General features: G+C 41.6%; 2 protein-coding genes across 3 annotated transcripts; one reads left to right on the top strand and one right to left on the bottom strand.

The window, feature by feature from the left end:
- Window positions 1–34966: 34966 nt before the first annotated feature.
- CLDN1 (claudin 1) lies at window positions 34967–45590 on the bottom strand. Its single transcript, XM_075202298.1, has 4 exons — window positions 45203–45590; window positions 38258–38422; window positions 37780–37864; window positions 34967–36858 (listed from the first exon to the last, which is right to left on the bottom strand). Exons 1-4 carry the CDS (start codon window positions 45423–45425, stop codon window positions 36696–36698), a joined length of 636 nt encoding a protein of 211 aa, XP_075058399.1. The 5' UTR covers window positions 45426–45590; the 3' UTR covers window positions 34967–36695.
- A 27695-nt stretch (window positions 45591–73285) lies between these two features.
- CLDN16 (claudin 16) lies at window positions 73286–141058 on the top strand. 2 transcript variants are annotated; one of them, XM_075200587.1, is made up of 5 exons: window positions 73286–73364; window positions 106054–106156; window positions 124369–124533; window positions 135411–135602; window positions 140430–141058. In XM_075200587.1, exons 1-5 carry the CDS (start codon window positions 73347–73349, stop codon window positions 140561–140563), a joined length of 612 nt encoding a protein of 203 aa, XP_075056688.1. In that variant the 5' UTR covers window positions 73286–73346; the 3' UTR covers window positions 140564–141058. The 2 variants fall into 2 exon arrangements, with proteins under 2 accessions (XP_075056688.1, XP_075056689.1); XM_075200588.1 differs by lacking the exon at window positions 135411–135602.
- Window positions 141059–144179: the final 3121 nt, after the last annotated feature.

The following is a 144179-nucleotide window of genomic DNA, read 5'->3' as shown; positions in this document are numbered from 1 at the left end:
CTGCTACAGTCCTCATAGTATTTAGAAATGTCAGGTGATTTTTAAAGATGTCAGGTAAAGACTGAACTATCTATAAATTCACTCACAGACCAAGGCATATGCACCTGGTAACATATTAAGGTATATTGATCTCCTCCAACTGTTTCTGCTTCTGGAAGAACTACTCGTCTCATGGGCATATTGGTAATTAGTTGATTAGGAGGATTAATATGCAAGTCTGTGGGGGATGTAAGATTGTAGAGTCTGTAATTATTTTAAGAAGAATCACATTTTTCTATCCATAATGCCATGCCAGCTATTTTTTGTAAAATGTTATAGGATATGAATATGAGTATATGAGTATAGGAAAGATGAAGGTTTTAATTTTGATTAGACTGACAAGTGGCAGCCATCTCTGGGGCAGTAGGTAATACAGGATAAGTGGGAGCTGTCTGATAGGCAGAGTATTGACAGAGGCTCTTTCTTTTCTACCGTCTTCTTATAACTAGGTGGTTTATGTCCTCCAGAGGTATAATCCTGTAAAGTATCCCTGTCTAATACATATTTCCCCCATTCTTCCTCTTCAGCATCAAAATTAAATGTCCGTGATGACGATTATGACTATCAGCATGGACCATGCTTTATTAAAAAGTAATGAAATATATATATATATATATATATATATATATATATATATATATATATTTTAATAAAAACAGCATGCAAACAAAACAAATTTTTGTAAGTGTCACCAGCAAACTGAACGTCAACAGATAAGCACAAAATCATAACCCGGGTGTATAGTATGTTGAAGGGGAGGAATGGAAAGCAGTAACCCATATGAAGGTAAAAAACCTGTTAGAACCCTGAAGGCACATAGCTAACAGGCCTTGATTCAGGGAAAACAAGAAAAATCCCTTCATGCCCTTGCTATAAACAACAAGCAGCAAAGCCCTGGGTTACTGAGGGTGTAGCCTCAACATGTTATTTATGTGGTCTAATATATGTTTTGTAAGCCATCTGCCCGAGTATTTAATTGAGGCAATTGAAGAGCCAGCCAAGACAGCAGTCATAACCGCCGCAATCCTAAAATAATGGGTGCCATATAGAGCCGGATCTTATTTGAGAGAAACCATATATGTGCACTAACCATAATTCACCTGAATGGGATCTAACCCTTGAAAATTGCTTACATAAAGAGAGTGGGCACACCTCTACATCCCCATGAGCCGGGATGTTAACCCAACAACCTTTACCTAGTTGGTCAGTCTTAGACCTGGCCAGCTTGCAAGAGACATTGGGCCTGATTCATAAAAGAAATTTAAGCAAAAGTAAGTAAGTGAGGCAAAACCATGTTGCATTGGAGGGGGAGGTAAATCTAAAATGTGATGGCAGATTTACATTTGGGGTAGGGCATGTCCTAGATCAACTTTAAATTTCAGTGTACAAATAAGCTATCAAGTATTTGTGTGCTACATGAAAAAACAGACAGTATTTTACTTATGTGCAAAAATAGTAAACTAATTTGCACCCCTTGCATTGCAACATGGTTTTGTCAAGAAAACTTGAGTAAGAAAACCTACTCAATTAACTTTCCTTAATGAATCAGGCCCATCGTGTATGATCATATGCCGAGCTAGCAAACCTGAGCCTGCAATGTGCTTAGACTGTGCTACTAGCTTGCAGTGTCTAAAAGATCCAAAGAATGCAAGTGGAAAAGCTGTGCAATACAAAAGTAACTCATAAGAGCCTTGGAGGTCAGGAAGTTTTTAGATAGAGCCTCCGTTCCGTGTAGCTGGGCCATAAACGAAATGCCTGACAGTGTGGCCGACATAGACCATTTTGAAGCACTGGCCCTGTACTGGGACCACATTAAAACCAGCATATCACTACTCTGACCTGAATCCTGACGTCCCAGAGAATCAAAGAAATTAACCCACTGCTGCCACACTGCCAGGTAGGCTCACCTGGTGGAGGGTGCCAAAGACATCTCAACATGTCCTGTTATGCATGATGATCTGCCAAGATTGAGATGGACATGGGGTGCCCACAAGGTTAGCATGTGGAGCAAGGACCCTAAAGCGCCACCACTGAAATAGCGAGAGGGCATCTGCAATTCCATTGTCTACACCCCAAACGTGCCATATTTCAAGCAGCATAAGACTAGTTGTCTCAAAAGAGCAAAAGCTTGGGGGGACAAATGTTTATTGATCGATTGAACCACACCCAAATTATCGCACTAAAAGAATATATGGTGCCTGCGCAAGTGCAAGGCCCAAAGCTCTACAGCCACTATGATGGAAAGCTCTAAAGCCAGAACATTGGACATCAGACTGCATTTCCACCGAGAGTCAGGCCAATGAGCGGCGCACCTATATCGATTTAGGTAGGTCTCAAAACTCTGGGATTCCGAGGCATCAGTATGTGTTTCCAACTGAAGGTTGGAAACTAGTGGACTAGGCCAAATCCGCACCCTATTGAAATCCCTCAGAAATCGCATCCACACCTGGAGATCAGCTCTGATCTCCCAAGACAATTTTACAGTGACATAGAGTTGCGCAAAACCCTACCATAGCAATAATTCTACACGCATAATTGAAAGAACCCAAAAGGGACTGCAACTGATGCAGGGGACGGAAGGGGCACCCTGTACACATAAAATGGCAGCCTCCATTTTACGTACTTTATCCAACGGAAGATGACAACAGCCAGCCAGCGCATTAATTTCCATTCCTAAAAAAGACCAACTGGAGGATGGACCCTTCATCTTGTTCTGCGCAATTGGAATCCCTACTACAGAGAATAAAGCTTGGGCCGCAAACAATGTGTTGATGCACTGGGGGAAATTCACAGAACCCACTATCAGAAAATTATTATTATTATTAATATTATTAATTTTTATTTATAGGGCGCCACTAGGTGTCCGTAGCGCCGTACAGGGACAAACAAAGTTACAATACAAGGTGAGTGTCACGGGCACTAGGAGTCTTTACCCAGGGATCACCAGGTGGTAGGCTTACCAGAGCAATGTAGATGGTAATAGGGTACTCTGGTAGCTGGGTGATCACGGACCAGGGAGCAGCAGATGATGAGATGCTCAGGAAAGTCTATGACTAGCAGCACTGGTAATATGGAGGTAATAGTACACGAGGAACTGTAGGACAAGGACACGTGAAGGTAGTCAGTGGTCTGCGGTAGCAAGTTGTACCACTGCTATAGTGAGGAGGAATGTCCAACAGAAACGAGGAGGTGATGAGAGTCAGCGGTCTGCGGATAGCAAGTTGTACCGCTGTCTGAGTGAAGGAATGGAATCCAAGTGGAGGTATCCGGGGAGTCAGTGGTCTGCGATAGCAAGTTGTACCACTGCTATGTGAGAGGATACTGGAACAGGTGATACTGGAAACAGGGATCAGTGGTCTGCTACTAGCAAGTTGTACCACTGAATATATATGTGAGGAGGTGCACGGGGAGAGACTGCAACACAGGATATACACAGGCACCTTATACACGATCCACAGTAACATGCACAATATATATATAAATGACTGAACAGGTCTGCAAATATAGAAAGTCTCTTGAAGTAGTCCAGCACAAGTTAACACAGTCAATGATGGCAATAGACTCAGCGGATAGCAGACTCCAGAGGAGAACCAACACAGTCCAGCAAGATATGCAATACACCAGCACAGTCAATGAGAAGTATGCATACCGTGGTTCAGAAGCAGGCAGTCAGATAGGAGTGCAGCGATACCTGAGCGGCAGGAGGCCGGCTGGATGAGAAGTCCCAGGATAGATGAGACAGCGGTCTAGTAGGTGCAGCGCACAGATAAGTAGACCAACAGGGACACGAATCCACAGGAATCAGTAACACGTGGAACTGGACTCAAGGAGGACCCAGGAGAGTGGAGATGATCCAGCAGAGGAGTAGTTGATAAAATATAAATCCAATGCTGACAGGAGGGTAGACCAGCGGGACACGTGAAGGCGTGGAAAGCGGATCAGCAGTAGATGGGTGATAGCGCGGTCAGCAGCGGCAGGACTCTGCGGTACACGGAGGTAACCAGTAGCAACCAATAGTTGTCAGTAGCGATGGAACACGGGAGAGCAGAGTAGACCAGGAGCTGTTGATCACGGAGAGTAGCAAATGGCAATGAGAGCAGCAGTCTCGAGGAAACACAGGAGAGCTGAGAAGAGACTGCAGTGCACAGGGGCAGCGGATAGGAATCAGCTAACTTGTCACGATGATGAACACAGGCGAGTTGTAGGCTGGAGGCTGTAGTGCACGGAAGCAGCGGATAGACAACAGCTAACAGTCACGATAATGAACACAGGCGAGTTGTAGGCTGGAGGCTGTAGTGCACGGAGGCAGCGGATAGGAATCAGCTCACGGACTTGATGAGGAACAGGTGAGTGGATGTAAAGTAACGGTTGGAGTGCACGGAGGCAGCGGGTAGGAACCAGCAAACAGTCACAGTGAAATATAATAGCGTGATGTGGATTAGAGGACTGTAGTGCACGGAGGCAGCGGATAGGAATCAGCAAACAGTCACAATGATAAGTAATAGCGTTGAAGTGGTTTGGAAGACTGTAGTGCACGGAGGCAGCGGATAGGAATCAGCTAACAGTCACGATGATACAGTTGATGGTAGAAGTGGTATGGGAACCACAGTAGTAGAAGTGGTTTGGAAACCACAGAGGTAGAAGTGGTTTGGAAACCACAGGAATCAGCAGCGCTGAAAACACGAGGAATACAGGAACACCTTCAGAGACTCATAGGAAATGAGACTCCAAGATCAGGCAACGTGGTGTTGACCACAGGTGCTTAATATAGGGAGGTTGCCTGATCTGCCAATTGAGTTAAAGGGACATACACTGAAGTATAGGAAAGGGCTGCGCATGCGCAGACCCTCAGGATGGAGGACGGCCACGGTTCCTAAATGTCCGGGAAGAGGCACTCACGGTCCGGTGAGTGACAGTACCCCCCCTTTTAAAGGTGGGCACAGAACGCCTGGAACCGGGCTTGTCCGGATTTTTGGAGTAGAACTTCTTCAAAAGAGCAGGAGCATTAAGATCTTCAGCTTTGATCCAAGAGCGCTCCTCAGGACCAAAGCCCTTCCAATGAACGAGGAAACGGAGGACTCCTCGCGAAATTTTTGCGTCTAGTACCTCAGTAATCTCAAAATCCTCCTCCTGATGAACTTGAACTGGCTGCGGAGCTGAGGGAGGATTTGAGAAACGGTTGATAATAAGAGGTTTGAGTAAAGACACATGGAAGGCATTAGAAATCCGAAGATTCTTAGGAAGAAGAAGTTTCACACATACTGGATTGATTACTTGAATGATCCTATATGGACCAATAAAACGAGGGGCGAATTTCATAGATGGAACCTTCAAACGAATGTTTTTAGTAGATAACCAGACACGATCTCCAATTTTTAGTGGTGGAATAGCCCGTCTCTTCTTATCTGCGAAAGATTTATATTTGATAGATGTCTTCTTTAAACAGGTTTTGACCTGAAACCAGATATTTTTAAAGGTCTGACAAACAGTTTCCACCGCAGGAACTTGGGTGGGCGGGAGGGCAGGAAATTCCGGAAAAGACGGATGGTGACCGTAGACCACAAAAAATGGAGTTTTGGATGATGACTCATGGTACATGTTGTTATGGGCGAATTCAGCCCAAGGAAGCAACTCTACCCAGTTGTCTTGATTAGCTGAAGAGAACATCCTTATAAAAGTCTCAAGATCTTGATTGACACGTTCAGTTTGTCCGTTAGATTGCGGGTGGTAAGAAGATGAGAGTGCTAATCGTATGCCCAAGGTTTTACAAAGGGCTCGCCAGAATCTGGAAACGAATTGTACTCCTCTATCCGACACAATCTCAGACGGACATCCATGGATACGGAAGATCTCTTTAATGAAATGTTCAGCCAGAATAGACGAGGAAGGCAAACCAGCCAGAGGAATGAAATGAGCCATCTTCGAAAATCTGTCCACCACCACCCAAATAGTGTTATGATTCTTACTAGGTGGTAAGTCAGTAACGAAATCCATACTAATATGGGTCCACGGTTTGGACGGAATGGGTAGTGGTCGCAGCAACCCTGCTGGAGTTCTGCGGGAGGATTTGAACTGGGAACATAGTTCACAGGAAGCAATGAACTCTTTGACGTCTCTCCTCATTGAAGGCCACCAGTAACTTCGAGAGAGAATCTCAAAGGTCTTGTGTTCACCGGCGTGTCCAGAAAAACGAGAGGCATGGAACCACGAAAGGATTTTCCTCCTTAGAGTAGGAGGCACGAGGGTCTTCTCAAATGGTAGCGTTTTGGTGGATGAAGCAGCCAGTGAGATACATTTGGGGTCTAGAATGGTATGGTTGGAAACCTCTTCTATATCAGAGGACGTCACAAAAGCTCTAGATAAAGCGTCAGCTTTTTTGTTCTTGGCAGCTGGTTTGAAGGTTATTATTAATTCAAAACGGGAAAAGAAAAGAGACCATCTTGCTTGACGAGGGTTCAAGCATTGGGCAGACTGGAGATATGACAAGTTCTTATGATCCGTGAAGATCGTCACCGGATGGCGAGCTCCTTCCAATAAGTATCTCCATTCCTCTAATGCAGCTTTGATAGCCAGTAACTCCTTGTCCCCGATAGTATAATTCTTCTCTGCGGGCAGGAGACCCCGAGAATAGAAGGCACAAGGATGAAATTTTTGCTGTTCCGAGCGTTGGGAGAGAATAGCTCCTAAGCCCACATTAGAGGCATCTACTTCCAGGAAGAAGGGGAGTGTCACATCAGGCTGTCGAAGGATTGGAGCCGAAGAGAAGGACTCTTTTAGTGTTTGAAAGGCTTGAAGAGCCTCAGGTGACCATTGCTTAGGATTAGCCCCCTTCCTAGTCAGGGCCACAATAGGAGATGCAATGGAAGAAAAGTCTTGAATGAAGCGTCTATAGTAATTGGCAAAACCTAAAAAACGCTGGATAGCACGAAGAGTAGTTGGCTGGGGCCAATGTAGTACAGCATTCACCTTGTCGGGATCCATCTTCAGGCCAACTCCGGAAACTATATACCCCAAGAATGGAATCTGGGGTAATTCGAATGAACATTTTTCTAATTTACAGAACAATGAATTTTTCCGTAGCCTGGAGAGGACTTCTGCCACATGTTGGTGGTGAGAAGGCAGGTCCTGTGAAAAGATCAATATGTCGTCCAGGTAGACGACGACACATACATATAATAAGTCCCGGAAGATCTCATTGATGAAACCTTGAAAAACAGCGGGGGCATTACACAGCCCGAAAGGCATTACCAGATATTCGTAATGCCCATCTCTGGTGTTAAACGCTGTCTTCCATTCGTCACCGGAACGGATTCTGATTAAATTGTAGGCACCACGAAGATCCAACTTAGTAAAGATACGGGCTCCCTTGATGCGATCGAATAGCTCAGTGATCAGCGGAATGGGATACCGATTCTTGATAGTAATGGCATTGAGTCCACGAAAATCTATGCAAGGGCGTAAAGATCCATCCTTCTTTTTAACGAAGAAGAACCCAGCTCCAGCGGGAGAGGTGGAAGGTCGAATAAACCCACGCTGGAGGTTCTCCTGTATATACTCAGATGTAGCTTGAGTTTCAGGTAACGAGAGTGGATAGACCCGGCCCCTGGGGGGAGTCTTGCCAGGTAGAAGGTCGATCGGACAATCCCAAGAACGATGAGGAGGAAGACGTTCAGACTGAGCTTTATCAAAAACATCAGTAAATGAAGCATATTGAGGAGGGAGTCCCGGTGAGGTAGATGAGATGGAAGATTGCTGTACTTTGAGAGGAATGACTTGGGAAAGGCAACGATGGTGACATTCAGACCCCCAAGACGTGACTTGAGGGGTGCGCCAGTCAATCTGGGGAGAGTGACACTGAAGCCATGGAAGACCTAAGACAATTGGACTTGTCGTAACAGGAAGGATTAAAAACGATATTTCTTCATGATGCAGGGCACCAATCTGAAGGGTTACTGGAGACGTACTCTGAGTGATGAGACCGTTGATGAGACGTGATCCATCTATAGCCGTCACAGTAATGGGTGTTTTTAAGGTAATCACTGGTAGGGACCATTGATTTACTAATGGTTTGGAAATAAAATTTCCTGCTGCTCCGGAATCAACCAATGCCTGTGACTCAAAGGTTTTGGTAGCACAGGAAATTGTAACATCAAAGGCGCAGACTTTAGATTTCATGGAAGATGGAGAGGACTCCAGGGACCCTAACTTCACCTCTCCAGAACTAGTTAGGGCCTGGCATTTCCCGATCTCTTAGGGCAAGAGCTGAGCATATGAGTGGAATCAGCACAATAGATACAGAGTCTATTCTTTACTCTTCGTTTCCTCTCCTCTGAAGATAATTTGGAACGTCCTATCTCCATGGGAATCACAGAGGGTGAAACTGGACGAAATTGAGGGTTAGAACGAAGAGGTGCTCTAGCAGAAGTTGTTTTCTCAGCCTCTCTTTCACGAAATCTCATATCAACACGATGGCAAAGAGAGATCAGATCTTCAAGTGACGAAGGAAGCTCCTGGGTAGTCAGTGCATCTTTAATTTTATCGGAGAGCCCCTGCCAGAAGGCGGCAACTAGGGCTTCAGTGTTCCACTGAAGTTCAGAGGCTAAGATCCTAAATTGAATGACGTACTGTCCTACTGTATGAGATCCTTGTCGCAGACGGAGGATGCTGGAAGCAGCGGAGGTCACACGACCTGGTTCATTGAACACACTTCGGAATGTAGCAATGAATTTGGCACTATCTTGCAATATTGGGTCGTTTCTTTCCCACAGAGGCGAGGCCCAAGCCAGGGCTTGTCCAGAAAACAAAGAGATAAGATAGGCCACTCTGGAACGATGGGTAGAAAAATTTTGAGGTTGGAGCTCAAAATGGACTGAACATTGGTTAAGGAAACCCCTACAAGTTTTGGGGTCCCCATCGTACTTTGACGGAGTAGGCAGGTGAAGCGTAGAAGCTGTAGACACCTGGGATGGCACTGGGGAAACGGAGGAAAGCACAGGAGCCTCAGTAGTAGCTGTCACTGTCTGTCCAGATGTTCCTTGGGAGGTTAACGATTGATAACACTGAAGTAACAGCTGTTGGCGGGCATCCTGTTGCTCCACACGGCTGACCAGATGCTGCAGCATCTCTTTGGCTGTAGGTTCCGTATCTGGGTCTGTCATGGCCTGATCTTACTGTCACGGGCACTAGGAGTCTTTACCCAGGGATCACCAGGTGGTAGGCTTACCAGAGCAATGTAGATGGTAATAGGGTACTCTGGTAGCTGGGTGATCACGGACCAGGGAGCAGCAGATGATGAGATGCTCAGGAAAGTCTATGACTAGCAGCACTGGTAATATGGAGGTAATAGTACACGAGGAACTGTAGGACAAGGACACGTGAAGGTAGTCAGTGGTCTGCGGTAGCAAGTTGTACCACTGCTATAGTGAGGAGGAATGTCCAACAGAAACGAGGAGGTGATGAGAGTCAGCGGTCTGCGGATAGCAAGTTGTACCGCTGTCTGAGTGAAGGAATGGAATCCAAGTGGAGGTATCCGGGGAGTCAGTGGTCTGCGATAGCAAGTTGTACCACTGCTATGTGAGAGGATACTGGAACAGGTGATACTGGAAACAGGGATCAGTGGTCTGCTACTAGCAAGTTGTACCACTGAATATATATGTGAGGAGGTGCACGGGGAGAGACTGCAACACAGGATATACACAGGCACCTTATACACGATCCACAGTAACATGCACAATATATATATAAATGACTGAACAGGTCTGCAAATATAGAAAGTCTCTTGAAGTAGTCCAGCACAAGTTAACACAGTCAATGATGGCAATAGACTCAGCGGATAGCAGACTCCAGAGGAGAACCAACACAGTCCAGCAAGATATGCAATACACCAGCACAGTCAATGAGAAGTATGCATACCGTGGTTCAGAAGCAGGCAGTCAGATAGGAGTGCAGCGATACCTGAGCGGCAGGAGGCCGGCTGGATGAGAAGTCCCAGGATAGATGAGACAGCGGTCTAGTAGGTGCAGCGCACAGATAAGTAGACCAACAGGGACACGAATCCACAGGAATCAGTAACACGTGGAACTGGACTCAAGGAGGACCCAGGAGAGTGGAGATGATCCAGCAGAGGAGTAGTTGATAAAATATAAATCCAATGCTGACAGGAGGGTAGACCAGCGGGACACGTGAAGGCGTGGAAAGCGGATCAGCAGTAGATGGGTGATAGCGCGGTCAGCAGCGGCAGGACTCTGCGGTACACAGAGGTAACCAGTAGCAACCAATAGTTGTCAGTAGCGATGGAACACGGGAGAGCAGAGTAGACCAGGAGCAGTTGATCACGGAGAGTAGCAAATGGCAATGAGAGCAGCAGTCTCGAGGAAACACAGGAGAGCTGAGAAGAGACTGCAGTGCACAGGGGCAGCGGATAGGAATCAGCTAACTTGTCACGATGATGAACACAGGCGAGTTGTAGGCTGGAGGCTGTAGTGCACGGAAGCAGCGGATAGACAACAGCTAACAGTCACGATAATGAACACAGGCGAGTTGTAGGCTGGAGGCTGTAGTGCACGGAGGCAGCGGATAGGAATCAGCTCACGGACTTGATGAGGAACAGGTGAGTGGATGTAAAGTAACGGTTGGAGTGCACGGAGGCAGCGGGTAGGAACCAGCAAACAGTCACAGTGAAATATAATAGCGTGATGTGGATTAGAGGACTGTAGTGCACGGAGGCAGCGGATAGGAATCAGCAAACAGTCACAATGATAAGTAATAGCGTTGAAGTGGTTTGGAAGACTGTAGTGCACGGAGGCAGCGGATAGGAATCAGCTAACAGTCACAATGATACAGTTGATGGTAGAAGTGGTATGGGAACCACAGTAGTAGAAGTGGTTTGGAAACCACAGAGGTAGAAGTGGTTTGGAAACCACAGGAATCAGCAGCGCTGAAAACACGAGGAATACAGGAACACCTTCAGAGACTCATAGGAAATGAGACTCCAAGATCAGGCAACGTGGTGTTGACCACAGGTGCTTAATATAGGGAGGTTGCCTGATCTGCCAATTGAGTTAAAGGGACATACACTGAAGTATAGGAAAGGGCTGCGCATGCGCAGACCCTCAGGATGGAGGACGGCCACGGTTCCTAAATGTCCGGGAAGAGGCACTCACGGTCCGGTGAGTGACAGTGAGACAGCACAGTACAGTAAACAATAAGCACAGTAACTCGGTGAGCTCAAAGCACAGCTAGAGGGGCGGGGGCGGGGAGAGGGGAAGGTCCTGCATACGGCTGAGCCCGAGAGGGAGGGCCCGGATGACAGGGAAACCCCCAGAGGGGAGAGGAAGGAGCGAGAGGAGATGGGGGGGGGGGAAGAGGGTCCTCGAGGAGGGGGGCTAGGTAGCTGGAGAGCCGAGTTAAGAGTGGTGAGGACAGGAGGAGAGATGACACTACTCAGAGGAGCATACAATCTAAGGGGTGGGGTAGACAGACAGAGAGACACAGGGGAGAGAGGGAGAGATAAGTATAAGGGAAGGAATGAAGGGGAAGAGGTAGAAGAAAAGGTAGGAAATTAAGTGGGAGACTGGAAGGCTTTAAGAAAAAGGTGGGTTTTTAGAGCCCGTTTGAAACTGGACAGATTAGGGGAAGTTCTGATAGAGGGAGGGAGTTTTTTTCAGTGGAGGGGGGCAGCGCGGGTGAAGTCTTACCGGCATGGGAGGAGGTGATCAGGGGGGAAGAGAGGCGACGGTCATTGGCAGATCGGAGAGGGCGGGATGGAGCATGAATAGAGAGGAGGGTGGAGATGTAGGGTGCAGTGGAGTTGGCGAGGGCCTTGTATGTAAGAGTGAGGAGCTTGAAGAGGATTCTGTAGGGGAAGGGGAGCCAATGAAGGGATAGGTAGAGAGGGGAGACAGATGAGGAGCGGCGAGAAAGGAAGATAAGCCTAGCGGCCGCGTTGAGGACAGATCGAAGGGGAGCGAGATGAGAGTGAGGGAGGCCAGTAAGGAGGACGTTGCAGTAGTCCAAGCGGGAAATGATCAGAGAGTAAATAAGACATTTGGTGGCATCTTGGGAGAGGAAGGGCCGGATGCGAACGATGTTACGCAGCTGGAAGTGGCAGGATTTAGCGAGAGAGAGAATGTGGGGGCCAAGGGAGAGAGAGGAGTCGAGGATGACACCGAGGCAGCGAAGTTGGGGGACAGGGGAGATAGAGGTGTTGTCGACAGTGATAGAGAGATCAGAAGGGGGCGAGGTGTGAGAGGGAGGAAAGACTATGAGTTCAGTTTTGGCAAGGTTAAGTTTGGGGAATCGAGAGGACATCCAGGATGAGATGGCAGAGAGGCAGGCGGACACCCTAGAGAGGAGGGAGGGAGAGAGATCAGGAGAGGAGAGGTAAAGTTGAGTGTCGTCAGCGTAGAGGTGGTAGTTGAGGCCGTAGGAGCTGATGAGTTCACCCAGGGAATAGGTGTAGAGAGAGAAGAGTAAGGGTCCCAGGACAGAGCCCTGGGGGACTCCGACTGGAAGGGTGGACGGGGGGAGAGAGATCCAGAGGTGGTGACAGAGAAGGATCGGTCAGCAAGGTAAGAGGTGAACCAGGACAAGACTGGGCCGGAGAGGCCAAAGGACTGGAGGGTGTGGAGAAAATCATCCAAGTAGGGGGCCAGCTTGTGATGCCCAGTCCCTTCTTGAATACACCAATAGAGGAATAAGCTAAACCTCTCAAAGTATGCACAGAAGATCAAACAACCCATTGGCAGACAATGGTCAATGTAGAAACCATCTGGTAGTCTGAAACCCATAAAACGAATGGAGTGGGCAGCAGATGGAATGCAGACTCGATGTCTAGCTTAGCCAATTTGGCCCCAGGACCAAATTCGAATAAAAGCCAGTGCGAACTCAAAGAACTGGTAACAAACTGAGCTATAGCTGGGTACGACAGATGTTGAATCAGTCAGTGTTTACCCACTGCTTTCTTGGGAATGATTCTGTCACGGGCACTAGGAGGCTTTACCCAGTATCACCCGCTGATGGTCTTATCAGAGCAGTAGAGTTGGTATATGATACTCTGATGGCAGGGTGATAATGGAACTGGAAACAGCAGATGGTTAGAGAATGTTTAGAAAGTCTATGACTAGCAGCACTGGTAAACAATAGGTAACTGAACACGAGGATCTGGATGGACAAGGACACGTGAGGGTAGTCAGTGGTCTGCGCACGGCAAGTTGTACCACTGCTATAGTGAGAAGAATGTCCAGGAGTAATAAGGAGGTGGAAGTCAGCGGTCTGCGTATAACAAGTTGTACCGCTGTCTGTAGTGAAGGAATGGCATCCAGGTGAAGGTAACGGGGAAGTCAGTGGTCTGCGAGTAGCAAGTTGTACCACTGCTTATGTGAGAGGATATATGCAACTGGTGACACAGGGAAACAGGAATCAGTGGTCTGCCTCTAGCAAGTTGTACCACTGAATATATATGTGAGGAAGGACACGAGGAGATAAATGCTATGCAGAGTCTACACGGGTACACTGAACTTGATCCCACGTTGAACTGCACACAATGATAATTATGAATGAACAGCACTGCACAGATAAACAAAGTCACTCAAATAGTCCAGCAAAAGGAAACACAGTCAATAATAGCAATAGTCTCAGAGGATGGAAACTCCGGAGGAGGACAACTCAGTCCAGATGGATATGCAATACACCAGCACAGTCAATGAGAAGTATGCATACCGTGGTTCAGATGAGCAGGCTGTTAGGGATAGCTGCAGGGATACCTGAGCGGCCGGGAACAGACGAGATGCGAAGTCCTTGCAGAATGGAAGCAGCAGGTAGGTGCAGCGCACTGTAGGTAGGACAGCAAAGATGACAAATACTCAGGAAGCAGTAGTATATTGAATAGAACAGCAGGAGACCACGGGAGAGTTGAAGCGATGTATCAAAGCTGGAAGCCGAGGAGCGTAGACTCGATGCAACAGGCAAGTTGACACAAATGGACAAACTGTAGAATCAGTAGGCAGCGGGTCAGCTGACGGCAGGTAGAATGCAGACTGGAGCGCTGAGACGAGCAGACTCTGTAGACATGCTGAAGTAGCGAACAGGAATCAGCGGGAACAGTAGCGATGTAACTCAGGAGAGTTTGCAGTAATCTGTAGCTGTAGATACACGGAGGCAGCAGATAGGAATCAGCTGCTGGAGTCACGATGAAACACAGGAGAGTTTGCAGTAATCTGTAGCTGTAGATACACGGAGGCAGCGGATAGGAATCAGCTGCTGGAGTCACGAAGAAACACAGGAGAGTTTGCAGTAATCTGTAGCTGTAGATACACGGAGGCAGCGGATAGGAATCAGCTGCTGGAGTCACGAAGAAACACAGGAGAGTTTGCAGTAATCTGTAGCTGTAGATACACGGAGGCAGCGGATAGGAATCAGCTGCTGAAGTCACTAGGAACACGAGGAATAGAAGTGGTCTGGAAACCACAAACGGCAAACAGGAATCAGCATTAGCTGAACACACGAGGAGGCACTGGAACACCTTCAGAGACTCATGAGGAATGAGACTCCATGAGACTCCAAGATCAGGCAACGTGGTATTGACCACAGGTGCTTAATATAGGGAGTGTTGCCTGATCAGGCAATTAAGTTAAAGGAACAGAACTGAAGGTTAAAAGGGGCTGCACATGCGCAGTACCTCATAATAATGGACGGACACGGTTCCTAGCTACTTTAGAAGTAGCACTCACAGTCCGGTGAGTGACAGATACCCAATGGTGACACCATGAAATTTGGGAAAGGGGGGTAAGAGAAAGAACCCAGCATGCAACCCAGGCAAAGTTCCTTGCCCATTTTTTCTGACAAGATGCCAGGAAATGTAGGCAGAACGCAAATTCTGGGCAACGTTGCAGCATAAGAAAAACACAGATTGGGAGACGAAAACCATAGTGGAGCTCTGTTGCAAAAAATCTTCCCTAGCAGCGTCAGAGAAAAGGCAAAGCCATCATTTGACTATCTGGGTATCAGTTGGGGAGGGTACATTAGTGTAGAGGAGCTCCTGCACCACCCTGTCCTCTACCCACATCTGTGGTAGCTCTCGGGTAATCTTTGACTGAGTGTGAACTGAGGCAAGTGGCGCAAACGCGCGGACTCATCTTACACCTGAATCTTTTGTCATATGTTCACCAAACCATTGCTTCGTCATTGATGAACATATTGTTTACCAAATAAAGATAGTGCCAATCATTTGCTTGCCTGGTTTCAATGTATGCTGCTGCAAACACGCAATAACCAGTCAGCCAATTTGGGAAAGATCTATGCACTTCCTCCCCTATACTATTCCTATTGCAAGCTGCTAATAGTTTTTTTTTTGCCTTACAGGTAGTCGGGAACATGTCCATATATAAACCCTTTTGAATCTTCTCCCTAGCGCTAGGTTAAATACCCCATATAAGAGATGTGTTCGAGCATTTAACCATATCTGCGCCTCGCACGTTTGCTTGTGACAATGTCAGCTGAGCTGCATGCACAGGTTTTTTTACCTAAAAAAATGCATTTCAAGCAATCTCATCAGTTTTTATCTACCCTGCTTTGTATCTGAAGAGTCCTTACTAGTGTTGGCTATCACAGGGCTAGTGTTACGTGTATCAGGAAGATCATAGTCACCAGAGCTGTTGGCTTGTTATTCCGAAAGCCCACTGACTCCTGAATCCACACAGATGAAATGCTGCACCCGCATGGCATCGCTTGGTCTCTTTGGATCCTGCGGATACCTGGAATGTTTCCCTGCAACTGCTGGACCTGTTGTACTAGAGAATGCAAAAAATTAACGGCTGATACTTCCTCAGGTTGCGAATGTGGTGCCTGGCAGGGTGGCTCGACAGGGATGTTGTCAAACACAAAACCTGGGGGCAGGGGCATAACGGCTCATTAATGTGGTGGAGGAGAACATGGGACGGAGTATTTGAGGGGTCTTGTTGACTAGAACCCCATGCAGCCGGAGCAAGAGCGCGTAACAACTGAGGGGCCGCGTAGGACTCAAGGGGGAGGTATGGAGCCAACCACAGAGAGGCAGTCTGAGTCCCCAGACATCCTGGAAATCTCCTTGGTGTAATGACTGTACGGAAACCTTTGAAAAGCAGCTGGGGGAAAAGGCCATTGGGATGCAGAAACGGTTGGGTGTGCTGTCTGATGGCCCCCACTTACCATGTAGGAGCCCATGTGTGACAGGAACACCATAGGACGTGGGTGGTAGATCAGGTCACAGGGAGAGGGGGAGAGAAAAAAGTAAAGAAAAGAAATAGGGAAAATAACAGTAAAATAAATACTACACTGTGAGGGGTGGTGAGAAACAGTGAAGGATTGACAACCAAAAATAGACAGTGAAAAGACAGAAAATGTTTTAGCACAGGACAAGGTATACTATTTCTTTGATTTTCACACAGGTCCCACAGATTTTGTGCAGAGGAATGTGGCAAAATAAAAGCCAGAGAGGGGTTTTATATGAAAACCCAGGACACTCCCCCTATAGATTCCCATTGGCTTGAAGGAGCCTACATACAGGAAAAGCCTTGGTAGGTTAGTATTTGATGTATGTGAGCACAACCTTTGATTTTAAGTGTGTTTTCCGAAAAGCCCCATTAGACATCGCCATCCAAATTTTTTGCATGCTTAGAATACAAAAAAATTAGGTGGTAGAGTCAAGATAACTCAAACTACATGCTATAAGGGTTATCTTGCTTGTCATTATATTGTGGTGCCCTGGCAGCCAAGGGTATTCTGGCACCTGCATGCCACGGCACTAATTGGCAGCCTGGCCATGGTGGGACCTGTATTTCTTATTACCCCGAAAACACAGTCCAGGGGTGTAGAAAGAGCCCTAGTGCTATCAGCTTGGGGCTGGGTACACCTATGGGGGAGGGGGGTGCATTTTTTTGTGGATCTCCCTATGAATCTGCCTATGGAATCCGGCCCTATACTTACCAGCCTGGAGCTGGTTTGGCATTATGGCTGGGAGACTCCATGATGTGGGTTTCCTTACTATAGTGCCACTATAGTGCTGGTAATAGTAAAATAGAGGGGACCCCATGATTTTTGTCCCCCTGATTTTGCTAGTACCAGCACTAGGGTTGGTTAAGCTGTTTGATATGGGGGAATGCATTTTTTTTTTAACATTTAATTCTCAATGTTGACTTTTTAACTGTATTGACATTCTGTCTGTCAACATTATGGTGTAAATATTTTGAATGCCAACATGTTCATTGTCGACATTATGACTGCATCCCTTCAAACAGACTGTCCTGCAGGCATACATGATAAATTAAGTATGCTTTGAGTGTATGATTGGTTAAGTGATCAAAAGGGAATTCGTGAGACTCTATTTAGCTCTGGATGTTTCCAGTAATTGTGGTGGTGGTGGTGGTGGTGGTAGGTGAGTGGTATTGAATAGCGTTGTTTATTTTTTTGGTGTCTTTTAAAAACTTTTTCTATGTTTATTGTGCTGCACTGTGTCAGATCAATAACAAAAGATGGTGGATGAGACTAAAGGTGCTGCTACATTGAATTAAAACTTAGTGGACTGCATTGGATCAAGAAAAAAATATTTTAAGGATTCTTTTTAATACAGATTTTTAAATAACTGTGCAAAATATGTGTATTTATTTCAAATAATTTTTATTTTAATTACCTTTATGGACTTTTTTGAAAGTTGTAAATGTACAAAATAGTTCCAAGGTTTCTCTTGTGCAAATATAGACCCATTAAATAGTTAATTGTTAAACACTCTAGTAGAGTGTATCTATCTGGTACTTTTTGGAGCAGATTCTGTACATGTATAGAGTAGGCCCCCACTGCCACCTCATCTGGTTGCTGTTAGGGGTTTGACCTCACTAGAGCAAAAAGTCAAAAAGTTAAGTTCAAACCCAATGATGTTATTTATAAAGTGCCTCTTGGGCCTAGGTTTAGACATGGGATAGTGCATGCCCTTCTAACTACAGGATGAAGAATCTGATAAAAAAAATATTAGCTAGATACACGCTCCAAAGAATAGAGCAGAAACCTCTTCTGAGCTGACACTTGTGAGTGTATGTTTTGGATCGTGAATGCTCTGAAGTGGCCCAGGAGACTAGAGTGACATTGTCTGGTCACTATCCAAATTTTGCAATGTGGTACCGTGATGCACTATTCTGCCTATTTATCTAACCAAGAGTTATATTTGGAAATTAGAATATTTGGGTCTATTTGCACATTACTTTAAAACCATTTTTTTGAAGGACAGGGCACCACATTTGCTTTATTTATGGGCCCCTTCTGTTTTCCATTTCTTGTTCTTCAGTTACTTATAATGTAGGCTAGGTCACTTAGCTAAAGGAGACCTAAAAGAGTCCCAATATTTTTCTACATGGAGCTCTTTGCCTCTTAGGAAAACAGAGTATATTTTTTTTTATCCTTTGTCATCCTTGTGATTCTCAAGGTGTCCACACTGCAGGTTACCTCAAAATTGCATTAATCAACTTACTCCACCTAATGTTGGGTGTTTTTTTTTCAGAAATGCAGTAGTAAAAGGATGAACCCTTATTTGATACTGCTTTGGAACAGGGCCAGTGTCGTGTGACGGGCTGGGGTTGGGCGCACATCTCATTTTCTTCCTCTGCTGGGTTTTCTTCGCTCCAGGACTCCATGTTGGCTGTTCTCTTAAAGATTTGGTCATATGACCACTCATGCCTCCTGCCCGCCCACTGTTTAAAATCACTCTGTGCACCTCTAGGGTGCAAGAGCATGTTTCTCTGAACAATTAGTGATTCCTGGCTCCCTGGTGCATTTTCCTGGTGACAGAGGTCTAACTAGTGAGCTGTGTGCCCCAATGAGGGAGCGGGGAGAAGGGAACCTGAGGCCCACAGCTCACTAGTTCCCTGGGCAATGGCCCCATTATCTACATAGAACCCGGTGCACCACACCTGCTGCACCAATGGTAGTTCCACCACTGCCTGGTGATATATATTCCTGGAGCTGCACATTCCACGGTGCCTACATCTGTGTTTGGATTGTCTGCCCTGGAATCTGCACTGTCAGTCTCAATTGTACTCCTTATATTCTGTGCTTATTCACATACTGACAACTATCCCACATATGAACAGGGGTGTAGCAAACAGGGGGGCAGAGGGGCAGTTGGCCCCCCCACCTATGATTCCTGTTGGGTGGGCAAAGACTGTGTTTTGCCCCCCATTATTATTATTATTATTATTATTATTATTATCGTTTATTTATAGGGCGCCACAAGGTTTCCGCAGCGCCGCACACAGTACAAACAGTAGACTATACAGGGTAGAACAGTACAGAACAATAAACACACAGTACCAGTACTTCAGAAACTCCGGAAGGGCAGATACAGTAGAGACGGAGCAGAAGAACAGGTATGGAGACTGGAGGGAAGAGGGCCATGCTCATTCGAGCTTACATCCTAAGGGAGGGTAAACAAAGTCAGGCACAAAAGGGCGAAAAAGGCCGAAAATCGGCGACTTTACAGCTAAAATTTAAAGCGGCAATGGCTTGTAAAGGCAAACTTGCCTTTACAAGCCATCGCCGCTTTAAATTTTAGCTGCAAAGTCGCCGATTTTCGGCGAGTTGAAAAAATCGGACCATAATACACTTACCCCTGGGTGTGGGTAGTGCAGATTTGAGCTAGTTCAGGATGTCTCACTCTCTATTTGTTGGTGCGTTCTGATAGCCAGGGCCATTTTAAGGTACTGCACCTGCAGTCCCCTAGCATTAGCAATACAGTAGATGATGTTTCACCATAGGAAATAATTGTTTGTACATGTGCTGAGCAAAGCGTGTATTTTGGAAATTGGTAAGTAGGAACCCTGTATTTTCAGCAATGACTTCGATTGAAGAAAGCATAAATATCACCTATGGTATAGTGTTTGATAAATAAAGTATAAAAAAAGACAAAACACTAAGGGCTAGATTTACTAAGCTGCGAGTTTGCAAAAGTGGGGATGTTGCCAATAGCAACCAATCAGATTCTAGCTATCATTTTGTAGAAGGTATTTAATAAATGAAAGCTAGAATCTGATTGGTTGCTATAGGCATCATCCCCACTTTTTCAAACCCGCAGCTTAGTAAATCTGGCCCTAATTGTTTGTTTATTAACCAAGAAAACAACACATATACACTTTATATCGATAAGTACACATTATGTAACAGGTACTGACTGTAGAGCTGGTTTAGACAAGTCATCAATGGTGGCCACTAATATGAAGAAAATGTGATTTTCTTTTGTCAAAGAACAAATGCATATTGTGTGATACTAGGAAACACACACATAAAACCCAATGTACTTTTCATGCTACAGTAAAGCTGTGTATAAAGGGAGTAGATATACAAATACTACTTTCCTTTATTTGACATTGGAATAAATCTGAAATTGTTTCAAAATACTTTGAACTATTAAAGCAGTGAAGAATAGTTTATTTCTTAATGTTGCAAAATGCAGCATCCGTGCTCTGCCTTGGAACCAAAAGATCACAGAGAAAAAACATTTTCAAATTCCCTTTATGTTCCAAAGCAAATTGACTGATTCTCCCTTTAACATCTGTCTTACAATAAATGTCCATTTTAGTTTAGTTATAGTGTCAGTGAGAGCCCACACAGTCTGTACATTGGTGAATGTCTAATAGTTACATAAAGTGAGTTGGGGAAGAAAAAAACATGCATAAGAATTACTATCCGCAACCCTTAATCGAAACACATAAACGTCTTTTACAAAAGAAGGAAATGGTCAGTGGGTAGTGGGTAAAGCTGAGGTTCACTGAAAAAAAATATGTCTATATAAATGTCAAACATTAAATCATATCTCTATATTGATATAGTGGTATATGATCATGTTTTTAATGCCAAAGATAAGTATTGTATTTGCAGCCATCCAGATCTTGGATATTAAAATATAGTTCTAGAGTTAAAATGAATGAATAAATTATTTTAATTACCATGTAATAGTCTATAGAATGAGACTGTCCCTCAAAAGACTTCCCTCAAAAGACTAAAGAAAAACTAAATGCAATAGGCAGTCACTCACAAGCTTTAACAGAGACATGAGCAACATTGTGGCAAAATTTCACGTGAAAAGAGTGTAGCTGTGGTAATAGCCATTTTGCCAAATTCAACACTTTTGTTTCGCCATTCTGCAGAAAACTACTGTGCACTATATTTTGTTAATTTGTAGTTTGTTAACTTTAGTAATAGAGCTGAGACAACACAAAATAATTGTGCTGTGTGCAGGGCCGGATTAACTGCCCAGGAGCCTCGGCATCCAGGGGGCCCTTGGAAGTGCTCAGCAGCATTATTGATCGGTTGGGGCGCCCCCGGCCCGATCAATGCTGCTGAGCACTTTCACTGCGGTCCTTCCCTGGCGCGCTGTAGTCTCCTTACTGAGGAGATCTCATCAGTCTCACTCTCAAGAGATCTCCTCAGTAAGGAGGGGGGGCCTCATTGGGGGGCTCGGATCACGGGGGGGGGCTCTCCGGGGGGGTGGGCCTCAGGGGGTAATGGAGGCCCCCTTAGCCCAGGGGCCTCCATTCCGTTAATCCGGCCCTGGCTGTGTAGAGGTAGAGGTAGAGGTAGGTCTGGGTGTACTTAAGGCCAACATAAACTCTCATGACAATCTTGGTAAGGCTTCACACATTCATCCTATACTACAACATATGAAACATGTTGTCTTAGCTTTAGAAACCCTTTAAGGGTTTATCAATAGTCAGGGGCTGACTAAGAAAAGCTAGATAAACATTCCAAGTGTGAAGAAAACTCTGAGCTTTCAGGTGTAAAATCTGTAATGTCAGGTATTGTTTAATGTGCAGTATGTATTAAACAATGGATTAAAAGGTAATGCTCAGTCACAATTAAAATAAAAAACTGTATTTAACGTCAAAAGAGCATTTTCACATCACATGTGATCAGCTGAGCCGATCTTACTAGTATTTGTAGTATCCTGTTTTCAATAATACAGGTCATTTAAGTTTACAGTTGGTCTGGGTACTAACAGAGTCAGCATTCCCAGTTAAAGATTTCCAGTCCAGGATTGTCCTGGGATAATCAGAGTATATGGTGTTAAATGATATTTGTGAGGCAATGAAACAGTGGGAAGGCTGCAAAATGTTCTTATTTATTTTCTCAAACAAAGAGAAAAGAATGTCCAATGTGTACCCCCAATACACTGTATTGTTTTCCCTCCATTCTCAGCCCCTGTTGCTAGTTTCCCAGTTGGCCCTCAGTTGTCATACTGACATGAGGTTATACGGAGAACGCAAACTACAGAGCAACTCAGACCGGTTGTTTTGTGATATAATTACAGTCTGCAATGTTTTTCTTCTTCATACCATCATTCTTCACTACAACAATAACATCAAAGTATCTCTTGAGGATCGTAGGGGGGGTTTATTTCAACACACATGTTTTGATTTTGAGGGTAGGATGGTCTGAAGGTCTCACCCCATGGCTTGCTGTGTTTTCTCTTTACAGAGTAAAATTTAAGGAGTGCCTTTAGTAGACTTAATATCTGGATTAGCATCTGTTTATTCTGACCTGACTGTAACCCTAGAGACTGATGCAGGCTGATGTTCAGAAACACTGCTGCCGGCACCTCTATCTGCATTCAATTACTCCCCAGTGATAGATCTCAACACTGTCTTAAGACAGGTGGTTAAAAGTAACAGAACAGAAGCAGACCACCCATTTACATGTCATAGAATTGCTGAATAGGAAGAACAGTATGTTCCTTTCAGTAAATAATAATACAGACTTTTAAATACACACCCAAAGTAACACATTGTTTAATAGAGGAGCTTACACCATATTGATTTCTTTATCAGTGCAATTAGGGTAAATTAGGTATTAAACAGTATGCTTTGTACAGGGAAATAATTGTGGCAATAAATAACAGGTACAGACTATATAATTATAAAGAGAAACAGCTACTGCTCCAAGAAATGTAAACTGACCAATTAAATGGAGAATACAATTGTTACATATTTTTGTTGTGTAGACAAATATGCTGTTTGCTGCACCCACTCTACTGGGTACAGACTCAGCTAGTGGTTTTACTTCCTTTTATGTCCCCCTCTTCCCATGCTTCATGTACTAGGGAGGGGTTATCCCATTCCTTCCTCCTCAGTGCTGGTTATATTGTTCTGTCTATATTGAAGTGCGTTGTCTATATGGCCATTGTATTGCTTTGCCTTTAGTGTTTTACACTGTGTTTCAATTATATGTTTTATTGTATTCTCCCTGTATGGTACTGTTGACCACTTGTCGTGCCTTATAAATAAAAGATAACAATAATAATAATAATAATAATAATAATAATAATAATAATAATAATATATTTATACATTCTCTATAAATCCCTGACTTCCTATAAATGACTTAAGAGAACACAAATCTCCTAAATTTCACTTTTTATTTAATTACAGGGAACAATATATTTTAATTCTCATGGAAAGACAAAACATGTGGTGTCACGCCTCTACCATGCTAGGAAGAATTCAGTAGAGAATGAGAAGGAAATTAAAGGAACTTTCCTGATTATTTAGTGTAGTCATATAGCAGTGTTAGTAGAAAAAAGAAAAGTGAAATGTGACTTATGCCCAAATGAAGGGCAATAGTCATTCCACTGACAGTTTCTATATATTAAACAATGATAGACAATATCAGTGCAGGATTCATGTAGAACATACTTCAAAAATGTGATGTGGGATTTGACAAAATGGAAGAACGGAATGGTGCCCATGAAAAACCTATGCTTTCTGCAGTGACTCTGCAGTTGGACTTGATAAGCTCATTCAGGCATTGTGGGCCTGATTCATTAAGGAATGTAAATGCCAATACGTGCCTTATTCTGTGTAAAATTGCACTGTGCATGCTCAGAAATGGAATTCATCTACAAATGCAAATGACACTTCCGACAGGCTACGATTTCAATGGGGGAATGGGGGAGGGAAGGTACATATGCACATAGGAAAAGTACAGTGAGGGCGTACCTAGTTTGAGCACATGCACATCTGTCCGATTCAAGCTCGGGCACTTCTGACGTATGGGAATTTTTAACTCTATCACTTGCAGGACAGGTATAAGTGCCAAGTGATAGTGATGATGGTCACGTATACATGCCATAACATGTGTTTACTATCAAGAGCAATTGTAAAAATGCATTTTATGTACAGTATGCATTAATAACTTCCTGCTTCCTGATATATGTATTTTATAGGGGAAAAAAAGTAAAACAAGATTAACTTTTAAGTATTTTTACTCATGAGTAGATTATTAAGAGGTGTTAATGTCTTTAAGATTTTTTTATCTGTGTGTTTTGATGTGACTTTAAAATACATGTGCATTGCGTACCTAGCATAGTGAATTTAGAGCCATATTGAACTAGAAACATTTCTTGAGATCGTCTTGTTGTTGGTTATGGGCGTACCTGGGTGCAGTTTCCATCCAATTAAAAAAAACGCAAATTAAGTTCACTTTGCACTGAATGAAACAGGCCCTGTGTATTTTAGAGCTTAATGAGCTCTTACATTTGGCATGTTATTCAGATAATGCAGATACATATAAAGCACTACTGAATGATTGCAGGCAAAAGATCATTGATTCCAATGCCTAATCCTGTATTCAAAAGGCACTTATTAAAATTCAACACTGTGTCCAAGCAGTCCTATACAAGTAGGACTGCACAAGTATCTTCATAGCTTCAGGACTGGTGTTATTATGGAAATGATGTTGCGTTATCTTTTATACCCTGCACTGATTACTATCACCCACTATAGTTGAAGGAATAGCTGATCTGCCTGTACATTATAAAGATCATTACCCTTAGATTCTGTACTTTGTTATATAGGATTGACTCTAATACTAAGGACTTGGAAGACATGAAACATAGACTTCTAGTTATGTAAAGTTCCTAGCTGGTTGGCTATATGAGTAAAACTAGTTTTATTGGTGCCTATGAATGGGCAGATTTAAATAACTGGCCGAAAAGCCTGGCTCTAAGTTCAGTTTGGCCAAATATGTGACACAGTTAGAGCAGTCGGGCACTATCAACACACATTGTAATATAGCAGACATCCGACCAACCACATTTTCCACCAGCCGTGATGGACTGTTAGTTTCACCATTAGTATTGCTACATATATGGACAGCTTAGGAGTTATTTTGCAAGATTATTTTTCACTAAAGATCAGTTTCAAACAGGAAGAATAATATTTAGCACTCCTTATTCAATGTGAGTTTATTTCTCCTTCAGTCAGTCATCCCTTTTTTTATGGAGATAAAATATCCCACACTTAATAAGGTAGTTTGAGGAATCTCCGGTGAATAAGGATTTACATTTGTGTAGGGAGAACATCACTGTCTGAACCACTGTGATAACAATCATATAAAGGTTTCAGGCATTATAACTCATAATTAGTAAGGTGAGAATCTAATTTCTTGCAGCAGACAATTTTCTGAGAAAACCCAAATATACTACCTCAGGCAGATAAAATGTCCCTCACTCTGTCCCAACATGTTCACATTCTGATGCCAGACATTGAGATTTTTTGCGAGCTGCACAGAAGTGTACAACCCACAATTACAGTATGTGTTTGTATTCAATGATTGAGAGCCACGAAAACAAACTATGAGCTCTTAGCTTCCACTCTGTGAAATGTTTCTAATTATCATCTGGGGTGACTCAGTGTGAACATCACTACGCTAGTCAAGGTAGCAATTTTATATTTAAGTAAACAGTTATTTTCAGGGGAAAAACATTGATGATATAAGGATGGTGCAGGAATAATTATGAATGTCAGTCATATGTGTCTTGTATGGGACATCTGATGCATCTATGTTGTACGGTCTAATAAAGATACACATGGTCATACATAACTTTATGTACTGGCATTTTTAAATGAAACCGATATAATCATCATCATCATCATCATCTTAATTTACTTACTTGGCACCACAGGATCTGCAGCGCTGCACAATCAACAAAAAATGTACAGAAAAAATATAGAGACTACAGGAGACTATAGAGAAAGCAACTACATAATGAAAACACAACAAGAACAAAGGAAACATTACAAAGAGGATGAAGAAATAGGAGGTAGAGAAGGCCAAACATTAGAGAGTTAACATTAAGAGGCTTAGGATAGTAAATAGAGATGATAGAAGTGGAGTGGTGGAGTGAAAGGAGCAGGTGGAGCGGGAGAAGGGAAGTATCTTAGGATGGGACAGGTAGACAACTGTGTAAAGGTGAGTTTTGTGGGAGCGTTTGAAAGATTTGAGGGGGTGCGTCTGATTGGACAGGGAGTTCCAAATATGGTGAGCAGTGATGGACAAAGTCCTGAAGACTGGAGTGTGAGATGGTGATAGCTGATGATTATAATGACAATATAAGTCACCAAGGAGTTCTGTGCCAACATAAAGGTATGATACAGGTCAAAGACATCGGATTTGACGACTAATATTCATAATATTTCTTATAATAAAACGCTTTCCTAGGCTGTACCCTGGAAGAGTCGTTCCTTCACATATGGTGGAGCTGTCCAAAGCTATCTCATTTTGACTTGACTTGATTAATAACTACTATTCTACAGATCTCTGTCTCCATGGAGCCTAAATTTTTCCTACTCCCGTTAGGCATTCCTGTTGCCACATGTCACCAAAATAAACTCATTAGACACATTCTCACGGCGGCTACTTGCCAACTCACCATTGATTGGAAGCAACAGAACCCCCCTTCCATTCAATCTATAATCAATCGGGTTTGACACATTCAGCGTCTGGAATTTATAACCAGTACTCTCAACAACACCTCTAAATCCTTTAATAAAATTTAGTCCCCATGGTTATCCTTCTTCAACTTTCATTCTACTTTTAACTGACCATGGGAAGCTCACTTCCTCCCCCTATTGTATCTATAGATACAGACCCCTGGGTCAAAACCTTTTCTCTTTATCTACTTCTACTCTCTCTTTACTGCTCTAGCCAGGCTGTTTCTCCTTTCCTCCACCCTCCCCTCCCTACATATGTATAAACCTGAGCCATCCAATACTTATATGTTAACGTTGTCGCCCACATTTTCCAGCTGGACATACTACATATCTTGCATTGTTGATATAATTTGCAACATTGTTATATCAGCTTTCTAATGTTTTGTACACTTTGATCCTTCAAAAAGAAAATGTTAGAAAAAATAAAAATAGCGCTTTCCTAATGAACGCTGAAGTGATGACATCAGAACTCTCCAATTGTAAGCAATGACAATAGAACTCACCGTTTCTACAGGTATTATTTATAAGGGTTTATGAATATATTAGCATCACTTGTGTATTTTATAAGAATTATATAACATTTAGTCTGCTAGAATAAATAATTTTATTTGAGCTTCAGATGAATAGAAATATGAAGGAAGTTATATTCAGCAGTATTAGTATCAGATTGGAGTAAGAAGGGATAGGATATTTTGCTAAAGAGGTCAAGTTTTGATAATACCTATATATATATATATATATATATATATATATATATATATATATATATATATATATATATATACTATCTGTGGGTTTGGATGTATGCCCAACACCGGTAAGTATTTCTCTGTATTTTAGCTTAACATACTCATTTCTCCTGTTTTCGATTCTTCATAATAGCTGTTGCATTCCTTTAGAATTCACTTCAATTTGCTCATTATAAGAAGCTATTATCGAGTTGGAGTCAGGAGCTCTTCTGAGGACATCATTTTACTTTGGGAATAAAATAAATAAAGAAACCATTAAGGACACGAACAGAACAGAAATTAATCATCTTCGCGTCTGTGAGGGACAGTTCATCTGGGCTCAAATATTTTGGCTCCAGGTTCTATGGGCACTGAGTCATTTGGGTACCAGGTCGTTTGAACTAGTTTATTTGGGCAACAATTTATTGGAATAGGTATTTAAGACTAGGGAGTTGTAAACCCTTGTTTGTGATTGGGATTAAGCATTGGGATTGTGCAATATATATATAAATATAATTGGAGACTGTGATATGATATATACTAGGGATTGTGTGGTATGATATACATACTGGAAGCAGACTGTAGAGAGTGACTGTATGTGATATACGTGCAGTCCATTTTGTAATATGAACTCATTAGAAATAATTACATGTGCGTACCTAAAAGAGCACGTGACCGAAACAGAAAAGCGTAGTAATTAGAGTGCCAGATTTCAATTTAAAAACAAAAGATGTAATATTCATATAAAAACATTAGTGCAACATGCTCACTTTCAATATGAAACATTAAGGCTTATCTCTATGGATTCTTAGTGAAGTTGTTTACTCTGGCCAGAGCGAAGGATCCTGAAATCACTATGAAGAATTCCAAACACCAATTAACTATAAAACCCAAATGTAGACCCAATGCATTTCACCTGAATGACTTCTTCAGGGGGTATAATCAAAGTTCATGAAAATAGCCAGTATATATAGTGCGCCACAATAATTTATGGTCCAATTTGTTAAACACAACAAAAGACAAAGTCCCATCCGACATATACAGGTCTGATACTACCACTAAACAAACTCAGGCGGTCGCCTACAGCATCAACATATTGGCTACAGTGCCTAAAATGACATCATTATAAAGCCCATCCTAAGAATGCACCAGGGGGTATAGAAAGTAAACTGGCCTGACACCACCCACAGGCATATCGATTATTTATCCTCTACCATCGATCTAGATTGTAAAGCCCTCAGGTTATTTGTGCTCTCCTTCATTTAGGTACTGTTAATTTAAGCGCTATTCATTCTAAATGCATTCATTTGGATGCCAGGCCTAAAACTGTGAATCCAGTCACAATATGAAATCCCCAAAAATCCCTAATCCCAGTCCCCAATGCCTATCACCTGTCTCTAATGCCAAATCCCTAACTGGAGTTCACAATCCATAACGCAAGTTTTTAACTTCAGTCCATAATATGTAGTCCAAAAATTTGGAGCTCAAATAAACAGAGTCAGACACAAATAGTATTTGTTGGTGTAAGTCCCGTGCTGGCACATGCGCAATGCTAGACATTGCATGCAAATGGACCGACGTCCAAAGGGGAATCAGGAGAATTGCATGTAAACAGGTGTAAATAGGTGTCTGTAATATATATATATATATATATATATATATATATATATATATATATACAAATTAACCCGTGCATTATACTCATGCATTCTAGTCAAATCAAGCTACTTAAGGTGTTAAAAAGGTTCTTGTCATGCATTTGGGCCTAGCCCAGGCCTCCTCAGGGGAAGAGCGTTACTTCCCGACGCAAGCGCCCTTTTTCAACGTATTTTTGTCCACATGTCACCACCTCATAATTTTTCTCCATCACCTCATCCTTCATCTTCATCGCCACATCCTTCATCAAGCTACTTAAGGTGTTAAAAACTCCCCACTGTCACCCCCGGCTACCACCAACCACTCCCAACTGTCACTTCTCCTTCAAGAAATATATAGGTCAGTGTATAACTCTGCCCAGCAGGTGGCGCTGCAGCTTGGTTTTTTTTTTCCACACACGCCACTAGGCATTTATATAGTAGATATATATATATAAATGAGAACCTACAGCATGGTGATGTCTTTTTTTTTTAGCATGCTTCAAACGATTAGTAATGGCAAAGTATAATTCATACTGTATTTGTAGGCATTTTGTTTAGTATGATTCTCATTCTGGACTTAAACCATGTAAACTACATTTTATTTGCATATATTTTTAAATCTGTCACACATAAATTCAGTGATTAAATGTTTTATCAGACACCATTTGGAAATACTTTAGGTGAGGATTGATAAGCACTACTAAAGTTGATTTATAACTGCTTCTGGCTGATTTGACAGCAATGTAAATCCTTAAAAATACAATTTTTGATTTACTCTGTGTCATAAACAAAAATAATCTGTTACACAGCATGTAATTGCACATTTATGTGCAGACTGAAATCATGTACTCTATTACACTTTCTGATTTATTGTAAATGGTTTTTAAATGTTGATAAACATAATTGATCAGTTTGAGTGTAAATTTTCAGATTTTCATTACAAACTTAAGTAGCAGTAAATAGCCTCTAATAAAATGTGTGGAATTCTCTTGAAGAAAAGGGGGAGAGGGTTTGATTGTAAATAATTATTCATTGCAGGTATATTTTATCTAGGAGTTCTAAGATTGCCTTTAGAATTATAGCCTAGTAAACGTCACTTTAAATATTGCTGCATTGTACATGCAAATGAATTCTGTGCACAGACGGGGAGGCCTGGATCATATGTTCATTAGATTAGCATTTCATAAGGTATCAGGAAATCTACTTGTTTGGTTCAAGCTCTGATTTAAAAATAATAAAATACGTGTTGTGCACTTTTTTCACAATATATTGGGTTGAGTCATCTGCTGTAAAATTTAAGGATATTTAAAGTCATGAGCTTACTTAACATATAAATGTACAAGGCCATGATACAGCAACTTTTATAATAATTTTTATTTTACGGAACGGGTACATTATATCTAATAATACACACATTTTCAGACTTTATTTGTAGGAGTCGATCCTCATAACCAGGTGTGTTTTATCTTCACTGACGTTTATGCATTTTCATAATGACTTGAGTTAAGTGACATCACTACACTCCTTAAATATAAAAATACATTTTACAGCTGTTTCTGCATATATTAGAGTAATTAGGTATTACTATTGATGTGAAATATAAGGATATTAGAAGCTGTTATGTGACCATTTAAAGTCATGAAGCCACAGGCCTTGTGTGCCACAGATCCAAGATAACTTCAATATCTTTATATTTCAAAACAATTTCAATACAATATGTGCTTCATTCTTTTTGACACCTGAGTAGTAGTTTGACAATTGGTTTAAACAATGTAGTATCCTCATAACCATTTCATAACATGTTCAGTTTTGGTATACTTACTTTTTTTTTATTCACTTCCTTTTTCGTATATGAGGGAATGAAAAGATGATTTTGTCATTTGTTGCAGGCGAATTGTACGTGATGGGGCAGGGGTTACGTTAAACATTTCGGACAGTATGGCTTATGACTAATGTAACCTCTAACTGCAATATCTATGATTGAAAAACAAAAAATGATGCAGAGAAGTGTAAAGTATTGCTTGAACAACGTGCATGAACACATATAAAAAATTATGTTATCTTTACACTCGTTGGCATGGATGTGATATATCTTAAAATAGGCACTGCAGTGAGAGACGGGCAGGCTGGGCTGGGCAGCAGTGAGGCATCTACCCCCCCCCGGGCCGGTCCCATAATGGGCTACCATGGGCTAGGTCACCTGCATCATCATCATCAACATTTATTTATATAGCGCCAGCAAATTCCGTAGCGCTTTACAATTGGGAACAAACATTAATGAGACAATACTGGGTAATACATACAGACAGAGAGGTAAGAGAACCCTGCTCGAAAGCTTACAATCTATAGGACAATGGGAGTTAGAAACACAAGGGCATGTGCTACATCATATTGCACAATGGACCAGCCAGACTGCAAAGGTAAAAGTACTGAGTGGGCTGTGTGTGTTGCAATGTTGGTCAGAAGGTTGTTGTCTTGCGTTAGCAGTGTAGAGGATGGCAATAGGGTAATCTAGGGAAATTAAGATGATGGTTGAGGAATATCATAACCTTGTCTGAAGAGGTGGGTTTTCAGTGAACGCTTGAAGGTTTGAAGACTAGAGGAAAGTCTTACTGTGCGAGGGAGGGAATTCCACAAAGTAGGTGCAGCCCGGAAAAAATCCTGTAACGGAGAATGGGTGGATGTGATGAGAGTGGAGGAGAGACGTAGATCTTGTGCAGAACGGAGGTGTCGAGTAGGGAGATATTTCGAGACAAGTGAGGAAATGTATGTCGGTGCAATTTTGTTGATGGCCTTGTATGTTAGTAGAAGAATTTTATATTGGATTCGTTGAAATACAGCTAGCCAATGTAGAGACTGACAGAGTGGCTCAGCAGAGGAATAACGGTTTGTAAGGAAAATCAGTCTAGCCGCTGCATGCAAAATAGATTGTAGGGGTTCAAGTCTGCCTTTGGGAATACCAGTAAGGAGGGAATTGCAATAGTCGATGCGGGAGATGATGAGTGCATGAATTAATGTTTTTGCGGTGTCTTGTGTCAGATATGTGCGTATTCTGGAAATGTTCTTTAGGTGTATGTAACATGATTTAGATATAGAGTTGATGTGGGGAATAAACGACTGTTGTGAATCAAGGATTACACCTAGGCAACGAGCTTGCGGGGGGGAGATTTATGGTCATGTTATCGACAGAAATAGAAATGTCAGGCAGGAAGCTTCTGTTCTTGGGTGGGAATATTATTAATTCAGTTTTTGAAAGATTGAGTTTGAGTTGGCGAGAAGACATCCAAGATGAAATGGCAGAAAGACAGTCAGTAACGCGAGACAACAGATGGTGAAAGATCAGGAGAGGATAGATAAATTTGTGTATCATCCGCATAGAGATGATACTGAAATCCAAAGGAGCTTATTAGTTTTCCAAGAGAAGCGGTGTAGATAGAGAATAGCAGAGGACCTAGGACTGAGCCTTGTGGAACTCCAACTGATAAAGGAAGCGGAGCAGAGGTGGATCCAGAGAAATTAACACTGAAAGATCGATTAGATAGGTAGGATGAGAACCAGGATAGGACAGTGCCTTTAAGACCTAGGGATTGCAGCGTTTGTATGAGGAGAGAGTGGTCAACAGTGTCAAATGCAGCAGAGAGATCCAGGAGAATTAGAAGAGAGTATTGGTTATTATTTTTTGCTGTGATCAAATCATTGACAACTTTGGTCAGCGCCGTCTCTGTGGAGTGTTGAGAGCGAAAGCCTGACTAAAGAGGATCCAATAAGTTGTTTGCTGTAAGAAAGTGTGTGAGGCGTGTGTAGGCAATTCTCTCGAGAAGCTTGGAGGGGCATGGGAGCTGAGAGATGGGGCGGTAATTTATGAGAGTGTTAGGGTCAGAATTCTGTTTTTTTAAAATGGGAGTAATCACTGCATGCTTGAATATAGATGGAAAAATACCAGTAGAAAGAGATAGATTACAGATTTTAGTTAGAGGGGGAATGAGCACAGGAGACAGGGACATACCCATTTGTGAGGGAATGGGATCAAGAGGACAGGAGGTAGAGTAGGAAGATGAGAAGAGAGTAGAAATTTCCTCTTCATTTGTGGGATCAAATGAAGAGAGAGTGTCAGAGGGTGCTACAAAGGAATTGAGCAGATTGCTTGTCAAGGGAGATATCATTTCAAGCCTGATCTTATCTATTTTGTCCTTGAAATAGGAAGCAAGATCCTGTGCACTGATGTTAGTTGGAGGATTTGGGGTGGGAGGATTCAGAAGAGAGTTAAATGTGTTAAAGAGGCGTTTGGGGTTAGAAGCCTGAGCATAGATGAGAGATCGGTAGTATGCTTGTTTAGCAGTGTCCAGAGCATTTCTGTAGGAGTGGTAGATATCAGTATATGTGATGAAATCATTAGAGGCACAAGATTTACGCCAGTGACGTTCTGCTTTACGAGAAAGTTTTTTTGGAGTTCATGTTACTGTAGTGTGCCATGGTTGGCAACGAATTCTACGCGAAGTATGTAGCGTCGCTGGAGCCACTTGATCCAGAGCAGTTGCTAGGGTTTCATGAAAATAGGGTACTGCCCGATCAGGGGAGGAGAATTTAGAAATTGGGGAGAGAAGGTGTTGGAGAGAGGTGGAAAACTGTTGAAAATCAATAGCGTTGATATTCCTGCGGGTACGAGGAGGCTTGGAAGAGTTTGACACCAGGGAGGGTAAAGAACTGGGGGTGAGCACGTAGCTAATAAGGTGATGATCCGAGAGGGGGAAAGGAGTGTTAAGGAAATTAGAAACTGAGCATAGTCTAGAGAAAACAAGATCAAGACAGTGGCCATCCTGATGAGTAGTAGATTCAATCCACTGGGAGAGGTCAAGTGAGGAGGTTAGAGAGAGTAGTTTGGAAGCAGCATTGGAACGTGGATTATAAATAGAGATATTGAAATCACCCATTATGATGGTGGGGATATCAGTAGATAAGAAGTGAGGGAGCCATGCAGAGAAGTGTTCAAGAAATTGTTGGTGTGGACCAGGGGGGCGATAGATGACAGCAACACGCATAGAGAATGGGTTAAAAATCCTAACAGCATGTACTTCAAAAGATGTGAATGTGAGTGATGGGACACTTGGTAGAACTGTGAATGTGCACTGTGGGGAGAGAAGTAGTCAAACCCCCCCTCCTTGTCTGCCTCCTGGTCTGGGAGCAGGAGGCTCCCTGCATTTTTTTTACTCCTTTCAAATGTTCCTAATATCCTGTTGGGTCAAATCTTTCCCGCTAGGCTAAAATTTGCCAGCCCTCCCTACACATAAAAGTCAGCAAAGATAAGGATATTTTTTTACAGTTGTGTTATAATAGTTTACAATACAGAGTTGTTTGGAGTTTAGAGTCACAAAGTTCTCAGATAAAGGGGCACTCATGTACTCTTTCCCATATTTTTTTTGTGTGGTCCACCATGCTCCTCACACCTACGATTCTGCATAGCCAAAGTCTGTTGACCACTTATTGAATGGGATTAATCCTTGGTTGGCATAGCAACGATACTCATCTTCTATACATTGAAACCTTATTTTTTAGCTATGTGATATCACTTCCTGCACTAGAACTGTCCTTGATTCTGAACAAGGTCATTACTGAGAGAGTAATTGTGGGTACAGTGATGCTGCAAATGGCAAGTAGATATAACTGGAGTTCCAGTATTAAACAAAGTGACATACTTCAGCTGATACCACAAGGTGCACACATCAAATCGTTGCTTTTGGAACCACTATGGCAAATAAATGAAACGCATTTTCATTAATGTAAAAAAAAAAATCATTTATTGAAAAAAGATTATCATAATAAACATGATGAAATATGGTTCGTTATGTTAGCATACACTAATTCAAATCCCGATTGAAATTTGAATAACTTGATCATTCATCCTTGTAAGAAGGTTGAAAATATCAAGTTGAAACCAGACAATATGGACTCCTATTACATTCTAAAAAAAAAGAAAAATACAGAACATACAACATGTACTATTATAATGGCAGTGATGTCTTTGAATTTATTAAACTCTATTGATGGAACAGGCAACCAGTGGTTATCCAGCTTTTGCTATTGCACTACAACCAATATTATCCCACCAAGAGGCTGAATGAATAGAGTTGTAGTTGACCAACATCTGGGCAGACTCTCCTTTCATTCTCTCATCAATGCTCCTTGGCATATTAACAGTCTGCAACATTATCGTCAGTGTTCAAATAATCTGTACATGGACATTGTAGATGTACTGTACAATTATATTCCACAAACTTCCAGAAAAGCTGGGTAGCAATGTCAACACTAGGCTTCCAGCAAAGTACTGACAAGAACACATGTATATGTTGTTAATCTGCATATGTTCTAGGTGACTCAACAAAGGTTCAAACATTTGCCAATGAAAATTATAGTAACTATGTAAAGAAAATGTGCTCCCCATTGCAAAAAGAGTCGTACACACTGTCGCGTTCCGCCACAGACAATGTCAAAGAAATTCTGGTTTGTATTTGGGATCATCCTGTAGCATGAGCAAACCTGAAACAGGGAATGTACTTTCAAAAGTGGGAGTAAGGTAACGTTTCCTTCTCCATGGACGAGAACAACATATTCAATAGTTATCTGAACATTCATATAGTAGCTGTGAACAGTTTAACAGAAGCCACTGGTAAATAATTATATAAAACACAATGAATCTTCTGTGAAAAGCGAAGGCTTCTGGAGAATACAAATTGAAAGACAATTTAATGGAATGCGACTCTGGATTTTTATCTGCTGTTTGGTTTACTGTTTTACAAGGTCATTATATTACAAAAAAAAATATCCCCAAGAAAAACAAAATAGTCTCCATCTGGATTTGAGACTACAGAAACAAAGTTCTCATTAATTTTGTTGGCCACAGTTCATAAAATAATTCTGCCGGTTTCTTTAGCATTTCATTAAACGCAATAAATAGTTACTTAGCTCCATTTAACTATGAAAAATGAGCTTTTTGTCCCATAATTCCTTATTATGCAAAACATAACCTTTGAGATTCTGATATGTAAAAAGTGCTTAATAGTGTGTATTGGGCATTAATTACTGATTCTGAGCATACTATTAATGTAGAAATGCATTTAGTGGCCTTTTAGCAGGATTTGCAATGTTCTGTTGTGCACCCCAACAGTGATAAACATTTCTGTTTTGAAGCCTATTTTGTCTCCTAAGCAGTCGCTTGCTAAGGAGTATACTATCAAGATGAATTCCAAGGTAGTTTGTGATCTACTATGCAATGTCTCACTTAAGGTTAAGGTTTGATTTTGTAAAATACAGCTCAATTCTTATATTAATTATTGCCATCTATTTACTCTCACACTAAAACGGCTTGTATCTGTGTGAACCTATTATTAGACCAATACATTGAGTTGCTGGTAAAAGAGCTGATAACTGGGTGTGTTTCATGGTGGCAATGGGAAAGGAGATTGTGAAGTCCCAGTGAAATACACAGCTGGCTTTGCTCTGCATTTAAATTACACATAGTCTTTTCCTGTAGAAGGTGCGTTTTTGTTGTAGGCCCGTGGTGGTGGGTACGATGTTTCTCTTCTGGGACAGGAACAGCAGAGCAAAGCCCCTCCTAAGATTGCCAATGCAGCAGCAGCCCAACCAATAAATAAAGCTGGACCGAACTCATACCTGGAAGAGATTAAAAAAATAATTATTTGTCAGTGGTCAGTGGTCTTTGATAACCTCCTCCTTATCCCCATTGTCTGCTAACCACTTTCTCTGGCGTTCTTTCTCAGAGCCACATGAGCTTTCAGGCTTAAACTTTGTAGAATTCTGCAAGAACATGCAGCACTCTCTTAGACCTTTGGCATGGTTTCTGAACCTAGCACTGGGTACTGCCTTCATGTATTATTATTATTATTATTATTATTATTATTATTATTATTATTATTAATACCATTTATTTATATAGCGCCACTAATTCTAGAGCGTTGTAGAGAGAACTCATTAACATCAGTCCCTGCCCTATTGGGGCTTACAGTCTAAATTCCCTAACATACACACACACACAGAGAGACACACGCACACACACAGACACACAGACTAGGGTCAATTTGTTAGCGGCCAATTAACCTACCAGTATGTTTTTGGAGTATGGGAGGAAACCGGAGCACCCGGAGGAAACCCATGCAAACACGGGGAGAGCATACAAACTCCTCACAGATGAGGCCATGGTCGGGAATTGAATTCATGACCCCAGTGCTGTAAGGCAGAAGTGCTAATCACTTAGCCACCTTTAGAAATCCTGCTTTAGTACATCTCCTCATCTATGGACACACAATAATTAATGATCTTTAAAAGAGGATTTAACACTGGAAAGTATGTAAAATGAGTATTGTGTCAGCAGGGATAACCAGAGAGTCTGGTGCTGCATGACTGATGTCATAAACTTGCTTCATCCTTGCATGTTTAAGTTATATTGTTTGTTTACTAATGTCAACTCATAAAAAATGCTGAATGTAATTTTATGCACCAATGGAGGAAACCCAAGTGGACCAAAAAGAAAAGTTGGAGTGCAATGTATTTAAATTAATTTCCATATGAACTTACTTGGCGTTGGTTGGGGTAAATGAATTGTAGAATTCCCTGGCGATTTGATTTCCATACCAGGCTGTTGCAATAAGAGCACAGAGCCCTAGAAGGCAAAATATATTTCAGTACAGGTGAGGACACAAAATAACTAGAGCCCGGCATCTCTGACTGTTATCCATTATAAACCATGTGTGACCCACTCACCTTAATCTTTTATATGGTATTGTATATTCCTGTAAGATTCTATTTATCTATGAAATAAGTGCTTCTCATTGGAATCGACTTTCCTACTCTTCAGATTTCTTACATCCGGATAACTCTACATATAATTCAGCAGTATCTTATATTTTGTTTGTACTTAAATGGTAACTACAAGCATTTCAACTAGTACATTATATATCTGTCATTGTAAGACCAACACATACTGTATTTCTGCACCTGACTTCACTACACAGCCTTATATCTATGAAGGGAGCCACAAAATAATTAGTCTTACCAGCAATAATGAAGAGGACACCACCGACGATTCCAACCTTGGCTTTCTTCACTTCATCATCCTGAAGACAAGTTAAGCATTTCATCCCCACTGCAGCAATGCAAGCTGCAAAGAAGCCCAGCAGAATCCCACAGATCATCAGTGCTCTTGTGGCCTGCAAACTGCCTGAATAAAGAGATGATTGTTGACAAATTACATTCGTATATAGCTACATACAATGCATGAAATGATCACTGAACCTTTTTACAGGACTAGCATTGGAAACATTATAGACAATTTAAGAGACAGGTCAACAATTGCAGTAATCAGTTATCCTGGGTTATCATCTGCACTTATAGATATATGCAGGGCTTAATTTGTGATGAAACAAAAGGAACGCAGTTCTGGCACTTATTTTTATGTTTATTGTCCTCCCAGCAGATTTAGGATAGATATTTTGATGTATACTTTTTTTTCTGTGTTCAATTTCTTTTTTTAAATACAAATGAAGCACTGGAGACACATACATTTAAAGTAATATCTTACTACTTTATAGGAACAAATATTTGTTTAAAGGTTAAACAGACAAACAATGTTATCTAGAAAATATTCCACACAAGATATTGTAGGATACATACATAATTCCTGATTTATATGTTACATGATGTCTGGTCGAGATCATACATCCGCATTCCGCAGTGTGCAGGTCATTGCTTTATATATATATATATCTGTTATATGCAATTCTTTTTGCCTACAATCACTAAAGTTGTTATATGTGATGCATAGGCAGTGTTTAAAACTGTTATTTGGTGCATTCACAGAACATTGGTGAAGAATACCTTTAAATAGTTACATCTTTCAAAGAAGGGGCCCTACATATTCTGAAAGCTGGAGTCCCAATTAATCACTGAGTTTGGGGGTCATTAGAACTGATTTGTATTTGTAACTATCACTTTATTATGTTTGGCGGTCCTGCTATTATTTTAGTAGCTAACTGGTGTTTTTGCAGTATGTTTCATCCCGGATTAGGTGACCATGTCATAACAGCTTTGAAAATCTTCTTGTTTTGAATTCTCTGCCAAGTCCTAACTTGAAAAGTAGCAACATGTTTAACTCATAAGCAAGTTTAAGCCTGACAATGTGTTTTCTTTGTAAGTTCATCCAAATGTTCTGTTCCTAAGCACAACTCTGTAATGCATGAAAACCCTCCCCCGCGAATATTAATCATTTCATGCAGGTATATATGTCTGTGGCACTTTCTTCAGACATTACATTTGATTGCATTTCCTTAAAGACAAATACAAGTTATGAACATGAGAGTCTGGGCCAGATTACTATTTTGGAACCCCGGCTTTACCAACCTTCTGGGTGTTATGTGAGTGCCATCAGGACTGGCTATGTCTGCATGGTAGTAGAACACATGGGTTTTGTACTGCTCATTTATGCAGTATTATGACCACTTGATGCAGCACAAAGATGAAACATTTAGACAGGTCCTCCTTGTCCCATATTTTGTGGGGGAACTACTTTTAGCTCTTAGAAAGGGTTAAAAACAGACCTAAAGCCTTCATGAGCCAAAGGAAACATGTGCTAATGAATTACATTTCACAAGCACATTTAAACTGCTAACATTTTGCTATATATTTCTTACAATTTTAGTGTAAACACTACCATTATTTTTAAAGTCTAAAGCACCAGAACAACATCTGTAGGGACAAATTAAAACCTAAACACATAAAGATTCTAAAAAGTTGGCTTAACAGCAAGTGACAACTATATAACTCATACCCATATATGCAGCTGTCATACAGGCCAAATGCAACCCTCAATATTAATAACTGGCCTGGATTAGAAAGGCACCAAGATCAACACTATGGGGTATATATACTAAACTGCGGGTTTGAAAAACTGGAGATGCTGCCTATAGCAACCAATCAAATTCTAGCATTCATTAATTGCGTTCTGCAAAATGAAGGCAAGAATCTGATTGGTTGCTATAGGCAACATCTCCAGTATTTCAAACCCACAGTTGACTAAATATACCCCTATATGTCACTTCCAGATTCACTTTGTAAATTTATTTTGGCAAATCATTGTCCGTGAGAACACTCTAAATGGATGAGGTAACAATTTGAAATAAGTTTGTTCTCATGCGTTTGACAATGACTTTGCCCCTGGTTATAGCTAACAAAGATCTGCATGTTCAACACTACCACTCAGGGCTCGTTCATAAATATGCACGGAAAAATGGCTAACAAATCATGAAATCTAGCCTGCACTTTAGACTAGTTTTAATGATGCGTGTTTAATAACTTGTCAATTTTCTTTTCACACATTGGGTTCACACATGAGAAATAGACTGTTTAGATTTCTAAAATTTTACAAGCACCATTACAGTTTTAGAACACAATGGTGGGAATAGCACCATTCACTCTTATGTGACTTATTTTAAACACACTTTTCATGCGCTTTCAAAGCATGAATAACACACAAAAAAAAGTGTATAGGTGTGAAACAGTATTTTAGAGCACAATTTATTAAATTATGGTGACCTCTAGGAATAGGATAAATGTTTGGAGGTCACATCATTCTAAATGTGATCAGATTTGGTCAAAAATGTTCAAACTGTAAGAAAACTCTGCACGTGTGGGTAGTTTATTTTAAGGTAGAGAAGTACATACATACTTTGAATATAATTCTATAATCTACAAAGTAACAACTACAGTTGTCAGTTGACTACAATCCTGAATCTTTACTAGTTACATTATAGATAAGTGAAAACCATTGTTTTATATCCATAGCATTTTTACCTTCATATCTGACATACGTGCTTCTGACAAGTAAGTTAGTTATCTGGGAGAACTGTCACAGCACACGTTTATACTGTTTCATCACAGTGTTGATTCTTCTATTTAATTTAACGGTCCCCTGGCACTAGCAGCTAAAAGAATTGTGAAAAATGAAACATTAAGCTTAAAGGTCATTTGGGTGTAACATAGTTTAAAGCTCTGTGTGGTATCTCTCCCGCACACAGTGTAACTGTCAGTCTAGTGCAGAGTCAGTCTGGGAGCTGTCTCTTTTGGAACCAGTAACTTAAGTTTGCCTTTTAGCTACTGCCCCACCCTAACTGGGATCCCAAAACAAACAGGCAGCTGGAAGTATATATTCGAAACATATCAGATCAAGGCTTTTTTCAATTTACCTAACAGTTTAAGGTTTGTTTGTTTTTTTTGAGAAAATCAAATAATTCAAATATTATAGCTTAATGCACCTATGTTTTAAATGATACTCCTATTTTTAGCATGGAAAACGCAAAATGATTATTTCGCCAGACCAGACCCATAAACCATCTGTATTAGCATGAATAGTGGGACTAGATTTGTCTGTCTTGTTGTATTTGAAATCTGAATGGAAGCAATTAAATAGATTCTTCCATCTATTAAACATGTTCCCTCCCCCCTCTCTACTTATGACCTCTCCCACCCCATACTGGTCATTTGTTGCTCCTGCATGATAATGGATTTGAGGGGTCTGTAGACCCATATGTATATGTAAACCTCCTGTGACAGGTTTCTCTATAATATGCTATGTAATCTAGCACATTGTAGTGTATTAGATAGGTAGCAGAGCTATAAAGCTACGTGGAAATACATATATCCTGGTCCATCAAATCCATTACCACCTAGTCTGGGAAAAGGGAGATTATCAGCATATAGAGTCTGGATTGCGATAGGTAATAACATATTAAAATAATAAACCATTATGGTGAAGTCACACATGTGAGGATTTATTTACTGAAGAAATACTTTAAAGAGCCTACTTCATGCCACGGGGGTTTCCTATTTTTCTGACTAAAACAAAATCCCTATATATCACTTGTTCTAGCAGTGATAAGGTTAACATGGTATATTCCAGGTGGAATGTTCTACTGGGACAGCAGCCTACTCTGTTAATTCTTGTCTTTTATGTTAGGGAGGAGAACTGCTTTGTAGAAAATATGCAGCTCTCCAGGGCGACTGCTTTGACGGGCCTGATCTTGTCTACAACTAGAATGTAAGAGGAGACGTGCTCAGTATTGCCCAGATCGTCATAGAAAGAAGAGGGTGTAAAGCAACCATTATTGTAGTCTTTGTGCTGCTTAATGTATAAAGATCAGCAGTCCTGATTGAAGCCAGCTTTGCCGTCTCAGGCCACAAATAACTGTATTTTATGGATAAAAGACACCTGACAATTGTTTAGTAACAGAGCACAGTTAAAGTTTAATAACGGTTTCTTTAAAAACACATTATACATATGAGAGCGTTTCAGGCTGACACTTTTATTGCCATGTGCTGTATAATTGCCCCACAGCTTCTGTGTCTGCTGTAATAATTCTTATTTAGCAAGCTTGGTAAAAGCATGAAGGCTCATGTCTGGGCTGCTTAGCAATCGCCTCCACATGATGAATCTTGTCCAGTCACTGATGGGCACATTTTGTCAGCAGTATTTATGTTAACATGGATAAATAGAATACAGGAATTTAGCGTTATGGAAACTGAACATTGTGGAGAAGATGGAGAAGAGATGAATGATGAGGATATAGAGGCCTATTTATCAAAGTGCCACTTACCACAGCGATAAAAATCTCTTATCACTGCAAGTTATCAAATAAATATCTTACCTAGGCAGCTGGCTTTACCAATACGAATATGAAGGAGCTGGCTAGCCAGCTTCCACATGTGTAGTGGAACTAAAAGCCTATATCTGGACTTTCAGTTCCACTAATTAAAAAAATAATAATGCAAAAACTTTAAATTAGATACAAAATAGTAAAAAATTGAATGTATTTTTTTTAATGATTTTCTTCTGTTATCACCATCCTGAGAAGGAAATAACAGAACAAATATTGTGATGGTGCAAGTTAAATAGGCTGAAATATGCAAATGCTTGAGAAAGCTTTTGCAGGCAATTATCGGCAAATCTATCCGCTGGTGAGAGTTACTGCCGGGGACAGCAGTACTATCACTGCCTGGAACCCTTTGATGTATAGGAGGAAGTAATAAAAAGCTATACCGCCATGGATAACACCCGCTTACTCCTATAGTAGGACTTTCCCTTTGATAAATCCCTACCACAGAGTGAAATATTAAATAGCTCTAGATTGGTCTACACTTCTTTTCACACTTGTTTAATAACATGATACAAAGAGGAATTATATCATTTAAACTAAATTATGTCAACTTAGTCTGATTATACCAGACTACTAAAATCTGACATCTGATTGGCGTCTAGGTGTTAAAGTTACATCATTGCTCTTTGATGATGCTATTTAATAAGAACTTGACTCGCCCGTTTATTTTCTGCTCACTGATGCTCTCTCGCTACTCACTTGCCTGAAGTCACAGGTCATGATGTCAAGAACTAAATGCATTTATGCTATGAATACAGTCATACATGGCATGTTGTCAATATTATCTAGTAGTTAATGTTGCCAGTTTTCTGGTACAGACAGATAATGTCATATAAATGAAGATCTAAGGACATTTGTCAGATGAAATGCTATGGTATAGATACCGACATGATTCTAGTAGCAAAGTACCAAGCTCTGCACACTCTGTAAACGTAATGGCCAGTTAACCGCTACCTAATAATAACTTACATTTGTAAAACAACACTGTCTCAAAATATCATCCAAACAAAACTTTCAGATAGGAAAGCTGTGTTTACCTTTCTGCAAAGAACAACACACAGTCCTGATTCTCTGTAAAGATTACCCTAGTCTTACCTAAGGTTGTCTTCATATGGAATAGCACTGTGTGTTCATTTAGAGTGTTTAAAGCTCAAATGATAAAAAATATTAAATATGTGAAGCTTGCAGATCAGTAAAGGGTTAACCATTTGGGTAGCATATAAAAACCAAAATCCTGGAATATAAAATGAAAAAAAAAATAATCAATAGAACTTAAAAAATTTAAATTATCTGGTACTTAGATCGGGATGCATAAATTTACTCAAATTGTGGTTACACCAAGACCCTATTACAGCCTACCATAAATTAAAAGTATTATATATATATATATATATATATATATATATAAATTGATCTAATACGTACATAATGTAAGCAAGAATACAGTACAGTCAATTGTTGCTTTGATTATTTATTTTTATTTACACCCTAAGCTAGCATTAATCAACAACAGTCAGAGAGCCACAGATCACTGGGATTCAAACCATAACTCCAGTCAGGTTACTAGGATAATGGATATAGGTGGGTCAATCACGCATATCAGCTTGGAAATGGTGTCAAAATTCTTCAAAACGAATGTGCGCTTTAGACGTTTTTTTAGTGTTGTGGTTTTTCACACTCTTTTCATGCATGGAGCTTCACCAACACAGTCTGGTGGCGCATGGTAATGCATGAGAAATAGGCTATTGTCATGTTCAAATATTAAATGTGGAATTACAATATTAGATCACAAAGGAGGGGGGCATTTACTTTTAGTAACATGTGGAAAGCAGACAAAAAGCTGCTAGCTGGGAACGAGTGCTATTTACTTTGCTTACTTTATGTAAGCAAACGTCTGTTAATAACTTGAAGCTCAAATTTACTTTTACCTCACATGATTACACTTGGGACCAGATTTACATATGTAATAACTGTGAACTTTCACATGACTTATTTAGCAAATCAAACAAATGTAGTGACATTAACAATTTTTCTTGAACGTCCTATTATTTAGGTAGCAAAATGATATATTTGAAACAAATATAGTTGATTATAGATAGCCATACTTAATTTACTTAACTGCACCATACCAAATTGTATTTGTAGGGAATGGGAATTTGGTTCTGTTACTTCATGAGCAACTATATTTTTAAAATAGTTTTCTATAATTACCTACTTAAAATATTTCATATGAATTTGGATAAAAACAAAACTAAAACAAATATCACATTAATATGCTTAAACCTGGTACTTACTTGGCAACTTCAGCAAAGAATCATAAGATTTGCATTGCATCTGTCCTGTGCTCTGCATGACACAGGACATCCACAGTCCTTCATAGGTCACTTGCGCTGTGATGATGGCATCTCCGGAAAAAGAGGACATCTTCCATTGGGGAATAGCTACTGCCACTATAAACCCAATCCACCCTATGCAAGCCAAGGCAAATCCTAGCATTTGTAAGCCTGAATTGGCCATCTTCTGCAATTGGTATTGCTTACAAGTAGTTCTTCTCTGTAATGTAATTAGGATAAATATCTAAGTATAAAATAGATGCTAAAAGAACTTTCACCTATTGTATAGTGTGTGTGTGTGAGGAGTGGATTAGTAGTCTGGCAGTCTAACACCTATATGAACAAAATTGTCTACCAGCCTTATTTAAACTCTTTCAGATGTCCACCTAGTGGCATTCCATGGAACAACATAGACAAAGTAGTCACTCCCATTGCACAATTCATCATCCTTCACCTCCCACCACTGCTTATGACACCACATTTTCTGGGCTGCCTTTGGTTAGTGGCTAAGTTGATTCCAGCCTTAAAGTCATTGTTTTGGGTCTCATCCATAATGCATATTTACAAAGCCAGGTGTTAGCCACACAACGATAAGAATAGTATAAAAATGTAAAAACAGCTAGAACAATAACATGGAAAAATAGATGAATCAGACAGTCATTGCAGCTGTTTCTGCTGCATAAATATCAATTGGTTGAGCAGAACAATGTTTTCTGTTGTGTTCAATAGAAACCACTTTTAATAAGGATTTAAATATAACAATGGGCTAGACTGGAACTTGGAATATAGCATTTAAAGATTAAACAATAAATATTGTAACATGAAGATAAATGCACTGTTCAATCCCAGCCTGAGTTTCTCTTTAGGGTTTTTTTTTAAATAAAAGTGTAATGGAGTATTTCCTTCTAACTTCATCAATAGCAACAAAATACACATCTTCCAACTCTTAGCAATGCCTCATTTCATTTAATCACTTTATTAGATTCTTAAAGTTTGGTTGTGTTCAATATTCATATCTCATATTCAGGATGTCTGAGGTGGGAACATGACAACATGTAGCCAATCAAATCATTGGAATGTTCACAGCAGCAGGAAATAAGTGTACTACATTTATGGTGGGGAAAATGTCCTTCCATGTGATTATGTTAGTGAGGACAGGGCTGCATGTTACAGGGGCAGGCTCGTATATCAGGAGGCAAATTAAAGTAAGTAGGAAGCCACAGATTGAAAGATAGATAGTGAAAGAAGCAGGTTCCCACAATAACAGTGAGATTTGGCTCCAAATGCATCTATATGAAATAAAATGAAAATGGGACAAGAGGGAGCAGGGACTGCACAGGAGGGAGCAGGGACTGCCTAGGATGGACAGGAGAGTTATTCTAACTGGACGTGTGTTGTTTCTTGAACAGGCTCATCGAATCATCACTAAAATACACATTCTGGTGACCATCATGCAGTACAAAGTGCATTCTCATGCTCAATGGTTTGTATACCAAAAGTGCCTAATATCGATCTGTGTTTGCCAGTCACACATACATAGGCTTCAGCTCTGTGATATTATAATGAAAGATAGAGAAGTTATATATTCCTGCAATGGAGCAGATAACGTTTTTGGGGAAATTTAGCAGAAAGAATTCAGTAATTTTAGTAATAAACATCCTGGGCCTGAGTCATTAAAGAGAGCAAATCATAAAAAGGAGTAACTTTGCACCTGGCTAAAACCATGTTGCATTGGAGGAGGAGGTCAATTTAAAATGTGGGGACAGATTTATAGTTGGGGTAGGGCATGCCCTAGATCAACTTTACATTTCAGTGTAAACATAAAGTTATCAAGTATTTGTGTGCTACATGAAAAAACAGCCACTATTTAACTTATGTGCAAAATAATAAACTAATTTGCACCCCTTGCATTGTAATATGGTTTGTCCCGGAGAACATTTACTCCTTTTTTTGCCTTACTTTCCTTAGTGACTCAGGCCCACTATGTTTAATGTGAATAGTATTATATTTACTCTAAAAAATATTTATGTCCTACAAAAACAAATTTCCAATAAATTGTAAAACTAATTGTATAGTATTGTTAATAATTTGGCATTTCTTTCTATGGAATTTTATCTAGTTATTACATTTGTATATATCTGAGTTCCCCAGGTTCCTCTGTTCTTCCATTTCAGTTTTTTAAAGTTAATGTCTATCTGACATTATCTTTCAATTTAAGTTCCACAGGTTTTTTTTTATTGAAAAAGTATCTTTATTTGTATAAAGGTACAAAAAATACACGATACATTACATTCAAGTATACGCAGTACACCATGAAACATAATCATTCATACATTTTAGTACAATACAAGACATAGGGTATAAGATATGACATCCTACACTATACATCAAGTACTGCACTAACCATGCAGACTTAACGACATAACATATTCAAACAAGCAATGGATGTAAGAGGGCAGTAAGTGAGAGGGATAGAATGGGGAGATCACAAGTCCAAAGCTTTACTGAGAGACAGACACAAAAATAGAGAAAGGTACATAAATTAAGGCAAGATATTTCAATAAACCTTTAAATAGTGATGGGGGAATGGGTTGGAGGGGGTAAGGGAGCGGGGGACACAAGCCCAAAGCTTTAATGAATAAACAAACAAACACATAGAGGGTGAAAGAGAAGAGGGAGACAAAAAATGAATCATCTTACTCTTCCTCAGGACTGTCAATGGTGTTATAGCCTCTTAGTAGGCTGTGCATCAGCCTGCGACAGTCCTGGATGGTCATCTTCTCCCGCTTCAAGATGAGGCGATTCCTGGCAAGCCAAATAGCGTCCTTAAAGCAGTTCATAAGGCGCCAGGCCTTCTAGATTGCCCCATAGTGTGGGTCCCAGGATATAATCCATAAAATACTGATTGGTATGAAAGTCAAGTCCTAGGCACCCTGTCCTTAAGTTAGTGTTTCAAAGCATCAAACAGTGCCTTTGCAATGGGACAGTCCCAAAAAATATGCTTTGCTGTTTCCCTTCTGGTGATACAGAAGGGGAATTGAATATATCTGCACAGGTTCTGGGAGTGCAAGAATGTCCTGAGAGGCAGACCTGCCTGGATAGCCATCCATGCAATGTCCTTATGTCTATTAGACTAGGTGCACACTGGCCGGATGATTGCATGAAAAACCTTCAATCAGCCTAAATCCAACCATTTGGTCAAATATCGTGTGAGTGTGTATAGTGACACGATGATCTAAAGTCATTCGAAAGTGCTGATCATCGTTTCATTTGATTGGTCGCACTGCTTAATATTTTCCGACCAATCTAGACCGATCATGAAGTGTGTATGCACTCATGCTCACAATCTCTTATAGAGTTTACAGAGTCGTGCTCTTTTCAGCCGATGCTAGCAATGAATGTCCCAGTGAATAAATGTAGAGAGTGCTGTAGAAGGAATAATTCATTTGTTTGTTCTGAGACAGTACAGTGACATTCTAGTGACCAATAAGCACTACAGAGAGCATTCTAAAGACCAATAGGCAATACAGAGCTTTCTTGTGACATATTAAAAATAGACCATGCTGGTAACTAATATAAAATACAAAAAGCATTTAGTGATAATAATACAATAATGTTCTGGAAAGCAGAGCTGTAATTAGTAAATTTAGTACCTGGGGAATGAAAGAAAAGTGACGCCCCCTTTCCCTTAACCAAATAAATAGCCTGGTTACAGCCCTCATAGTCACTCTGACTGGTGGATAGCTCGGGCCATTAACCAATCAGAGTGATCAAACCACTCAACTCGCTAATGGAAGTATGGTCAGTGGTATTCAATCAGCATGCTGGGGGCCATGTACTGGCTATGACAGAAGCCATCATACCCAGTAGATCACTTAATCAAATAATTTACTGGCCTCGCTCTTGACATTTTTCTGAATTGGAATGCCCTGGCTGACAAGGAGAGACAAACCTGGAGGAAAAAATGGGCCCCTAACACCCTTCCATTCAATCAAATTAATATAAAACCTTAATTTTGTCCCCCTAAAAATTACATTAAATAAAATAACTGATAATGGTGATATGAACTACAAAAGAAAGACCAATCAGATATCCACTTAGGAATTCACTTTTTTCTTTTCATCATGTGACTGAAAATGTTAGGGTAGCCAGAAATTGTGAATCACCATGCTCTATAGTGTCAGAGCATGAAATGATCCTGATAGGAGTATCATGCTGTCACGAAACCAGGCCCAGAGCAGAGTAGGCGAGCCTAAACATGTGTGTTATGCAAACATGCATCAGAATGGGATAAAAAAAATAACATTTTCTCTCAGAGTTGCTACATTTCTTGAAAAAATGTATAAACAGACAAAAGGAGTTGCCCTCTGCACAGGAAACTGTTCCTAATTTCCCATATCAAATACATTGATTCTCAAAATAAAAGCAATATAAAGCAACAACTGTGAAAATTATCATATAAACCTATATATTTAGCCAGAGTCCACAGTTCATAACATGGTCAGCAGGAGAATTGAATGTCCTCCACATATGATTCTTGAACACGAATCCGGAATTCTCTCAAAAACAAAGGAAAGACAAGTAATTATAGTGTAGTCTGCCTCTTTCAGCACCAAAGGCCATTGAAATTATTTATTTCAAATAAATACAGCTGTTAAAGGAATAGTCATGGGTAAATTGTATGAAGGAACTCTGAGGGATGTGATTCTGAATAATATTGTAGAAAATAATTTGATTACATAGTGTCAGCATGGTTTCATAAAGGTTCGGTCATGCCTAACAAACATGATTAGATTTTATGAGGTAGTAAATTTTAAAGAGCATCTTTGCATTGCAGATAATTTAATATATATTTAGATATTGCAAATGCGTCTGATACTGTTCCACAAGGCAGTCTAGCTATTTGTCAGTCTGGTTGAAGTCCAATGGCCATTGGGAAGCAGAACTCACAAACAAAGTCAGTACACTGAATAAGCAGATCAGGATTAGCCAGAGGCAGGTAGGGTTCGCTACAGTTGGATAAAAAGATTGAGATTACTCTGAGGACAGCTGGGTTTGATATATGTGATAAGCAATTTTAAGAATAGACAGGCAGACTGGATTTGGCACATTTGTAAAGCAGATTAAAAATAGTCTGGAACTAGGTGGAAGCAGTACTCGGGATGTGCAGAAATCAAGGGGGCAATATGAGCACAATACTCAAGCAAAGATTTTATCAGTAACTGAATACTTATAAGCCCAAACAGGAAACAAGAGGGATCCTTGCAAGGCAGTACTGATTATCTAGGTTAGGGACAAGCTCATGTGCAGTGGTGGCTTCTAGTGGCTTAGACAGGACTTATCAGAATAAATTCCAAACATTGTCAAGGACAGAATATATGTAAATGTGCAGAGAAATGGATCTAGGATAGAAGACAAAGGTTAATTATAAATAAAACATATTAAGATAGGACTAAAGTTATTATTGATGAAGCAGAAGAACAAGTATTGGGTTTTTTCATCTTGTAGCTGCTAGAAAAAGATATCTATGTATGCTGATAACACTAAGCTTTGCAGGGTTTCTGACACAGAACATGATAGTAACTCACTATAGAAAAGTTTAGACAAAATGGCCAAGGGCAAATTTCAAATTTAATGTTTAAAAATGTAATGTTACGCACTTGGACCGTGGTAATAACAAAGCTACTTACACATTACAAGCAAGGACACACTTAGGGAGGTTTTCTGTTTCCCATGGAAGCATCCAGTTAGTAGGTATAAACTAACTAACAAATTATCTGCAGCCTAGGACACATTTCCATGAGCATCTGCATATGTTTACATATGGACTCAACAAAATGGCTGTCGTCACTTTTGTCTCTAGTGTATTATTTTTAGTTCTGTAGTGCTCTAGTGTTTGTCTGACATAGAAAATACATAAAGTAAAAGACCTGTTATTATCTGCAGTAAAAACAGGTCTGGGTCTGCAATATCTGGGTAAAAACATTCTTTTTATGTAACATTTTATTATATTGATGTACATTTTACTGTTCTAATTCTAGTTTTGTACAAAATTCTGAATTGTTTTGCTATGTGGAATGTGTGGACATTTCTCTTTATGTCATTTCCATGCTATACATATAATCATTGCCCATTACCACTTCTATTGTCATTGTCATGTTGTACATTTGGACACTGCACAGTACCACTTCTCTTTATGTCATTTTCATGCTGTACAATTTGGAAAATCCTTTAAAAATCCTGCGTTTGCCCCTGACAAGGAATATAATTTGATAATGTGGAGTTAGAAAAGGATTTAGGAATACTAATTGAAAGCTGAGTATATGCAAATAAAGTAATGTGAAAAATGAATAGTTGTGGAAAAACTGTATTTCATTTATATAGGTTTAAAAGTGAAAAAGAAAATTAGAGGTCAGATATCTAGTCCCAAAATATATATATGTACATTGTTATGTTATAATCAGGGCCTGATCAACCACTAGGCTGACCAGGCTGCAGCCTGGGGCGCTGGGTCCTGGGGGGCACTGCACTGTGGGTATTTTTTTTTTTTTTATATATTTTTTTTTTTTTTTTTAATTTTTTTTTTTTTTCTTCATTCATTTTTTTTTTCGGGGTGGGGGAGGGGGGGGGTCGCCGCTGGGGATTGCCGCGGGGGGGTGGAGGGCTCGACGATCAAAAGCATTGGTGGTCAGTGGTTAGCAACACACAGCCAATCGCCAGGCTGCCTGTTGCTGTGCAGCAGACCGGAAGCAGGACGTCTTCACTTCCTATCTGCTGATCTGAGGAGAGGAGCGACGCTGGCACAACTACAGGTAAGTGAAGGGGGGAACTGCCCTGCATATCTATAGGGAGGGCGGGGGAACTGCCCTGCATATCTATAGGGAGGGGGGGGAACTGCCCTGCATATCTATAGGGAGGGGGAGAACTGCCCTGCATATCTATAGGGAGGGGGGGAACTGCCCTGCATATCTATAGGGAGGGGGGGGAACTGCCCTGCATATCTATAGGGAGGGGGGGGAACTGCCCTGCATATCTATAGGGAGGGGGGGAACTGCCCTGCATATCTATAGGGAGGGGGAGAACTGCCCTGCATATCTATAGGGAGGGGGAACTGCCCTGCATATCTATAGGAAGGGGGGGGAACTACCCTGCATATCTATAGGGAGGGGGGGAACTACCCTGCATATCTATAGGGAGGGGGGGGGACTACCCTGCATATCTATAGGGAGGGAGAGGGGGGACTGTCATGCATATGTATAGGGAGGGAGAGGGGGACTGTCATACAAATCTATAGGGTGGGAGGGGGGCTGCCATGAAAATCTATAGGGAGGTAGAGAGGTTGATATGTATGAAGTAGGGCAGAGGAGGGGGGCTGATATATGTGACTGGGGGAGTTTTGATGTGACGGGGGAGGGGATAGCTAGCTAGCAGAGTGGAGGTAAGGAAAATAGCTGCAAGAGGGATGGATGCAGGGTGGGAGGTAAAGAAAATGGCTGCAGCAGGGGTTAAGGAAAATGGCTGTGCGGGGGGGGGGGTTGTGGTTAAGGAAAATGGCTGCAGAGGGTATTTAAAAAATAGAGCAGCTTTGGGGGGCAGAATCTCATGATTGTGTGGTGGTCACATGGGTGGTCTCAGCAATCACTAGAATACTAAATATTAGTGAGATGGGGCTGGTAGAGGTTTGTATTTGATTGACAACAAATATTCAGATATTGCTTATATATACCTGTCCAATGGGGTACTTTTAGCTGGCCATAATGGAGTGTTTTGTTTTAACTAAAGGGCCTAATCATTCAGGGTTTGCATTATAATACATTTTTGCATTTTCAAAAAAGGACACCAACTTTACAGAAGCCAGCGAGAGGATAACAAAGTTGCAAGAGAGAAGAGCAAGGACAGGTAAGAGACAATGGCACAATCTGTCTAAATTTGAATGCTGGAGAATACACCTGAACATTCATATTCAGGAGTGTTCATATACACCTATATATTCGGAGGAGGGGGAGGGGGGGGGCGCTGCGGCCGTATTAGCCTAGGGCGGCCAGAACCCTTAATCAGGCCCTGGTTATAATAGCCCGGTATTAATTTTCTTGCTAAAATAATCTCAACTGAATTAATTAACTGAAGTGAAATTAATTGTTTACATCAATTGACTAATTTAACTTAATTGCAATTGAAAAATAAATGCGTAAAGCAGAAGCTATTATAACATGTGAAAAGGAGTCAGACATGGAAATGCAAATAAAGCATTTTAAGAAATCTGGATCCTAGATTTTGGACAGATTTGTCAAGACCTGCTCCTTCTGTAAGTGCTCCCAGAGCCTACCCTATTGGCAGTTTACTGATTTAGGACCTAAGTATAAGTGGTAACCCTGTTTCTCTGGTGTTTGGTTGGTGTGTGGGTATTTTTCAGAACCAATCATAGACTGAAGGAAGGTTACAAGGTCCCAAGTGTGTGGCTATTGAAGGAAAAAAGATTACTATTTCATGTAAGCCTGTTTTATATGATTTAAAGTATGCATATTACTTATATTAATTTAGCCAAATTGTAAAAAAATATTATACACTCTCTTGGTCTTTTTTTTTTTGGTGTATGCGTTTGTGTAGGTCCACTTGTTGGCTGGGGACCATACTTGCCTACTTTTGGAAACTTGTTTCCAGGAGAGGGGCGTGACCGGAGGGCAGGAGGGGGTGGGGCGTGGCCAAACGTGTCATTTCGGCCCTGCCCCCGCAACAAAAATGCTGGGTTGTTTGCGGGGGGCGGGGCAAAAATTATGCGATTCACCGCAAATCGCGTAATTTTTGTACGCAGTAGCGGCATGCGGGAGAAGTGTCAGCTCTCCCAGGAGTCTGTGAGACCGACCCAGGATTCGGGAGTCTCCCGGACATTCCGGGAGAGTTGGCTGGGGACTTTGTGTGAGAAGCAGCAGGCTCATCGTTATATATATATATGTTGTGTTGTCAATTTGTTTGGTGATCAGGTTTTTTACTTTATATAGGTGGAGGGAGCGCACAATAGGAGTCAATATACATTATATATATACATTATACATTATATATATATGTATATTGTCGAAGTCAGCAAATTGGATAAAGTCATTTCAATTAAAATCAAGCAAACTTGGTTGTCTTTGTTTGAAAAGATGCGTACGGCATGCTACGGCGTGGAAGGGCACGCTATGGCGTGGAAGGGCGTACGCAGCTGCAACACGTGGCAACAACAGTATTTAGTCTTTTACATACATTCGCACAAACATGCACACTTGTAAAATAGTACACATTAATGGTAGTTACAGCACATAGTTATTTATGTCAAAATATAGTAGAGTTTATGTGTAATATTATAAGTTATATGCATATCAGTAAAACATATGGTACACGTTGAAGGAATCATGTCATGTGTGGTATCATACTAATCCCCTTCACATTTGCGACTGTCCGGTTCACTCTGCGAAGGGATCGCAGAGTGCATACTCAAGTTATTAATGTTAAGGAATTATGGACTATTATGATTAGAAATCTTGGGGGGAAGATCAGAACCCATCCCCTGGAGAGATGACCCCCTCCTTTGGATTCCTGAGCTTAAACTAGCCTATGATCTGCAACCCCCTGGACCCGTCTGATGCCTGGACCAATAGAAGCCGGCCACACCTTTGCATTGTTTTACTGTATCTCTGTTTGCATATAAGCAGCAGCTCCTCATCTAGTGTTCAGTCACCTAGACCACAGACTTCAGGACTGAATGACTGTACACTGGATCCAGAGCGCCTGCGATAAGTAACGGCTGTACTTACTATTATTTCGCTTTAATATATCTTGCTTTTTTTTGAGAATAAATCTTTGTGCGTTGGAAACACAAATCGAGATTCGACAATCATTATTGGATAGCGATAAAACGCTCATAACAATATATATATACATATATATATAAACATATATATATATCTATAATATAAATGCCTAGTGGCGTGTGTTAGTCTGTCTGTGTGTGTGGAAAAAATAAAACCAAGCTGCAGCGCCACCTGCTGGGCGGAGTTATACACTGACCTACTAAATTCTTAGTGTGTGTGGAAAAAAAAATTCAGAAAGGGCTGAAATTTGGTATACTAAGATGTTTTTAATTTGTTAATTTAATTTGTTAATTGTTACAAGTGTTTATAAAGATTTAAAAAAATATATATATATTTCTTGAAGGAGAAGTGACAGTTGGGAGTGGTTGGTGGTTGCCGGGGTGACAGTGGGGAGTGGTTGGTGGTTGCCGGGGGTGACAGAGTGAGAGGAGTGTGATACTCAGGACCGCTGAGAGAGATCCCTGTGTCTGGATAGACATCTGGATAGATGTGGCGATGAAAATGAAGAATGAGGTGATGGAGAAGAATGATGAGGTGGTGACATGTGGTCAAAACCACGTTAAAAAAGGGCGCTTACGTCGGGAAGTATTGCTCTTCCCCTGAGGAGGCCTGGGCTATGGCCCAAATGCATGACAAGAACCTTTTTAACACCTTAAGTAGCTTGATTTGACTAGAATGCATGAGTATCATGCACGGGTTAACTTGTGTAATTATATATATATATATATATATATATATATATACATACACACACACATATATATACATATATATATACAAGTTAACCCGTGCACGATACTCATGCATTCTAGTCAAATCAAGCTACTTAAGGTGTTAAAAATACAATGTTGTATAGGAAGTATGAGCAGTGTGATGAAGTGGAGTCACACTGAAAGCAAGGTATATTGTGAACAGAGATAAAAAGCATAACCAGTGTAATGATTGAAATAGACACTCATACACTATGTGGCGCCCCTGTCCTTTTTTGCCTTATAGATATTCCGGACTCACCCTCTGTTTTTAAGGATTGGCTGCCGTCTGCAAATTGGACTTTTTGTGTATACTTAAACTTTTCTACTTTGCTTATTGTATACAGAAGTGGGTTGAGCGCCCCATTTTTTGGTATCTGTTGTGTGTATATATATATATATATATATATATATATGCTAGAACTGTAAAGAACTGTAAAGTTTGCTACATTTCTCCAGAGAAAGTTTTTATAAGAAATTAAATACATTGGGGCCCATTCTGTGTTTACTGAAAAGACTCGAGGGAGTTATTCATGTCATCAGGGCATTGTATTCTGTATAACCTCCAGAGAATCCAGATCCAGATTGCTTGCTTTTAATGTATGTGCAATTGTTTAAAAAGAAAATCATTAAAACTTGTGTATACTGTCCAAGCCTCCACTTAAAAAGAAAGGAGGTGATCAAATTGGATGGAGCTGAAAGATCAGAGATGAGATACGCTATATGTATTTTTAAATCTAGTACACTTCTAATATATCTCTGCACATGGTTGTGTCTTTTGGGTAACATATTACACTTTTGCACCCTCTGTGAATATTACTTTTTTCATAGTTGACAAACAAGTGACTTAAAAGGGGACTGACATTTTATTTTCCAGAAGAAAGACCTGACATGTATAAAGTAGAGATGCTCAGACTCGGTTCCCCGAGAACCGAACACACTTGAACTTAGCAGATCCGAGTAACGAACTGAGCTGGCTCGGTACTTTCGCGCACCCTTGGAATTGAAAATGAGGGAAAACGTCATTGTTATCTCGTTAGATCTCGCAGGTTTTGGATTCCATAAGTACCACTCTCCTCAGCGATCCCGCGCCATTTCACAGAGGGACACAGAAGGGGTAGCACAGTTCTTGGCAGTCTCTAGTGCAGTTGGCTAGCGTCATAGATAGAAATGAAAGGGGGAAGCAATGTTCTTCAAAGTCCACAGTGACATTCAGGAGAGCTCCAATGCTCCATTGCTAATTGTCATTGCTGAAATAGAAATAATAGGTCTGGCAGGCTTGGTCTTCTAAATCTGCAGTCACATTGTACTGTGTTATATAGGTAACATACAAAGAGGAGAGCTCCATCGCTTCATTTCTTATTGTCATTGCTGAAATACAAATAATAAGGCTGGCAGGCTTGGTCTTCTAAATCTGCAGTTAAATTGCAGTTAAAGTGCACTGTGTTATATAGGTAACACACAAAGAGGAGAGGTCCATTACTCCATTGCTAATTGTCAATGCTGAAATACAAATAATAGGACTGGCACTCTTGGTCTAAATCTGCAGTAAAATTGTACGGTGTATATATAGCTAACATGCAAACAGGAGAGCTCCGTTGCTAATTGACATTGCTGAAACAGAAATAGTAGGGCTGGCAGTCTTGGTCTTCTAAATCTGCAGTCAAATTGTACAGTGTTAGGGAAACAAAAATGTAAAAAAACACCTTTTACCTTGGTCAAGAAAAAAAGACCTGTAATCCAGGCAAAGTTATCTGCAGAAAAAATAAAATTGCCAAAATACCATTCTACACATGCAGTGGCAAGGAAAGAATGAGGCCTTCACCTTTCTCTATGAGTGCTAGTGCTGCAACTGTCACTGAGGCATCTTCTTTTAAGGTCAGTCATAACCAAGCAAGACCTTGTCATTCCGATTCCAAAAGTGGTGTCAAAATACTTTTACGTGTAAAAGATGAGCTGGAAGAAAACAGTAAGGCATTAGAGGATAATGTATGTTCAGATTCGGAAATGACACAAATCCCTGAGGAAAGTCTATCCACGAGTGCTACTTGTAATCCTGACCTTTCTTATAGTGTACCTATAAAGAAGATCCCTTTCAGCATTTCTGCAGATGTGTGCATGCACAGCCCAAGTGTAGCCAGTGATACAAAAATTGAAGATGCCACTTTGGAATTGCAACATGATGAGGGGGATATTTGTGTAGCTGACAAGGGCACTAATGAGGATGTTGATGAGGATGATGTTGCTTGTGTAAGTCCTGCACCAGTGAAAGCAGTTCTTGCACGTGATCAGAAGAAGGCCATTGTCATGCCTGGGCATAAGACCAAAAACTCCACCTCTTATGTGTGGATTTATTTTTATTTGTAGCGTTTGTAAAGCCACAGTCAGTAGAGGTAGGGGCCTTAACCATCTAGGAACCTTATCCATGTTACGCCATTTAAAGCGAGTTCATGGAAAGCTGTTGGGAAAATCAGAAACTTATGCCAAAAAAATAACAACAAGCAGTCCATCATCAGCTAGGTACCTTCTCTCAGCTAGATCCCAACCACTGCAATCCACACCCACAATACCGTTCTCATCAATATCCTCAGTAGCGATCAGAGTTAGTCCTGCATCCAAGTTTGCAAGGCTAGATGACTCCTCCACTATCCTGGATTCCTCAGAAGAATTCTTGAGCGCTAGTCCCACTGCTGCTGCTGCTGGGGGGGTGGATCTTCATCCCAGAAGCGGAACAAGAAGAAGACTGCTAGTAGTTCACAACAATTAACTGTTAAACAATCCTTTGCAAGAGGAAGCAAGTATGAAAGCTGTCACACAGTCGCAAAGCAGATCACAGATGTCATGGCGACTATGCTAGTATTAGATCTGCATCCAATATCCACTATTAATGCAGCTGGTTTTAGACAGTTACTTGAGGTCTTGTGTCCCCATTACCAAATTCCATCACAACACCATTTTACTAGAAAAGCTATTCCTCACCTCTACCAGAAGGATTGTAAAAATGTAATTATTTGGCAACAAAATGCCATTCTAACCACAGTACACTTAACCACAGATATGTGGACAAGCAGAACTGGGCAAACTAAAGATTATATGACTGTGACAACCCACTGGGTTGTTGATTCGCCTTCACCAGCAGGAACAGCAGCAACATAAGGGTGGGTGCGAGGGCCCAAGGACAATTCCATCTTGCAACACTTTTACTTTTAGCTACCGCTGTGTGCTAATGTTACCTACATGTGCTATATACTGTTGTGTGCTTACCAAAAATCTTAGACACCCATTGATGATGCAGATGACTTAGCACAACATTTTGACATCTTGTCTTGTCCACTGTAAAAAAATCGACCAGAATTAGTGACACCTCTGCTGTAACTCCACCTGATCCTACTATCAACTATCAGCATCCAAAGAATGGTGGAGGATTATTTTTATTTTTTTCTAACGGTATAAAGACAATTGTTTTATTAACAAATAACAACGTTGCTTGCAGAACTAATGTAATCATGGATGTCTAAATAGACGTATATATGTATTACCTTCCACTTTGCTGCTGCTTCATCAGTGTTGCACAAAGTGTTTGTAATGTGCACTTTACATCAAAGGTACCTAACTATATTATAATCTTTTGGGAATTGGGGGTTATTCGAAGCTCAGTAATGAACTTGCTTTTTGCTGTGAATTACAATGGCTCTTTTTAGTGCATTGCCTGGCACCCTGGATTGGTCTGGAAATGATAAGAGCGCGCATCCCAGGGGGGTCAGCGCTCATCACCATGTATTAGCTGTAGAATTGCCACAGTTATCCAAGGAACGGGTGGAGCGATCAAATGAACCATAACTGATTTCATGATCCAAGTACAATTCCATCTTGCACCACTTTTCTTTTCTGTCACTCCTGTGTGGCAATGTTTGCTAGATGTGCTATGAACTAGAGATGGGCGGGCTCGGTTCCCCAAGAACCAAACCCGCCCGAACTTCCGGAATCCGAGTCCCGAGCCGTGTCGGCTCGGAACTCTCCCGCCTGTCCGGATTCCAAAACGAGGCAAAACGTCATTGTGACGTTGTCGGATCTCGGATCTCGCGATTTTTAGAATGAATAAATAACCTCCTCCACAGACATCCAGCGCCATTTGAGAGAGGGAGAGAGAAGGGCTAGGTGACAGTCACAGTAATTGAAAGAGTAATTGCATTGCAGGAAGAGATTAGTAGGAGGCATTTTTCTTAATTTACACTACAAGGGGTAAATGTATTAATGTCCGGATTCTTCAACTCTGCCGTGTTTAGCGTCTTCGGCGATTAAATTTAAAGCGCGCGCTGCATTGTAAAGGTAAACTTCCCTTTACAATGCAGCGCCGCTTTAAATTTAATCGCCGAAGACGCTGAACACGCCGGAGTTGAAGAATCCGGACATTAATACATTTACCCCCAAGTGTTTGGGCTGTCAGATATTCCCCTCTTGTAGAAAAGCTATTTTGTGGTGCTGAAATTATTATATACCAGCACTATATTCTTCTGAATTTGCACTACAAGTATTTGGGGTGTCAGATATTCCCCTCTTTGAAAAAAGCTGATTTCTGGTGTTGAAATAATTATATACCAGCACTATATCCTTCTGAATTTGCAGTACAAGCGCTTGGGCTGTCAGATATTCCCCTGTTCTAAAAAAGCTATTTTCTGGTGTTGAAATAATTATATACCAGCACTATAGCCTTCTGAATTTAACAGAATTTACCAGAAAATATGCCTTGGGCATTTCTATTGATCGTACAGTCTTTGCATGCTGTTTTTTTTATATTTAACTATAACTGTACGGTGTAATATTCAGATAGACACCAGACTGCCATTTTTGCTTTGAATTTTGATCGCTCTTTTTACTGCGTTGTCTGGCACCCTGGATTGGTGTTTGTCTGATAAAAGCACACATCCCGGGGGGCTCAGCGCTACTTGACATTTATTAGCTGTAGAATTAAGGAGGGCCTAGCATGGATTAAACTGTTTTTTTTCATAATTTGCACTAATAAGGTTTTGGTGTAGTATACATCCAACCACAAAATTTGCTTTGGGCATTTCTATTGATCGTACAGTCTTTGCAGGCTGATTTTTTTTCTATTTAACTATAAGTGTAGGGTGTAATATACAGTTACACACCCAACTGCCTTTTCTGCCTTTTGGATTTCAATAGCTCTTTTTAGTGCGTTGTCTGGCACCCTGGATTGGTGTGTGTCTGATAAAAGCACACATCCCGAGGGGTCAGCACTCGTTGACATTTATTAGCTGTAGAATTACCTCACTTATCCAAGAAACAGGTGGAGCACTAAATTATCTTATTTTAGCCCAAAAAAAATTAATTTTTCAACAAATTGCAAAACAAAACCAAACAAAACCAAAACTAAAACCAAAACACGCAAGGGCGGTTTTGCCAAAACCAAAACCAAAACATGAAGGTAATCCAGATCCAAAACCAAAACCAAAACACGGGGGTGAGCATCTCTACTATGAACTGCCGTGTGTTTGAGTCATTGCTCTGTCGTTTAGCATCCAGCCAGGTCACTGCAGTTTTTGTTTGAAAGTGTTTGAAAATAATATTGTGACCTGTGAGATGGTCAAAATTTACTGCAAATGACTTGAAATTAGTGTTATTGAGGTTAATAATGCTGTAGGGGAAAAAAAAAAAATCAAAATTATGTGATTTTCGCAAAAAATTGGGATTTTTGAAAAAAATAGGGATCCAAAACCAAATCAAGACCACAACTCGCAAGGGCGGTTTTTCCAAAGCCAAAACCAAAACCAGAACACAAAGGTAATCCAGATCCAAAACCAAAACCAAAACCGGAACACGTGGGTCAGTGAACATTTCTAATATAAAGGGACTGTGCTATTCTTAATAGCAATATCTCCTATATAAATGCCTAGTGGCGTGTGTGAAAAAAAAAAAACAAGCTGCAGCGCCACCTGCTGGGCAGAGTTATACACTGACCTATATATTTCTTGAAGGAGAAGTGACAGTTGGGAGTGGTTGGTGGTTGCCGGGGGTGACAGTGGGGAGTTTTTAACACCTTAAGTAGCTTGATGAAGGATGTGGCGATGAAGATGAAGGATGAGGTGATGGAGAAAAATGATGAGGTGGTGACATGCAGGGCCGGATTAAGGGGGGGGCACAGGGGGCATGTGCCCCGGGCCCCCCTCTCTCAGGGGGCCCCCCGGACCAGCTGTGGCTCTTTTTGCTGCCCCCAAATGTCAGTCTACAGGGGGCAGCACAGGGTTCCGTTTTTAAGTGCTCTGTCGGCACTATAAGCACAGGTGAGCTTTTGCTTTTTTTTTTTGAGTGTTCTGGGCTTCCTTAGCTGCGTGTAGATGACAGTGTGAGGAGGAGCAGAGAAGAGCTGCCCTGCCTGTCTGTGGGGGATAAGGTAAGTTAAGATCTGCTGTGTGTGTGACTTTGTGTGTGTGTGTGCCTTTCTGTGTGTGTGTGTTTGTGTGACTGTGTGTGTGACTGTGTGTGTGTGAGACTTTCTGTGTGTGTGTGTTTGTGTGAGACTTTCTGTGTGTGTGACTGTGTGTATGAGACTTTCTGTGTGTGTGAAACTTTCTGTGTGTGTGTGTGTGTGTGTGTGTGTGTGTGTGTGTGACTGTGTCTGTGTGTGTTTCAGCCAGAGGAGGAGGTGATTATGAAAATGAAGGGGATAATTGTGGACAAGGAGAGTGTGATTTATGGACAAGGAGGGGGTGATTTATGGACAAGGAGAGGGGGTGATTTATGGACAAGGAGAGGGGGTGATTTATGGACAAGGAGAGGGGGTGATTTATGGACAAGGAGGGGGTGATTTATGGACAAGGAGAGGGGGTGATTTATGGACAAGGAGAGGGGGTGATTTATGGACAAGGAGGGGGTGATTTATGGACAAGGAGAGGGGGTGATTTATGGACAAGGAGGGGGTGATTTATGGACAAGGAGAGGGGGTGATTTATGGACAAGGAGAGGGGGTGATTTATGGACAAGGAGAGGGGGTGATTTATGGACAAGGAGAGGGGGTGATTTATGGACAAGGAGAGGGGGTGATTTATGGACAAGGAGAGGGGGTGATTTATGGACAAGGAGAGGGGATGATTTATGGACAAGGAGAGGGGATGATTTATGGACAAGGAGAGGGGGTGATTTATGGACAAGGAGAGGGGGTGATTATGGACAAGGAGGATGTGATTATACAAATAGAGGGGGTTGCAGAGTGACAACCCAGGAAGGGAAACCAACGCTGATGAGAAGGGGATTGAAGATGCTAAGTAGGTGGGGAATGAGGAGTGAGAGGGAAGATAGAGGATTAAGATGAAGAAGAGGATTGAGGAGTGGGATGTTGGGGATATAAATGGAGAACAGAGAAGTACGATGTGCTCAGACCTAGATTGTCTATTTATTGTGGACCCTCTCTCCATGCCCCAGGGAAGTAGCATTTCTAAAAGTGGGCATTATGGGAAAAATGACAAAATTATGGCCACTCATTCTGTTAGCTCTCCTAAAGAGGACATACACTTACTTTATATGGAAACGTATAATGTACAAAATGTAATATGCCTCCATGCTAGCTCTGTTGCCTTGCAACAAATCAGGCCTGCTAGTGCTTAGCTGGACTAGGCTGTTAGGGATAACCAATATATACTTACATATAGTAAGGTTATTTTGTTAATTATTTGTGGAGTGATTGTGAGGTATTTAATGTGTGCTTGAGTTTGGGGAGAAGGAGTGCTATTTATTAAATGTGAATATGAATTATAAAATGTTGGCAATGGTTTTGAAAAATAGGTTTATTTATTACATGTAAATGCTATTCATTTACACCAGGCTGTTTGGTGGAGAGGGAAATAAGTTTATTAAATGTGTACGCTATTAATTTAATGTCGGGGCTGCTTGGGGAAAATAGTTCTATTATTAAAAGTGAATAGTATTAATTTAATTTAATTCCAAATTTGGGGCTGGTTGCAGGGAGGGAGGCCTAATTATTAAAGGTTGTGCTACTGATTTATTAACCGGACTCTTTGGGGACTCCTAAACTTTATGTACCTGTTTTTGTTTCAAAATAGGCCCCGACATTCCAGAATCTACACAAGCAGCAACTGAGCTTAAGACACCAGCAGCCACAGATGGTGAAAGTGACAACAGCAGGTAGGAGAGAGCAGGGCCATCTTCCAACTGTTCTCAATATGGTGGGACTGTCCAGAATTTGGGTGACTGTCTCACTTAGTTAGGATTTGGTCTGACTACAAGGACAGTTGGGAGGTATGTCCTACTTCACACTGTTATTCTTGTGAAGGCAGAGTTGTGTGCATCTAACAGTAGTGCACATAGCATTGCCTGTTTATTTGTTTAAAATGAATATCATATTCGACAATATGGGGCCCCCCTGTCTTAAGTGCCCCGGGCCCCCCAGAACCTTAATCCAGCTCTGGTGACATGTGGACAAAACCACATTAAAAAAGGGCGCTTGCGTCGGGAAGTAACGCTCTTCCCCTGAGGAGGCCTGGGCTAGGCCCAAATGCATGACAAGAACCTTTTTAACACCTTAAGTAGCTTGATTTGACTAGAATGCATGAGTATCATGCACGGGTTAACTTGTTCTATAATATGTTTTAAGTAAGTGCCACAAGTCATAATCACTATTTTGTATTGGAGAATAAAGTATATTCATACAGTACAGAACTATGCTTATGTATGGAAGAAATGATTTGGGGCTAGACAAAGAGAAAACAAATCTGTTCCTAATTATATAGGTAGATATGAAGATAAACATAGGTATAGATATTGGCATATGCAGCTTATTTTATTCTTTTAGCACTCATTGAAATTTTACATTTTATATGTGCTGTACGTGCTGTAAGTTCATAGTGTGCAGAAATTGTTACTTTAAAATGAAGTTGCTCACAGTTTCTGTCCTTAAACCCCCTGGCATGCTTATTTTCAGAAAGTGAATCATTGTTCAGGAAAAGGGACTAAACTGATGACTTCAATAACAGGTTGTGCAACTAATGTTCTTTTAGAACACAGAATTCACTTGTGAGGATTCAACGTTCTCGATGTTCAGGATTGTTATTAAACATAAGTGTCTTTAGATATAGTCTTGTTTCTCACCTTAGAATGAATCAACAAAGCGCTTTGAACAGGGACAGAAAATGAGAGCAGACTTACTGGTCTACTTGGTCTCGTTAACTGGATTTCTTCACTCAAATCAAATGTATTCTGGTCATTTTTATGACATGTCAAAAAACTATAATTTCAGGTCATTAAATGCATTTCTATTTTAGGAACATTAAATTGCTGCATTTTATTTAACTAGCTGCATAATATATGCATTTGAGATATAATATATTACGTATTTTACATAAAGGTATCTGTTTACAATGTGTCCTTTTACTAGCAAGAAGTAAAAATTAGTTTTGCAAGTATGATCCGGGAGCCTGCCGGGGAAGGTGGGCATGCAGGGGGCGGGGCTCAGAAAATGGTGGCACTTTGGCCCCGCCCCCGTGACGTAATGGCACAAAACGCACGGACAACCACTGCGATTCCTGGTGAATCGTGGCGTTTTGGACCTGATTCTGCCCACTTCCCCCACTTCACTAGGAAGTGGGCAGATCCGGGAGATTGCCACACTCTCCTGGGAGTCCGTGAGACTCACACGAAATGCAAGTATCATCCGGGAGAGTTGGCAAGTATGGTTAATGGTCAATGTATAGCATACTAAACAGAGGTGGCAGGCTTTATATTTTCCCACACCAGAGGGTCATGTCTAATACAGGTCCACACCAGGCAGAACTGGTTAAGACCACCAGTACTGGACTGGGGCTAGTAGTAAATTTCATAAAGGCCCATGCACTACACATAGTTTTTGCATTTTTTTGTTGGTAGAACTCTCACCAATGTCATCACTAGAGAGGTTTTAGAGCCCAATCAATTGCCTGATGGCCTATTATTTTTGCAATCTAGCACAGTGACCCGAACTCGTACTACTCTAAATCCCTAAAACAAACATTGCTGGATAGGATACAGCGAGAGTCCCCAAGCACTTAAGCTGGGAATAGATACCTATAGTTCTAAACTGTCCTAGTTTAGGAGAGACAATCCCACTGTCCCACCAATCAGAACTTTTGTCACGATTCTAGGACAGTAGGAAGATGTGGTCAAGTGACATGGTTTGAGCGAAGTGAATATACCCCTTTCTCAAGCACACACTGTCCTGATTTCAAACCTCCAAGAGTTGAGAAGTATGTACACTCGCTGATATGACTATTGAAGTAGACCCCATAAGAAATACTGAAACTCTTCAACTAAAAGGTGAGAGCTTGGACTGTGGTATTTCACTGATGTGCATCATTTAAATTCAGAATTGCACCATTGGCCTCCATTTGCATAAGTGCACCTAGATTTCCACCTATGCGCATAGATTTGAGGAACAAAAGAATAGCAATTATAAATGAGTAGAAGATTGCAGGGAGGGGGGGTTGGGCAAAGTGAGGGAGCAGCTAGACAAGTATAGAGTAGGCTCACTGGGGGAGCAGTGCAGAAGTTTTGTGGAGCAGTGCAGAGAAGTACATTTTATTTAGCATGGAGAGATGAAGAGATAATAGTGTATTTTTAGGGGCATTCCTTGTTGAGCTGAGAGTGACGCATGCCCATTTTCACTCCGCCAAAAGATTTGGATTTTGCTTTAGCTCAGATCTAGTGATTTTCCTGTCTCCTATTCTTTTAATGGGACCCATTTTATGTCTACATTTTTTACTTTGGTGGATAAGAGCATTCCCCGGGCACGCCAAACAATGTAGTAAAAAGCAAATAGAAAATGACCCCATGTTATAATAGAAATTTCAAAATCCCTTTACTCTCATAATTTAAGACACTAAGGGCCTGATTCATTAAGGATCTTAAATTAAGAAGTTTCTTATTTAAGTCTCCTGGACAAAACCATGTTACAATGCAAGGGGTGCAAATTAGTTTTCTGTTTCACACATAAGTTAAATACTGACTGTTTTTTCATGTAGCACACATTGTAACATGATTTTGTCCAGGAGACTTAAATAAGAAACTTCTTAATTTAAGATCCTTAATGAATCAGGCCCTAAGACATTAAATGTGGAGTTTGTATGTTCTCCTCATGTTTGCGTGGGATTCCACCCCAGTTCAAAAACTGACAACAATGCACCTTAGTGTGTGTGCTTGATAATAAGAAATAAGGTCTCTCATGCAGAAGCATGGCGGTCCAATTTTTTGTGATAACAGGGTGAATAAATAAAGCAAATGGGAAAAAAGCAATAAGAGGGATGTACCTCCTGACTGTGTACCCCAGGATTGGGACAATTGGCAGACTGTGCTGCTTGTTCTTCTAGTTTTAACATGCTGCTGCTGCTGCAGGTATCTTAAGGTGGCGTCTTAAGCTTTGTTGATTTTTGGCTGCATCCTGGAGGTTTATGGACTATTCACCATCTGGGAGGTGAGCAACAAATGAACTAAATCTACTCCTCAGCCCCCACATTTAAAAAAATAGGCCTCATTCCCCACAACAAGCCATAATTAAATTATTAGCACCTACATTTGATACAGAGGACCACCATTGCATTTATGGCCCATACAATATATTATATAATATATTAGTAGCCCCCACATTACATTAATAACCCTGACATTTGACAAAAGAGACCCATATTACATAGCTCCCACAGTATTTACATTAAATGGATATCGCCAAAATGACATTAATACACCAACGCCATAGTTTCCTGCTCTCCAGAAACCTGAATGATTTGAGATCCAGACTCTAATGTCTGCATCCTGTAAGGTCATTGAACACATGGGAATTCAGTGCCCACCCCACATGTGCTGAAGGATGTTGGAGAAGTTACCCTATGAAGAGTGGAGGAAAGAAGGGGGAGGAAAGCAGAAAGGCGAAAGGAATAGTAATGGATGGAGAGGAACAGAGAAGGAAGGGAGAGTAGGGGTAAGCCAGCCAGACCATTAGGAGTGGATGAGCCTTCTACCCTTATGTTTTAGGTGCTATCCCAAGCAGAGGGAAGGAAAGGGGAGGAAGGAACAGGAATATATGTGGAGGAACAGAGGATAAAGGGAGAGTAGGGGTAAGACATCATAACCATTAGGGAGGAAGAGTGGATGAACCTCCTGCCCTATCTGCCTAGTTATGCCCCCCATACCAGATAAAAAAAAAAGAAGCTAAAAAGTCAGGTATGGAGGATATAAGACGCAGGCCTCGTTAGTGGGGAATGCAATGTTGTTGACAACAGCGCCATCAGGAAACTAGAGACAGAACTCAGCCATGCAGCTATGTGAGGCTCATGTGGGGACCAGAGTCTATTTAAAGTATCCTTCCATTAGGGAGAGGAGGCAGCCATTTTAAGAGTGTGGTCCCAGATCCACGGTGAGGGGCTGGAGGGGCATAACGGATGCCACAAGGCACAATTTAATGAGAAATTTAGGGGAATAACAGCCCCATATTAATGAGAGCTCTTACAGAGAGGACCAGTGACAGAAGGAGATCCCCACCTTCAGGTGTACAAGTGAAGATGTGAACATGGAACAGTGCTTGAGAGCTATCCATGAATAAAAGGGGGAGGGTTCCCATTAGTAGGTTTCCAAGAGAGGAGTCCTTGGATGGAGAGTGTCTGGAAGGGCTTGCCTGGAAAAGAGACGCATGAATGACAGACAGGAACCCTTGGAATGGGTGAGTGTGACTGGCTGGAAGCCACATGTTATTAGAAGGAGGACCGTGTAAAGCCCCTTTGTAAAGTGTCCTCATACTGAGAGGGGTGGGGGTTACTGCAGAAGCATTAAGGCAAGCTGAATTAGGGGTTTCTCCCTGTATTAGAGCCACCCTTGAACAGACATATACTGTGAGGAAGAGGGGGGGACGACTGCTGCCACTAGGCAGCTTGGCTGCTGTGGAGGTAAGAAGTCCCCACAGTGACATGTAGTTGGAGTCCTGTGGTGTGGAAATTGTAACAAGCAAGTAATGCATAACCCTAGCTTTTGGGATGTGATTTGAAAAGTCTGCCTGTATGACTGTCCATGTAATTACACAAGTTACTGCAGCATATTCCCAAAGTATTTAAAGGTCTCTGGATATTGGGATGGCAATTCAAAGTGCAGTGTGGTCAGTAGCATCAGTGGTGCTGGATTAAGAGAGTCCTTGTGCGGCATAGGGTGCACCATGGCAAGGAGAATCGTGGCAAGAGTTTGGTGTTTGTGTTCCATGCCTTGCAATCATTATGCTATGTGTAGGAGGAGAACTCTTTCAAAATAAAAAAGACACGTTATTTTTCTATGAGATGGGCTGCGCCTAACAATTTATTTGACTTTGCACTGCACACCACTAGTGACCACTCCATGTTTATTGTGTTTAAACACCTGAGTATTCAGGGGACTCTCTGGTCACAGAAGCCACACCCACACCATAGCCAGTGTAGAGGAAGAGAGTAACAGCATGTGGGGTACCACATCGCATTATGCTTCCCAAATAAGTGACCGCACAACACATGATCAGCAGGAGTTTCACCCATCCAGTATACAGGTGTCAATAAATACACAATAAGAATACATGGTGTGATTTACATTGTACAGAATAAATGGGAAGCTATGGAGTAGTTGTACATGCAGTCAGATTAAATGTACATAATGTTCATTTCATCTATCATACAGAGATCAAGGACAGTGTAACTGGACAATTAACAGCGAAGGTGAAGTGCTAGATGTCCCCACAGAGAATTAAGACTAGACTGTTCTTTCAATTAACATACCCTAACCATCCTTAAACTTTATAACCAGGGGCCCTGCTGAAATGTGAGCTCATAACCATTGAAGGCAAGCGATGAAAGTGAACATCTGTCAATACACTGTTTTCTTGCTCCTATTTCTTTGTTTCCTCTCTGTCAGTGTTATGGGTCTTCCTGTCCCTACCTCCCACCATTTGTGCTTCCCTAACTGAAAATAAATCATATACTGAGAAATAAATCCAAACAATACGGAAGTGCTGAGCTGGTTTGCATGTTTGCTTCAGTGACTAGACTTTTTATATTAAGAATTAGCATGCTGGAAACTTGTTAGAGCAATCCAGATGGCTTGGATCGCTATGTTGGCCAAACTGGCAGCAAAGTTTAATATAAACGGAGGTACCCTGGGTAATGCCAAGACCCTTATAGTTTCAGGCCCTACTGCAGTCGCATGATGGTAGTTCTAAATTACATTTTTTGCAGATATGGTATATGTTTTTTAGACAAAACCAGCCTGCAGATAAAGTCAGGTTGAGTGTTTGAAGTTATAATAATACAAATACAAATTATAGTGGGGCACCAAAAACTTTTGAATATGGCTTTAGGGGGGTCATTATTGGTGTCACAGAAACAATAGTAAAATTTCTTTGGGTGGCGGACAATTGTCCTCTTTCAAATTGTGGCTTGTGCAGTTGCCTTGTGGGCAGTGCTTTGTGTAAGGTTGGTCCTACCCAGGCAATGTGAGTGAGTACACCTTAAATTATCTATTGTGCAACTCATGCTTATGCCCAACTATCCAAAAACCCCTCTTCCTGTAATGACAATGTTGAACAGCACTGCAGTCAAGTTGAGGGGTTACCCTCAGGTCTAAAGAGATTTCTAATTTTAAACACTGAACCTAGTTTCAATGTAGTGAAAAAGTTACTCAGACATTCTATCCACATCACAGGAAGAATGAGTCTGTACAAAGGATGTGTTGATACTTGTTGTGTTTTGCTGAAACACTGACATTTTTACTTAAGTAACAGGGTGTGTAGTCAAAATAAAGCTAACCTATGTTAGTTTAACCTCTTCATAGCTTCAGCTATGATCATCATACACTATAGTGTAGCTTTAGGTGATCTTAAGTAAACAAAACTATTTATAAAGTACACAGACTAAAATACTATAGTTCACTTTAAGCCAGGATAAATAACAAGTAACAGTCACAGAACCAAGTAATACTCCATAAACAATGGGTTTAGGTGAGAAAAAAATAAATATACAAATGTACAAGAAATAAAAAATTAAAGTGAAACGTTACTTATTTAGACTATTTTTTTTTATCCTTGCATGGTATATGGTGTGGCTAGTATTATTTTTGCTTTAGTAGAAAACCAGTAATATACTTTATCATTAACACTGAAGGGCACATTTATTAAAATGTCCCTAATTGTCAAAATAAGTCTGTTTTCTTTTTAATCAACACTTATTTATTAGTTATCATCAACATCATCAACATTTATTTATATAGCGCCAGCATATTCCGTAGCGCTTTACAATTGGGAACAAACAGTTATAATTCAATACTGGGTAATACATACATACGTAGAGGTAAGAAGGCCCTGCTTGCAAGCTTACAATCTATGGGTATTTAACAAAATAATGTTGCAAGGCAGCTAAGCGTTATCGGCTTTTTATTCCACTTGTAAAAAATAAAATCAATTAAATAAAACTAAAACATTTAGGCATTAAAAAGAACAATCTGCAATGCAAACAAGCATTTTTCTTCAAAGAAATTTTTTTTTTTTTTAATGGCTTTGTTATTGCCATCCTGAGGTGAAGATAACAGAACAGGTTTCGCAGTGGTACAAGTACCACGGCAGTGCTTGGTAAGTAACTACGGTTATTGCTGGTGATAACCATGTTATGGCTGACGGTAACCCCTTTTATGTATTGGGCGAAGCACAAATAAGCCCAATCGTCCTTTCATAAATATGTGTTTAGGCACTGGTAAAAGCAGGGTCGGACTGAGCCACTGGGGAACCGGCTATCCCCCAGTAGGCCCCGACCCTGATCGATCCCCTCTATGTTGGTGAGGGGAGCTGAATTTTTTTTTAAAAAAAATAAAAAATACTCACGTGACCACGGCGCTCACCCACTCCTCTCTGCTCGGTTCGCACTGAATGTCGGGCGTGACGTCATCACGCCCGACATTCAGTGAGGAGCGTGGAGGAGTCAGGAAGAAAAGCAGAAAGAAGAGAAGAAATCAGAGAAGAAAGAAGCCGATAGAAAAGGTAAGCAAAGGAACGGAAGCAAGGGGGGAGCAGAGTGAAGGGGGAGCATGGCAGCAGAGTGAAGGGGCAGCATGGCAGCAGAGAGAAGGGGGAGCATGGCAGCAGAGTGAAGGGGGAGCATGGCAGCAGAGTGAAGGGGGAACATGGCGCAAAGTAAAGGGGGAGCATGGCAGAGAGTGAAAAGGGGCAAAGACAGCATGGCAAAATGTGAAGGCGGCCAGAGGAGCATGGGAGAGTGTAAAGGGGGACCAGAGCAGCATGGCGGAGTGTGAAGGGGGGCCAAAGCAGCAAGGCAGAGATTGAAGGGAGGCCAAAGCAGCATGGCAGAGTGTGAAGGGGAGCCAAAGCAGTATGACACAGGGTGAAGGGGAGCCAAAGCAGCATGGCACAGGATGATGAAGGGGGGGGCAAAAGCAGCATGGTGGGCGCAGTGTGATCATAAGGAGGCACAGCATGGTGATGAAGGGGTACAGTAATGTGTTTGTGATGACACAGCGGGCTTGTGGCAATGTAATGTGTGCGTGTTAGGTGGTGCCTAAATAATGGGTGCTATTTTGTTTGTAGGGTGAAGGTAGGGCAATTTAATTTTATAGTGGGGACTATTAATTTAAGATGGGGTGGTTTGGGGGTTATTAATTAAATGTGGGGCTGAGTTTGAGGAACATGAGGTCTATTTATTAAATGTGAATATGAATTATTTAATGGCAGTGACGGTTGCGGGAAATGGGTATATTTATTATACGTAAATGCGATTAATTTATTGCAGGGGCTGTTTGGATGGAGGGAAATAGGTTTATTAAATGGGAATACTATTACTTTAATGCTGGGGCTGAAGGAAGGCCTAAGTATTAATTGTGGGTCCTATTGATTTAATGCCAGGGCTGGTTGGAATTTTTTAAATTCACCCATTATTTTTTCCAAATAGGGTCCCCAACATTCCAGGATCCAGACAAGCCGCAACTAAAGAAACCAGCAGCCACAGGTGGTAAAAGTGACAAGAACAGGTAGGACAATCTATCAAATATTCTGAGTCTAGTGCAGGCTTGGCTAACCTGTGGCACTCCAGGTCTTGTGAAACTACAAGTCCCAGCATACCCTTCCAACAATAGGCTGCTATATATTGGCAAAGCATGCTGGGGCTTGTAGTTTCACAACACCTTGAGTGCCACAGGTTAGCCAAGCCTGGTCTAGTGGGACAATCTCGAATTTTGGTGATTGTTCTGCCCAATCTAAGGGGCAGGTCAAGACTGTGTATTCTTCATATACACACTGCATTCATTATATACTACACTATGGTGCTAGCTGTCCTTAGTGGGCTGACCCCCCCCTCCCTCTAGTGTCTGGTCTCACCTCTATCATGGCTGGCCACACCCTCTCGGGTGGGCCCCTAGCTTTGCAGTCCCCCGGTGGGCCCTTGATGCTGCAGTTCGACACTGGGTCAAAGGATTGTTTAGTAATGCAGGTCTATGGAGTCTGTAAATACGGTAAGTCAATATAAATATTTATGGAAATATAAACCTAAATTATCTGTACACTATAAAATGTATGTTTATGTATTGAGGAATGTAACACACTTCAGTACACATAATTTACATTCATGAGGTTGTCCCATCTTGTTTTTTTGCCTTGTTTGTAGACTGAGGACTATAAAAAGCTGATCTGCTGTTTTCTTCTATCCATATAGAAGTTGTTTCCCAGAGATACAGGAGAGAATTTAGTTGTTGGAACTTGTTATACACTCACCTCTCCCACTGCTGTTCCCAGTTAGAAGTCACGCCCAGCTATGAAATGCAGCTCCAGGGTGTGGAAAACAACAGGAACATTTTCTCTGTCTAGTATCTGTATTTATCATCACTACATGGGAGTGTGTCCATGGCACTCACAGGTCACTCACAAGTATACATTGTACAGCATTGCCATTTTACTTTTCCTTGGAATCTGCATATGACAATTAGAGCTAGAACCTATTTTTTACCCAGAGACTTGGAGGAAAGAAAAGGTAATTACTATTCTAAACTGAATCACAAAGGACACAATTTCAATAAGAAACATTTCATTATCTCTTAAAGTGCTGGACGTTAAGTGCTCTTACCAGTATTAATCCATAAAGTGGACAGGAGATAAAATTTATTTATTTAAAAATAAAAATAATCTCTGTTTGCAATCGTATTTGCATCTGCATGCATTAGCATTGAAGCCCAGGTTTTTCAACGTTGGTTGATACATTTCAGAGCCTTCAAAGCATGTCAACGCACTTAAATATGTCCATTTGTCTCTATAGTAGCGCAGTGTATATATGTACCCACTTGGGAGTAACATAAACACTTTAACCAGCATTGTGTTGTATTTTTCTCATTCATGTCTATGGTCCATTTATAGCTAATGATTGTGCAACTCCATTGAAATGAATGGGCCTTAGACATGAATTAATGTTCATTCTCCTAATCTGCTGCCTTCCACTTATGGAATTTCCTACCACGCCCAGGGCCATCTTTTCCATTGGGCATGATGGGCAGGTGCCCGGGGACCCCACGGGCAAGGGGGCCTATAGGCAAGGCTCTTAATAAGAATAAATAATCCTGCAAAAGAAAGACTACAAGGGTCACTGAGCGAGTACATTTAAAAAGCAGTGCATTGGGGCATATATATATATATATATAATTATAGGGGCCCCGATGCACTGCACTAATGTTGTTAAGATGGCCCTGACCACGCCCAATTAGGCTTTCCCACAGCCTTTAAATCTTTAGACGATCTCTAAAAACCTATCTCTTTTTTAAAGCCTACCTTTGTGCCAGCTGTCTGTTTGCCCTCCCTTTAGGATGTAAGCTCTTGCGAGCAGGGTCCTCTTCTCTCTTTGCTTTCTACCTATTCTTCTGCTCCAAGTTCACTATAATGGCTATGTATGGAGCTTCTGGAGTCTTGGTATTGCTTGTTTATTGTTCTGTACTCTTTTTCCTGTATGGTCTACTGTTTGTATTGTGTACAGCGCTGCAGAAATTTTGTGGCATCTTATAAATAAAGGATAATAATAATAATAATAAAAATAAAATAATAATACTTTATCCCTGGTGATACTATTCACACTAATGCATCCTCACAACTGTCCCAATCTCCACTTTAAGCCACACTCGCTCCTTTTGTTTCAGCTGTGCCCTCTTCCACTTAGAATCAGGGCCGGATTTACCACTAGGCAACCTAGGCACCTGCCTAGAGCCTAGCGGCTCTCTGGGGGCCCAGATGGGGGGGACAAGGGAGGAAAAAAAAAATCGGCCCCTCCCACGGATTCGCGGGGGGGGGGGCTGGTGTTAGAGCTAGGGGTATAGGCTGTAGTGGCTAAATCCCCTGCAGCCTAGTTACCTTGGCACATCAATATGACATCACAGTGTCATGTAATCACAGCGGTCACATGGTACACTGTGTTAGGCGGGCTGCTTGAAGTCTATGGCAGCTGTGCAGGAGCTTCCATCATTTCTGTTCCTGTAAAAAAAAAAAATTAGAAGAACAAGAAGGTGTGTGTGTGTGGCTGCGTGTAGCTGCAGGGCACAGGGGGGCATGTGTGTGTGTGAAGCTGCAGGGCACAGGGGGGGGCATGTGTGTGTGTGAAGCTGCAGGGCACAGGGGGGCATGTGTGTGTGTGAAGCTGCAGGTCACAGGGGGGGCATGTATGTGTGTGAAGATGCAGGGCACAGGTGGGGGGGCATGTGTGATGGAAGCTGCTCTGGCACAGGGTGGGCATGTGTGATGGAAGCTGCTCTGGCACAGGGGGGGCATGTGTGATGGAAGCTGCTCTGGCACAGGGGGGGCATGTGTGTCTAAAGGTGCTGGGCAGAGGGAGGGCATATGAGTTAGAAGTCTGTTCCCCACACAGCCCCTCCTCAGCCAACAATACCCTTACAACACTCACCAGCTTTTCTTTGATATTCCCCATGACACGTGCTCATTATCTTTTCCCTCACATGATTAATACCTAAGTTTAGTTAAAGATAAAGTACAATTTGTGTGAATTGAAAGGTAAGCAGTGGTGGAAGTGGGGTGTATATGGTAGTAGGCCATACCGCTACTTCTCGTACTGCCTTCATTGTAAAATAATAAAATTCCATGGCTGGGGAGGGCGTCGTGGGGGGCTGGAGGGGGCGGTGTTGGGGGCTTGGGGGGGCCCAAACTAATATCTTGCCTAGGGCACCATGAGGTCTAAATTCGTCTCTGCTTACAATGTAAGCTCTCTAATGAGCAGGGTCCTCCATACCCTTTGTTTTCATGTCTGCATTTATTTTGTCTGCCTTGTAAGTCCTTGTTTTATGTATGTACTGTTTTCCCTACTGTACAGCACTGCAGAGCACTGTGGCGCTTTACAAATCGATAATAATAATAATAATAATAATATGCACAGGACTGGTAATTGTTTTTATTTCCACATAAATAGAGGTGGGCAGCACAGTGGCTTAGTGGTTAGCACTTCTGCCTTACAGCACTGGGGTCATGAGTTCTCTCCTACCATGGCCTTATCTGTGCGGAGTTTTTATGTTGTCTCTGTGTTTGCGAGGGTTTCCTCCGGGTACTCCAGTTTCCTACCACACTCCAAAAACATATTAGTAGGTCAATTAGCTGCTATCAAATTGACCTTAGTGTGTGTGTGTGTGTGTGTGTGTGTTAGGGAAATTAGCCTGTAAGCTCCAATGGGGCAGGAACTGATGTGAGTGAGTTCCCTGTACAGCGCTGCGGAATTAGTGGCGCTATATAAATAGCTGCTGCTGATGATGATAGAGGTTCTTACAATCTCTATTGATGTTTGATCAATGTGGGTACTCACCCTCTCTGCAAGCAAATCACAAGTAGCTAGCGTGGGATATTCAGCTTGTGATTGGCTGAGTCAGAGCTGGATTAAGGATTTGAGGGTGGGCACACCTACCTCAAATGGCCCTGATGCCCTCCACTCACTATCACACTAATTACCCTCATGCATTTTTAAATGCAAGATGCTAAACTGACTTCATAAACTCCTTAGAACAATGTCTGATCATTCCGAGGAGATGACAGGCAGCCCCACAATCAGGGCTGGACTGGCCATCTGGCAGGTCTGGCATATGCCAGAAGGGCCGATGGCCAGATGGGCCTCTGCGAACTTGCTATCACTGTCTTCCAGGACCTGACTTCCATGTCAGGTCCCGGCAAGGCAGTGTATGCAGCAAAGCTAAAGGGGCTGGCCCTAGCCTACTAGTGACCGGCCCCGACATTCATCGACTTCTGGGAGGCTGGCTCCTCCTCCCCAGGAACCAGCCACATAACTACCCAGGGCTGCTCCGTTTCCCTCCTTCCCAGATGCTCAGAGTCTCTTCTGTCCCCTGCTCTCCGGCGGGTGCTTCCATCTTCCATCACACAGAAGCTGAGAGCTACAGCTCCCTCCTTGCTCAGCTCCCAGAACAGCACCATAGTCAGGTATGTATATATTTTCTTATATGCTGTGGCATAAATTGAAGCTGGGGGCACACCTGTTTGGCATAATTTGAACATGTTGGCACTATTTTGACATAATTTGAAACTGGGGGGCACTACTGTGGGGCAAAATTTGAACCTGGGGGGCACTACTGTGTGGCATAGTTTGAACATATGGGCACTATTGTGGTATAATTTGAACATATGGGCACTATTGTGGCATAATTTGAACATATGGGCACTATTGTGGCATCATTTGAACATATGGGCACTATTGTGGCATCATTTGAACATATGGGCACTATTGTGGCATCATTTGAACCTGGGGAACTACTGTGTGGCATAATTTGAACCTGGGGTCGCTATTGTGGCATAATTTGAACCTGGGGGCACTATAGTGGCATAATTTAAACCTGGGGGCACTACTATGTGACATATCAATTGGGGGTACTACTCTGTGACATAATATGAACTGGGAGCACTACGGTGTAGCATAATATGAACTTCTGCCAAAGGGAGGTGGCCTAGTGCTTTTTCACGCACAAGTCTTTGTCATTGTCGACTAATGATGGGGCTCCAAGAAGTTGCTGTACCGAGGCCCAAAATTCCCTGCCTGGGAATCAAGGGGGCAGACTTCTCCAGGCAAATAATCTAAATGTTTCCTATCTAATAAAACTGATGGCTGAACCAATTAGCTCTCAGCCACCCCCTCTATCCTCCTTAGTTATTTAAAATGAATAGAAAAGACGCTTATCCAATCACTGTAGTAAAAAGACTATTTTCCTCTGAAATTTTGCTGTAGATGGAAATACTTTTACTATGTTATTTTTGTGATATATTTGTTAGCGTTTTATTTTGTGTGGAAGGGTTCATGAAAATTCTGCTATTCCAGCTTAATTGAGAGAAAGGGGTACTTGTTAATTATATGTGTGCAACTACACTTCTGCTATTATGTGGGAGATTTGAAAAAAGCAGAACATTGGTTCCCTACAGTGACGCCTGTATAATTGGTGGTATTGCTGTAGTGTAAGGGTGGTGGTAATGTTGTAGTGTTTGGGGCTTAGTATTGCTAATAAGTAGGAGACTGTATTGCAGTAATGTGGGGGGGGGTAATGCTGGTTGCTGTAATGTGAAGGGTCATGCTGGTTGCTGTAATGTAGGGGTAATGCTGGTTGCTGTAATGTGGAGGGTCATGCTGGTTGCTGTAATGTGGAGGGTCATGCTGGTTGCTGTAATGTAGGGGTAATGCTGGTTGCTGTAATGTGGGGGGTTATTGATGTATTATAAGAGCATGTTTTATGCATTTTCCTTGTGCTCCTGGTGATTTGCAGAACAAGGGAAATGATCATGTGGGCAGAAGACTGTACATAAGTTTGTGCCGGGGCTTCATGTTGCACTGCACCAGCGACGTCACATCAGCCTGCAAAAAAGTCTTGCATGGAGCCCACAGCAGGTGGGCCTGTGTGCTGTAAATGCCAGGGCTGATTTTTAGTCCCAGTCCGGCCCTGCCCACAATCCAGTACTCATTGACACTTCCTTTCTAAGCAACAATGTGCAAGCAGCAGAGTGACAGAATGGCGCCTTTGGTCACAACTAAAGGTAAGCATACCTCACAACTGTCCCGATTTTGGGTTATTGTAAAAGAGGCTTAGCCAGAAGTGGATGGAGCTTTACCCAATTTTGTTAACTTGTGGGCTTAGTTTGGGTTTAACTGTGGCAGGGATTAATTTGTCCCCATTTCATGATAGTGAGTGTTGGGAAGTATGAGTAAATGGCATGCGATACGAGCTATGGGGGGGCTGCAATAAGATATACATGGAGAGGGTTGCAGTGACAGCTATAGAGAGGGGGCTGCAATGAGAGCTATATGAAGGGGTTGCAGTGACAGCTATAGAGAGATGGCTGCAATGGGAGCATAGGGAGTTGAATGCAATAAGAACTATAGGGACATGACTGCAATGAGAGCTGTATGAAGGGGGCGGCAATGAGAGTTATAGGGTTGCAGCTGCAATGAGAGATACATGGATGGAGCTGCAATGAGAGCTGTATGTAGGGGTTTGCAATGAGAGCTATAAGGAGGGGGCTGCAATGAGAGCTATAGAGAGGGGGCTGCAATGAGAGCTATAGAGAGGGGGCTGCAATGAGAGCTGTATGAAGGGGAGCTGCAATAAGTGCTACATGGAGGTGATTACAATGAGAGATACATGGAAGGGGCTGCAATGAGAGCTATATGGAGGGGGCTGCAATGAGAGCTACAGTATATGGAGGGGGGTGCAATGTGAAAGACCTGGAGTTGGCAGCACTGAGAGAGACATGGAGGGGGCAATGAGAGAGAGTGCCCCAGGCCCTCCAAAGCTTTAATCCAGCTCTGGCCTGAGTGACTACTGACATTCCTGGTCAATTAATTCTTCTTTCACTATGTGAAGGGCTTTAAGCTCAACAGTTCACATGATCCTTTTCATACCAATGGATTCAAATAAGAAGTTCTCTCTTTCAATTAAAACATGGACGATTTCCATTTGGATTTAAAGATGCAAGATTTTTATTTGAATTAAAACTACAAGAATTCCCTTTGGATTACAGCAGGAGAAAAAGAAAGAAAGATATAGAGATATATTTTTTTTAGTAATAAAGGGATGACCAAGGGTATCAATAAGTTGTTTATTTATTTAGTATTTATTTTAAAAATGTGTATTGGTGTTTTCTTTCTTTGTACAATGGATAGGGGTGTTAAGGACCCTATAATATATACTGAGACTACAGAGATGGCAAATTTGGTACTCCAGGGGTCCCTGTATATACCTCAGTGGCCAGAGACCCAGAGTCCAGGAGTGCCAGGAAGAGCCACAGCATTTTTTTATCACAGGCCATGTAGTTTTTGGGGGTAAACTGTTTTTGTGGGCTTTCCTCTTAAATACTCCAGCACCATGCTGATCAGCCTGGGCTGGTTCTATTATGATTGGAAGACCACAAACTACGGATTCTCCTGTTAATATCATTATTGTTATTATTATTTATTCCGTAGCACCGGAAACAGTAAGCAAGTCACAAATAGTCGAGGTAAGTGGCACAGATGTGAGTAATGCTATGGAAACTCACACAGAGTGCAGCAAAAGACTTGATAGGATGTACAAGAGAGTCAGACAGTAGACAGACATGCGACAATAGGTAGAGAGGACCCTGCTCGTAAGAGCTTACATTCTAGAGGGAGCAATGATGAAAGACAGTATGGCCAACTGGGATAAAATGGAGATGACGGGTGAAGCATGAGGAAGTGATGGGTAAGATGAAGTGATGGGAGAGCAAGAAAAAGTGTCTTTTATGGCACATTAAAGTTTAAGCTTAAACCGGTACTCTGTTGTTATAATGAAAAGCACCTTCCATGGCAATATAGTTTTAAGATATTTCCATGCTTTAACACATATAAGCAGTTTGACGCATATGTTAATCAATGACAGACAGCTATTCATGTTTTATAACTTATATGTATGATATGTCCAGGCCGGTGGTAATCTAATTCACGATGCTGGCAGCCCTGGCGAGACTTACAGTGACATCTTCAGTACGAATCTTCAGGAGCCCGACCTATTGTTCTTGACGACTGTTTACTATACTGATTCGGAGGAAATGCGATTAATGAACAGGGCGGCAGCACACAATGGCGTAATGTGCACACCGACAGTAATCTTTCTACACTTAAGGGTGCAGTTATACAATAGCTTAAAGCTACATTATGTAAGCCTTACTTAATAACATTGAAGAAGCGGAGCCTCTTCCAACTTGCCCCTTAAGTGTTGAAAGATTGCTATCTATATTGTCAGGGGTTGCCAGCATGGGGTATTAGTACTCCACCAGTCCAGGCAGCACTTCCTGTGTCTAGTACATCCTGGGGCAGCACGATGGCTTAGTGGTTAGCACTTCTGCCTCACAGCACTGGGTCATGAGTCCTGTTCCCGACCATATCTGGGTGGAGTTTGTATGTTCTCCCCGTGTTTGTGTGGGTTTCATCAGGGTGCTCCGGGTTTCCGCCCACAATCCATTGGCTTGTATCAAATTGACCCTAGTCTCTGTGTCTCTGAGTGTGTTTGTGTGTGTGTGTGTATATATATATATATATATATATATATATATATATATATGTTAGGGAATTTACACTGTAAGCTCCAATGTGGCAGGGACTGATGTGAATGAGTTCTCTATACAGTGCTGCGGAACTAGTGGCACTATATAAATAAATGATGAATATAGTATAAAAGTATAAAAGCTGTGTCACAGCAGCAGCCTCATCCTGGAAACGACTGCAGTGGTGCCCGCAATAATCTGGCTGCCAGCAGTGATAGTCTCTATGGACAAAGTGATGGGCTCCTGGACAAAGCTTTACAAATTTACACTGTCTTAATTTTTGAAGGTAAGTATATGATTCTTTCTTATGTACTCTCAATACATTTTTAGATGTATGCAAATTACCTGGTTCCACTGGGAACAGATAATCAGGAGATGATATTATAGGTGAGCTTGAAAAGGTGAGTTTTGAGTGAGCGTTTGAAGGATTGTAAATTGGGGGAGAGACGAATGAAACGGTGTATGGAGTTCCAAAGATTAGGGATTTCCCACACTGTCATGAGGATTCCCTATAGAGTATAAATAGACCTTGCGGCTGGATTCTATTCAGTAGCGTCGGTCTGCTTGTACACTGTACAAGCAGAAGTTGCGTTGTCTGTAAACTGGGTTTATTATTTTTTTCAAGCATATTCCAGATTTAGATTACAAATATGGGGCCCCTCCTGGGCTGAAGAAAAGAAAACTGCTAGCAACAAGGGAGCCTTTTTGGCCAAGAAGAACAGAAGATATTTACAAGCAGGGAATTTGGAATTACAATTTATTTGGGACATTTCAAGCTGGACTTTTGGAATTACAAATTTATTTGGGACATGGTTTTCAAGCATTTTTGGATTAAAAGCTGCTGACGAAAGAAGAAGAAATCTGAGTGGTAAGTATTTTGGGGTTTTCTTATTTTTGATAAATGTATGTGGTATGAATGAAGGTGTGTATTGTTTTTATTTGGGTTTTATTATTTTTATTAAAATGTTGTGGTTTAAAAAAGAGAGTGGTGATTTTTTTGACATTTTTTTGTGTGGAACTACAGGTCTCAGCCAGCCATGGGTACCAGGGCATGTTGACACCTGTGCTAGCATGCCCTGGCTGCCATGGTTATGCTGATGACACTGTTTATGGCAGCCCGGGCTGGCTGGGACTTTAAGTTCCACAAAACAAAATGGTATCTGTTTTTTATTTTACATTAACTATCGCCGTTATTACCCTACACCCACCGCCCTGGGGTGTAGAAGGAGCCCTAGTGCTTTCAGCACTGGGCTAGGTGTCCCTAGAGGGGGGGGGGGGGGAGCGCTCGTTTTTTCGGTGGACTCCACTCCCTAGGGAATACAGCCCAGAGCTGAACAACCTGGGGTTGGTTGTCATTATGGCAGGGGGTCCCCTGCCGCATGTCCCCCTGCTATAGTGCCACCCACCCCAGCTGATTTGCCTAGTGCTGGCTATGTGAAAACCGGGGGGACCCCACACAATATTTTTCCCCGATTTTCATGTAACCAGCAGTAGGCTGGCAGCACTAGGGTTAATAGTAGCCAGGCAGGGGGACCCCACGCTTTTTTAAAAAAAACTTTTTTCTATTTTTACACATTTGACAGCTGCCGTGCCTCCGGCTGTATAGGCAGGAGCAGTGAAACAGTGATGTGTTTACTAATCACGCAGGAAACACAGGAGAGTTAGCTAAAGACGGGGGTGTTTGACATTGCAGCAAATCGCAAGAGATGACCAGCGATTTTTAAGATCAGAGTAAAAATCACAGTTTAATACATCTAGCTTTTTTTTCTGTACATCTGTAAAAGCAGTGTATTGTACAGTTTTTTTGTTTTTTTTTCACACATGTCTTTTTAAAGGTTGGATTTGTTTATGTACTGTAGTCAAACATGCACATAAAGCTTTAAATATTCGCTTCATACTTCATGACATATATATAAAGCATGGATTTAGGGTAAGTCCACATTTTGTATACATGTGTAAATGAAACCATAGTTGGCCATTTTGTTTAAATATTTTTTTTAGCAAGTTATTATCCTACTCCGTGTAATAACTTTACCTAGCTTAGTCTCATCAGCAAAGTTAGCTAGTTATGGTGTTGCTAAGTGCTTTGAGTGTGTTTGTGAATGTGAATGCAATAAATGTCAAATGAAAATGTGTCTAATTATATGAAAAGTAAGGAATTTTGATTTAGCACTCAACTCCCTCCTCTGTCTTCTCTCCCTTCTCCCTCTTCACCGTTAATTTCGCTACACACTTCACCTCCAAAGCTGAGTCTATCATGACGTCATCTCCCATCAGGAACTTCTCACCCCAATTCCTCTTACCTTTCCACTTTGTCCTTCTTCCCCCATCCTCTCTTGTGATAAAGTTTGTGCACTTCTCTCATCTCTCCCTCCTTCTGCCCCCTCTCACCTCCTCAGCTCCGTTTCTCCTGACACCTGCACCCACCATGACCACCACTTCAGTTTGTCCTTCTCCTCCAATACCGTCACCTCCTCTTTCAAACACTCCCTAGTTGCACCCATCCTCCAAATAAACATTGGTTGATCCTGTCTCTCTCTGTAACTACCGCTCAGTCTATGTCCTCCCCTTCACATCCAGGCTTCTTTAGTTGTTTGTCTACAACCACCTTCCTCTCCTCTCACTCCCGCCTCAACCTGCTACAATCTGGTTCTCACTCTCTCCATTACCTGAATCAACTCAAGGCCACAAATGATCCTCTCACTGCCAAATCTAAAGATCACTTTTCCTTACTCATCCATTTGGACCTATCTGCAGCCTTTCACATCATGGACTATCCTCTCCTCCTGCAAACCCTCCACTACATTGGAATGACACCTTCTTTTCCTAGCTTAAAACCTTCTTTTCCAACACTTCATTCTCTTTCTCTTTGATGGACTCCACCTCATCGCCTCCTCCTATAATTGTCGTGTCCCCCAAGGGTCCATTATCAGCCCCTTCTCTTCTCCCTGTACACTCCATTGGTGATGTTATTAGCTCCTTTGGCCTCCACTCAGGGCCGTCTCTTCCATTGGGCACAATGGGCAGGTGCCCGGGGGCCCTGAAGGCAAGGGGGGCCCGTCCGAATCCTTAAAAAAAAATAAAAATTTTTTTTACATTTTTTTTTTTTTTTTTTTTTAAATACTTACCTTGCGGTCACATCAGTGGTGATCCGGCTCCCTCCCTGGTCCCCTCTTCCGTGCTGTGCTCGCAGTGAATGCTGGGCGTTATGTCATGCCCAGCATTCACTAAAACCACAGCACGGAAGAGGGCAGAAGAGACTCAGCGGCGCGGAAAAAAGAAGAGGATCAGACTTAAGGTAAGTTAAGGGGGCCCCTATATATATATATATATATATATATATATATATATATATATATATATATATATATATAAAAAAGTGATTATATATATAATCACGTTTTTTTTTACATACATATTTTTTTTTCACACACACACACACACACACACACACACACACACACACACACACACACACACACTATTTATATATATATATATATATATATATATATATATATATATATATATTTTTAGGGGCCCGGTACACTGCATTGCCCGGGGGCCCATAAAGTAGTTAAGGTGGCCCTGCCTCCACTACCACCTCTACTCTGATGATACCCAAATTTACCTCTCCTCCCAAGACCTCTCAACTTCCCTCCTCACTTTCTCCTCCAATTATCTATTGAGTATCTCCTCTTGAATGTCATAGCGCTTCCTCAAAGTTAAAATGTCCAAAACAGAATTCAATGTCTTTTCCTCATCTAGGGTACCCTCACCTACCAACTGCTCCCTATACTGACAATACTATCCTTTTTTCTGTTCCTCAAGCCCACTGCCTGGGTATCATACTTGTATCCTCCTTTCCCTTCACTCCCCACATTCAGTCCCTCTCCCAATCCTGCCACTTCCATCTTCATAATATCTCCTGGATTAGATCCGTCCTCACCTTAGTTCAAACCGAAACTCTCATCCATGCTCCCACCTTGACAATTGCAGTCATTCCCCACCTCAACTACTGCAACCTCAATGCCGCTGCTCATCTTTTTTTCCATGCTTGCAACACTGCGGCGTCTTCCCCTCCCAGTCGCTACACTGGCTCCCTGTCCCCTGCAGAATCTAATTTAAACCTATCAGTGTCACCTATAATACCCTCAGCTACTTTTCTCCCCCCTACATCTCCAATCTCATTTGCATCCACACTCTCTCCAACCCTCTCCACTCTCCCAACAGCTGTTGCCTCACCAACCCACTGGGTATGTCTTCTCAATCCTGCCTCCAAGAGTTATCCCATGCTGCTCCCCACCTTTGAAACTCACTCCCACAGCCAAGCAGACTATCCTCTAGTTTCCAAATCTTCATATGCACCCACAAACATTTTTTTTCATCAAAATCTAGCAGTCCTACTCATTGACTTATCCTCTACTGACCCCTCCCCGCACATATCCCCCATCTCAGTGCTTCTGCCCTCTAGACTGTAAGCTCTTACAAGCAGGGCCTTATTTCTTATTGTCTTCCAGCCCATACTATCCTATCCACCTCCACACCCATGACATGCTCCTTCTGCCTTGTCTCCCAGGGCCTGATTCATCATGGAATGTATGGCAATGTGTGTATGTGGAATATAAATTCGCAAAATAACACACAGAAAAAATAAAATTTAATTAATGTTGCCTGTTAATAATATAGGCATAGACAAAACATTAAACAATTTTAAAAAATGTGTTTTTTATTTAATTTTTTTAGGATATTATTACTGTACATAAAATATATTTTTACAGTTGTTACTGATTGCATACACATGTTATAGCATGTATACACAGCCGTCATCGTTAGTAAGCGGCACTTAGACTAGCCCTGTACCTGGGAAAAGAGATACGGCAGAAAAACAAGTAGCTGAGAGATACCCAGAGTTCGAATCGGAACATGGCTGTGTGCGCTCAAGTTTTGGGCGCCCTTACTGTACATTGACCACAGGCAAACTTCCTTTCCCCACACCGTTCCCTCCCTGAAATCGTAGACTGTAGTAAGTAGGGATGAGCGGGCTCGGATATCTGAAATCCGAGCCCACCCGAACCTTGCCGATCCGAGCCGGATCCAAGACAGATCCGGGTATTCCCGCCAATTGCAAAACTGAAAGCGAGGCTCCGAGTCATAATCCCGTTGTCGGATCTCGCGATACTCGGTTTCTTTAAATTTCCCGCTGGCCGCCGCCATCTTCACTCAGGCATTGATCAGGGTAGAGGGAGGTTGTGTTAGGTGGTCCTCTGCCCTGCTATATCCTGTGCTGTGCTGTGCTGTGCTGTGCTCAGTCCAGTGGTGCTGTGTCCTGTGCTCTGTTCCTCTGAGTTCAGTGGTGCTGCTGGGTCCTGTGCTGTGTCCTGTTCACTTCAGTCCAGTGGTGCTGTGTCCTGTGCTCTGTCCTTCTGAGTTCAGTGGTGCTGCTGGGTCCTGTGCTGTGTCCTGTTCAGTCCAGTGGTGCTGTGTCCTGTGCTCTGTGCTTCTAAGGGCATAGTTATTTCCCCATTATTCCCAAGTGTTTAAAAAAATAAAAAAAAGTTATTAAAAAAAATACAAAAAACTAATTTAATTTTTTTTTAATTACAAAAAAAATTGCACAACCAATCCTGCAGTATAAGCCCATTGGTACTGCAATATTACCAAGTTCACACATTCAGCAGTAAAAGTCCAGTGGTACTGCAATATTACAAAGTTCACACATTCTGCAGTATCAGTCCAGTGGTGCTATGTCCTGTGCTCTGTCCTGCTGAGTTTAGTGGTGCTGCTGGGTCCTGTGCTCTGTGCTTCTAAGGTCATAGTTATTTCCCCATTATTCCCAAGTTTTTAAAAAATAAAAAAAAAGTTATAAAAAAAAAATAAAAAAAAATAAAATAATTATAACCAAATTTGCAAAACCAATCCAGCAGTATAAGTCCATTGGTACTGCAATATTACCAAGTTCACACATTCTGCAGTATCTTGTGCTACATATAATGGAGACCAAAAATTTGGAGGATAAAGTAGGGAAAGATCAAGACCCACTTCCTCTTAATGCTGAAGCTGCTGCCACTAGTCATGACATAGACGATGAAATGCCATCAACGTCGTCTTCCAAACCCGATGCCCAATCTCGTAGTACAGGGAATGTAAAATCCAAAAAGCCCAAGTTAAGAAAAAGTAGCAAAAAGAGAAACTTAAAATCATCTGCGGAGAAACGTAAAGTTGCCAATATGCCATTTACGACACGGAGTGGCAAGGAACGGCTTAGGCCCTGGCCCGTGTTCATGACTAGTGGTTCAGCTTCACCCACGGATCTTAGCCCTCCTCCTCCTCCCCCCCTACAAAAAATTGAAGAGAGTTATGCTGTCAGCAACAAAACAGCAGGATGAGGAGGATGTTGATGATTATGATGCAGACAGATACCAAATTGCCTTTCTCAATTTCTATTTATATTCTAGATTATATAACGGCTGAATAGTTTTCTATTTTACTCCTAGTGGAGAGGGGATCTGATGCAGACAGATACCAAACTGCCTTTCTCCATTTCTTTGTATATTTGAATTTCTAGTTCTACAGTCTATGCAGGCTGCTTTTTTTATATTCAACTACAAGTGTAGGGCGGGGGGGGGGGGGGGGCATAGATACTAGCCACCAAAAAAACGTGGTCTATTTAATTTAACTTTCTAGCTCCACAGTTTGTGCATCCTGCTTTTTTTTATCTTCAAAGTATTTAACAAGAGGTAGTGACGTGCTAGAACTCCACCCTCTATATGCTGCAGAGGATGGAGGAGCATCAAAAGGCCATTCAAGCCTACACAGCCACCTACGACATAGGAAACCCTCATTTTCTTCCACATCTATGGCTGCGAGGAAAAAGCTCAGTTTTCCTAAAAGAGGCGCTGGCGGGGATGCTGATAACATCTGGTCCGGACTGAAGGACCTGGCAACCATTGCAGACATGTCTACTGTCGCTGCATTGGATGCTGTCACAATTGAAAAAATGGTGGAGGATTACTTTGCTGACACCATCCAAGTAGACATGTCAGACAGTCCATATTGTTACTGGCAGCAAAAAAAGGCCAGTTTGGAAGCCACTGTACAAACTGGCTCTATTTTACCTGAGTTGTCCCCCCTCCAGTGTGTACTCGGAAAGAGTTTTTAGTGCAGCGGGTAACCTGGTCAGTGAGCGGCGAAGGAGGTTGCTTCCTCACAACGTTTACTACCGGGGCCACTCCACTGTGCAGTCCATATTTAGGTGTATCAGATATTAAACAACGGTGACAGTTGATGCCCAATTTTTTAATTATATTGTTGGCGCTGTAAAAAATTGTGTTCCGGGCACACCACACTACGCAGTCCATACACTTTTTTGGTGGAATTCTGACCCGTGGAGGTTTTTTTTTATTATATTGTGGCCTCGGTATCAAATTGTGTACCGGGGCCACCACACTACGCAGTCAAGAAAGATAGATGCGTATCATAGATAAAGTACATTCAGTGTTGTGGGGCAAATTGAAAAATATTCAAAATGCACTGTCATTATCAAAAACAAGAGGTTTTGACATGCTGAAACTCCAACATGTATATGATGGAGAGGATGGAGGAGCAGCCGTATGTGCAGTGTAATGCAGACCTGTTGAAGGTTTTCTATATATTATATTGTGGTGGCCAGTGGCCAGTCCTCTATGCAGTGCAGATACTATTTTTGGGTGTAATGCAGACCTGTTGAAGGTTTTCTATATATTATATTGTGGTGCCCAGTGCCCACTACTCTACGCAGTGCAGATACTATTTTTGGGGGTAATTCAGACCTGTTGAAGGTTTTTTATATATTTTATTGTGGTGCCCACTACTCTACGCAGTCCAGATACTATTTTTGGGTGTAATTCAGACCTGTTGAAGGTTTTCTATATATTTTATTGTGGTGGCCAGTGGCCAGTCCTCTATGCAGTGCAGATACTATTTTTGGGTGTAATTCAGACCTGTTGAAGGTTTTCTCTATATTTTATTGTGGGGCCCAGTGCCCACTACTCTACGCAGTCCAGATACTATTTTTGGGTGTAATTCAGACCTGTTGAAGGTTTTCTCTATATTTTTTATTGTGGTGCCCAGTGCCCACTACTCTACGCAGTCCAGATACTATTTTTGGGTGTAATTCAGACCTGTTGAAGGTTTTCTCTATATTTTTTATTGTGGTGGCCAGTGGCCAGTCCTCTACGCAGTCCAGATACTATTTTTGGGTGTAATTCAGACCTGTTGAAGGTTTTCTATATATTTTATTGTGGTGCCCAGTGCCCACTACTCTACGCAGTCCAGATACTATTTTTGGGTGTAATGCAGACCTGTTGAAGGTTTTCTATATATTATATTGTGGTGGCCAGTGGCCAGTCCTCTACGCAGTGCAGATACTATTCTTTGGGTGTAATGCAGACCTGTTGAAGGTTTTCTATATATTATATTGTGGTGGCCAGTGGCCAGTCCTCTACGCAGTGCAGATACTATTTTTGGGTGTAATGCAGACCTGTTGAAGGTTTTCTATATATTTTATTGTGGTGCCCACTACTCTACGCAGTCCAGATACTATTTTTGGGTGTAATTCAGACCTGTTGAAGGTTTTCTATATATTTTATTGTGGTGGCCAGTGGCCAGTCCTCTATGCAGTGCAGATACTATTTTTGGGTGTAATTCAGACCTGTTGAAGGTTTTCTCTATATTTTATTGTGGGGCCCAGTGCCCACTACTCTACGCAGTCCAGATACTATTTTTGGGTGTAATTCAGACCTGTTGAAGGTTTTCTATATATTTTATTGTGGTGCCCAGTGCCCACTACTCTACGCAGTCCAGATACTATTTTTGGGTGTAATGCAGACCTGTTGAAGGTTTTCTATATATTTTATTGTGGTGCCCAGTGCCCACTACTCTACGCAGTCCAGATACTATTTTTGGGTGTAATTCAGACCAGTTGATGGGTTTTTAATTATATTGTGGGGAACACTCCTCTACGCAGTCCAGAAAGATACCTCGTTGCAACGTTTTGTACTAAAAAAATAAATAAATTGTGAGGTGTTAGGTGTTCAGAATAGCCTTTAAATTAGTGGAAATGATTGTTATTGAATGTTATTGAGGTTAATAATAGCGTAGGAGTGAAAATAAGCCCAAAAACTTGATTTTTACACTTTTTATTTTTTTTTCAAAAAAAATCCGAATCCAAAACGTTAAATCCGAACCAAAACCTTTCAGCAGGTGTTGTGCGAAACAAATCCGAACCCAAAACATCGCGAAAATCCAGATCCAAAACACAAAACACGAGACCTCAAAAGTCGCCAGTGCACATCCCTAGTAGTAAGTGTCCTTTGCATTTGAATATTAATCGAATGTGGCTTTGTTCTGTGGCGTATGGTCCAGTTCTGGGCATGTGCAGAGTGATATTGCAGATGATATGCACAAAATCGCTGTTTATGTCCGTTGAGCCCTGTTCCCCAAGCTTGTGGGTGTTTGTTCATACTGTAATTTGTGTACCCCACATTGTATGGTGTGAAGAAAGATGATGGTTGTTTTACTGAAAGGGCTGGATGAGAACAAAGATAAAGCTGTGACCCTTAGATAAAAGAAGCTCAGAATTTTGACGACAACAGGATTATTAACTGTGACAAAGGCAAAAAACACATCCATCCCCATACAGATTACAGTCTAAATATACTACCACACAAAACACTAATACACAAACATACTAAGGCCAGTTTCATCAGAAGCCTATTAAACCTACTAATATGTTTTTTTTTGGATGTTAGGAGCAATAATGTTTAACCTTCTCAGCCAAAAGATCACTGTAAACTTTAAATAACATCAGTACCCCATTGCTGTACAAATGTGCACCAAAGTGAATAAACAATTATAAAAAAAACTGACAAATAAAGCTAATCAGTAATAGCAAAAACATTTGGAACTGCATTAAACAAAATATATATATATGGTCAATAAGACCTATAAATAAGATGTGTTTGTATATATTGTACAAAGTGTGATCAATGAATGGAACACATTAAATATTTCTTTAACCTACAACTTATGCAATACTCTTATATGAAAAATATATCATGTTCAATATATTAGTTTCCAAGCCATAACATGTTAAATAAGCAACATCTTAAGGCTGTTGTTGTGTAGACTCTTTCTACAAACATACAATCCTAATACACTCATGCAAGGTAAATGTACGATTGATCACTTACAAAGCAATACAATTTGCGTGAAGGTTGATATCCCCTTTATATCCACTAGTCACAGTGCCACACAGTGGCCCTTCTTGGAACAATTGTGATAATTAATTTCTGTGAACTCCATTACTGTAAACTGCAGTGCTTCATTGTCTGCTGTAAATAAAGGTGGTGCTCTCAGTAATCAGACAGTGCTTAATACGAGAATAGGGTGTATTACATATGCTACCATGTATACACTATCTCTGTATAATATTCCTGGAAAGTGCCATTAATCACCTACACGCTTTATACACTTTTCCCCACAGTCACCCCTACTACAGGCTTTTTACATTTTATGTTAAATTATATACAACTTTAACATAGTTCTCTGTACAACAGTTACAGTATCAGGAATGTATAAAACCCACAATCACAATGCATATATATATATCTCCCAATTGTAAAGCGCTGCGGAATTTGCTGGCGCTATATAAATAAATAATGATGATGATGATGATATATATATAGGCAGGGCAGGATTAAGACATTGTCCAATTGTAAAGCTCTACGGAATTTGCTGGCGCTATATAAATAAATGATGATGATGATGATTGTAGGCCCCTGGGCTGGAGGTACTCTGAGGCCCCCATTTGTCAAGCAACTTATGCCAATCCAATTTTCATTACATACAGATGTCAAAGTCATACTCTCACAGGACCTCCTCACTAGCATCGCGCCCGCAGGGCCGATCAAGGTTGCTCGGCACCCTAGGCAAATCTTCAGCCTACTGCCCCTCCTCCCCCCAGTACTCCCTTCCTTGCCTCTCACACACTTGACAATTGTAAAATAAAAGTGATAACCCTTACCTCCTCCTGGCTGGCTGGCAAGGCTGCAGTCCAGATGCACTGATGTCTAAAGCAGAATGCTGTCCAGTCTTCACTGCTGCCCAGGAGCAAACACAGGATATCTAGAGCGGAGGCCCCAAATATTAGATTTAATAATTCAAAACCAAAAATCTGGACATCACTCACCTTTTACACACTGACATGTCCCCTGCTGCCTACCAACTTTTCTCACATATTCCCACTAGCTATTCTCACCCCTCTTCTGCCCCCTCATTTTTCTGTAGCCTTCTCTTTCTGCCCCCCATGTTTTTCTGTAGCCCTCTCTGTCACTCACCGGACCGTGAGTGCCTCTGCACTGGTGCGTGGCTCCCTAGCCTTCCTGCCGGCACCTATCCCGTCCGCCATCCTGATGGTCTGCGCATGCGCAGGTCCCAAGAACTCTTGTGACTGTTGCTTTTAATCTAAATTGGTTGATCAGGCAACTCCCTATTTAAGGCACCTGTGCTCATTACCTCATTGCCTGATCTTGAGTCTCATTCCCTGTGAGTCTCTGAAGGTGTCTCCTGTGTTCTACTAGTGTCTTCAGTTTCCTGCTGATTCCTGATCTACTCATCGCTGGTTTCCATACCCGCTACTGTCTCCTGTGTACTACTAGTGTCTTCAGTTCCTGTGGATTCCCTGTGCTACTCATCGCTGGTTTCCATACCAGCTACAGTCTCCTGTTTCCTGCCTGTGTCCTCAGCTAGACTCTGATTACCGTATCTACTCACCTGTGGTTCCTACACTCGTCTCTGCCGTCCAGCGTCTCTGCTGTTCCTGCATCTCCCTGTGGACAGACTGTTCTACTGAATAGCGGTATGCCTATCTGTTATTGACTTTCTCCGTTTACTCTGCATATCTGCTAGGACAAGTTTACACTCTCAGCAGCGGTATCCATTCCCGCTATAGACTGTTATTGTTACGCTGCATACCTGTTTGGAATTAACCGTACTACTCAGTCGTTATATGCATAATTGTGATTGACTATCCATTATTGGCCTGCATATCTGTGCTGAGCAAGTCTCTACCAAGCAGCGCCACACATACCGTTATAGACTTTGCTGGATACGCTGCATATCTAGTGGGATCAAGTTCCTCTGTGCGCTCAGTGTCTGCATCCTATTATCTTTGTATGCCTCCACTCATCGACACCTGTACACATCCTCACCTATTAAGCAGTGGTACAACTTGCTGTACGCAGACCACTGACTTCCCCGCTACCTACCTGCACCTGGACAAGTCTTCTCACCATAAGCAGTGGTACAACTTGCTGTACGCAGACCACTGACTTCCCCGCTACCTACCTGCACCTGGACAAGTCTTCTCACTATAAGCAGTGGTACAACTTGCTGTACGCAGACCACTGACTTCCCTGCAACCTTCCCGCATCTACTCACGTCCATCCTGATCTCCGTGTTCAAATCTGCCTTTCCACAATATCAAGATTGCTGCAAGTCACTGACTTTCCTATTATTTATGGGCATTCTCTCTCCATCTGCTGTGATATATGTTCCGCTAGTCAGCCTGCTACCAGAGGACCGCTGTGTGAACCTCACTACTCTGGTAAGCCCAGTCATCTGGTGAATTCCTGGGCAAGACTCCTAGTGCCCGTGACAGTAGCCCTCTCTTTCTGTGCCCCTGCCCCGCTTTCTGTAGTCTGTACTTGCCTTCTATGCTTCTTTTCTCGGTTCTCTGCTTCTTTTATTGATCACGACTCCTCTTACTGGCAGCGACATGAGGTCACAACGCTGCCAGGAGCCGGAAGCCAGCAGGGCACACACTAAGATGTGGTGCTGCACTGTAAAAGCACCGCAATGCAGACCCAACGGTTTGCAGGGTGCGCGTTTGCACTACCCGTGTTAACTAATAATGACCCGATTAAGCCGGCATTAAAGAAAAAAAATATATAGAACACATATTTTGTTAGGAGCCCCTATGCTGTAGCCTAGAAAGCCCTGCAGTTAATCCGGCCATGGGCACTGCCTGCATTGTAAAAATATCAAATTTCCTTCACTTACATTCCCATTACATTTTTCATACTGCCACTTCTGAATTTCCAAACCGCCACCCCTAAATTTCCACTTCGACCACAGTAGATAGATAGATAGATATAGTATATTTATTTATACAATGATGTTATAGCATATCTTACACACAGGACTTATAATAGTTCAACATTGATGATACAATACATGTGTGTGGGCACATTAACTTCTTTTACTGATTTTTTTATAAATATGTACAATTTCCGTGCAAAAACCTTGGATCATTACAATTAGAGATGGTCACTGACCCCCCTGTTTTGGTTTTGTATTCGGTTTTGGATCTGGATTACCGTCGTGTTTTCGTTTTGGTTTTGGAAAACCGCCATTGCGTGTTTTGGTTTTGGTTTTGGTTGGTTTTGTTTTGTTATTTTGTTGGAAAATCAATGTTTTTGGGCCTAAAATAACCAAATTTAGTGCTCCACCTGTTTCTTGGATAAGTAATGTAATTGTAAAGCTAATAAATTATCAATAAAACAGTTTAATTCCTGGTAGGTAGGTCTTCATTAATTCTACACACAAACCAGATTGTCCTTCTCTCCATCTATGCATATTGGCAATGCAGCCATCGTCTTTGGGTGTATATTACACCCTACACTTATAGTTAAATATGTAAAGAAATGGACAAAGGCAGTTTGGTTTCTGTCTCTATAGGCCCCCCTCCAGTTGTAGAAAACACAAAAAAAAACAGCCGTTATAGACTGTACAATATTATTTGAAATGGACAAAGGCAATTTGGGGTCAGTCTGTGTATGACACCCTACCCATAATGAGAAATTGCCAAAACAGCAACCTTTCAAGATGGTACGTGATATGGAAATGCCCCAAGTCCCTTTCCTCTTTGGGGGTAGATTGAACCCTAGACTTAAATAGAAAGTTTTGAAAAGATGTTATCGTCATCATCTGGATCTTCATCCTCACCCTCATCAGTGTGTACGTCATCATCACAGACTATCATTTCATCGCCGCTTTAATCCGCCATTAGAGAACAGTCAGTGCTTGGATGTTTTTGATGGTGAAGGCCTACCTCGTGGAAGATGTAGTTAATTTTTATAAACATCATTTTCTCCACATTTTTTGGAAGTAACCTCTACGGCGATCACTGACTAAGTTCCCTGCTGTACTGAAAACTCGTTCAGAGTACACACTGGAGGGTGGGCAGATTAGGTATTGCAAAGCAAGTTTGTACATGGGTTTTCAAACGGCCTGCTTTTCCTCCCAGTAAGAAAGGGACTGTCTGACATTTCCATATCAATTACCTCTTGAAAATAATCCTCCACCATCCTTTGCATGTTTATACTCGTATTGGATGGAGTTATGGGCAAGCTGACAAATTTTTTAGAAAAATACTTTAAACCAGCCCAGATGTTAAATTGTTCTGGTCTGCCCCCTGTGTCTTCCCTGCTTCTCTTTGGGAAATTTAATTTTTTATGAGCAGCAGCAGCTTGAGAAAGTGAAGGAGGACACGTTGTCAAGCCGAGGCCCAGTTCAGCGGCCAACTTGCTGAGCAATAGCTCCTTGCAAAAGTTCACATCTCGCTCATTTACAAGTAAAAACTCAATGTAGGTCTTAAACCTTGGATCAAGCACAGTGGCCAAAACGTACTGATCCGAGTTCAAGATCTTAATAACTCGAGAATCATTGTGAAGCGAACGAAGTACTTGATCAACAAGGCCAACATACTTTGCTGAATTGCTTGCTTTCAGCTCCTCCTTCAGTTTCTCAAGCTGCTTTTCCAATAGTCTAATTAAAGGAATGACTTGGCTCAAACTAGCAGAGTTTGCACTCACCTCACACGTCACAACTTCAAATGGTTTCAGCACCTTGCACAGCACTGAAAGGATTCCCCACTGTGCAAGACTGAAATACATCCCCCCTCCTTTCTCAATGTCATGGCTTGGGCAATATGCTTGGATGGCTATGCACTACTCCTCCATCCTCTGAGGCATGTACAGGGTGGAATTCCACCTAGTTACCACCCCTTGCTTAAGTTGGTTGTAGTTGAATAGAAAAAAAGTAGTCTGCATAGACTGTGGAATTAGAAAGTAAAAATAAATGGACCACGGTAGTTTGGTGGCTATCTATGCCCCCCCCCCCCCCACCCTCCACTTGTAGTTGAATAGAAAAAAAGCAGCCTGCATAGACTGTGCAATTAGAAAGCAAAAATAAATGGACCACGGTAGTTTGGTGGCTATCTATGCCCCCCCCCCCCCCCCCCAGCCGCCCTCCACTTGTAGTTGAATAGAAAAAAAGCAGCCTGCATAGACTGTGGAATTAGAAAGTAAAAAAAAAATGGACCACGGTAGTTTGGTATCTGTCTGCATCAGACCCCCTCTCCACTAGGAGTAAAATAGAAAACTATTCAGCCGTTATAGACTCTAGAATATTAATATAAATTTATAAATGCAATTTGGTATCTGTCTGCATCATAATCATCAACATCATCATTAGTGCCCTCGTCGCCTACACAAATCTCCCCCTCATCCTCTTATAATTCCAAAGTGGCATCCTCAATTGGTGTATCACCGGCTACACCCGGGCTGTTCAGGCACACATCAGCAGAACTGCTGAAAGGGCCCTTCTTTATGGGTATACTGTCACTAACAGAATGCTCACGATTAGATATACCACTGGTGGATGGACTCTCCACAGGGATTGGTGTCATTTCTGATTCAGAGCAAACATTATCCTCTAATGCCTCACTGTTATCTTGCAGCTCAGCTTTGACGCGTAACAGTAGTTGTGCACCAATTGTAGGCTCGGTAGCATTTTTGGATCTGTCACTAATAGAGAAAGGTGAAGGCCTCATTCTCTCTTTGCCACTGCGTGTGTAGAATGACATGTTGGCAAAAAAATTTTTTATCGGCACTTAACTTTTCCTCATTTACACTTCTTTTTCGCTTCAACACAGTAATTTTTTTTTTGGTGTGTGTTTTTTGGACTGATTTCAAAACACGGTGTAGTTTGACATCGCCATGCCCAGATGACGTACTGGGAACACTACCATCAGGACTGGTGACATAACCTGGTTGCTCATTCTGCATGTGTACTGCTTTGAATCCATTCTGAGCCCAAAGCACTTGTAGTGCTACAAATTGTTTTAGATACTGCTGACAAATATGACTTTGACAGCCAGAAATATTAATGCAAAAGAATGGGGGACACCCAAAAAGCACTTGGGAGTGCTAAAAATTATTATTTTTAATCTGCTGACAGATAGTAATTTGGACAGCCAGAAATATTTATGCAAAATAATGGGGGACACCCAAAAAGCACTTTGAGTGCCAAATATTGAAAAAAAAAAGACTCCTCTATCCTCCTCTCTTCTCTATCGATTGTTGTTAGCACAATTGGAATCAGAATTGTATTGTCTGTCCCTGCTCTAATCAGCCTGTGACTACACCCTGCTCTCTCCCTCTGTCAAATGGTGATGGATTGCTGTGGAGGCGTGTATTTATAATCTTCAAGTATCGCGAGAACTGAGCCCTGAGATCCGACGACGTCACAATGACGTTAGGCCTCGATTTGGATTCCGAGCGGGCGGGAGAGTACCGAGCCTACTCGGCTCGGTACTCAGATAGGCAAAGTTCGGGAGGGTTCAGTTCTCGAGGAACCGAGCCCGCACATCTCTAATTACAATACAGTGCAGCATTCTATTCACTACAAAGCTTCCCATAGATCATTCCAATTGTTTCCCTTTCTCATAATAATTTTTATCCGATACAATACAACTTCACTGACTACAGTATCACTGATTACAATATCACTGTGCACAGAACAACTTCACTGACAACAAGTTCAGTGACTACAACCTCACTGAACACAGTACAATCTGATGAAATACAACTTCACTGCACACAGTATAACATCTCTGAGCATAACTTCACTGCACACAGTACAACTTTCCAGTACAACCTCAATTCGTACAAATTCACAGCTCACAGTACAACTTCGCATTACAAAACCATTAGGCACAGTACAACTTCATTACGACAACTCCATTAAGCACAGAGCAACTCCATTGTGACAACTCTCTTACACAGAGAACAACTCCATTACACAGTACAACTACATTGTTTGTTTCCAATATAAACCTTGCACACTACAACAGTTCCAAAAGCATCCATATTAAACTACACTACTTACACTACACTATCAACACTATCCCAATTATCACTCTTCCATAATAGCCATACATCACATCACCCTTAGCATGTGCTCGATAGCAACAATAACCTGCCAGTACAATATAACAATATTTTTCTTTATTACTCTGCTCACATAACAATCACTGCTGTCTTGCTCACATTTTCAATTGTGCACAGTCATCCATATGCTTATCCATATAACACACAGGAACCTTCATTGTAAAATGTGATGGGGTGTGAAGGTGTGTGTCCAGACAAGAGTCTGGCTACAAAGCATTGATAATTCCTTAACGCTGTGCAAGTTTCATTGATGAGCAAAATATTTATAAGTAATATTGTTAGATGACATTATTGCTCTGGTGTCCACAGACTGGTTGTAATACTTTAGGCTGGGGGGAAAGACACAGCTCAGCAGCCTATTAGGAACATTTTAAAGGGAAAAAAAATTGCAGGTGGTCCAGTCCAAGGTAGCCCACTATGGGACTGGCCCAGTGGGGGAAAAGATTCCCCAGCTCAGCCAGCCCTTGCTGGTGTCACATGGAAAGAAAAGAAATCACGCTTGAGAAGAATCACTGTTACACTATATCATCATCATCATTTATTTATATAGCGCCACTAATTCCGCAACGCTGCACAGAGAACTCATTCACATCAGTCCCTGCCCCATTGGAGCTTACAATCTAAATCCCCTAACATACACACACAGACCGAGAGAGACTAAGGACAATTTAATAGCAGCCAAATAAGCTACCAGTATGTTTTTGTTGTGTGGGAGGAAACCAGAGCACCTGGAGGAAACTCACGCAAACACGAGGAGAACATACAAACTCCTCACAGATAAGGCCATGGTTGGGAATCAAACTCATGACCCTAGTGCTGTGAGGCAGAAGTGCTAACCACTAAGCCACTGTGCTGCTCACCTTGAAATGTATATATGTATATTGAAACAAAATGTACATGAGTCACATTAGTTACACTGTTAGTTTACTTTGAAGATTTCCTTTATTCTAAATGTTTGTTTTTCTAGTGTTCACTATCTTGTGCTAATTTTGCAGACATAGCTAATGCCATAGTTGTCCCTACCAATACCCAGAATACTTTATACTAATATAATATTGTCATTGAAGACCTTGGGGTAAATTTATCAAGCTGTGGGTTTGAAAAAGTGAAGATGTTGCCTATAGCAACCAATCAGATTCTAGCTGTCATTTTGTAGAATGTACTAAATAAATGATAACTAGAATATGAGTGGTAATGGTCAATTCATTAACTGGAATTAAAATTAAATTGGATACTTTTTTTTTACAAGCAATGGTATTTTCAGCTATAAGTATTAGAATATAATATTGGGATTGCCCGATTGCCAATTATTGTGTCAAGAAATGTCAGCGACCTCACATGGGTTTTATTTTGCTTTCCTCTGGATCCACACATGTAAAAATAGTTTGAATTCTGTCTTTTTTTTCTACCTTGCTAATCGTTTGGTTTATTTATGAAAATTGTGCACATGAAAGCTGGTGTTGCCCAAATCAGCCGTATTTGCGTTTCTTTTCTAAATAGCACTACAATATAGAACTTGATTGGTTGCTATGGGTAACAGTTTTCCTGTGCACTAATTTTCAGAAATGTCCTGCAATACAATTTATATTTTAAATCCTACCTATACCGTCACAAAATTATATATATATATATAATTTTCATAAATATACCAAACGATTAGCAAGGTATGACACTTGCAGACAGGTGTTGAATGATTGGGGAGCTGCCTATTTCATTTAAGTATAATATTACATACTATTCCACTGTTTTTACTGTATTTTATTAAGTGCTGGTTAGCTTAAACACTTTTTGGGTGATATATATATATATATATATATATATATATATATATATATATATATATATTTACATAATCTAATATTTTTAAAAATATATATTTTTAAACAATGGAAAGGTCATGCTTAGTGGCACTGTGAGTTACCATCGTATCTGAGATATCATCCTTTATACATATCTTTTCTGATGATTGTATGGATACCTATCCCAAAAATTTCTGCGATTACTGGACAAGAGGACTAAAATTGTTACTGCGTTATTGTTATTAAAATGTTATAGTGGTAGCACTTTGCACACTGAATAATATTACAGGGCTCCCATAAATGATAGGTACAAACGTTATTACATGGCAAAGACATGTAATAATTCAACCATTTTGGTCTAGGGCACCTATCCATTGGAGTTTCTTGTGGATATGTCACAGGACATGTGCCTGCAGTAGTTTGCTAGATAAGAGCTCCTCAAACATCTTGGCCCTAGCTACACAGCTATCATAGGTGTGCTGCATATAAGGCCCCTAGGTACGCACAACCCAAAGATAAACAATTGTGAAAACTATTATATGTGCGATTGTGTTCATATTCTACCTATTTGAAATCCTGCAATTAAATAAGAAAAGTCAGATATTGACTTCTGAGATTTGCAATTTCCATTGCTTTTTAGTTCTCCCTCCCCATAATCAAAGCTTTGTTTTCTATTGAAACACTTTAGCATGACATTACTAAGAATTCAGACTCTTTAAAAGATTAAGGGGATTTAAGAGATTTCCTATCATGTGTTCCTGTACCTGTTACCTGCATTTAGTATTGAAAATAAATATTAAATGGATTTTTGGGATGGGGCAAAGGGGATGTCAAAATTTTATATAACAATGGGAGCCCTGCTTTTGCTCTTATTGTTCCATCTATTGCATTTACTGCCACCTGTGTGTAATTCATATACATGACGTTCTTCACTTATAATTTGATATCATTTTGCTGTTTCTGGGGTTTGCTAAACTCCCAGACCTGACTAGTACTCACAGAATCTTTCCAAACACATATGCAGCAAATGTATTCATATCATCACACTAGAAATCTAAAATGTACCAATGCACATGCAAGTCAATGCAACCGCTAGTGAATCATTAACTGATCTCTGTGATGGGAATGTTTTTCTTTTTACTTATCCCCCATTCTACTCCCCTTTACTTAAATATGTTTTGTACCAATGTGAAATGTACTTGGATTTCCTTCTTAAATTCAATGTTTCATGACCGATGTGACTGGCTGGCGTACAGGAACCTATACTAAAATAAATAACCCAGCTTAAGTAGTTGAGCCTCAAAGAACGACATTTTTCTGTACTGGGTCACAGCCATCAGTAAACTCATACAAACTGACCCAAACAGTAAGATTGATCTTTTAAGAGGTGACTCTAACCTTCTCACCGGATGAATGAAGTCTATTGATCTGGTCTCCTCAAGTGCCAGTCTTGGCATAATGAGGACGCTGTCCCAATATTTAGGTTTTTTCCTAGCATTTGTGTCTGCTGGCTTCCTAATTACGGCGACTTGGACTGATTGCTGGATGGAGAATGCAGATGACTCTCTGGAGGTAACAGGTTTTTTTTTATGAAATACTAAATAATATTCTTTTTTAAAACTCCTGTTTTTGTTTGAATATTTTTTGATGGCTTTAATAATGCTTAATTATAACAAAACTGTGTACACGCTGGTCAGTGGAAAAATGTATTGTAACCTAAATCAGTCATGCAGTCTTAAATAAAATGGGATTATAGAAATTACATGCTGTTTTAGCTGTATATATATATATATATATATATATATATATATATGTCTGTTCCATGAAAGTGTTTAACATTTGTTGCCCAAAAGGAGAGATTATATCAGTGGATTTGCCTTGTCCTTACACTGATGAAACTTTTATTAAAATAGATATTTTTGAATATACAAAACTGTCAATTTCTAGTTAACTAAACAATATATAAATCACTTGTTCCATTTATGGTAGATACATGTATTATGGTTTTTTTTTACATATATTTACTAAGTAGCAATTTTTTTTTTTTAGATTAAAAAAACATTTATATGATAAAGTTGCACCATGGTTTACGATTGAAGCTGTTATGTATATGTTCCTGTTTTGTATTTTTCAAAGCTGAAATAAAAATATTTTGGAAAAATAAATCTAAAATCATAACTCTAATCAATTGACATAACAAATTTTGAAAAGCCTCCAGGATGTTCAAATTATTTGTGAAATGTTAACAAAAATCCATTTTGCAAAACTTAATTTGTTCATTTAAATATCAAAATTATTTATGAAAAGGGAACGCAAATAAAAAAAAAAGGGATAAATGAATACAATTTACATGGGACTGCTACATGTAGTTGAAGGTTAAGGGCTCATACAGAAGAGGATTTAATCAAAATTTAATCCAAGCGATTGCACCGTGAGAACGTTTTAAATATAATTGAGGCATCAGGGTAATTGAACCTGCTGCCTACAGGCTGTTCAGACAGGAAACGGTAGAAATTTATGGTCAGCCCCTAATGCTGAACAATCGTACATGCTCAATTTTACAGTGTTTGGGTCTGTCCCACAGTCTCCACCACTGTTTGTCTCAATAGCAGTAGCATTAAGACGCTGGGATCGCTTTCCTTTAGTAGACTTCTTGAGTGTATTCTGCCTAAGCGGCTGTCTGAACAAGCCCTAAAACCTAAACTCTAACTTTTGAGGCTAATGGAATCAGATTTGTTCCATATGTTGATTTTGAGCATTTAAGTTTCTCAGTCTATAAGAGATGTCAGTCAGTCTATGATCCCATTTTATCTGGGACCAAAATTCTGGGGTGAAAAATCTATTTTAAGTTCAATATATAACTACGCACAAAACCAAGGAATGTATTATGTACAGTGTGCTCCTGTTGTGGTTTTTGATTTTGCCTTGTCTGTTAACTATAAAGAAAATAGACCAGCAAAATGTGTTTTGCCCAGGAAATATTGTTTGAATGTGCTCAAGCATGTTTTTTTTAATATGAATTGGTTAGATGCCGAGGAAATTATAAAAATCACAGATGTCTGATTATTGCAGATACCACAGCAAGTTAAAAATGTTTGGTTCATTGCATTTTTTTCTTATGTAATAAATTAGCATTAATACTGAGCAATAAAATCCAGTCTAATCCAGGTGGCCTGCATATTAACGTGAGCGTGCAAGGCAAGCCCTTTCATTAAGTGGGATTATCAAATATATTAGCATATTTTTAAAATTCAATTAATTTTGATCACCTGACAAAGTTAGTGCTGGTTACTTTTAATTGTTAAGACAAATCTGTTCTAAAACGGTTATATTATTTATGTTTGATAAGAAGCATATTAACCTTGTCTACCACACACAAAGGCACCTTTAGGAGGCATAGGGTGTAAGTGCCTCATTAACAGGGTGCTTAGTTAATGACAGCAACTATTCTCACGTATCTGAATTTGGAATTAATGCCAAACCCTCCAAGAACAAGCCTGAGGCGTTAATGTGTGATAGAGTGGGTTCCCTTCTCTGCCTAATGACCTCAGAGATTGTTTCACTATGTACATGCAAGCAAATGACCCATAGCCGTACAGCTCCTGCAGCAGCACAAAGAATTATGAAGCTACATCACATCTCTAGAGAATAAAGAGACGTCTGCAGAGTTTACAGCCACCAATGTATTCTGCCAGTTAGCTTTTATATTTACAGTACTAATTTCATCAAGGTGCTATAATTTGAATGTGCTCATTTGCTGCAGCAAGCAATAAGAATATTGATCATATGAAGTAACAGGCTACACTAGGGAGGAGTTATTTAATACACATGCTATGAAGGGATTTATAAAATGAGACGGAGGCAGGCTGCACAGTCATGAAGAATATATAGCAATAGGATACATATTAAAGTACAGATCTCCACTGTTTGTTATATTTTTTTTATGATGGTCACAGTTGAATTGGAATTAGTTTTAAAAAACATACCCTACCTGATGTTTTACAAACTGTGAACATAATAATTAAAAAGAATAAATGTGTTGAAAGCAGTGTGTATATCTTAGGCTGGGTACACACTTCAGAATTTTCTGACCAATGTATTATCTACAACGATTGTACCAAGGACTGAAATTAAAGAAAAAGTCCTGATCAGCATGCTGATTCATGTGTACACGCTATACATGTTTTTAAAAGATTTGCCCTCAGATCTGTGCTCTTCAATTGTCATAATTGTCGTCTGAAAAGATCATGACTCTGTAAATTTTATGGTGATCGTGATCTTGAGTGCATACACACTGCAGGATTGGAACAAAATTTAAAACTACCGGCCCCCCCCTCCATGTGTACACTCCAAATACCCACTTCACAGACCCTCACACGCATGACTTTTTATGTTAAAAAAACAAAAAAGATATGCCTTACCTCCTCCAGCGCTAGATGTACTGATGTTTGATGCAGAATGCTATCCAGACTCCGCTGCAGACACAGGACTTCTAGGGGGAAGGCATCCAGGTGTTAGATTTCAGAACAAAAACCTTGATATAATAAGTCTATGTGTTATGCACTTGTTAAAGGCAATGGGCATCTTCTTTCCACTAACATGTCCCTTCATCACACATATGTCCCGTCATCACATCATTGCTCCCCCTCTGCATCACACCACTGCCCCACCATATTCACAATATCTCCTCAGCAGCACACTGCCTCCCCGGATCTCAATGCCCCCCCTCCCTGCATCACAGTGTCCGCCCTGCAGCACCCCCCCTAATTACATTGTCCCCTCTCGAGCACACTGCCCCCCATATCTCAATATCCCCCTTACAGCACACCGACCACCCCCTGAATGACAATGTCCCCTCTTAAGCACACTGCCCCCCGATCTCAACTCCTCCTTCATCACAGTGCCTCCCCTGAATCACATTGTCCCCTCTCCAGCACACTGCCCCCCTGTTTCTCAATGTCCCCTTACAGCACACTGAACCCCCCCTAGTCACAATGTCCCCTCTAAAGCACACCACCCCCTGATGGGGAGGGGATGGAGGGACAGTGCACCCCATTGGCTGTTGGGGGGTGCAGCGGCGATCAATAGCTCCTCCCCTGGATCTATCTGAAGCTGTGGGACGGCCGTGGAAGGTAAGCTCAGAGGTTGCTGTACAGTATTACACAACGCTGCCTAACGGTAGTGCTGGGCATGGATTGGAACAACATTGGAATGAGATTTATATTTCTGCTGAACAATAAAATTAAACGACGATCAGTACTTTAGAATGACTATCATTCATCATTTAAGTATACACACTAATGCGATATTGGCTTGAACGGAGTTTATCGCTCGATTGACCCAATAGTCGGCTGAAAAACCTGTAGTGTGTACCCAGCCTTACATTGATTCTGTTAAATGACATGTACTTTGTTATCATCAGATAAGAACAAAACGCTGACTTTTTCTAAAAGGCTGTTTGTCTTTTGTTATTCTAAATATAGGTGAGTACCAAATGCCGCGGTCTTTGGTGGGAATGCATCACCAATGTATTTGATGGAATAACGACCTGTGATGAATATGACTCCCTATATGCAGAACATCCACGTACGTATTGTTGAAAATTTAAATGTATTTTTTAAGTGTAGTACTTGTAATTAACACAGGAAATATTGGGTGTCATTTACATATTTTCATACTTGGTTGACATAAGCATTTCTGTCACAGACCACATGCCGCAATAATGTTGTGTAAGGAGTCTGCGCAGGTGAACGTCAAAAAATGGATTGGGGGCCTGCTCCAATGTACTTAGCAGTCTAAGCACATTCACATATAATATCATGAGACCTATGTATCAAGCCTAAAACCATGCAGAGATGACTGTTTCCTCATGGTTTAGGCAAATAGCAGTATCAGGACTATTTAACATTAGCCTAAAGAAGGAGATATCAGAGATATCTCCTGCGTTGGGACCTGCATTGGGACTGCAGTTAGGACCTATTTACAAAGCTCCAAAAAATGGTAGCCACCATCTGTTCTAGTCCCAGCCCTAACAAGGGTGCAACTAATGCTGTCAAAGTGCTGTCAATGCAGAAGAGCCAAATGGAGCCTGCGAGAAGAAGCAGAGAAGAAGAGAGCAGCTGAGAGATAAGTAAACTAGTGCAGACGTTAAATAGAACTGGGGACAGGAGGCTCAACTTCCAGAAGGAGCAGGAGCCCTGTCTGTTACATTTGTACTGGGCCCTGCAATGTCTGGTGGCCGGCCTGTGAATGTGCAGCACTTATAAACTAACCAGGTATCAAAATCTGTTAATCAGGCAAGAAGAATCACTTTCCAAATTGAAGTAGAAAATTTTGCATGATTTAATTTACACCACTCAAATTGCTGTCCTTCAAATCTGCTATAAAAAATGTGACTGTCTTTTTAATTACACAGCCAATCTATCATAATCACTGGTGACATTAACTTTATTTACATCGGACATCTAATTTCACTGAAAGCCATGTCTTCTGAATAATTGACCAATTATTTAACACAAGCAAATGATGCTTGTCAATGATTTTTTTTGTGATATTGTAAACCACATTGAAATTGGTCTTTATGGTTGGAAATACTGCTACCTTACTACACCTTGCTACCTTAAGGTTAATGTTTATTTACTAATATGTTATATAGTTTAATAAAAAAAAAAATTGGCCACGTCAAACACATGCACATACATTATCTTGAAACAATGCAAAAACAAAGCTTTAACTTTCAGAAGCATGTGTGGTCCTTAGGGAAAAAATGTAGCTCAGATGCCACTGCCTCCTTCATGTTCTTGCCTGTGCAACCTTTACTTTTTGCCTAGATGTTGGCATGCTACTAAATACTGTATAGAAATAATATCATCATCATGATCGTCTGGTAGGGGTTTGTCCTTCCAAAAGGCCCCTGCCAGCAGGTTTGTACAGTTAGTGGGTTCACCACTGTGTTGCTTGAAATTGGCATTTAGAGGAATAAGAATGCAGTGGCAAGAATAGCGTCTAAAACCACTACTTGAGTGAGTGCAAGGCTTCCACACCTTGCCTATATTGCCTAATGTCATTATTAACATTTATTTATATAGCGTCTGTATATTCTGAATAGAGATGCTCATGCTTGGTTTTCCAAAGACCGAACCCCCCAAACATCGCCAATCTGAGTACCAAGCTGGCTCTGTACTTTCCCACTTCCTCGGATCTGAATTGAAGCAAAACGTTATTGTTGCATCGTCGGATCTTGCTGGTTTTAGATTCCATAAATATCTCACTCCCCAGGAGATCCAGTGCCATTGCTCATATAGAAACAGGGGTAGCAGTGTTATTGAGGTTAATAATAAAGTAGGAACAAAAAAAGAGCCAAATTATGTTATTTTAACATTTTTTAGCAATTTAAAAAAAAACAGAACCAAAAACCAAAACACGGGGGGTCAGTGGACATCCATAATTCTGTAGCACTTTACAAATGAAAACATACACGATAATCAAACAAGTCTGGGTATTAACAGACTGATAAAGCAGTAATAAGAGGAACTGTTTGCAGGCGCACAATGTCTGGGTAAATAGGAGTTTAATACATGAGGTTCAGTGCCACTTATTGCAACTGGAGCCGTCAGATATCAAAGGGAAAAAGTGCTTAGATAGGCTATGTGATCAGTCAGGAGTTAGAGGGTTTTTGAATACAGAAGGAGAACACACATAAGTATGTGTAACTGTGTAGAGTAGTAATAATCAGACAGAACAGATATTGAGTTTAAGAACATTGTTCAGGAATTTGACAAGTTTGCCTAAAAGATGAGTTTTCAATGTTTGGGGGAAAGAGGAAAGCCTTGTTTTACAATAGAGGGAATTCTACAGAGTGGGTTCAGCCTGTAAAAAGTCCCCGTAATCGAAATGGGAGCAGTTGATGAGTGTGGATGAGATGCGCAGGTCAGAGGGATGTATATTGGTGCAGTTTTGTTATTGGCATTGCATGTTAGTAGAAGTGTTTTATATAGGTTTTGGTAAATTACATGCAACCCATGTAGGGACTGGCAGAGCTGAGCAACAATGGGATGTTTTGCAAAGGAAATTAGTCTCGTCATTGCATAGAAAATATTTTTTAGGACTAGGGGAAGACAGAAGGAATTTTCAATAGTCAATGCAGGAAATTATAAGCATGGGCAGCACGATGGCTTAGTGGTTAGCACTTTTGCCTCACACCACTGGGGTCATCAGTTTGATTCCCAACCATGGTCTTATCTGTGTGGAGTTTGTATATTCTCCCCGTGTTTGCATTGGTTTCCTCCAGGCGCTTCAGTTTTCACCCAAAATTCAAAAACATACCCGTAGGTTAATTGGCTGCTATCAAATTGACCCGAGTCTGTGTGTGTTTTATGCCAGGGATTTTAGACTGTACGCTCAACTGGGACAGGGACTGATGTGAGTACAGCACTGCAGAATTAGTGGCACTATATAAATAAATGATGAGGATGTTAAGTGTATAAAGTTTTTTACACTATCTTGTGTGAGATATGCGTGTATTCTGGAAATAATTCTTAGCTGTATTTAACAGGATTTGGATACAGTCTGGATGTGGAAAGCAAAGGACAGTCAAGGATAACAGCTGGGCAGTGAGCCTGAGGGTTAGGGTTTAATTTTGTATTGTCCTCAAAAATAGAGATATCAGGTAGGGAGCTTCTGTTAACTGGTGGGCATATTATTAACTCCGTTTTTTGAAAGATTGAATTTGAAATGGCAAGAGGACATCCAAGATGAAATGACAGAGTGACATTCAGTAACACAGGCCAACACAGATGATGTGAGAAATAGATTTGAGTATCATCTGCAATAGAGATGGTACTGAAATCCAAAGTAGCTTATTAGTTTTCCACTAGAAGTATTATTGTAATTTTTTCTCTGGAGCTACAATGTTCTTTTACTTGTCGGAAAATTATTGAAAACCAAGATGCATTGTTACTCGGTATTCAGTGACATCCACTGTGTCTACCAGGGGCTCTGTTAGGAACTTACCTTGTTCCCGTTCCGCTGCGCTGTCAGCGGGAGCTGACAGCGGTGTCCATCTCTTCAGCGCTTCTTCTGTTAGCGCTGCCGCACTTCCGGGTTCTCTCTGCTGCTGATCATGTGACTCCTGGGCGGGGAATTCTAACTCCTATATCTTCCCTGCTCTGACACGCTGCCTGTGTCAGAGCAATGTGTTTCCTGTTCCTGGCTACAGTTCCTGTGTCCTGACTCCTGTGAACCTGCTCCCTGTTAACCCCTCTATTCCTCCTACTCCTGTGTACCTACGTGGCTGTGACCTGACTATTCTTTGGCTTATCCCTGGCACTACGCAACTGGACTATCTTCTGTGTACCGACTCGGCTGTGTTACCAACTATTCTCTGGATCTCCCTCTGGCACCGCATACCTGATACCTTCTGTGTACCGACTCGGCTGTGTTACCAACTATTCTCTGGATCTCCCTCTGGCACCGTATACCTGATACCTTCTGTGTACCGACCCGGCTGTGTTACCAACTATTCTCTGGATCTCCCTCTGGCACCGTATACCTGATACCTTCTGTGTACCGACCCGGCTGTGTTACCAACTATCCTCTGGATCCTGCCACGCACCCATTGCCTCCGTGCATCTACCGGTTACTGTTCCAGACCTACAACGCCTGGAATTAACGGTTAGTGCCTGTACTTGCACCGCATTGTCTATTTTCTTGTCTGCCTGCCATCACTTAGAACTTTCTCCCTTACGTCAGTAGGCTAATCTGGGGGCCGCGACCTGCGGTTCTTCGGCAGCTAAGCCCACACTACCTTGCGGTGGTTCTTGGTGAAGACCGGAAGGCCGTTAGACTCCGCGCCCTAGGTAAGCCTGTGCTAATACTGACTAAGGCATCAAAATCGTAACAGTTTGCTCTGACCCTTATCTAACTGATGGAAGCGACAGGGAATCCCACTGCGAGAGTACTACTGGATAACTTAGCGGCTCAGGTTGAGGAACAGGGGAAAAATCAAGAACAGTTATTACAGATTCTGCAGACTCTGTCTAACAGGTTGGATACGCTCCAAGCAGCTCAGGTGGCAGCTCCTAATCCTCCACCTGCTCCGGCCCCACAGCCTGCCCCCGCTCCAAGCGGTTCAGCTGTATCTGCTCCTACCACCTCTCAACTCCACATACCTAACCCACCCAAGTTCAATGGGGATCCTAAGGAATGCCGAGGCTTCTTGAACCAGTGTGCTATTCAATTCGAAGTTTTGCCCGGAAACTTTCCCACACAGAAAACTAAAGTCGCTTATATTATTTCCTTATTGTCTGGTCAAGCGCTTGCCTGGGCTTCTCCTCTCTGGGAACATGATGACCCCATTCTCCATAATTGTGCCACTTTCTTGGAAACCTTCAGACGCATCTTTGATGAACCCGGACGAGTCTCCAGTGCAGCTTCTGGACTCCTCCGTCTGCGCCAAGGTACCCTTACTCTGGGCCAGTATGCCCTTCAATTTCGCACTATGGCGGCCGAACTTCGTTGGAACAATGAAGCTTTAGTGGCCACATTTTGGCAAGGCTTGTCCGATCGTATTAAGGACGAGCTAGCAGCCCGAGAGTTACCCACTACCCTGGATGCTTTGATCTCTCTCTGTAACCAGATTGATATACGTTTCCGTGAACGCACTCAGGAGAGAGAGAGTTCCCGTCGATCTACTTTCCGTTTGGCTCCTCGCTTCCAAAGTCCTATTACACCGGAGGAAGAGCCTATGCAGTTGGGAAGAGCACGTTTATCCCAGGAGGAAAGAGAGAGGCGGTTCAAAAATCGTTTATGCCTTTATTGCGGGGAACCCGGTCATGTCCTGAGTCAATGTGGGAAGCGCCCGGGAAACGATCGGACCTAACTGATGACGGAGAGACTAAGTTAGGTATGAACATTCTCTCTCCTATGGATTCTAGTTTTTCTATCCAAGTTATTCTGCAATATACTGATAAACAATTGTCTCTTCCAGCGCTTATTGACTCCGGTGCAGCGGGGAACTTTTTACGAGCTGACATTGTAGAGCGGTTATCATTGCCTAGGCAACCCTTAGATCCACCTATTGCCATTACAGCTATAGATGGCAGTCGATTCATTGGAGCCTTGCACACTGAGGAAATCTCCTTCTTAGTCATTCCAAAGGCTATCAACCCGTTTGTCACGTTACCAAAGAGACTTCAACTGGATCCTGATAGTTCAGCCGAGATTGACATTACTTCAGCGAGGGGCGCGGAGTCTAACATAGTGAAAGGTGTTCACCAGAGATTCCCGCAAGGGAATATGGGCTTTTGCGGCTTCCACTTGCAGGTCGCGGTCCCCTGGAGAAGTTCTCAGCGAACACAGCAGACGGAGCGTAGAATCAGGTAGAAGTAGCGCTGTCACTTGATAGCGGTGTTTAGCCGGGAGGTTTGGCAGCGTTGTCACTCGAGAGAAGAAATATAGCTGGGATGTTCAGCGAAGTAGTCACTAGGGAGCTGGTTAGCAGGAAAAGATAGTGTCGCCACTTGGAAGTGCTTTACCGGAATGCTAGCAGCGTAGTCACCTGGAGGTGAGTTCCCCGGAGAGACGTAGCTTGGAAGCTTGAGGGAATAGCAAAAACACAGGAGCTGTTTCCAATCTTAAAGTCAGGGACTGACTGAAAGAACCAGCATTGAGTTCTGGTCAGAGGAAGTAGATATAGTGCAGTTCCAATTGGACAGCCAATAGAGGGCAGTGAGAACACATAAAACAGTTAGACGGTTCTGCGCATGCGCAGAACCACTGAGCGCTGAACGGAAGAAGGGGAGAGACAGCGCTGGAGAGCTGCAGCAGCGTGGACCAGGTAAGTGAAAGAAATAGCGGGTCTTGGTGGGGATGGCCTCTGTAGTTAGTGGGTACACCCGCCGGCTCCCGGGGAGGCAGCGGGAGTCCGGCGTGTAACAGTACCTCCCCCTTTAGAGGTGGGCACCGAACACCTAGGACCTGGTTTCTTCGGAAATTTAGAATGAAATTTTTTCAGCAGAAGAGGAGCACGGATGTCTGCAGCCCGTACCCAGGAGCGCTCTTCGGGACCGTACCCCTTCCAATCCACTAAATACTTGATTGTTCCTCTAGAATTTTTGGAATCCAGAATATGGCTGATCTCGAATTCATCAGTTTGTTGGAGAGAAAGGGGAGTGGTAGATGTGACAGGAACCGAGAACCGATTAATGATGAGTGGTCTCAATAAGGAAATATGAAAGGCATTGGCAATACGTAGAGTGGGTGGTAGCCGTAGCTTAAAACACACGGGACTGATTACTTGAATGATCCTATAAGGACCAATGTAGCGAGGAGCAAGTTTCATGCAGGGCACTTTAAGGCGGATGTTCTTTGTAGATAACCACACCTTGTCGCCAACCTTCAAAAGAGGAATAGCTCTGCGTTTTTTATCTGCTGCCAGCTTGTAGCGAGTAGAGGATTTCTGAAGGGCCTTTCGAACTCGAGACCAGATGGATAGAAAGTCCTGTCGAAGAGTGTTAACTGCTGGAACTTGGGTGGGAGGGAGGGCTGAAAACTCTGGCATACGCGGATGGCCTCCAAATACCATGGAGAACGGAGTGGTTGATGTGGATTCGTGAAAGGAATTGTTATGAACAAATTCTGCCCAGGGTAGCAAATCCACCCAATTACTCTGGTTGGCTGAAGAAAATATCCTGAGAAACGTCTCCAGATCCTGATTGACCCTTTCTGTCTGGCCGTTGGTCTGGGTATGATATGCGGAGGAGAATTTCAGATGGATACCCAGAAGATGACAAAGGGATCTCCAGAATTTTGAGACAAATTGTACCCCACGATCCGAGACAATTTCAGCGGGGCAGCCATGTAGTCGGAAGATTTCCTTAATGAAATGTTGAGCTAGACATGCTGAGGATGGAAGGCCGATGAGTGGAACGAAGTGTGCCATTTTCAAGAAACGGTCCACAATAACCCAGATGGTATTAAATTTATTAGCTGGAGGTAGGTCAGTGATGAAATCCATGCTAAGATGGGTCCATGGCTTGGTAGGTAGTGGAAGAGGTTGAAGTAACCCTTGTGGAACCTGGCGAGGAATTTTGTTTTGGGCACAGGTAGGGCAGGCAGCCACGAAATCTTTAACTTCGGAGTGGAATTTGGGCCACCAGTACTGTCGAGAGAGTAGTTCGGATGTTTTACGAGAGCCAAGATGACCTGTAAATCGTGAAGAATGACACCAGTGAAGAAGGCTCTTCCGTAGATGAGGAGGAACAAATGTTTTTCCCTGGGGGGGAATGGGGTTTGAGGAAGTTGAGAATAATTTAATGCATTTGGAGTCCAGGATGGGACGTTCCAGCAAGGTGTCTGATCCCAAATTTTCTGGGAAAGCCCGGGATAATGCATCCGCTTTCTTATTTTTGATACCGGGTTTGAAGATGACCCGCAGATCAAAGCGGGTAAAAAAGAGGGACCAGCGGGCTTGACGTGGATTCAGGCATTGGGCTGACTGGAGATAGAGTAGATTCTTATGATCCGTGAAGATCGTAACCGGGTGACGAGCCCCCTCTAGAAGATAACGCCACTCAGTTAGAGCCAACTTCATGGCCAGGAGTTCTTTATCCCCAATGGCGTAATTACTCTCTGCTGGCAGGAACTTGCGGGAGAAGAAAGCGCAGGGATGGAACTTGCCTTGAATACTTTTTTGCGAAAGAACTGCTCCTACACCGGTGGAAGATGCATCCACCTCTAGGAAAAAAGGAAGAGAGACATCGGGTTGCTGGAGGATAGGTGCCGATGAAAAGGCTCTTTTGAGAAATTGGAACGCTTCCAATGCTTCTGCGGTCCAATTTTGCGGGTTTGCCCCTTTTCGGGTGAGAGCTGTCAGAGGTGCCACCACAGATGAGTAACCAGCAATAAAGCGCCTGTAATAATTGGAGAAACCCAAAAAACGTTGAATGGATTTGAGTGTAGTTGGTTGGGGCCAGTTGATTATAGCATGAACTTTTCCCGGGTCCATTTGTAGACCGGATCCAGAAACCAAATAGCCCAGGAAAGGCAACTTAGGGACCTCAAATATGCATTTCTCCAATTTGCAGAACAAATGGTTGGTACGTAATCTGGAAAGAACTTCAGCCACATGTAAACGATGATTGGGAAGGTCTTTGGAGAAAATTAAGATGTCATCCAGATATACTACTACATTGGAATATAGCAGATCGCGAAAGATTTCATTCACAAACCCCTGGAAAACGGCTGGGGCGTTACATAAGCCAAACGGCATCACTAGATATTCGTAATGGCCGTCCCGTGTATTAAAAGCCGTCTTCCACTCATCCCCAGGGCGAATCCGGATCAGGTTGTAAGCTCCGCGTAGATCGAGTTTAGTGAAGATTCTCGCACCTTTAATGCGATCGAAGAGTTCGGTGATTAATGGAATGGGATAGCGGTTTTTAATAGTGATGGAGTTCAGGCCTCTGTAGTCGATACACGGACGGAGAGCTCCATCTTTTTTTTTCACAAAGAAAAACCCGGCCCCGGCGGGTGAGGAGGAAGGTCTGATGAAACCACGTTGCAGATTTTCCTTGATGTAGAGTGTAGTAGCCTCTGTCTCGGGCAGTGAGAGCGGATAGACTCGACCTCGTGGAGGAGTTTTCCCCAGAATGAGATCGATGGGGCAATCCCAAGCTCGATGGGGTGGTAGACGCTCAGAGGAGGCTTTAGAGAAGACATCCGAAAAGGAAGAATACTGGTGCAGTAACATAACTGTGGTGGGTTCTGAAGGAATCTGTGTGAAGCCGAGAGGTTTGACTGGTGTTAGGCATTGGCGAGAGCAGGCAGGGCCCCACGCAATGATTTGTGATGAAGGCCAATCCAGATGGGGTGAATGTAGATGAAGCCATGGTAGACCTAGAATGATTGGGCTGATGGTTAGTGGGAGAACGAGAAAGGAAATCTTTTCCCAGTGGAGAGCCCCAACTTGCATGGAGATGGGTTTTGTTCGTTTAAGAATACTACCATTAGGGAGACGGGAACCGTCAATGCCCGTAGTAGCCAAGGGCTTTTTCAGCGGAACAGTGGGCAGCGCTAGTCTAGTAACCAGAGATTGTGACATAAAGTTCCCGGCTGCTCCAGAATCCAACAAGGCCTTGGACGACTGGGGCCCTGAAAGCAAATGTAAGGTGAGAGGGAAAGAACATGTTAGATCTGGAAAAGAAGTTGGAGAGGAAGTAAGAGTCCCTAGACTGACCTCTCCAGTGCAGGCTAGGGTTTGTCGTTTCCCGAACGCCGGGTACATGAAGCCAGGAGGTGACCAGGATCTCCACAATATAGGCATAGTTTATTCTTCATTCTTCTCTCTCTTTCATCCGGAGATAAACGGGAGCGCCCCAGTTGCATAGGCTCATCCGTAGATGTGGGTGGTTGAAAACGAGGAGCTAGACGAAAGGTAGACCGTCTAGGAAGGTCTTTCTCGGACGATCTTTCCCGAAGCCGAAGATCTACCCGGTTGCAGAGAGAAATTAGGGCATCTAAGGTGGGTGGCAATTCTTGAGAAGAGAGGGCATCCTTGATTTTATCTGACAGCCCTTGCCAGAAGGCAGCAACAAGAGCCTCATCGTTCCACTGGAGCTCGGAAGCTAGGGTCTGAAACTCAATAACGTATTGAGCCACAGAACGGGAATTTTGACGTAGTCTTAGGATGCTAGTAGCAGCGGACGTCACTCGTCCCGGTTCATCAAAAATCCTCCTGAATGCCGAAGTGAAGGCGGAAACATCATTGAGGAGATTGTCATTACGTTCCCAAAGAGGCGAGGCCCATGCCAGGGCTTTTCCGGATAGGAGGGAGACCATATAAGCGACTTTTGACCTGGGAGTAGGAAAATTCTGAGGTAATAACTCAAATTGGATGGAGCACTGATTTAAAAAGCCTCGGCAAGAGTTAGGATCACCATCAAATTTGGAGGGTGTAGGCAAACGCAGAGAGGAAGCGGCTGCAGCAGGGACTTCGACTGCTTGTGGTTGAGCAGCCGGCTGAGGCGGGGTCTCCTGTAAGGCGTCTAAACGGGAAGCCAGAGTTTGCAAACCTTGCAGAAGTTGCATCTGAACTGCATCCTGACGCTCCACTCTTCCAACCAGGTGTTGAAGCATGTCCTTGGCGGAAGGTTCTCTATCAGGATCTGACATGGCTGGTTCTTAGTGTCACGTTACCAAAGAGACTTCAACTGGATCCTGATAGTTCAGCCGAGATTGACATTACTTCAGCGAGGGGCGCGGAGTCTAACATAGTGAAAGGTGTTCACCAGAGATTCCCGCAAGGGAATATGGGCTTTTGCGGCTTCCACTTGCAGGTCGCGGTCCCCTGGAGAAGTTCTCAGCGAACACAGCAGACGGAGCGTAGAATCAGGTAGAAGTAGCGCTGTCACTTGATAGCGGTGTTTAGCCGGGAGGTTTGGCAGCGTTGTCACTCGAGAGAAGAAATATAGCTGGGATGTTCAGCGAAGTAGTCACTAGGGAGCTGGTTAGCAGGAAAAGATAGTGTCGCCACTTGGAAGTGCTTTACCGGAATGCTAGCAGCGTAGTCACCTGGAGGTGAGTTCCCCGGAGAGACGTAGCTTGGAAGCTTGAGGGAATAGCAAAAACACAGGAGCTGTTTCCAATCTTAAAGTCAGGGACTGACTGAAAGAACCAGCATTGAGTTCTGGTCAGAGGAAGTAGATATAGTGCAGTTCCAATTGGACAGCCAATAGAGGGCAGTGAGAACACATAAAACAGTTAGACGGTTCTGCGCATGCGCAGAACCACTGAGCGCTGAACGGAAGAAGGGGAGAGACAGCGCTGGAGAGCTGCAGCAGCGTGGACCAGGTAAGTGAAAGAAATAGCGGGTCTTGGTGGGGATGGCCTCTGTAGTTAGTGGGTACACCCGCCGGCTCCCGGGGAGGCAGCGGGAGTCCGGCGTGTGACACCGTTGATCTTAGGCCTACCTTGGCTCAGACTTCACTCCCCCACTTTAGATTGGCAGAAACCGGAAGTTCTTGCATGGGGTTCAGAGTGTCATTCCCGATGTCTTCCCAGGATTCATAGACCCGCTATGGGCTGTCTTCCAACACCCTCCGGTATTCCTCCTCAATATCATTCGTTTTCTGATGTCTTTTGTGAAAAGGAGGCTTCCAAGTTACCCCCTCATAGACCTTGGGATTGCTCCATTGAATTGTTGCCGGATAAGATACCACCTAGAGGACGGGTATTTCCATTATCTCTACCCGAATCAGAGGCCATGTCCCTATATATTAAGGAGAATTTAAACAGGGGTTTTATCCGGAAATCCTCGTCACCAGCAGGAGCAGGTTTCTTTTTCGTAAAAAAGAAGGACGGCGGATTGCGTACTTGCATAGACTACCGTGGCCTCAACGCCATAACAAAAAAGAATAGGTACCCCTTACCATTAATCTCTGAACTCTTTGATAGGATCAGGGGAGCTTCAATTTTTTCTAAACTGGATTTGAAAGGGGCCTACAACCTTATCCGTATTAAACAAGGGGATGAATGGAAGACGGCGTTCAATACGCACGATGGGCATTTTGAGTATCTTGTCATGCCATTTGGACTTTGTAACGCTCCTGCGGTTTTTCAAAATTTCATTAACGAAGTTTTTCAGGATTTCCTGTATCAATTTGTTGTCATCTACATAGACGATATTCTTATTTTTTCACCTGATATTATTACTCATCGCCATCATGTCTCCTTGATTCTTCCATGCTTCGGTCGCATCATCTGTACTGTAATGTGGACAAGTGTGTCTTTGAAAAAACGCATCTTCCTTTTCTTGGTCACGTGGTTTCTGGCTCCGGATTACGTATGGACCTTGAGAAATTAAAGGCGTTTTCTGATTGGCCCCAACCGGTTGGACTTAAGGCCATCCAGCGTTTTATTGGGTTCTCTAATTATTACCGCCACTTTATCAAAGGGTTTTTGTCTGTTATTGCACCCATCACTTCCCTGACCAAGAAATCTGCCAACGCTAAGACCTGGCCACCAGAGGCGGTAGAGGCCTTCAAGTATCTTAAAGAAGCCTTCATATCGGCACCTATTCTTCAACAGCCAGATTCTTCCTTCCCCTTTTTTCTCGAGGTTGACGCATCCTCCACTGGAGTAGGAGCTATTTTGTCTCAGAAGAATTCTACTGGAAAGTTTTCTCCCTGTGGCTTCTTTTCTCGTAAATTCTCATCCACCGAAAAAAACTACGGCATTGGAGACAGAGAACTACTTGCTATCAAATTGGCCTTGGAGGCCTGGAGACATCATTTGGAGGGAGCCAGATTTCCTGTTACTATTTTTACGGATCACAAGAACCTGCTTTATCTACAAACTGCATCCTGCCTCAATCCCCGTCAGGCCAGATGGTCTTTATTTTTTTTACGATTCAATATGATCATTACCTTCAGACCAGGGTCCAAGAACAAGAAGGCTGATGCTCTCTCTCGTTCCTTTGATTCTATGGATACCGAAGAAGAGAGGGTTAGGTCTATTCTAGATCCAGAATGTATTTTGGCTACTACTCCTACTCGGGTGATCATTCCCTACGGGAAGACTTTGGTTCCTCCACATCTCCAAACTAAACTCCTTAAATGGGCTCATGCCTCCCGTTTTTTTGGTCATGCCGGTATAAAGAAGACTTTTGAATTTATCTCCCGTAGTTATTGGTGGCCGGCTATCCGTTCGGACGTTCGACAGTTTGTGACGGCGTGTTCCCCTTGCGCTCAGAATAAAGTTCCTCGTCAAGCTCCATACGGTCTGCTGCAGCCTCTGCCAATTCCGGATCGACCTTGGAGTCATCTCTCCATGGATTTTATCACAGATTTACCCTCCTCCAGAGGGTTCTCAGTAGTGTGGGTGGTCACCGATCGCCTTTCCCGAGCCGCTCATTTTGTGGCATTAAAAGGTCTCCCTTCTGCTCCTATTCTGGCTCAACTCTTCATTAAAGAAATTTTCCGCCTACATGGCTGTCCAGATATTATCGTTTCTGATCGAGGAACTCAGTTTGTGGCAAGATTTTGGAGGGCCTTTTCTCGTCTTTGTGGAATTAAGTTAAATTTCTCTTCTGCATATCATCCGCAAAGTAATGGTCTCACGGAAAGGACGAATCAAGAATTGGAGAAATTCCTCAGATGTTTCATTTCAGCTAAACATGATGATTGGGTTGATTTATTACCTTGGGCAGAATTCGCCCACAATAATAATTCACACGACTCTACCTCCATTTCTCCCTTTTTTGCTCTTCAGGGATTTCATCCTAAAGTTCCACCCTTCAAAGAGTTAACCGCTTCTGGGGTTCCTGCAGTGGATTCCCTTCTATCGGACTTCTCGTCTAGGTGGGATCTTATCAAACGCAAATTACTTCACACCTCTGCCATCAGTAAAAAAGCATTTGACAAAAGAAGAAGACCGTCTCCACTACTTACTCCTGGTGACAAAGTGTGGTTGTCTACAAAGAATCTTCGCTTGTTGGTTCCTTCTAGGAAATTCGCTCCCCGATTTATCGGTCCCTTCAAGATCATTGAGGTCATTAATCCGGTGGCCTTTAGATTAAAATTACCCCCTACCTTGAGGATTCCCAATGTCTTCCACATTTCCCTTCTCAAACCACTTGTTGTTAACAAATTCTTCTCTTCAAGAAGACCTCCTGCTGCTATTTCTGCACCAGATCAGGAATTTGAGGTGAAGGAGATTCTAGATTCTCGGATTTCCAGAGGTTCCTTGCAGTTCCTGGTTGACTGGAAAGGTTACGGTCCTGAAGAGTGTTCTTGGATTCCTGCACGAGACCTTCATGCTCCGAGTTTGTTGAAGAAATTCCATACCAAGTTCCCTCTAAAGCCTTATAGGTTGTCCGGAGGCCACCCCTGAAGGGGGGGGTACTGTTAGGAACTTACCTTGTTCCCGTTCCGCTGCGCTGTCAGCGGGAGCTGACAGCGGTGTCCATCTCTTCAGCGCTTCTTCTGTTAGCGCTGCCGCACTTCCGGGTTCTCTCTGCTGCTGATCATGTGACTCCTGGGCGGGGAATTCTAACTCCTATATCTTCCCTGCTCTGACACGCTGCCTGTGTCAGAGCAATGTGTTTCCTGTTCCTGGCTACAGTTCCTGTGTCCTGACTCCTGTGAACCTGCTCCCTGTTAACCCCTCTATTCCTCCTACTCCTGTGTACCTACCTGGCTGTGACCTGACTATTCTTTGGCTTATCCCTGGCACTACGCAACTGGACTATCTTCTGTGTACCGACTCGGCTGTGTTACCAACTATTCTCTGGATCTCCCTCTGGCACTGCATACCTGATACCTTCTGTGTACCGACTCGGCTGTGTTACCAACTATTCTCTGGATCTCCCTCTGGCACCGTATACCTGATACCTTCTGTGTACCGACCCGGCTGTGTTACCAACTATTCTCTGGATCTCCCTCTGGCACCGTATACCTGATACCTTCTGTGTACCGACCCGGCTGTGTTACCAACTATCCTCTGGATCCTGCCACGCACCCATTGCCTCCGTGCATCTACCGGTTACTGTTCCAGACCTACTACGCCTGGAATTAACGGTTAGTGCCTGTACTTGCACCGCATTGTCTATTTTCTTGTCTGCCTGCCATCACTTAGAACTTTCTCCCTTACGTCAGTAGGCTAATCTGGGGGCCGCGACCTGCGGTTCTTTGGCAGCTAAGCCCACACTACCTTGCGGTGGTTCTTGGTGAAGACCGGAAGGCCGTTAGACTCCGCTCCCTAGGTAAGCCTGTGCTAATACTGACTAAGGCATCAAAATCGTAACAGGCTCGTTCTCAGGAAGCCTTTTGATTGACTCCCTGGTCCTTATAAGACAGGAAAATCCATTCCTCCTTGCCAGTGATAGCATTGATACACTGCTTCTCCTGGTTAATGTATCTTTTCTGTGTGTCTTTGCTATTACCAACCCACGGCTTGTCTACTGGAATATTCTCTGTCCACTTCATGTACCAACTTTTACCTTGTCTGCTGGAATATTCTCTACAAGAAGTGACCTTTGGCTTGTTTACTGGTATATCCATTTTCTGCCACTGAAATGGACCTGGAGAGGTTCTTACTCTGTCTCTGTCAGCTATCGCTCAGTATCTCCACTTGCTCCAGTCTGCTTTGGGTACTCCTATTATCAGCTGTAATAAGGCAGAGCCAATGCGAATGTAACCCCATATTTTTCTGAGTAAAGAAATTGGTTACCTGGTGAGCACAAAGCGATCCATGGGAACTTTGGCTGCTTTGGGCGGACCTCTTCAATATGGTTCTAGGGACTTATGTTTTCCATATTCTCTGAGTAAAATAACTGGGTACCAGTAACCATAAAGCGATGCATGGGAACTTGGGCTGCTATAGGTGAAGACCTATTTGCGATGGTTCTAGAGACTTATGTTGTATCTGCCATTTGCCCTAACAATTATAGAGTGTCATGCACCAGACTTACCTGGGTCTGCTGCGCTAACTTGTTGTGGCTTTGTGGCGCTGCTGGGTAGAAGAATACAGTGTTTCAATGTCAGTCGTGCATGCACGTCTCACATCAATGCATCAAATAATGAGCATTCTTATAAAGATTTGACCACATGACTGACTGGGTCTTCTCCACACCACCTGTCCACTCAGTTTTCTATTTAAATTTGTTTTCTGCACTGTTATGGTGCCAGAGCATTTATCTCTGATATTATCAGTGTCATCTAGCTCGCTATTGTTTATATACCAGTGTTGCATTTCATCGGCTGCTACATTCCTGGTGCTGCCTTCCTACTGCCATATTCCTGGTGCTGTATTCATCCACTAAATTCTTAGTGATGCTATCATTCCTGCACATAAATCACACTCAGGACCCATCCCTGGAGCTGTGGCCTGCTTGGTGAATGCAGCCAAACAAATACCTCCTTGTGAGGCACCCTGGTAAAGACCGGCATCCTATTAGACTCTTCACCCTGTGTCTGGGTAGCGCGATTTGATCTGGTCCAGGATCTTTATCCTTGTGGTTCCTAATATAGAGAAGAATAAAGGATCTAGCACCAAGGCTTGTAGTACTCCAATTGATAGAGGAAGTGGAATTGAGGTGGATCCAGAAAAGTTAACAATAAAAGAGTGGCTTGATAAGTAGGACTAGAACCAGGATAGGGCACTGACTTGAAGTCCGTAGGAATGTACTGTCTGAGTGAGAAGAGAATGGTCAACAGTGTCAAAAGCAACTGAGAGGTCAAGAAGAATTTAAAGTGAGAACTTTAAATTTACAATGATCAAATCATTAGCCACCTTAGTCAGTACAGTCTCTGTGGATTGTTGGGAAAGAAAGCCTGAGAAACCTGAAGAAGGTCCAATAGGTTGTTTGAGGAAAGGTAAGTCTAGGAAAGCCTCTCCTAGTTACTGTAACAGGGTTCTAATGAACCCTAAAGGAGCAGTAGGGCCTAATAGAATTAGGTGGCTATGTCTGTACAGTGGACCAGAGAGTGGTTTTCCCAGAGGTCCTCCCAGTAGTGCACGGTGGGTTCAGATGAATCTGGAAGGAACAGTACCTCATGGAAGTCCCAGAAGGCAAAGTGCTGTAGTAGAACTCAGTGAGATCAGGCTGCCCGGTTTCTGCTTCCAAGATCTGGCCAAACCTCTTCATACTGAATTTGGCTCGATGGGGGCACTAGACCATGGAGACAAAGCTGTAGAAGTCAGTCTGGAAATCAAGAGATTAGATTCCTCAGCTCCTACTAGTGCTGGGGCTGATAGGGTGCTGAACTCATCTGGCTCTGGCTGCACTTAAACAAGGGAAGAAACACAAAATGTCTGGGCTGACACTTATGTCCAGATAGGAGATGGTGGGATTAGAATAGAGGTACACAACCACAGAATCCCAGAACTCTATGGTCCCAGAACTCTCTGGTCCCAGAACTTGTTTTGGTATCCCTTAGTCATCACATATAAAATATATGGATATTCCCCAAATCAATGGCACACTGACACTAAAAAAAAGATTAAGAACTGGTGATGTAGCCTGTAACAAGTATGACATGCTTCAATATCACCCTGGAAATTACATTTGAATGTTCACAAGTGTGTTTAGATGATGATTTTTTCTATATAAAAGCACTGTAAGCATAGTGCCATTTGAAATGATATTATGAAAATCAGCAAGTTCAGCAAGTTCAGCTATCATCTGTAAGTATCTTTATAGTTCACAGTGTTTTCACTTATCTGAGAACATGTCAATGCGCCATTTGTAAGACTAAAGTAATTTAAAACTCATTTTTTCCAAACAAAACACTTGTCTTTTCTTTGGATAGAAGTGTTTCAATGTCTCAGTTGCTAATACTTTGACCCTGTTTCCTTTTACTATCATTGTCAGTGTTGTCTAAAAAGCTTTATTGTAGCCTTCAAAATCATTATATAACTCTGCAAAGACCCTGAATCTGGAAAACTGCAAGTTATAAACCGTATTCTTTGCTCACATTTAACCTCACTGGCCCAGATCCAGCCTATTCCTTTAAACATCATTCTGTGAACACACTTCAGATTTACTGTAATTTTCTAAAGTGCAATACATCACTAAGGAAGCGCAGATTGCAACTGTTGCAATTTTGTGTTATTAAAAGACCAGATTCAAACTGTCTTAATTCTTGGTGCTGCTTTATAGGATCTATTTCATCAAACCCTATTATTTAAACCTTAAATAGCATAAATTAAGAACACAGAGTAAGTTGGGCATTTGTCTATTTACTGAACACTACTTAAGATTTTACAAAAGGTTTTGCCCTGTTATTTTCCCTATCTTCCAGTGAAATTAGTGGCAACTCGTGGATTTATGATAACAGCAGATATTCTGGCAGCGTTTGGCTTCATTTTCCTTCTCCTGGGGCTTGACTGTGTCACATTGCTCACAGATGAATCACATATCAAGTTAAAGATCTGTTATGTAGCTGGAATTACCCTCATTGTTGGAGGTAAGACTCATAAAACTACAACATTCCTAATTTAAGCCAAAATATTAGTGTGTCAAAACATGTACTACTACAACTGTAAGGTAAAAAATATTTTTGATATGTTATACATATACATATTGAATTGCATTTCAACGTATCACTGACTGTTAGATCATCACATCTTACTTTGGAAATCATGAATCAATTGACAAATGTTTCATTGTCTTATTTTTTGTAATGCCTGTCCCATTGACATTTCAGACTTGTGCTGAGTTTACTTTCAATGTAATTCCTTTCTTTAATCTGGATATCTTACTCACTATAAACTGGCAAATGAGCAAAGCTTTACCATTTGTGTAAATGCACCCAATCGTCTGTCTAGCGTATTGATATGTGTACACCTACAATCTAATTTTGTCAATTGCCGCTGTAAAATCAATCTGTGCCTACTTTGTAGGCTTGTGAGCCTTACTGTGTGTGATAGACAGAATGAGAATGTCACTTTAAAGAGGGTTCTATAATTGCTTTCGTACCACACCTTTTCGTAATTTAAACTTTTTAATTTTGCTCCAAAAATACTGCTTAGTTACTCATGAGAGAGACGGCATTGGGGCTGTCTAATCTCATCTTGCAAATGAAATGTTGCCTTTGCATGTGGTTTCATAAGTAATTGTATGCATCGTCCTAGCCTCAGCTAGCAACGGCCTGATATGCACAGCTAGTCCCATCAAAAGATACAACATTTTGTATGGCCATATTCAATTCCATGTTGGCCAGCTAAAGACATAACACTGAAAGGCATATGTTTTGTACTTTCACAGTTGTATTTTATTGTATGCTACAGTATCAACATTTGATTGCTGCATACTGGCATGGTAGCCAAGGCCGTTGCCGGCATTTCCAATGCCCCCCTGCTTGGAATTTGCACATTATTACACTGCGCATACGGCATGGCATGTGGGCGTTGGTAATGTCAGCACCGGCCTTGACTACTCCCTCCTTGTCCTTCCTGACCTCTCCGCTGCCTTCGATACTGTTGACCACGTACTCCTTTTGCAAACTCCCAAATCTATAGGCCTCTGTAACACCATCCTCTCCTGGTTTTCCTTTTACCTCACCAACAGCTCCTTCTCAGTCGCTACACATGACTCTACATCCCCCCCTCTTCCCTTACCTGTTAGCATTCCCCAAGGTTCCGTTCTTGGTCCCCTGCTTTTCTCCCTCTACACCTCCTCCCTTGGTGTCCTCATCCGCTCCTTTGGCCTCCAGTACCACCTCTATGCTGATGATACTCAGATTTATCTTTCATCCCCTCACCTCTCCCCTTCCCTTTTGTCTCGTGTCTCCTGCCTCCTGCTGTCTCGCGGCCATCTCCTCTTCGATGTCCCAACGCTTCCTTAAACTCAATATTTCTAAGGCTGAACTTATCGTATTCCTCCTTTCCAGGACTCTCCCACTTCCCCCCTCTCTATTTCTGTTAATAACACTACCCTTGTTTCTGTCCCTCAAGAGCAATGCCTTGGGGTCATCCTTGATTCCTTCCTCTCCTTCAAACCTTACATCCTGCTCCTTCCACCTTCGGAATATATCCAAGATACACCCCTTTCTCACTACGGAAGCCAAGAAAACCCTTGTTCACTCACTTGTAATCTCTCGCCTTGACTACTGTAACCTCTTTCGCTCTGGCCTACCTGATTCTCACCTTGACCCTCTTAAGTCTATCCTCAATGCTGCTGCCCACCTTATTTTTCTCTCCCGTCGCTCTATCTCTCCTGTCCATCTCCAACAGTCATTACATAGGCTCCCAATGGCCTACAGAATTAAATTTAAACTCCTCACCCTCACCTTTAAAACTCTTAATCAATCCTCCTCTCCCTACATCTCCAATCTCATTTCTACCTACTCCCCGCCCCCTCCGCTTTGCCTGTGACCGCCGCCTCACTACTCCACTGATTACCTCTTCCTACTCCCGTCTCCAGGACTTTGCCCGGACTGCTCCCCAGCTGTGGAACGATCTTCCACGTTCTATCAGGTTAGCATCTACTCTCAAAGGCTTAAAATGTGCCCTTAAGACTCATTTGTTTATTCAAGTCTATCAGTCCTCCTCCTAACTCCCTTGTCCCAGCTCTCTCCCCCAGTTAGTACCACCCTATTTGTGTCTCTTTTTTTTAGGATGTAAGCTCTCAGGATTAGGGCCCTCTTTCCTTGTGTGCTCCTTCTACTATTCCATCATCCTCTGTACCTCTTGGCCTGCTTCCCTAGCCCTGTTTTCTTAAGCTTCGGCGTACTTCTCGCTGATTTCTACCCCATCACTTTCACTCATTGTCACAGAAATAATTTTATTTCCATTACCATGTTAACTGTGTCTGTGTGTGTGTATATTTATATATTTTTGTTCTTAATATTTTGTTCTTTATGTAGCATGTTGTGTTATGGGTCGCTGTTTTCTGTATATGTCATGTACGGCGCTGCGGACCCTTTGAGATAATAATAATAAAATAAAATAATAAATAATAAATACATACAAATAAATATATATATATATATATATATATATATATATGTTGATGTTTTGTTTTAATATTTCACAATCATTTTTGGGTCAGATGGTGCTTTTATTTTAATGTAACTAATAAAAGTTTTAAGGGTTGGAGTGCTGTTTAGCCCTATCTTGCCGAACCTTAGTTCGTTCCTTTTTCCTATTCCCATATAGGAAGAGCACCCTCTCCTGTGCACAATGAATCCATTAATGAGTCATAGTTGTAGTCGTAACATAGGAGGACACCCTGTCTCCTTGTGCAGAGCATATTTAGTCTTCTGTCTAGGTGAAAAAGCAACCAGTATTTAACTTATGTGTAAAATAATAATTTGCACCCCTTGCATTGTAACATGGTTTGTCCCAGAGAACAGTTATTCCTTTTTTTGCCTTACTTTCCTTAATGACTCAGGCCGTCAGAAGTCGAATCTGCAAGTGGGTACCAGCGGTCTTACCTGCTCCCAGCGGGCAGAATCCCCGGCGGTCACAGCGCGTCATCCTGATGGCGAGCGCTATCTTGCTTTCAGAGTCTGTGCATGTGCAGACCCATTCTTCCTTTTAAGACCTCCCACTTATTCCCCATTGGTCCAAATCGACTGGAGGGATATTTAAAGCACCTGATCTAGCTGTCAGGTGCCTGTTCTTTGTGCTCACCTCTCTGCAAACGTTAGGACCTGGCTCATTCTCTCCCTCTACTCCTGGTGTCCCCGCAGAGTATCTCCTGTCTGCTGTCTACATATTGGACTTCCACGCTGTTCCAGTGACTCAGTTATTATCTGCTCTGAGTTACCTCCTAGTGTACAGCTACAATTCAGTGCCTCCTCTCCGCAGACTACGTATTGGACTTCCACGCTGTTCCAGTAACTCCATTTTTATTTATTATCTACTCTGTGTCACCTCCTTGTGTACCGCTGCATTTCAGTGCCTTTTGTCCGCAGTCTACGAATTGGACTGCCATGTTGTTCCAGTAAGTCTACTACTTACTACTCTCTTTGTTCACTTCTCTCCCATAACGGTCTGTCTGGTACTCTGTCAAGGAGCCGCGACCTGTGGGATAGGGCCTGCAAAGATCATTCCTCCTTGCGGGGGCCCCTGGTGAAGACCACCTGTTCCGTTAGACTCCACACCTTTGCGTTAAGTTGTGTCAAATCAGGCAGATCCAGGGGATCCTAAGAGCATCCGTGAATTTCGTGACACCGGTCCTTTATATTTATGTGTTCATTATCTTACTACAGTAAGTGAAGTAGAAGGTTACTATGATTTAGCTGTCTCTGCTTGAAGTAAAATCTTAGGGGCATATTCAATTAGCCACGATGATCGGATGAACATTGCAGCTGTGCATTTTCCGTGGTGATATGGTACCACAACCCTATGGGGGCAAAGGGAAATCTGTGATGGTGCAGTAATGCGGAGTTCCTTTGTGCCCATTCTGGAGGCACTCTGCGCATCATTTATTTTAATATGCCCCTTACTCGGGTTATCTCTACATCTGGTTCTTTTTTTTGTTTTTCTTTTGGTTTTTTTAGAGAAATGGAAACTAATGTAGTATATATAAATATCTGTAGGCAAATTACACACACTGTTTACTTCTGGACTGTGGATTGATAAACTTATATCTCACAACTGACCAGGCACACAGATTGTCATCCTTGTGGTCTGAGGTTTCTCTAATCCTCCTTTTGTGTTGATCGCTATCATCTTAGTCTGTCACAATTCTCTCACTGCATATATTTTTTTGCTAAAGTCTCCTAAATGTCCCTCTCACCTGCCCCTTGTTCTTCTCCACTCAGCTGTCTCAACTGTCTCACCCTCCCATGCTCCCTGCTACCTGACGCTTATCTTTTCTTTGTTTCTAATCATACGCCTTCCCACTCTTTATCTCAACACATTCCTCTTGCAGGCTCATTTCTAATGTCAACAATGTTTTTCTATATTAGCGTTAACATTATTTAAACAATTTCAGTAAAGCCGGTAACATAAATAAAATTCTCATTGACACAGATTACATATATAAATAAATAAACACATTTTCTTATAAAAAAATAAATATTTAAAAAATTAAAACATTAAAATGTTTTAAATTTAAGAATAAAGACATTTTTAATGCTTTGTTCTGTTATCACCATAGTTAAATGGCATTAACAGAAGATGTATTGTGACGGTACAAGAACTACTGCAATCTTGTTGAATAGGCTTCCTCATGCAAAGATGTTATTGTCGGCTGTAGCTCCTTTAATCTATGGGCCAATGAAATAATAGCGAACTTTGAGTTGGGCCGTGCAAACTTTATAGTGAGCATTGGGGTACTTGTGTAAAGGATGGCGATGACAAATTGCAAGCTCGGAGAAACGTAGTTTACATATTGGGCATACTACTTTGCTTGGTTGATCCTGGAAGATAAGTGGGGTTGGGGCAATTAAAAAATTAATTTGTTATAGATAAGTAATTACTTATTTTGAAACAACAACATGATGTAATTTTGATCACAGGTCCACTTTAAAAAATTATCACCACTACTATTTATTCTTTTCTTTTTCTATGATCCACTGATTTTCAAAATGTTTCCTATAAAAAAACATTGTTTTAAAAAATAACTTTTATAAATAACATAACATAAATGAACAAGCATGATATAAAAAAAAAAAAAGCAAGCAGAACACTGTCTGATACACCTCAAAAGACCCAGTTTGCCATTTCCACCTGCAGAATTCCTGTAGTATCAGTGGCAATGCCCATTCTAAATTAAAAGAGCTAAGTTTTATCAAACCTGGGAGATCACACACCCTCAGTCGGTGTGAAGATAAAACATATTGGTCTCCCCCAATCCAGTAAATCTTCTTGCTCTGTATCCTACAAGATGGACCCCATGGCTGATAAAAAGATAGTTTAGCGGGATTTCATCAGGATTTTAAAAAGATACCACCTTCTACTATATATACACATGTACCACCCAAACATTTAACCTATGTGCAAGGTAGCTGGGGAGCTTGTTCCTCGATCAAGCTGCCTTTCAGCCTACCTGCAAGCTTCGGGCTACAGGCACACATTGATGACTGGAATTAAGATAAGCTGTTCAATACCAAGGCCAAATATTTGGGAGATGTGTCTTTTCTCAGTTACTACTGGTTTCTGCAGAAGTTAATCTTCCCAGAGGAGGTAAGCATTTCCTCTTCAATTACTTCAGGAGTCACGAAAGTCATTTTTCTTTTTTAAACATCAGAATATTCTGTATCTCCCCCCTTGCTCCCTGCTGATTATAAAATATATAACCTTTTGTCATGTGAGAAAGGGTGTACTAAGATGGATGTGTCCTCACTCGTGTTTCTTGCCTCAAGTTACTTCAGGTCTGCTGCATCAAGAGGGACTATAGGTCATGTGTGTCTATGTCTGTATTCCTTAATGGACTGCGCTGATCTGGTAGCAGTTTGTTTATGTATGAATTCTATGCTGACATCTTTAAGCAGCCATCTGGTTTTTGCTCCTAAATATTATATAAAGAAGGGCATTGCACACTTTGTACATCTGTATCATTTGGATTACCACTGATGACTTTATAGTATCTGCTTGTCTTACAACCCTGTTCCTGTCTATTTGGATGTTCTTATCTTGGTAACCCCGGACCCCAGCTGTTTACTGGTCCCTCCTGTTAGTGGAAAAGTTGTCATCTAGAATCAGCACCAGGACCTGTCTGTACAGGGGCTGTGGCTATAGATGAGCACATCAATTCAACAATCTGTAAGATATGGTCATTTCGATTTAATTAATGAATCTGCCTTGAACCAAAGAACAACCCCTGCCCCTGAGAGCTTGTTACTGCAATGTAAAAAAAAACAAGAAAAATGTAGTTAATAATAAAAATGTAAAAAATAAAGATTCAGTGGGGACCCAGGAGAACATCCACTGGATATCAGAAGAGCTTGGTTGAATGTTTTCACAATTCAATGAGTGTTATAAAAATTAAAGCTTTTTCACACAACTTCCCATGTTCTTCTGAAGTTGTTATAACCAACCAATGAGCAGTGACACAGAAAACTCTTTGATTTTTTTTACCCTATCACTAGCTGTTTCTTTAAATTTTTAAACAAATCAGAGTCCAGCAGAAAGTCTATATAAGATACTCTTATCCAATAATCTCTTCGGCCACAATGTCCCAGTGCCTCCCGTAAGCTTTTTAAAAAAATTCTGGGATGTTTTATTTACTTAATTAGACTTTAACATAATAACAACAGATGGTTCGTGTGTTTTTTTTTTTATTAATGACCATGAACCTGAATGCAGTGCAGTACGCATAGATACATTAATTATGGGTGTTATTGCAGTATGCTGGTTGCCTCCAGAATGGAGAGTGACATCCAGCTACTTCAAAAACAAGCTCCTCATTTCATTATCACTCAATGGGGGATCCCATAGGGCCAGGCTTCTCCCTCACATTTAGGGGCATATTCAATTAGCTTTCTGGTTCGCGGTAACGCGCGTTACCGCGAAACCTGCGCAGTATTGCCGTTAATACAGTACCCTATGGGCTGCGAACGAAAATACACGTTATTGCGGTACCGTGGATTGACTACGCGGCCCGTTCCGGCTCGATCCCACGGACCGGAAAGCTAATTGAATATGCCCATTAGAATCAGCATTGGATAACTAGAATTTTAGGCTTGTAATATAGTTTCTATTTCACCCTCCTGAGGGTGGAGCGACAGGAAAACACTATAAGACAAACATTTTTTTTTAATTAGAGAATCTCTAAACAATATTGTGCTAAAATTAAATTCAAGCCCAAAGCATCTGAATTTAATTTCTCTGTATTCATTTCTTTCTACCTCTGGCAGGTCATATTCTAGTCATTTCTGCTTGTGGTAGACCAACAACAACACCATGAAGACCAGACCATGCTTCAGACCCATTTCCAACATTTAAAATTTTAATCATTACCACATTCAACCATATCCATTATTTTTTTACTTTCTGAGTCAAAAGGTTATTTTTGGATAAAATTACTTTTTTCACCACAAAATGTAAACATTTGCACATTATTATTGTTTATTTATTATTGTTTGTTATATGATTGAATTAAATGAAACGATTTTAACAATCTGTGTTACAGTAAAACATTCTTGGTCACCATTGTTGTGGTCACCATGAAAAAAACAATAATTGATTTGGTGCTAAAGCCAATAATGTAAAACAAAGTCACGTTTTCATGAATATAACAGTGATAATTGAGTAGTTTATAACTATCTACATCAGTTCCACAATCTCTGGTTTGGCTATTTGTAAATGTGCTATATACATTCCAATGTATGCATAATTTCTATTAGGGCAATTTATTTATTGCTTAAAGTTAGTGAGAATTGTAGCAGCAAGAACATAGCAACAGAATAGCTGAATAAACTTCTGTTTAATCATAATAGTATTATTAATAATATTTAAGACAAAGAATCACAATATAGTTTATCATCTGTTATGTATTACAAGATCAGGGTAATTTTCAGGTTAAAATGATAATAAAAAATACATAAACAGTGAGCTTATACCGCTTAGTTCAAAACTGATTTTAAAGTTACCATGAACAAGTTTATTATTTAATGTTTCATCTGGGGGGCAGTTGCCTTGGGGATAGTCACCACTTAACTTTTAACTTACAGTAATTGGCTCCAATTACAGCTTTTTTGAACAAATAACAGAAATAAAGTTTTAGCAGCCCTTTCTTATTTTTCTTCAAACCGTTGTGCCTTAGGGATCCCCTTAAAGCCCTGTGAAAGCTGCTAGAGATAACAAAATAATTTTGTTTAGTGCACTTTATATGAACAGTGCAGTATGTTTTATTGTGCCACAAAGGAGTGTGCTCATTTTATTATTCAGTCACACAAAGACTATGGTTTCACATAAACAAGGTAGGATTATCTGCCAGTGCTAAATCTCTGTAAAGGCTCGAACATAAGGGGGGAATTTAGTGAAGGTATAATTAGGTATGCAGTACACTACACTGCAAAGAGACTTTAAGAACAGGCTGCTATACTTTTTACCAGCATTTTATTTCAATACCCGAGTGTATAAGCCTTAAGGTATCTGGGGCCTGATTCATTAAGGATCTTAACTTGAGAAACTTCTTATTTCAGTCTACTGGACAAAACCATGTTACAATGCTAGGGGTGCAAATTAGTATTTTGTTTTGCACATAAGTTAAATACTGTCTGTTTTTTCATGTAGCACACAAATATAAACTTTATATTTCAGTGTACAAATAAGCTATCAAGTATTTGTGTGTTACATGAAAAAACAGTCAGTATTTAACTTATGTGCAAAACAGAATATTAATTTGCACCCCTTGCATTGTAACATGGTTTTGTCCAGGAGACTGAAATAAGAAGTTTCTCAAGTTAAGATCCTTAATGAATCAGGCCCCTGGTGAGGTTTTTTCAGCCTGTAAAAGAACAGACAGAACATCATTGTATTGCCCTGCACTGTACTATAGCATTTGTGTTGGGTGCAGCAGCTACAAGGCCCTGTAGTGCGGGAGGCCTGGCCACACAAGTCCATCCACCACAGAAGGCTCCACTCCGCTCTTCTGAGCATGTATCGGAGCACCCTCTTCTCATGCGAAGAGATAGGGCCTCCAGAGGGGATGAACATGTACTGCGGTGCCATCATCTCATGGCCGTGAATGTTCTACTCCCACTGAAACAGTACAGAGGAGATAAAGGCAGACATAAATGTCCCAAATTGCATTATGCCTTCATCCTGATAGGAAACAGCAGAAGGACTAGATTTAACTACATTAGTTACAAATAGGTAGATCTTAATCATTTCTTTTTCCACTGGGGCCATGTTGTCCCATATAATAGCCTACAACTTATTACTGGGAGCTGTAATCTACCTCCGGGTGTGGTAATTATTAGCCAACAGTCTAGTGGTTGAGCCAGCATTTCTCTGTACTTCCTTAAGACTAAATTCACAATTTACTGTTTTGAGCTTAAAAAGAGTAAAAATGGCTGCAGCCCTGTACATAAAGCTAGAATTTACAATAAACACAGAACACATAATACATAATACTTCATTATCCCTGAGTAAGCGGGAAGTAACCTACTACACCAGTTCGGCCCGGTTTGCTCTTGGTCTTCACTATCCACGTCATTGGAACAATGACTTACTGCTGGTTGCTGTGCCATGTGTGGACATTTCACAGATTATTTTTAACAGTTCTAGACTGTGCTATTTTTCAGCCATCCAGATCAACCGTACGGAGGACTTCTGATGAATTATCAATGGACCAGACCACCCCCACACTGGATGTTGAATGCTAAGACCATGTATTAATTTCAGTGCTATTTATTTTTAGTATTACTAACTGTATAGTTTATACTTTATATAGCTAAATCTGTCCAGATTAACATTTGTTCTGTTCCCTTGGTGAATACGGACATGGTTAATATCATTCATGTGGAGGGTCTAGCTTTCTCACTCGTGTCATTGTAGAATGGGGTAGGAAAGGATAGGCAGTGCACAGAAGCATCATAGTTATTTGAATGCTTGCAGTACCTTTAATAATGGGAATGTTGATGAATTAGAACTTGGACATAATCACTTCAAGTTTGAGGAGACATGTGATCCTTAGCTATTGAGTTTCCTGACCCATATCAGTAGACTTTTTTAGTAATGAATTACTTTCAGAAGTTTTTTTTTTTACCATCTATGATAGAGAAGACTTTCATGTTCTTCATGCTTTGATAAAGATACAGTGAAAAGTCCAAGGAATATTAAACACATCATTTCCCACATGCGTATATGAAAATATTACTTGTTGGGCTTAGGTGTCCTTTAAGCACTCTTGTTCTCCTTTGTACCATGAAGAAGAGATTTATTCTGTTTTCCCTTTGCCCCAATCCCCGCTGTTGGGTTTGAAGTGTCCTGGTTTGTTTTATTCAAATGTATTCATATGAAATATCAGTATGCAGTATGCGCTATCAGTCTTTTCATTATTTTACTCACTTACATATTTGAATGTTAAAATATCAGTTTAGTTCTCAGTCTTTCAGTTCCCATAATAAATTTTTTTGTGACTGTCATCATTTCTTTGTTCTCATGTATATCCTCTTTAGGGCATAGGCAATGTGTGTGACTGACATATTGCTATTACAAAGAATATAAAATATAATAGTCTGTTTCATGTCTAGTAATAAATCTGGCTGTAAGTATAATAGTTTGGATTACGGTCAAATAATTGAAAGGTTTATCGAAGTTTAGAACAAATTTATAAATGGATTTTTATGTCCCCACCCAGCTACAGCCTTGGGATTCAAATAATGAAAATTGTAATATTACCTGTCCGTTCATCTTATTTGTGGCTGTTTTGCTCCACCAGGTGTCCCAGGGATCATTGGCTCGCTGTGGTATGCAATTGATGTTTACGTGGAACGATCAAGTTTGGTTATGAACAATGTTTTTCTGGGAATCCAGTACAAATTTGGTTGGTCTTGCTGGCTTGGAATGGTTGGGTCCCTGGGATGCTTTTTAAGCGGTGCTTTGCTCATATCTTGTCATTATCTTTTTCAAGGTGAACATGTTTTACATTCATTAATATTATTGTAGAGATATGTATCAGATATTCATATTTAACTTTATTCATGGTGTTTTTTGCCTGATGATATAAAGACATGCATGAAAAGCACAGGAATAAGGAAGCAGGAAGCTTATTTATAATCTAGGCTACAGTTCATAAGCTCTATTTTTGCCCATTACCCACCACATCTTGATGTACTACTAACCTATCCAGCGGTGGTTACTGAAGGGTTAACTTATTTTAAATCTATTTTTCTATCCTTCTATGTGTTTTTATCTCTATATTTCGCCAAGTATTTACATGTGTTATAATAAAGGCATTTGCCCTGTTACATATGATATACTGACTATTTAAATTTCGGAAACCAGAGTGCCCTTGCTCTTTGAGCTACAACTTTCTCTGCTCCCCTTCCTTTTTTGGACTCATTACTTGAGTTGTTGGTGCACCCCTCCCTACTCGTGATACCATATAATTATCATTTGATATATTATGGAGGCAGGCTTCCTCCCTAGTGCAAACATTACTCTGTTTTCTCTATTTAGTAATAGTTACAGAAGGACATATACAGGTCGATAAATGTAAATGAACTTGATTATGGACAACCTATTTAGTAAAACATAGCACAGGGGTCCATAATTATAAGGGTTACTGAGTATTATTATGCTGCCATGTTGGTAAAATGTCAAAGTTATTACAATAATGTCACAATGAACAATGCTATTCTGAATTCCTTCCATAAACTGGTCCCCAACAATGCTTTTTTACAAATGTAATGTGGAGTCTATGTTTCCTCTTGTATTGTAAAGTGTTCATGAGAGATGTAAAGGTCTGTAAGTCTATTACCCACTATACGTATATATACATATAAAGGGCACTTACCAGACTTCTAGACCTTTACATCAATCATGAACTCTTTATTCATATTCATTATGCCACATAGTCATTTATGTCCTTGGTACATAACTTTTTCAACACCACAAGAAAGTGATTGCCAGAAAGTGATGCTTCTAAAAATAGAGGCTTGGTGGATCCATATATTGGATATAATATTCCGGCAGGGACTTAATAATTCTATTCCCCTAGGTCTACCATCTGCTGAACCAAGATACAGTATATACTTTTTCATAGTGTCTGTGACACCTGGGAAGGTGATGTTACAGTGGGATGTAATTGACCATAGGGTAATAGATCATATGGATTACATATCCATCCGCAGTATATAGATAGATTGCATAGACACAGTATATTGTTTTTATTACTTATTAAGGTTTTTAATGTTATGTTATTACTGTTCTGTTTTAAGGTGGTGGGATTCTTTGCACTTATGGGGATTTTGGTATCTGGGTAAGCTAAACTATGGTATATTATGTTAGCAGGGATATAATAGTGAGTCATGAGTTTTAATAATGATATGATGCGCTACCATAGTAAAATAAAGGGGGGACTGCTAATGATATTATATGCAGGACTATGCCTCTATTTGGTGCACTGGGGTCTGTATACATTTTGAGTGTCTGCTCCTTACCACTACCATGTTAGATGAAGCCCTGTAATCCTGTTGTCATTGTAATCAATCTGCCCTTATCTACAGTACCCAGGCTTGTATATCACAGTCAAATGCACCATAAAGCAGGGCCTAAAGTGAACTGTACATCATATGGTTTGGGACCGTGAGAGTGCAGGGAGTTTAGACCAGGTACCAAGGTTATATAGCTGCTCCTTTAAGACAAATCTGTCTTCTTAAACTATTTAGCATATAAGCCTCTCAGTGCTTTCCACATTATGGGCCTCATGATTTGTTGGACACAAGTCATTTTGTCATTTGCGTAGAGCAGTGGTTCCCAAACTTTCTCAGTTTGAGGCACCCTTAGAGTCACCATAATATTTCCAAGGCACCCCTAAGCCAAAATAATTACCGGGTAGTCACGTTTTGTTTAAGTAGTTGGGTCAAAATGACGTAAGATGTATTTAGGCCCCTTCACCATCACATTGTGCCCCTTCATCATATCACTGCACCCTTTCACCATATTACTCTGCCCACCTCTTCGCCATCTCACACTCTGTCCCCCTCCTTCAGCGTCTCTCTCTGTCCCCCTCCTTCAGCGTCTCTCTCTGTCCCCCTCCTTTAGCGTCTCTTCCTGTCCCCTCCTTCAGCGTCTCTCTCTGTCCCCCTCCTTCAGTGTGTCTCTCTGTCCCCCCCTTCAGCGTATCTCTCTGTCCACCCCTTCAGCGTGTCTCTCTGCCCCCCCCTTCAGCGTGTCTCTCTGCCCCCCTTCAGCGTGTCTCTCTGCCCCCCCTTCAGCGTGTCTCTCTGCCCCCCCCTTCAGCGTGTCTCTGTGTCCCCCTTCAGTCTGTCTCTTTGTGCCCCCTTCAGCCTGTCTCTTTGTGCCCCTTCAGCGTGTCTCGCTGTGTCCCCCTTCATGGTGTCTCTCTGTGTCCCCCATCATGGTGTCTCTCTGTGTCCCCAATCATGGTGTCTCGCTGTGTCCCCCTTCATGGTGTCTCTTTGTGTCCCCCTTCATGGTGTCTCTTTGTGTCCCCCTTCATGGTGTCTCTCTGTGTCCCCCTTCATGATGTCTCTCTGTGCCCCCTTCATGGTGTCTCTCTGTGCCCCCTTCATGGGGTCTCTCTCTGTCCCCCTTCATGGTGTCTCTCTGTGTTCTTTCATGGTGTCTCTCTCTGTCCCCCTTCATGGTGTCTCTCTCTGTCCCCCTTCATGGTGTCTCTCTCTGTCCCCCTTCATGGTGTCTCTCTCTGTCCCCCTTCATGGTGTCTCTCTGTCCCCCTTCATGGTGTCTCTCTGTCCCCCTTCATGGTGTCTCTCTGTGTTCCTTCATGGTGTCTCTCTGTGTTCTTTCATGGTGTCTCTCTGTGTCCCCCTTTATGGTGTCTCTCTCTGTCCCCCTTCATGGTGTCTCTGTGTCCCCCTTCATGGTGTCTCTATGTCCCCTTCATGGTGTCTCTCTGTGTTCCTTCATGGTGTCTCTCTGTGTTCTTTCATGGTGTCTCTCTGTGTTCTTTCATGGTGTCTCTCTGTGCCCCCTTCATGGTGTCTCTCTCTGTCCCCTTCAGCCTGTCTCTCTCTGTCCCCCTTCATGGTGTCTCTCTGTCCCCCTTCATGGTGTCTCTCTGTGTTCCTTCATGGTGTCTCTCTGTGTCCCCCTTCAGTGTCTCTCTGTGTCCCCCTTCACTCTCCTTTACTTACCTTCTTTCCTGGACGTCCTCTCTGCTGCTCCTCCTCACTGAGGCTAATGGACGTGATGACGTCACGCCCGGCAGTCAGTGAGGAGGAGGATCCGGCGCTGGATGATGGGTAAGTCTTTTTGTTTTTCTTTTTTTTCTTCTTCTTTTTATTGCTAGGGATCGCGGCACCCCTGTGGGAACCGCCGGCGTAGAGTAATATATACCACTGCACGCGCCACCAACATGCCCGACACTTGAGTCTGTATGCAGAGTTAGTTGCATCTTGCTTATATGCCTCCTTTTGCTTACAGAAAGGCAAACTGGATGCAAGTGTAGGCACAGTTCAATAAAGGAGTGTTCAAATAAATATGACCGATGTAGACCTGGGGGTAAATCATGTTCCGAGTTTCCGGCGGGTTTGAAAAGTGGAGATGTAGCAAGCAGATTCTAGCTATCATTTTGTAGAATGTACTAAATAAATGATAGTCAACATCTCCACTTTTCAAACCCGCCTGAAACTCACAACTTGATATATTTACACCCTGGATCCTTACACAAATATTCCAGTCAGGAGTCATATCTGTTGAGGGTGCTCTACCCTGGTACGTGTTGCAAACTGATAGTGATGATGACAGGGTATCACGGTGGCTAAGTGGTTAGCACCTCTGCCTTACAGCACTGGGGTCATGAGTTCAATTCCCGACCATGGCCTTATCTGTGAGGAGTTTGTATGTTCTCTCCGTGTTTGCGTGGGTTTTCTCCGGGTGCTCCGGTTTCTTCCCACACTCCAAAAAAACCATACTAGTAGGTTAATTGGCTGCTAACAAATTGACTCTAGTCTGTGTGTCTGTCTGTCTCTGTCTGTCTATGTGTGTGTGTGTCAGGGGCGGACCTAGACTTTAAGTTTAGGGGGGGGCGATTTTGCATAATCACGCCCCTCCTTTACTCTGATTGGCTGGCCCGCGTTAAACCCCGCCTTTCGCCCGCGATTGACCACGCTCCCTCCCGTTTTGAGTGTCAACTGGGGCCACTCAGATTGGCCGGCCCACATTTAGCCCCGCCCCCCGATCGCGCTTAGCCCCGCCCCTCCCGTTTTGCTCGGCGGCTGGGACCTAGCTTTTTGCTGTTAGGGGGTCAAATGCCCCGATCGCCCCCCCCTGGATCCGCCACTGGTGTGTGTTAGGGAATTTAGACTGTAAGCCCCGATGGGGCAGGGACTGATGTGAGTGAGTTCTCTGTACAGCGCTGCGGAATTAGTGGCGCTATATAAATAAATGGTAATAATAGACTCAGTATAACATGTAGAATGTGCCTTTTTTCAGAAAAAAATTGCGTACAACTTTACATAAGGCCTTAGGGCTCATTAATGAGTTTTAAACTGTAAACTCGAATCGGTTTATATTGAAGATTGTACCCCAAACTTGTTTGTTGCCCTAGAACAAGTGAAATTTGAACCGGTTTGAAGTTTTTGCGTATCGCTGTTTCTGGCACTAAAATTGTACAGGAACAGTAATGCACAATAAATAACATGTGCACAACATAATTGCAAATCCTGTTACTGATAATTGCAATCATATATAAGTATTGCCAGAAGAGACTCCTTTTTATTTGTATATATTTTTTTTATTTATTTCACAGATGGGAGATATGGTAGGAACCAGTCATTTACATCTAGAAAAACTTATCTCCGCACAAGAAGTTCTGTGGGCAAGTTTTATTCCCCGCCTGAAACCGAAACTGCGAAGATGTATGCTGTGGGTACAAGAGTATAAGAGGACAATTGAGCTCATCAGCCTGTTAAGCATCTATTTTAAAACAGCACGCTCTGCCAGACTAGTGGATAGCAGAAGGTTACAGTTCAACAACATAGGAAAAGACAGTTTACCAACAAAGTACTTATTCCCTGATTTATTTTGTTAGACGCACTATGTAAAAATATTACTTGAAAACAGGAATGCAAGTAAAGATCTCCTCTTACACAACATATTGACCTACTGTATAAATCTTTGTGATCTAGAGCTTTTAGACATTGTATGGCAGGCTGAAACGTGTTGTTCAACAACAGCTGGAAAACCAATGGTTGTCAATCTTTGATTTAGGACCTTGCAGTTTATGTTTTGGCAATCTGAAGAACATAACATTACCTTATACACTACTATATTTGCAGAGCATATACTCATATATATGTAAAATTACAGGAAAATAGTCCTATAGATGGATGAATTTGACCACTTATTTCCTGAACAAATAAATACAAACAGAAACTCTGTTCCTGCCTGTTCTTGCTTATAGTATTTACACGACTGACCACAGGTGTTACCCCATTATCTGTATTAATATTTCTAATAAGCCATGTAAAATACAGAGCATGCTCATGTGACTGAATTCTAGCAAATAAAATTGTCATGCTATTGGTTGATTTTAGGAATGTGTGATCATCCTTACCAAGTGTTTCAATTAAAGTTTTAAATAGAACTTGGCATTTTTTATAGTAGCAAGTACACAAATGCGCTTGGCTTTAGTGGGAGATGGTATGTGTATGCGCTACTAGCCCAGTGTCCTCCACCTAGTAAATTTAGAAAAAAGTGCTATTTAGCCGTTCGTTGCCTTGGAGCTCTGCGTGGAGAAACTGGATATGATTGTAGTAGTGTGGTAGAGGAACCAAAGATCCGTAGGGTGGATTGGTGAGGAAGGGGTGTAAGAATGTTGAGGTGGACAGTGTTAGCTGCTAGGAGTCATGAAGAGGTGTGAAAAGCATGTCTGTCATATTGATATAATAAATAGCATTTTTTCTTTATTTCTTCCTCTTTTTCCTTTTGTTCTGTTTTTTACTTTCTTCTTTATTAATTTGCTCTTTTTATACCTTTACTAACCATACTATTATCTATTTTTTTATAATACTCATAAATCCAATATTATTTACAACACTTTTCTCACCTCTCATTATATATTTTCCATGTCTACTAACAACTAACACCATCCACCTCAACAATCTTATGCTGTGTTCTCACCAACACCTTACTGATCCTTGGTTATACAGGACTAGCTACTCCATGCAGTGCTCCACATTGATGAACAGCTAGGCTGAAATATTTGTTTCTCTTCCTTTTCCAGCTATCTACAGGTGCTCCTGAATAGTTTTCTGCTCACTACACTTACTTTTCCTGTGACTGACAAAAAAGAAGCTGCACAGACAGTGGTGATGAGCATACCAGCCAATATTCCCGGCTTTTGAGGGGTATTCCCAATTTTTGGCACCCGAAAAAGGTGTGGCCTACTTCAAATGGCATGAAGTTTTTTTTAAAAAAAATAAAAAATATGCATAATATAATATGGTTGGATTGGAGAATAAAGTATTGGCAGAGAGAATAAAGTATTGGCAGATCAGGTGCTTGTCCTAATTCAGCTGGGGGTGCTGACCATTACGTATAAAATTCCCAAACTCTACAAAATAGTCATGTCAGAAAGATGCCACTTGTTTATTTATCTCTGTCAGTCAACTATCCACAATTCAAAATGAATTTGAGACCCCTGAAGCAGCCACCATCTGACAAATGATGAGATCTTGCTAATTTTTAGTTGTTATGGAAAATGTTTTGAATTTACTATATCAAATTTTACCTGTTGTCTTTTGTGAATAAACTAACAAGGTCCTATTTAAATTATGAAGACTTTTATTCTTCACGAAAATGTGTTTTATGTGAACTACAGTTTTACACTATATTAGTCTAATATTAAAAATATACCGTATATACTCGAGTATAAGCCTAGTTTTTCAGCACATTTTTTGTGCTGAAAAAGTCCCCCCTCGGCTTATACTCGAGTGAGCTAGGTGAGCGGCATCCCTAGTGGGGAGAGAAGCGGGCAAGGTGGGTGGAGGAGGTGCGGTCTGTGCAGAGTGACCTCTAACATCACGTCACACTGCGCAGAGCTACGTCGGGAACACTCTCTCAGACGCTGCCCGGCATTAGACTGCACATATGCAGCGGTTCTCTTGGGTCCCGTTGCAGACTGCTGTTCCTGATTGTCTGCGTCTTGGGCTCCGGGTGCTGCTGGGAAATGTCCATCTTTCACTGCAACCTCGGCAACTCTTGCGGCTTCCAGATAGACCCAAAAGGGGAGTGCAGTGCCTGGGACGCATCATCCTCTAGTCCCCAAGCACGGAGTGCTTACTTATAAGGGGGGTTTGGTTTAAACAATCTTTATTCATTCACACTTTTCAATTGCAAACTATGAATCCAAATAAAACAGATAATGGTAATGTAAATCCATAAATTGCAGTCCTTTTACTCTAGTTTTACTGAGAGAGAACCATCTCTAAACTTAGGAATTGTTCTGTAATTCCTTTATAAAGTGTCTTCCTGTGTTCTCATAATAACGTCCCCTCTTTATGTATGATGTCCAGAAACTATTAAGGGCAGAATTCTGTAAGCTGTCATGGAGGCATTTATCAGGTTTAGAGAACTTGTAGCACCTGCTGTTGTACAAGTTTCAGCCTGTGGCAGCTGCTTATGGTCCAGAAGAACTGGAGAGCTGAAGGTAGCCCAAACCTGGAACATAGGCTACAGCTCATTGATTAGCAAATTGGCATAATAATATATAAAGTTGGACAGTATAAAAGCATCTATATAAAGTCATCAAAATGGAACTGTTAATTCTATTTTTATTTTTGAAATTTACCAGTAGCTGCTGCATTTCCCACCCTAGGCTTATACTCGAGTCAATAAGTTTTCCTAGTTTTTTGAGGTAAAATTGGGTGCCTCGGCTTATATTCGGGTCGACTTATACTCGAGTATATACGGTAAATAAAAAAAACAAAAAACTTCTGTAATTATCTCTACAAACGGCAACCCTGCAAACTAACAGCAAATATAAAGCCAGTACATGGGACTTATGTAACACTAGAGTGCAATGTTCAGATGTCTGTAACCTGCCCTTTGATTACCATTTTGTAAACTGTATAAAAAAATGCTTTTTTTTCTATAATATTCAAATTTCATTATATACTTTTATTTCCTGGGCTTTGTATGTTAATGTTGAATAAATATGAGTATGCACAGAATGACTATAAATGAATGATCACAAAACCGGTTGCATGTTCTAGCTGGATTTACTATCCTAGAGCTAGGTAGGGTGCTTAAAAGTTAAAATGTTTTAATGTTTCTTTTTTTGTTAGAATCCTTTTTTGTGATTTTTTCATCTTTTTAGTATGATTTGTAATTAACTTATTAGTAATTTGTAAGTAATTTGTTTTTCATTTTAAATATTAGTTTAAAGTTTATTTTTATATGTGCATTTCATTTAATAAGAGTGTAGAGGAGGCTGAATAGAAACTGCCTTGTCTTCCATCAGATGATCCTCCAGGCCTTGTTATAGGTGACCTCAGAG

This window comes from Mixophyes fleayi, chromosome 3 (genome assembly GCF_038048845.1).
Source record: "Mixophyes fleayi isolate aMixFle1 chromosome 3, aMixFle1.hap1, whole genome shotgun sequence".
NCBI lineage: Eukaryota > Metazoa > Chordata > Amphibia > Anura > Limnodynastidae > Mixophyes > Mixophyes fleayi.
The sequence above is the reverse complement of the archived record's forward strand: the minus strand, read 5'-3'. Positions and strand labels throughout refer to the sequence as shown.

Excerpts from the sequence above, each read along its gene's own strand:
- CLDN1 (XM_075202298.1), bottom strand. The coding sequence starts at position 45,425 with ATGGCCAATTCAGGCTTACAAATGCTAGGATTTGCCTTGGCTTGCATA. Across the intron at positions 38,423-45,202 it reads TTCTTTGCTGAAGTTGCCAA|GCAGTTTGCAGGCCACAAGA; the intron begins GTAAGTACCAGG and ends CTCTTTATTCAG. Across the intron at positions 36,859-37,779 it reads TTTACCCCAACCAACGCCAA|GTATGAGTTCGGTCCAGCTT; the intron begins GTAAGTTCATAT and ends AATCTCTTCCAG.
- CLDN16 (XM_075200587.1), top strand. Across the intron at positions 124,534-135,410 it reads AATTACCCTCATTGTTGGAG|GTGTCCCAGGGATCATTGGC; the intron begins GTAAGACTCATA and ends TTGCTCCACCAG. Across the intron at positions 135,603-140,429 it reads TTGTCATTATCTTTTTCAAG|ATGGGAGATATGGTAGGAAC; the intron begins GTGAACATGTTT and ends TTTATTTCACAG.